General features: G+C 42.8%; 4 protein-coding genes across 4 annotated transcripts in view; 3 read left to right on the top strand and 1 right to left on the bottom strand.

Moving 5' to 3' along the window:
* The first annotated feature begins 12,392 nt into the window (after positions 1-12,392).
* Positions 12,393-48,862, top strand: CHGB (chromogranin B). Its single transcript, XM_075267422.1, has 5 exons — positions 12,393-12,536; positions 25,321-25,364; positions 33,900-33,993; positions 43,829-45,462; positions 48,450-48,862. The coding sequence occupies exons 1-5, from the start codon at positions 12,488-12,490 to the stop codon at positions 48,531-48,533; spliced, it is 1,905 nt and encodes a 634-aa protein (XP_075123523.1). The 5' UTR covers positions 12,393-12,487; the 3' UTR covers positions 48,534-48,862.
* A 4,350-nt stretch (positions 48,863-53,212) lies between these two features.
* TRMT6 (tRNA methyltransferase 6 non-catalytic subunit) lies at positions 53,213-87,581 on the bottom strand. Its single transcript, XM_075267426.1, has 11 exons — positions 87,421-87,581; positions 78,221-78,345; positions 77,658-77,767; positions 70,378-70,469; positions 67,323-67,406; positions 66,957-67,081; positions 59,457-59,836; positions 56,426-56,511; positions 55,909-56,011; positions 54,418-54,504; positions 53,213-54,021 (listed from the first exon to the last, which is right to left on the bottom strand). The coding sequence occupies exons 1-11, from the start codon at positions 87,522-87,524 to the stop codon at positions 53,854-53,856; spliced, it is 1,464 nt and encodes a 487-aa protein (XP_075123527.1). The 5' UTR covers positions 87,525-87,581; the 3' UTR covers positions 53,213-53,853.
* A 3,365-nt stretch (positions 87,582-90,946) lies between these two features.
* On the top strand, positions 90,947-126,288 carry MCM8 (minichromosome maintenance 8 homologous recombination repair factor). The gene is made up of 19 exons (XM_075267457.1): positions 90,947-91,173; positions 97,018-97,110; positions 99,176-99,258; positions 100,007-100,153; positions 102,201-102,304; positions 102,395-102,593; positions 104,109-104,194; positions 107,121-107,272; positions 108,716-108,914; positions 111,935-111,965; positions 115,249-115,389; positions 115,985-116,126; positions 116,503-116,698; positions 119,771-119,990; positions 120,087-120,296; positions 120,578-120,654; positions 122,375-122,564; positions 125,583-125,701; positions 126,172-126,288. Exons 1-18 carry the CDS (start codon positions 90,972-90,974, stop codon positions 125,673-125,675), a joined length of 2,565 nt encoding a protein of 854 aa, XP_075123558.1. The 5' UTR covers positions 90,947-90,971; the 3' UTR covers positions 125,676-125,701; positions 126,172-126,288.
* Positions 126,289-129,287: 2,999 nt separating this feature from the next.
* The window catches only part of CRLS1 (cardiolipin synthase 1), a 9,586-nt gene continuing 7,400 nt past the window's right edge, over positions 129,288-131,473 (top strand). The window contains exon 1 of the mRNA XM_075266556.1: positions 129,288-129,771. Coding sequence (XP_075122657.1) covers positions 129,418-129,771 — 354 coding nt within the window. The 5' untranslated portion in view covers positions 129,288-129,417. The remainder of the gene's footprint in view (positions 129,772-131,473) is intronic.

The raw sequence follows: 131,473 nt of genomic DNA, 5'->3' as shown, positions 1-131,473 counted from the left end.
TTTGTAGTTTTCATTTTCTATAATTTTTTATTTTTTGCGTTAAAGGTGTGATTTCCATACATTCTAGTTATAGGGGGGCAGATAACAGTAGAGCAGCTAGGGGGGATGGCAGTGCATGGCAGAATCTAGTATGTTCTTCCTGTACTGCCCTTGGTCACTTTAGGGCTCATTCACATGGGGCAAGACAACGCTAGCGGTCTACATATTCCTTTATTGTGAGAGGGCGGATTCCGTGTCAAAATCCGCCCCCTCACAATAAAGGAATATGTAGACCGCTAGCGTACTTTTTTTTTTTTCTGCTAGCGTTTTCTTTCCACTAGCGGAAAAAAGAAAAGACATGGCCTCTCTTCAGGCGGATTCTGTCTCAGGAAATCAATATAAGTCAATGGGAGGCGGAAAAACCGCTAGCGGTTTCTGGCATGGTTTTTGGCAAAAAACCGCCTCAAAAAATGCCAGGTGGTTTTTCAAGGTCCATTCACTGTGCTGGAGGAAAAAACCTGAAATAAAAAAAGCCTCAAAAAATGCTCCAAAAACCGCCTCGTCAAAAAAAAAAAGTTCCAAAAAACCGCTTCCTAATTCCTGAAGCGGATTATTTCCTGACCAAATTCCTCAACCACCCTAACATGTGTGAACTAACTTCCCATCTCCTCCTGTCCCCATCATACTCCTACAGTTCTGTGTACTCCTGATGGCCCCATACACTACCTTCTTATGCCACCAGTCATGGGCCTTTATGCCCCCACATCATGGCTCCTTACCCCTATAAAATGCAATGCCCCATAGACCTCCCTCGCACCCAGCTTTACAGGAATGAGTGGCCAGTTCAGATTTCATTCTCACTTACAGCTCTTAGTTACTCGGACCCCTGCCCCATTTCTGAGCTGGCACGCTTAACCCTGTCAGTGCTGGAGTAAAAAAGAGTAGGGATCTGAGAGGCTAAGAGTGGTAAGTGAGGATGACACCTCTGCATACAGCAATGAGCACCTCCATCTGTATACTACACTGAGTGGGCCCCTATAGGCATTGTGGGCCCAGGGGCTTATCTAGGTCTAATTCCACCAGGTCGACCACAGGTTGTAGCCCCCTCCCCTAATCTATAATGAATACATTTTAATGATTTATCCTTAAATTTTCCTTTAGACTGGATTTTAGCTGAGCGTTTTAGAAAATCTTATTTTAGCAAGTATCCGGCGTACATCATCCCTGTAGCCCGGGGTTATTACTAGAATTATTCAGGGCCAGGTTAAGTGGCGTTATTTTTAGGTAGTAAGTGATTAGCCTTGTTCTAGGCCGTGTACAGATAGCGCAGTAGTAAGGCGGCCAATTATGAGAGTCGGCGCTCTATGCCGCCGGGGCTACAATGCTGTTTGTATAGTAACTCTATAGAATTTCCATCCGGTGCGATTATAAGAAGCTTTTCCTGTCATTTTATCCACACGGGCAACAAAAGACCCATACGTGTTGTCATCAGGCTGGAGGAAAAGCGATGGCTGTGTCTGCCGCAGATGATTGAAGCGCTGAATGACTCAGCGGACTGACAACAGATGGAAACACACAGGTTACCCTAAATGATTAATGGAGCAGTTCCTGCCATCAAGAGAATGGATTTTATCAAAGTCATTTTCATTTGTTAGACTGTGTGAAGAACACCCTACCCCCTCCCCCGTCACATCACAGCAGACACCTTATAAAAATAGCGTCCTATACCATAAGTGACCAGGCGCTGGAAACCATATAGGAGGATTATTCTCAAGCACACGATGGAGCCACCATCTGGGCAGGCAGCCCATGGATGTCATCTCTGCACGGCTTTATAAGATTAGACAAATCTCTGCTCCATTCTGGTGGTTTATGGGCCTTTTGTATCAACTAGAACTCGCGTTAGGAAAAAGCGATGTGGGAAAAACTGCGGTTCCAACGCATTGCGGTTTTTCAAGGAGCACTTTTCAGAGAAAGTCCGCAGAGGTTTCCTCTATGGACTTTCCACTTCCATTATACCTATAGGGAAACCGCTGGCATTTCCATAGGTTATAATTGACATGCTACGATTTCCAAAACCGTTGCAGCAGATAACAGTGCATATTTTTCTGCGATGTGTGGATGGTATTCGCTTCCACACCTAGCAATGACTGTAAAATGTTGCGCTTTTTTCCATGACATTTCCATCAAGACCAAAGCCTGGCGTATACGCCACGTGGGGCCGTGGCCTTACAGTGACATCTTACTCGGATGTTTCTTTTTGCAGACATAGCAGAGCAGTTTTCTATCATGTTCTGTAAGGCTGAATTCACATCTGTATAGGAGCCCCCCCCCCTAAGATTAACAGAGAGAAAAGTCCTGTATGGAGGAAAAGTAGTGGACCCCATTATAATCTATAGGGTCCACGGGTAACAGCTTTTTAAGTGGACAGGGTCTCTGTCTTTTGGGTCCCCATGTAGACCTGAATGATGGAGACCTGAAACCTAGTCTATAGGGTTTCCAAAATCTATATAAATACTTGGTGTCTTATCCTAACTTGTAAAAGTTGTCCTGAATTTCATGGGGCTTTTAACTTTTTTCAATCCTTTTTAGTGGCTTTTTTATTTCCCGTATAGATGTAGGATTTAATAAATCTAGAAATCCTCAACATATGAAAATTCCATTCTAGGCTTCTCAGGAGAACTTTAGAACATATTTTCTGATAAGTTATATTATTATTTTATGTTGCAAAAATGTTCAGAAAATTCCTCCTTACATAATAGCAAGAAATAAAAAATGACACTCACTAATAATAAGGTTTTTTCTCCTAAATTGTTGTCCTCTGCAGGCTACACGTCAGGAGCTGCTCGGGGTTAGCCGCCTCTTTACACTTCTACAGCATCTCCAAAGATGTGGTAAATTTCTTATTCTCAGAAGAATATACATTTGTGCCTTTCTTGAAAAATTGTGAAAATCCGCCATCTTTTCTGCCTGGGTAATTGGTTTCCTGTAGGCATTATTTCCCCGGAGTCTGCAGCTAAAATCCGATTTTTCTTTGGCCACATAAGCGATGTAATTGCATCTACTTATGTTCTTAGATGACTATAGCATAGTCATTTGGGCAACTGTACAAGTCCAGACAGACACAAATCAGAAAGTGTCGCTATCATTACATTTTAGGATATAAATGTTGCAGTTATGTGTAATGTTGCCTTGTAATAGGGTTTTCGTTATGCACAGATTTGCTGGTTTGTTGCTCGGGGGAACAAACTCGATACAGGTTTTATTATAGCCCCATTTTTTTAAGGGGTTTTCTAGGAATTGGAGTAACCCACCCTACACCACCATGAAGGTGTACACTGTAGTGGTGGTGCCGAAGAACTGCAGCTCCACTCACATTCACTTCAATAGGAGCAGAGATGATTCTGGCTGTATACCATGTATTGGATTTTCATAGCCAGATCACCTGATTGGCGCAGGGTTTGGGAGTTGGATCCCCTCTGATCTGATACTGATGACTGATTTTGTGGATAGGACATCAATATCCAAAAAAATGGGGTGTTGGACAACTAAAACCAGTTACATATATATTTGCTGTATCCCCCATTGCACCGATACAGAGCTCTCCAAAGGACTGCCTGGGGACTGGAAGGTTTGTATTTCATCCTCCCATGCTTATGTGCCGACTCAAGGTCACATGGCTGACCCTGCTGCACTCCTCCTACTTGTCCATAGAGTAGAGCAGAGTTGGTCACATGGTGCACCATCAAGGGAGGTCTACAAGACTCCAGCTAAAGGCTGGATCACAGTATGCACAGTCTTACCTTGTTCTTACCTTGGACTCCGCTTTGTCATTGACACCATTTTCTTTGTACTGTATGTCATTTGCTTCCTCTTGATTGTGAATAGCTATTCAGTGTACATAGTATATACTGTCAGGTAGCATTGTAGTCAGGAGCTAACCTTGGAAGGTGTGAAGAGCTGAGATAATCTTATGGGCTTTCACCTTAGAGGACCTTTCTCTGTGTGTCACATGTTCGCCTTTCTTTTCTTTACAATATTGTATTTTCTTGTGAAAATTATCAAATGGATATAGAAAATGAAACATTGCTATTCTTAAAGGGGTTTCCCATCTCTGTGTTTTAACTGCTCTCCTGTCTGCACTTCCTGGTTTCAGGGACAGGTTGGTGGGTGTGCTTCACCTGTATGATGGGTAAGAGGTGGCCGGGAACAGGAACTGAGTAAGCAGACCACTGCAGCAACATAGCAGTGGTGGTCTAAAATCTAAGCAATGAGCTGTAAACATTGAGGAGACAGATTTAGCAATATCTGACAAATGGTACAAGCTAGATGAAGCAATGTATGGGGTAAACCACAGTATTTAACTTAAGCTAAATATCCTGGAGATGGGTATCAGTTTAGGTGTGCACGCCATTTGCCTGTATATGTGTGTTCTTCATGTGTGTGACATTGACCCCAGTATTACCCCTGTATGCAGTATATATGTGTGTACACACACTGTATGTGTATATATACACTGTACCTTTTTGTAGTCTGCAATGGTTAAATAAGCGACATCTATTTTCCCATTTTGTCAGATATTGTACATGGTACAGTGAACATCTTGTGAGATAACAGGGTTATCTCTGAACCAATCCAAGAAGCTTCTCTTAGAAGTTACACAACTAGTAGGCACATGCTATCCGTGAGAGTGCAGATTTTCTTTAACACTCCCACATAAAACAGTCATGTAAAATATGGAACAGGCCTTGTGGATATTCTGTGACTAACATAGTCTGCCGGCGATGGATGCATAATTTACTAAGTCACTTCTGCAGAAAACTCTCTTCTCCCATGAAATGATATTGCATCAGATGATACCGTCCATGATGAGATATTGTGGCTGCGTTTAATAGGGAAGAAGGTAAGAGTCAATATCTGCTGTCTGCTGCTATATGAGCAAATATAATCCTCACGCTGAGGGTAGACTTTGGGGTCCATAGACCTATGTAAAACCAGAATTGGGTGGTTATACATAGAAGTACTGTGGGGGCTCCATGAACAGCTCCGTATTCCTTCCAAGCCTCAGACAAAGGCAGATAAATCTTATTGACCTCTCCTGACCGCTTAACCAGACACCATGGAGAATACCTTCCTCCAGGGGTGAAATTCACAACAGGTGGAGCTAAGAATGTCGTCATGTGGCAAAAATTTTCTCGGAGGAGGGGGTGAGGATTTTTCAGGGCACACACCCTTTTTGAGTTCCAGTGCCTCCTGTTACTCAGTTACCTCTGCCCTCCATATTAATGTTCCCCTTTTATAAGTTATGTCCCCTTATATTAATATTCACCCCTAATGTCCCACACAGAATAATTCCCCCTTATGGCCCCCCACAATTTAATATCCCCCTCTTTGTTCCCACACAGTGTAATGGCCCCTTAATACCCCCATACAGTTAATTGGCCGCTCACTGATGGTTTGCAACCGTACAATTCAGAGAGTGGTGGGGCAGAAAGCCTAGGGTATTCTGCTCTAACGTGGGTTCAGGACTGGGTTGGGGCACCTTTTCTCCCCTTTTTGCCATATTGGGGCACCTCTCCTCACTGGTTCTGTGGTCCCTTCATCTCACACTCCGAAAAACAGCGACACCCCTAGAAATGCACGAGAAGCTAATTGGTTCAAGGAGCAGAAACAGAAAGCTGGAACCCCAAGCCATGGCTCTCATATTCCTTAGTCTCTAAGAAGGCAACGCACTTCATCGTAAGGACAGCCCCTTTGATTTCACTGGGTAATTCTCCTGTGTTAGTCCTGCACAAGTCCATGTACAGATTACATCTGCTTACCAGGAGTCCCGGCAGCCAGATACTATGCCACACACTGTGCAACATTGGGGGCCATTGTTACTGAAAAGGATTATCCAAAACTAACATCTTCATTAACATCTCAACCTGTAGATAGAAATGTATACACTGAGCTTTCAACCTGCCAAAACTAAGCTGTTAAGGCTGGTTGAACTCTTCATTTTTGGGGTATTTTTTCAGCATTTTTGCTGTGTTTTTTGCACTATTTTCTGTTGTGTTTTGTTTTTTTTGGGTTATTTTTTTTATCTCCATGTTACCAGTTACTCAGTAGTAATTTATGAATAGCTTTACATTCATAATGTTTTTGGGTAATAACTTTTTAAAAGAAAAAAATGTTTTTTGCCTCCTTCATGTTTTTTTTTTCCTTTGGTTGGCATTTTTTTCTAGCGTTTTTCTATATAGACTGCTTTATAGGAACAAAAAACAAAGAAAAATTTGAAAAACTATGTGCACGAATAATACTACGACAAATATAAACACTCCAAAGAGGCCTCCACGAGAATGGCAGAAATACAGGGGCACTAACTGATTTGGAAGCCTAAGTGGTGTTTTCCAGGTTTTCGGGAGACGGGTTGATATTGGTGATGTATCCTTAGGATAGGCCATTAATATCAGATTGGTTGGGTCTGACACCGATCAGCTTTTCTCAGCAGCCTCTGGAGCCAAAACTCTACAGTGTACAGAGCTGGGATCATTGAGCGCCCCACACTGTGTAATGTCCATGCTGGAGTACTACAGATCAGAGAATAGGACCTAAGCTGCAGTACTCCAGCACAGTCAGTACACAGTGCATGGAGCTTTCTATATCCAGCTCTGTATACTGGATAGTTCTACTGGAGAACACTGTTCGGTGGGTGTGCGGTTGTTAGACTCTCATCTATGTGGTACTAATGGCTTATCCTAAGGATAGGTCATGGAAATTTAAGTTCTGGGAAACAATTTGAAGAATCTGTCATGTTAAATATGTTTTTCACAACACTTGAAGTCAACAATGACATTTCCCAGAGAAAGTTACTGTGAACAACCAAGGAAGACAATTCAGGTCAAGGTAAATTTACTATATGTAGTACTGCATGTAGGTGCTTTATAGATGTGCAGAACACAAATATGAATTGATGGATTTCTCCCAAGGTCATATTGATTTCTCAACTTTTTGATTAAAAAAACCCCTAGATTTTTACAATATTTAATGGAGGCTTTACATGACACAGAGTATTGGTAACATTATAGTTGTAATAATCTGAAGATTTTTAGTCTTCCTGCTGTTATATCTTAAGCAGGTCCTATAGTGGGGGGTCAACTGGTGACATCTTTTTGCGATGTCAAAAAGCAGGACCAATACCAACCAGGTACTGTATGGCGGCTTATTAAGAAACGCTCATACAAGGCTGCACTTGCCCATGAGAGTGCCAGAAGATCCTCCAATGGACCCAACGATGGACTCAATAGTTGGCCCTAAAGGTCTATAAAAGATAAATCTAAAGACAAGACTCATTTCCTCCTCCGGTGAGCCCGGGGCGTTCGAGTCTGACACTTCTCTCACATGCAGGTATTCTGAATGAGGATACCCACAGTATTGGGCACATTCGTTTCTAAAATTTGATAGGTCAACACAATTAGAAGGAGCACATTATGGAACAAAGACCATGCATTTATATTAGATTTACATTATTCCCCTTTTACATTGTACACAATTCTATGGACATGAATGTTCCATTTAGGACAATGATGTAAAAAAGGCCTTCATTGTATAAATGTAGGATGCAGGGAAACGAAATGCATTACAACCAGCAAAGACAAGCACAATAGTAATACAATGTAGAAAGACATTTCTTTATATTTTTCACTAATATCTTTCAGTCAATTGGTTATATGATAAAGGAGAGAAGCTGAACTCTGTGATATATAGGATTATATGATAGAGGAGAGAAGCTGAACTCTGTGATATATAGGGTTATATGATAAAGGAGAGAAGCTGAGCTCTGTGATATATAGATGCATATGATAGAGGAGAGAAGCTGAGCTCTGTGATATGTAGGGTTATATGATAGAGGAGAGAAGCTGAGCTCTGTGATATATAGGGTTATATGATAGAGGAGAGAAGCTGAGCTCTGTGATATATAGGGTTATATGATAGAGGAGAGAAGCTGAGCTCTGTGATATATAGATGCATATGATAGAGGAGAGAAGCTGAGCTCTGTGATATGTAGGGTTATATGATAGAGGAGAGAAGCTGAGCTCTGTGATATATAGGGTTATATGATAGAGGAGAGAAGCTGAGCTCTGTGATATATAGGGTTATATGATAGAGGAGAGAAGCTGAGCTCTGTGATATATAGATGCATATGATAGAGGAGAGAAGCTGAGCTTTGTGATATGTAGGGTTATATGATAGAGGAGAGAAGCTGAGCTCTGTGATATATAGGGTTATAGGATAGAGGGGGATATTTGGGGCATGATTTCTGCATATAAATCAGAGTAAAACCTGAGAGATCTCCTAGAGTAGACAGTGAGAGTCCTGGTTGCCCCCACACACATATAGTATGATTGACAGCCTTCTCTCTACACACACTAATACGGGTAAAGCTGTCAATCGCTGTGTGGATGGAGATGATGGATTCTATGTCTGGTTTCCTTTCTTGTAATAAATAATATTACATTGTATATACTGTTGTTGGATCAAATAATTCAGGAAGGAATTTTTCAGTAACATAAGGAACGTAGCAACCTCCTAATAGTTTATGTTGAGACTTTCGATGTCACATTGTCACAAAGTCTTCTTGCTGTTCAGGTCTGTTGGCTTAGCCCACATAGAGAGGTTTCTTCTTCCAGGTGTCATTTTTGGCTTTTTCTCGACCAACACTGCAGGATGATTTAGATGAACTTATATCTTACTTCACCCTTACTATATCTATATGGTCCAAACCTTATTAATCTCCTTGGTACATTTACAAGTGAATATGTATATAATGTATAACCATAGGTGCACAGTGCTGGCCGGGGGCGGATTTGGTAAAGGCTCCTCTCTGAGCTTTGTTCATGTTTCATCTCATCAGCCGTTCTCCATGTACATACAGTATAAGATAGCAGAGTTGCTTTGAGGTAGATGTCATCTACTCGCTTCAATTACTCCGGCTCATTTCGTTGTAGCATAAGTCTAGGAAATTGCTGGATTTATGTCGCCATCGAGCGCTGCCCATTCTGCCTGCAGTAACTTCTGTTGCCTCTAATTGATCCTGAGTACTTCAATTTTCTGTTGAATTGCACAAGAAACTAAGTTACAAATAAACACACTTCCTCTAGGGCACCAATGTGGTTACCAGCGACCCAGCCACAAGGCCGGCTTCTGCTTAAAACAGGTAGCCATAATCCACTTAGCGATAATTGTTTATCAGTCTGCACCAAAACAGACATGTCCGACCTGTGATAGGAATCTCATTGTGTTCTCTGAAGATACAATCGACAGCACAGAATGAAGCATTAAAGTCATTAACCAAGTCCCCAAGTACATCTGCACTTCTGTCCGGGCGATAAAGGGTTCATATCGACCATTACCAGCATCTTACCTTGCTAATATTCAGCACAAACTCAGTCCCATCCAACACTACATTTATATTCATATTGACCTTCAATGGATTTTTCGCTATAAAAGAAATCTGCCGCCTGAAATGACCATTTTTTAATGTTAAACATATTTTTATGATTTTTTGGTAAGTTTTTTTAAAAATTTAATTTGATTTAATATATATATATATATATATTATTATTATTATTTTTTAAAGTACTATATACTGTAATAATTTTCACTCTGACAACTTAGCCTAATAATATGGGAGAAATATGAAAATCTGTCTCCCAATATGCTGCCCTCTACAGGAAGCACCCTGAACATCATGCCCAACTTTCCCAGAAGCCATTACTGCATAATGTGGGTTTATACCAAGACAGTTTCTCAGCTACGGACGGCCGTTTTGGTCTGGTTGGACTTCGTCAGCGCAGCGTAGAGAGAACTGACTTGGTAGAAGTGGGAGGCTGAGAGACCAGATTATGGGGATAATGTCCATCCTTATGGAGAGACCACCTATTAGGTGTGTGGAGACTTATACAGCCATAGTTGCTCCACTGCAAAGGATTATGGGAGGACTATGCAAATCTGTCTCCCAAGATGTAAATAGGGAGACAGTGCCTCTGTTATGCTGCCCTCTATAGGAAGCACCCTGAACATCATGCCCGACTTTCCCAGAAACCTTTACTGCATAATGTGGGTACTTCTACCAACTGACTTGGAAGGAAGGTTTTAGACCAGGTCTTAACTTTCTCAGACATACCATTCCTGAGGTACAGTATTCCCAAAACAATAACCTGCATTAGCCAATACAAACCTGCAAGTCTTTCACATATATTCCAACTGCCAAACACATGGTCACTCCACATGCACACCGCATTACTCCAGGTTTCCATAACTGATATCCAAACTGTGATACATGCATCAGAGGATTAGATACACAGCTCAGCACACACCAACACACATCAGAGGATTAGATACACAGCTCAGCACAAACCAACACACATCAGAGGATTAGATACATAGCTCAGCATACACCATCAAACAGAGGATTAGATACAAAGCTCAGCATACACCATCAGACATCAGAGGATTAGATACAAAGCTCAGTACTCACTATCACACCTCAGAGGATTAGATACATAGCTCAGGACACAGTATTACACATCAGGGGATTAGATGCAAATATTAGCACTCATTATCACACATCAGAGGAATAGATACACAACTCAGCACACAGTATCACTCATCAGAGGAATAAATACACAGCTCAGCACAGTATCATACATCATTGGAATAGATACACAGCTCAGCATACATCACCACACATCAGATGATTAGATACACAGCTCAGCACACAGTATCACAAATAAGATGATTAGATACACAGCTCAGCACACACTACCACACATTACAGGATTAGATACACAGCTCAGCACACACCATCACATATCAAAGGATTAGATACAGAGGTCTGCAGACATCAGACAATTAAATACACAGCTCAGCACACAGTATAACACATCAGAGAATTAGAAACACGGCACACAATATCACACATCAGAGGAATAGATACACAGCTCAGCACACAGTATCACACATCAGAGGAATAGATACACAGCTCAGCACACAGTATCACACATCAGAGGAATAGATACACAGCTCAGCACACAGTATCACACATCAGAGGAATAGATACACAGCTCAGCACACAGTCTCATACAACGGAGGATTAGATACACACTATCACATTATCACTGTCACTATCAGCAGGGCGCTATGTATGACACTATTACACAAGTTCTCATTCATACAGCTTTACTCCAGGTATCCATAACAACTGATCGCAGGTTTTTTACTGCTATCCAAACTGAACATGAAACACACACAAATGACATACACAATACACCAGTGCTAAACTGGGCAATTCTTATGGGGCCACTACACAAATAAAGAAGGAAATATACCAGTGTGAAGCCGGGTCCTCCTGCTAGTATACTATAAATATACTGCTGTCTTTATATTACTTTCAGTAGTCAGTGCCATTTCTTTATCCTTATGTACATGGTGGGGTTATGGAACATCATAAGTGCTGTGCTATAATATGGATCCCCTAAGCAACCTCGGGGCATATGATGTATATACCGGACACCTTCAAGTGTCTTTTCAGCAACATGAGGATGACCTACATAGTATTGGGCTGGCGGTTGTAATGTTTCGCCTGGTGGAGCTGTGTGTGACCATTGGCTTATTATGTTGCAGAGAATGTGCTGTGAGATAAAACCATTGTCACTTTCTAGTCAGTAGGGATCTCTAACAATAAAATGTCCCAGTGAGCAGAACCAGGGAAGTGGTTATTTCTTCTGCAGCGCCACAAGTGATGAACAGAGATATGACATGTGTCTATTAAAATTATTGATGTCAAGAAGTGCCTGACCCTATAGGGATCTGTTGTTGTAGTGTCACCCTCCTGTAATAACCTAATTTCTATGTCTTATCTATATATCCATATTCTAAAAGCTATGTCATATTTATGTATCTGTCTGTTTAATATCTCATATATATTTAGCAATCTAATATGTATATACTCTATCTATCTATCTATCTATCTATCTATCTGATATCTAGCTATCTGATATCTATTATCTATCTATTTCCTATCCATCTCTCTCAACATCAGTATACATCTATATACCAGCTATGCACATCTCTCTCTTTCCACTGGAGTATATACCCCCTTCCCTACACAGGATTATTCTATTATTCTATTGCTTTTCACCTTCATAGTGTTATAATCTTCAGCACAAAACATGAATATTATCAATAATTCATCAGATGGAGATTTCAGCCTCTTTGGGGGATCTGGTGACGCAGATTCCTGGAAGGATATAGGGGCTATCTTGCTTGGCTGCTTATAATGCAGGGACTAGCCCAGCCCCCTCCCCTTGTCTTTATATAGCGCCGGGCTCAGCAGCGCCTGCTATTATTGCCTGTACGGGGGAGACACTGACACTGCCGCTGCTGAAAGTCCCTTGTAAGGAGGAAAAACCCGAATATCTGCGACTGTAAGAGCCAAGGAAGGGGCGGGGGATTGTACAAGGAGATGCCGCCCGTCTTAGTCCTGCTGAGCCTCCTGGTAGGCGCCCTGGAAGGTCAGTGATGGGGTCTGTAACAGGGGAGGCTGTGGACAGGGGGACAGTATACAGGGGGACTCCAGCACTGTGTATAGGGGCACTCAGCACTATGGACAGGAGCACTTAGTATAAAGGGGCACACAACAGACAGAGGCACTCAGTATACAGGGGGACTCATCACTATAGACAGGGGCACACAGTATCCAGGGGCATACCGTATATACAGGGACACACAGTATACAGGGGCACTCCAGCACTATGGACAGGGGCACACAGCAGGCAGCAGCACTGGACAGTAGCAAGTAGTAGCAGCACTTCAGCACCATAGACAGTACAGTCATGTAAGCAGCCCCCTCCAGTACTATGGACAGCAGCACCTCAGCCCAATGGACTGGAGGGAAGAGTAAGGTGTCTCCACATCAGCACCAGGGACTGAGCACAAAGTAAGGCAGCAGCACTTCAGTGACATGGAAAGTAGCAAATAGGCTGCAGCACTTCAGCACTATGGAAAGCAGGATATAGTGAGGCTCCAGCACTATGGATAGCAGTATATAGTGAAGCTCCAGCACAATGGATAGCAATATATAGTGAGGCTCCAGCACTATGGATAGCAGTATATAGTGAGGCTCCAGCACTATGGATAGCAGTATATAGTGAGTGTCTAGCACTATGGAAAGCAGTATATAGTGAGGCTCCAGCACTATGGATAACAGTATATAGTGAGGCTCCAGCACTATGGATAGCAGTATATAGTGAGGCTCCAGCACTATGGATAGCAGTATATAGTGAGGCTCCAGCACTATGGATAGCAGTATATAGTGAGTGTCTAGCACTATGGAAAGCAGTATATAGTGAGGCAGCAGCACTATGGACAGCAGTATATAGTGAGTGTCTAGCACTAGGGAAAGCAGTATATAGTGAGGCAGCAGCACTATGGACAGCAGTATATAGTGAGTGTCTAGCACTATGGACAGCAGTATATAGTGAGGCAGCAACAATGCTCTAATAGGGGTTTCATATGGTGTTACAGCTGTCATAGATCATAAAACATTCAAGAACATCACATTATCTGGCACTTCTGATGAATATTTCTACATTCTGCTATGTTATATATACTGTATACACTGCTATATATAATGTCACCGATGTCTATTGCCAATACTAACACTGTCAGACAAACTATTTATTCTTTTTCTTCACTGAATTAAACTCTTGGCTTTAATATTTGCCAAGGTAGCAATAAGTGAATGTCTTAGCTGGGCACGACATAAGCCTAGAGCTCCAAAAGTTATATTACCGACATCTTGTGGCCGCTCGCCAGTACTAGGCATAAGACTCATATCAATATGCTGAGGGAGAATATCTGATGTATTACCCAAACTAAGAATAATATAAATATATATATTACACTGTGACCTGGTTTTCTGCTATAGGTGTGATCCTATTACCTGTTGGAGGATTCCCTATTTGTGTTGCATACACTTAGAAGGAAAAATATGGTGTAATTGTTTTGTTTTATTCTGTATCATCATATCTATAGGAAGAATGAAGGTACTGGTCAAATAAACTGACCATGTAAGACAAGATCCGTATAATTGGTCTTCTGTATTATTACAGGATTTAACATGGGTTTTATTAGTCGGAATAGAATGATCCCTTTTACTGATTCTGATCGATAATACTTCCTAATATATTTATTATGTATTTATTTGGTGATTTCTCTGTGACAGTCCATGACAGAGATATTTCGCCACTTACATAGAACATTAAAGGGGTTTCCCATAACTATATTGTATCCCCTACCCTGTTTATAACAACAGTTGTGAGCCTCTCTCTCTTCCCCTTCAACTCTACTGGACTTGTAATGATAGACAAATGTTGTAAAGTGCTTGCCTTAGAGGTGAATGGAACATCAGTGGACTGCCATGACTCCGGCTTCATGCAATTGGGAGAATACTGGACCCCTGTTTTTGTGATAAATCAGACCCCCGATCACAGATCAGACACTATCTCCTAATCCTGTGGATATGGGATACATTCAGTTCATGGTACAATCCATTAGAGCTGTTTTAGGACAAGTATCAACTATCCCATCTACAGTCTAGGTCATCGCCATGTCTTGGCGGTAATAAGAGTAAAATCTGTATGGCATTTGTATGTTCCCCTTGTGTTTGCAGGGTCTCTTCTTAGTCCTCCTGTCTTCATAGACGTCACACCATAGTAACACCGGAGTAGATACTTTGTCAACTGATGTACTGGTTACAAACCATGCTGTGTACAGAGCTGCAGAACTTATTGGCAACATGTAGTAATTGGAACCTACGTGTTATACAATTAATTCACATCCATAGACATATCATTTTCTAATATTCATCTATCAAAGGTCAAACGTCTATACTATATTGGCCCCTGAAATTCCACATAGAGGAGATCTAGAACTGGAGAGGAAGGCAATGGCACACCATTTTAGCCCTGGTTATGCCTTGTGTGTAAAGTTATCCCATTGAAGTATCTATGAAGGAGTTAAGGGAATACTAAAGCAAGAGCACTGCCCCCTAGCTATGGATGTGCCGTCCTTAATAATAAACCATAGATAAGTTCTCTATATTATCTCTGCCCTATAGATCTCTGTTGTAAACCAAGGCACATCATGTATGGGGCTTATATGTTTGTTTCGATGTCCTATGGCCCTAAATACATAAATCTTACCCCGGTAGTAAAGAATATCTGCAGTACAAATGAAATTTTCTAGTAATATCTCCTTAATTTTGATCCTTCCATTGTGAATAACATTATTGACCTATATGATGCTGTGTAGGAACAGCCAATGTGCCATATAATGCCCAGCACACTTGTGTTTAGTGTAGTGTGCAGGTCCCACCACTAGGGGCAGCAGTGATGTGGCCTCATTTAGGCACAGGTCGGTGTTATTGCCGATCTCCCCTTATCCTGCTGCCACTTCTGTGATTCCCATATATAACACAATGTCAAGCAATGACTGCAGAGCTGATGCTTTAAGACAAGGAGGCCAGTGAAGAAAACTTGGCTGTTGGGCTCAGACATTGATGCATATTTTATAACGTAAGTGGATATTGCTATAAATAAGAGAAGAGGATTGTAATATGTAGATATTAAGCAGAGCCTTTGTTTATCTGGTTGCTGTGTCCAGAATTATCCAACGATCCATCCAAAGACTTGTCCTGTTGCTATAACATGATCACTCGCTGCCAATGTAGTCATAGGTACATGACCAACCCATGGACCTATAATGGGCAAAGCCTTCCATGTGGTCCCTACCCCGACCATCTGAGTGTGCAGTATTCAGACAGCTGCATCTTACATCCATAGTCATAAAGCTGGCCATACACTTCAAGTAGCTGCCAGCTGAATGGTTTGCTCATGTCCACCCAACAACTATACCTGGCCAAGTAGGTGCATGTTCTCTTAACAAATCTCAAATTCTAGACCTTTTCTTACCCCTGCTGGTGAGGGAGAGCCTGGACATAAAATTACAAAGTAAAGGGAGTCTGTCACCGGATACATAGGTTACTATCCCCAGAACCAGCATATCACCCCAGCCCTACAGATAGGTTAGTGTCCCCATAATCCAGCATATCACCCCAGTCCTGAAGATAGATAGGTTAGTGTCACCAGAACCAGCATATCACCCCAGCCCTGTAGATAGATAGGTTAGTGTCACCAGAACCAGCATATCACCCCAGCCCTACAGATAGATAGGTTAGTGTCACCAGAACCAACATATCAACCCAGCCCTGCAGATAGATAGGTTAGTGTCACCAGAACCAGTATATCACTCCAGCCCTGCAGATAGATAGGTTAGTGTCACCAGAACCAGCATATCACCCCAGCCCTGCAGATAGATAGGTTAGTGTCAGCAGAACCAGCATATCACCCCAGCCCTACAGATAGGTTAGTGTCACCAGAACCAGCATATCACCCCAGCCCTACAGATAGATAGGTTAGTGTCACCAGAACCAGCATATCACCCCAGCCCTACAGATAGATAGGTTAGTGTCACCAGAACCAGCATATCACCCCAGCCCTGCAGATAGATAGGTTAGTGTCATCAGAACCAGCATATCAACCCAGCCCTGCAGATAGATAGGTTAGTGTCACCAGAACCAGCATATCACCCCAGCCCTACAGATAGATAGGTTAGTGTCACCAGAACCAGCATATCACCCCAGCCCTGCAGATAGATAGGTTAGTGTCACCAGAACCAGCATATCATCCCAGCCCTGCAGATAGATAGGTTAGTGTCACCAGAACCAGCATATCACCCCAGCCCTACAGATAGATAGGTAAGTGTCACCAGAACCAGCATATCACCCCAGCCATGCAGATAGATAGGTTAGTGTCACCAGAACCAGCATATCACCCCAGCCCTGCAGATAGATACGTTAGTGTCCCCAGAATCAGCATATCACCCCAGCCCTGCAGATAGATAGGTTAGTATTACCAGAACCAGCATATCACCCCAGCCCTGCAGATTGATAGATAGGCTAGTGTCACCAGAACCAGTATATCACTCCAGCCCTGCAGATAGATAGGTTAGTGTCACCAGACCCAACATATCAACCCAGCCCTGCAGATAGATAGATAGGCTAGTGTCACCAGAACCAGCATATCACCCCAGCCCTGCAGATAGATAGGTTAGTGTCAGCAGAACCAGCATATCACCCCAGCCCTACAGATAGATAGGTTAGTGTCACCAGAACCAGCATATCACCCCAGCCCTACAGATAGATAGGTTAGTGTCACCAGAACCAGCATATCACCCCAGCCCTACAGATAGATAGGTTAGTGTCACCAGAACCAGCATATCACCCCAGCCCTGCAGATAGATAGGTTAGTGTCATCAGAACCAGCATATCAACCCAGCCCTGCAGATAGATAGGTTAGTGTCACCAGAACCAGCATATCACCCCAGCCCTACAGATAGATAGGTTAGTGTCACCAGAACCAGCATATCACCCCAGCCCTGCAGATAGATAGGTTAGTGTCACCAGAACCAGCATATCATCCCAGCCCTGCAGATAGATAGGTTAGTGTCACCAGAACCAGCATATCACCCCAGCCCTACAGATAGATAGGTAAGTGTCACCAGAACCAGCATATCACCCCAGCCATGCAGATAGATAGGTTAGTGTCACCAGAACCAGCATATCACCCCAGCCCTGCAGATAGATACGTTAGTGTCCCCAGAATCAGCATATCACCCCAGCCCTGCAGATAGATAGGTTAGTATTACCAGAACCAGCATACCACACCAGCCCCGCAGATAGATAGGTTAGTATTACCAGAACCAGCATATCACCCCAGCCCTGCAGATTGATAGGTTAGTGTCACCAGAACCAGCATATCACTCCAGCCCTGCAGACAGATAGGTTAGTGTCACCAGAACCAGCATATCACCCCAGCCCTGCAGATAGATAGGTTAGTGTCACCAGAACCAGCATATCACCCCAGCCCCACAGATAGATAGGTTAGTGTCACCAGAACTCAGCACATCATCCCAGCTCTGCAGATAGATAGGTTAGTGTCACCAGAACCAGCATATCACCCCAGCCCTGCAGATTGATAGGTTAGTGTCACCAGAACCAGCATATCACCCCAGCCCCGCAGATAGATAGGTTAGTGTCACCAGAACTCAGCACATCACCCCAGCTCTGCAGATAGATAGGTTAGTGTCACCAGAACCAGCATATCAACCAATCAATCCAAGAGTGGCTACAAAAGGAATGGTAAATACATAGTAAGTTCTTACACTTCTCGCTTCGGCTCAATGTACTCCTGGATTTGGCTAAAGCAAAAATGCATTAGAATCTGCAACAAAAAGCAGTTTTTCTGCAACATGGGGCCTTAGCCTAAAAGGGTTAAAGGGCTTGTCCATTTTTTTTAAAAAAAAAAATGTCTTTTTATTAGTCACCAAAATGTAAAAAGAAAGAGATCCACAGTTTTCTGGGATATAAAAGCTTATCCGAGACACCCTAACTCCCCTCATGTGCCATCAGAGAGCATACTACTAATATTATAAATGTGAAAGTTTGTGTATTTGGATGTTTGGTTGTTTATTACTCTTTCACGCAAAAACGGATTTGAATGAAATTTGGCACATAGATAGTTTGTAACCTTGATTAAAACATAGGCTACATTTTATCCCGGTAAATGACATGGCTTCTCAACTGTTATGAATTTATGTTCACATACTATATTACACTGCTTTTGCAGCAAGTTATCTCAGGTTCTGATAAAGCCAGGTCTGTTATCATTCTATGTAAACAAACAGCTAACCCTGAGTCCATTGTGTACAAGCATTTGCATATTATCTGATCTGCTCCAGGCAACATGCTGACACACTGGGTGGGAAAACACCTTTAATCCAAATTGGCAGTTTGCTATTTTTAAACATGCTGGGAAAAAGAAAATATAATTTGTGGCAAAATTCTAAAACAATAACATCTATGAAAGTAGCCAGAAGTCACAGAGTTCTCCTCAAGTGGAGCTGACGGGGATCATCGATGCCAACAACACGCTCATTATATGGCGTCCCAGCGAGCTGCTGAGATGCCGGAACAATCACAGGCACAGCGTGAGGAACGAGTACAGTGGCAGGCCAGCTTGAGAGCAGCTGAAATGCTGGAGCAGGAGAATTATCAATGCCAACAACACACTCATTATATGGCATCCCAGCGAACTGCTGAGATGCCAGAACAATCGCAGGCACGGTGTGAGGAACAAGTTTAGCAGTAGGACAGCTTAAGAGCTGCCCAAATGCCGGTGCAGGCAAAGCAATTTGCTGAATATAGGCAGGTCATTGACACCAACAATACGCAGACAAAGTCCCAGGCAGAGGCTAGTAAAAAAATATAAAAAAAATTATAGATAGAGAATAGAAAACCCTTATACGGTGAATGTTTTACAACCACATAGTTGTTTCTTCATATACCAAGATCTAAGTTTGAAACAGTCCTTTAAGGCTTGTCTGGTGATGTTTGGAAGAGTTAGAACAAATTTCTCCCACGTAAGGAAATATTTTGACGTTAGCTGTTCTTAAACTGTTCATAGATACACACATACACATACACACACTTATTTTGTCAAACTATCTTGCAGAGATATACAAGCATATATATACATTGAATGAACATTGAATATCTGCACTCTAATAGTTAATACATACAGTCCTATGAAAAAGTTTGTGCCCCCCTATTAATCTTAATCATTTTTAGTTCTAAATATTTTGGTGTTTGCAACAGCCATTTCAGTTTGATATATCTAATAACTGATGGACACAGTAATATTTCAGGATTGAAATGAGGTTTATTGTACTAACAGAAAATGCGCAATATGCATTAAACCAAAATTTGACCGGTGCAAAAGTATGGGCACCCTTATCATTTTATTGATTTGAATACTCCTAACTACTTTTTACTGACTTACTGAAGCACAAAATTGGTTTTGTAACCTCAGTGAGCTTTGAACTTCATAGCCAGGTGTATCCAATCATGAGAAAAGGTATTTAAGGTGGCCAATTGCAAGTTGTTCTACTATTTGAATCTCCTCTGAAGAGTGGCATCATGGGCTACTCAAAACAACTCTCAAATGATCTGAAGACAAAGATTGTTCAACATAGTTGTTCAGGGGAAGGATACAAAACGTTGTCTCAGAGATTTAACCTGTCAGTTTCCACTGTGAAGAACATAGTAAGGAAATGGAAGACCATAGGGACAGTTCTTGTTAAGCCCAGAAATGGCAGGCCAAGAAAAATATCAGAAAGGCAGAGAAGAAGAATGGTGAGAACAGTCAAGGACAATCCACAGACCACCTCCAAAGAGCTGCAGCATCATCTTGCTGCAGATGGTGTCACTGTGCATCGGTCAACTATACAGCGCACTTTGCACAAATAGAAGCTGTATGGGAGAGTGATGAGAAAGAAGCCGTTTCTGCACGTACGCCACAAATAGAGTTGCCTGAGGTATGAAAAAGCACATTTGGACAAGGCAGCTTCATTTTGGAAACAAAAATTGAGTTGTTTGGTTATAAAAAAAGGCGTTATGCATGGCGTCCAAAAAGAAACAGCATTCCAAGAAAAACACATGCTACCCACTGTAAAATTTGGTGGAGGTTCCATCATGCTTTGGGGCTGTGTGGCCAATGCCGGCATCGGGAATCTTGTTAAAGTTGAGGGTAGCATGGATTCCACTCAGTATCAGCAGATTCTTGAGAATAATGTTCAAGAATCAGTGACGAAGTTGAAGTTACGCCGGGGATAGATATTTCAGCAAGACAATGATCCAAAACACCGCTCCAAATCCTCAGGCATTCATGCAGAGGAACAATTACAATGTTCTGGAATGGCCATCCCAGTCCCCAGACCTGAATATCATTGAACATCTGTGGGATGATTTGAAGCGGGCTGTCCATGCTCGGCGACCATCTAATTTAACTGAACTTGAATTGTTTGTCCAAAATACCTTTATCCAGGATCCAGGAACTGATTAAAAGCTACAGGAAGCGACTAGAGGCTGTTATCTTTTCAAAAGGAGGATCTACTAAATATTAATGTCACTTTTCTGTTGAGGTGCCCATACTTTTGCAACGGTCAAATTTTGGTTTAATGCATATTGCGCATTTTCTGTTAGTACAATAAACCTCATTTCAATCCTGAAATATTACTGTGTCCATCAGTTATTAGATATATCAAACTGAAATGGCTGTTGCAAATACCAAAATATTTAGAACTAAAAATGATTAAGATTAATAGGGGTGCCCAAACTTTTTCATAGGACTGTATATATATATATATATATATATATATATATATATATATATATATATATATACTAGCCTCTGCTTGCGACTTCGTCTGAGTATTGTTGGCATCAATGAACTGCCTATATTCAGCAAATTGCTGCCATCAATGGTTCACCTGCTGCGGCATTTCAGCAGTTCTCCAGCTGACCTGTTGCTGAACTTATTCCTCGCGCCGTGTCTGTGATTGTTCTGGCATCTCAGCAACTCACTGGGACGCCATATAATGAGTGTGTTGTTGACGCCGATGTCCACCTCACTTGAGGATAACTCTGTTGACTTCTGGTTACCTTCATAGCTGTCATTGTTTTAGAATTTTGCCGCAAATTAGATTTTTATTTTCCCAGCATGTTTGAAATTGGTAAACTGCCAATTTGGATTAAAGGTGTTTTCCCATCTCAGTATCTCAGCACTGTCTGGACCACACATTGTGCACAATGGACTCAGTGTTATCTGTGTGTTTGCATAGAGAGATAACAGACCTGGCTTTATCAGCAAAGTGCAATAAACTGATAGTCCTGGCAGCAAGAGCAGTGTAATATAGTATCTTACTAATATTATGTGTGTTTGGATGTTTGTTCCCCAATCACGCAAAAACGTTTGAATGGCTTTGAATGAAATTCAGCACATAGATAGATTGGAACCTCCATTAAAATATAGGCTACTTTTTATCCCGGTAAATGACACGGCTTCACGACTGTTATGAATTTATGTTCACATACTATATTACACTGCTCCTGCAGCAGCTTATCTCAGTGGTTTGTGTACATACTTTTGCATATTATCTGATGTAATCCAGGCAATGCAGACAAACTGAAATGGGCAAACACCTTTAATCCAAATTGGCAGGGAAACATGCTGGGAAAAAGAAAATCTAATTTGTTGCAAACGATGAGAGCTATGAAGGTAGCCAGAAGTTACACAGTTCTCCTCTAGTGGAGCTGAGGGGGATCATCGACGCCAACAACACATGCATTATATTCCTTCGCAGCAAGCTGCTGAGATGCCAGAACAATTATAGGCAGGTTAAAAGAACAACTTCAGTTCCAGGCCAACTGGAGAGCTGCTGAAATGCAGGAGCAGACTGATCATCAACGCTAACAACACGTTCATTATCTGGCTTCCCAGCGAGATGCTGAAATGCCTGAACAATAATGGGCACGACGCGAGGAATGCGTTCAGCGGCAGGCCAGCTTGACAGCTGTCAAAACTCCGGCGCAGGTGGATCATCAACACCAACAACACACTCATTATATGGCGTCCCAGATGCTGGAACAATCACAGGCACGGTGCGAGGAACAAGTTCAGCAGCAAGACAACTTAAGAGCTGCTGAAACACCGCAGCAGGCAAACCATCGATGGCAGCAATTTGCTGAATATAGGTGGATCATAGATGCCAACAACCTGGAGACGAAGTCATGGGTAGAGGCTAGTGTAAACATAAATTCGTAACAATTGTGAAGCCATGTCATTTACCGGGATAAAAATTAGCCTATGTGTTAATTGATGTGACAAATTTCATCCAAATCCATTCAGATGTTTTTGCGTGATTAAGGAACAAACATCCAAACTTTCACATTTATAATATTAGTAGGATTATTAGAAGCAGGTGCAATGTAGTGCAATACAGACAGGCCGGTGCACACCAGTGCACTTCAGAAACATTGGTGCATGCAGTGCTGTGTACAGTAAGCTTGTAGCAATGTCGCATCCTATAGGTTTACATGTAGGGTGTTGGTGGAAGGTAAATATGGAAGAGTTAAATTAAATCGGAGTCTCTTATGAAGTAAACAAAATAGTCAATAAAATAACTCCAATAAATATTCCATCGAGTGCAGAGAAAATGGAGATGAGATCAGGATTTGTATGTAGCAGCGATGATCCCAGCTGCCGGCTTATGTAACAAGATGTTGGTTAGATGTAAGGACTGGGCATTGGAATTACCAGTGCACTCATTACAATTACATGGCTAGTCACAGCAAAGTGTACAGATGTCGCCTGATGTACTGTGAATAATTACTGGCAGGCTAGTAAGAACACAGCGGGGGAGGGGAATCTAATAATACAGCTATATACATATATTTGGTTGGAGGTTTGTATTAGCAAAATAACATAAATAGACAATTTTTTTATTTCTGTCCTTGCTTTCTTTTACAAGATAATGTTAAGGGGTGTCTGGAGTCTTCCAATAGTGAAGAACAGTTATGAAGAGTGTCTCCTAACTTGGAGGACCTGATAAGTCCATATACACTCATTTACAAAAACAAATATTTCGCTAAGTTGACAGACTTTTAGACTAGGCGCATCATTAAACTGAACAATGTGAGATGGTTGTGTGGATGAATCGCCTGCCGTCTAGGTCTTACTTACTTTGCTGGTGTTGGGAGCAGTGGCTATCTTAGCACACGCATATACTGAATAGGCTCCGGATGGCCCAGACAGAACACCAGGACAGAGCCTTGTTTGAACTGCTGACTGGCATGAACTGCTCCAGACACAGTGGCCCCTTCATTACATACCCCTGACTCTGCCTGAACCTATTCCAGGCACTTAGAACAAGGAAACTTAGTTTCACAGCCCATATTACATGTCCTGCCATATATAGCAGATACCGTTACCTTTGTCTGCATTATTATCATGCATTAGAAACCTGGACTGCTAACTGCTGGAGTTGTGTTGTTATGGAGTTGTATCATATTGGAGTTGTATTGTATTGGCGTTGTATTGTACTGGAGTTGTCTTAGAGTTGTATTGTATTAGAATTATATTGGAGTTGTCTTGGAGTTGTATTGTATTGTAATTATATTGGAGTTGTATTGTATTGGAGCTGTACTGGATTGGAGTTGTATTGGAGTTGTATCATATTGGAGTTGTATAGTATTGGAGTTTTCTTGGAGTTGTATTCGATTGGAGTTGTATTGGAGTTATATTGGAGTTGTATTGTATTGGAGTTGTAATGTATTGGTGTTGTCTTGGAGTTGTATTCGATTGGAGTTATATTGGAGTTTAGTGATGAATCTAGGTTTGAATTGGGATCCAGGTTTAATTCTGGAGGCCTCATGGGCGCTTCAATCCTGATCCTGCTGTGGAGTAACACACTGCCATAAGTGCTGGTGTGGTGATGTGGGGAGCCATCACATAGTAATGGGGCACTAACAGCTCAGTGACATGTGCAGGACATTTTGCGGCTACATGTGTCACTTCTCATGGCAGCACTTCTAGCTGGCAGTTTTCAGCAGGACAGGGCTCATCCACACACAGCAAGGATTTTCCAGGAATGCCGGATTAGAACACTTCCTTGACCTGCACTGTAGCCAGATTGATCATTTATTGGACCGGGTGGGGCATTAGCTTTGGCAACCTATGAGTGTGCAGGATCTACAGGCCCAGCTGCAACGTCTGTGGGCAAATATGTCTCAAAATACCATACAGAACCTGTATACCTCCATGCTACAATGTATCTCATCTTGTATGCAGGCTAGAGATGGCTAAACATGGTTCTAGAGCCTTCTTACAATTGTATGTTTTTACATAATAAACTGCAGGGGTATTGGACACTTGATGAATAGAATAGAATAGAATAGAATAGAATAGAATAGAATAGAATAGAATAGAATAGAATAGAATAGAAAACTTCATTTATTCCAACAGGGAAATTTCTCTTTACAACTTCTACACAAATATTATTACACAATAATGGATTCCATGCAGATTAAAGCTCATCATTGTAGTCCCCAAGTGAACAATCCCTTTAATACGATCTGTCACCTACTGTAACTGAAGGTATCCACTATTTATAGTGAATAATAATACATTACTTGACTGACCTGATATTATCTGAAATAAGAATGGATTATGGTTAATAATTGCCCCGATGTGATGATACATTGTAGATGTGATGACACATGCTGTATAAGATATGACATAGTAATATTATACTAATATATTATATATTCTCCCAATACAGTACATGCTGCTCCGCTTGAAAAAGGAATACATGCGGAAGAGATGGTATGTTACTATGTTATTATGTTACTATATTAGAGTGTTATTATGTTACTGTATAACTATCTTACTTTGTTACTGTGGTACAGTCCTGTTTCTGTTTCTGTATTTTATTCTGTACTGCTGTCTCCCATGCTTTAGCCTTACATATATAACTTTGGGCATCTATACAATATCAGACTCAAGCTTCAAGATCAAAAAATAAAAATTTGGCTGAAGGTAGAAAATGGTGGAAAATAAAAAAAGAAGACTCATCTCTTATTTCCCCGCCATATCAGCAGCCGGGCTCCAGTCCTTTTCACTGCTCTACAAGACTTAACTGACTTGCCACAATCATGGCCTCAGCGGTCATGTCTGGTAGTCAGCGGTCATGTCTGGTAGTCAGTGGTCATGTCTGATAGTCAGCGGTCATGTCTGGTAGTCAGTGGTCATGTCTGGTAGTCAGTGGTCATGTCTGATAGTCAGCGGTCATGTCTGATAGTCAGCGGTCATGTCTGATAGTCAATGGTCATGTCTGATAGTCAGTGGTCATGTCTGGTAGTCAGTGGTCATGTCTGATAGTCAGCGGTCATGTCTGATAGTCAGTGGTCATGTCTGATAGTCAGTGGTCATGTCTGGTAGTCAGTGGTCATGTCTGATAGTCAGTGGTCATGTCTGGTAGTCAGCGGTCATCTACTGATGTCGGAGATTGGCTGCAGTAGCTATGTGGCGGATTTTTGGCAACAATACTGGACTGCCAAAACCAGAGAGTGATGGAGAGTTACAATATAATATAAGAATATACTCTTTGTCTCAGTATATATCAGCACTTTCAGCTGGCCGTGCATTTTCTTATTGTGCTGGTAAATATTGCAGCCCAGCCAGTCACAACAATAGAAAGATATGGTGATGTCATGTGAGTGGAATAATGTACATAGTGATGTCATAATTGTGGAATAGTGGGAACAGCATACATGGTGATGTCACAGTAGAGGAATAATGTACATAGTAATGTCACAGTAGTGGTATAATGTATATGGTGATGTCACAGAACAAGGGTAATACACTAAATGAATTTCAAGCACAAAATTTGTATCAACAGTGAAATCACAAGAGTGCCTTCCCTCTATCCTTAATAGTCAATACATTCTGTCCCTCACCCTGAGTGTAAGGATGGCTCAGGAACTTAAAATGTCCCTGGAAAAAATCTAGAAGTGGCCCAGAAAAAAGAGCCAACATAAGTAGGTATAAAAGGAAGTGTTTTTAACTTTTTTAATACTTATTATCATGAACCACATGAGCTACTTTTATAAGACTGTGAGAGACTATAACCCTCACACTGTGTTCCCAGACTGAAATCCTGGAGCCTTGTACTGTAACAATTAAAGGGGTTGTGCAGGAATAAACCATAAACACCTGAATGGTAGGAGGCTGACCAGTGGCTGCCACACCAATCGGCTGTACAGCGCCACTTCCAATGTCTGTGCTATACACAAAACAGGGTAAGGAGAGATGGCAGCATAGAAATAATGATATCACATTGGTTTCTTTTAAATCCATTGTTCTGATCCCTCATAGGATCAGAACAATGGACTGACAAAGTAATAGAATGATGGCTGCAGACGGTGCCTATTCCATCTGTCTTCATCGTCCTTCTCTGTAATGTTAAAATCAAGATTGAAGATTTCTTCCATTGGTTTGTTTCCTTTTCAGACAGAAGGTAAAGTCCTGCATACGGGATTAAATTTGTTGTCTAAAAATATTTCTTATCTTCTGTCTCGCTTTTTACATAGCAGTGAATGGTGATGGATGTAAAGAGAGAGATCTCTGTCTGTATTTGTCATACTAGTTTGTCAGTCCATTATTATTATCCTATGTCAGATTAGAACAACGGACTTAAAAGAAGCCAATGTGAACTTATTCTTACAGGGATAATGCAAGCAACAAATAGCAGTTGATAACTTATACGGTTAGAAGATATGAAGCCCTTATTCATTTTTATAATACAACACCCCTCCTACCTTGTAAGGGGTAATACTGAACAGCCCATATTATTCCATCCCTTTGTGAGCGCCTGCACAATGATCCTCCATACAGTCCTAGCATTACATGGACAGCACTATTATCCTTATGGCACATGATGTGTAGCTGACCTGGGATGAGGATATTCCCTCTGTACATTAGCGCTAATAATATATAACCTCTTCCTAGTAAGAACGTTACCATGATGACCTCCGCTTGTCAGAGCAATAATGTGCCATATATCTCCGTAACTACAGCAATACATACGGTGTCAGGTTGAAATATTGTGCCTTTTACTCTTCCCATGAGTTACATAAATGGGCTATAAAAGTTGGACACTTAATTGGATATTTTCTGTTACTTGAAGCACAAGAACATTGTCCCTGTTATATTACGCCAAGTAACAGAACATCATCTAGGCGGAATATAGAATCTCTGCAAATAATAAAGGACTAAAAAGACGGTCAAGGAGGAGATTGATGAAGACTGGTGTATTCCATGCCAGTCTTCATATCCCCTGACGAAAGTTGCCCCTCTTCATAACTCCCTTGTCCAGGCCATGCTGCAACTAACAACACAACCACTAGGTGACCTCACATAAAACATATACAATAGACATTTTGAGATAAAACATTGCAATATCATGTTGCTTTGAAAAGCTAGTCATCATGTCTGAGCAAGTCCAGCCATAAAGAGAGGTAAGGATGGACGCTGCTGTATATTACACCCATGTATGCCTATATATACATCCTCCTTGTCACTCTGCAGTCTCTGGGGAAAGAACTTAACCCCATTTCTTCCTGGAGACTTTAATAGTCTATTGACATTTTTCTGCAGCTGCCATAAAGCATACACACCCTGCTGCACACTCTGTCCAGACAATACAGGACAATATGGCCGCACCTCAAGGAAACAATTATATACAAGATGTAAAACATAATGGCCCCATTTCTCTTCTAAAGACTCTCATCTATCTTCTAGACGACAATAAAATAGACAAGACATTCCCGTTAACACCTTCTGCCTTGTTTCTACACCTTACATATCCTAGACCAGCTTCATACGTATCTCATGTCTCGCTGATTTCATTACTTCTCGGCCTCGACACCTCCAGTTTTTCAGTTTCTTTCTTGCTATATTTATGGAGATCATTAAAAATAACATGTACGAGGAAACGATGTAGAAGTGTTTGATCTCGGAGCTCGTGCACATCTTCACTTTACACATCTCAAGCTGAACTTAATTAAAATGTTGATGAAATATGTTGCCAATTACTGGCAGATAATTGTATTGTATCTTCCTGAGGGCCACAAGTCACCAGGGCTGATGAGTCACGGGAAGGAGATGGGAAGACGTTACCAGACACAGCTATATAGAAACTGGTGAAATGTTATAGAACTCAGATCTTAGATTGCCCAATATTAGCAATAATTATAGGAATTATATTACAATGGTTAACCACTTCGGTCCCAGGGTATTCTGGATCTACAGGATCAGACCCAATTGGCCATTTTAAGCACATGTTAATTTAATGATTTTAGGAGCCCTGACAGTATTCTACACTATGTTTTATAGATAGGTTCCTAGGAGTCCTGACAGTGTTCTACACTATGTTGTATAGATAGGTTCCTAGGAGCCCTGACAATATTCTACACCATGTTTTATAGATAGGTTACTAGGAGCCCTGACAGTATTCTACGATATGTTTTATAGATAGGTTCTTAGGAGTCCTGACAGTGTTATACACTATGTTTTATAGACAGGTTCCTAGGAGCCCTGACAGTGTTCTACACTATGTTTTATAGATAGGTTCCTAGGAGCCCTGACAGTGTTCTACACTATGTTTTATAGATAGGTTCCTAGGAGGCCTGACAGTATTCTACACTATGTTTTATAGATAGTTTCCTAGGAGCCCTGACAGTGTTCTACACTATGTATTATAGAAAGGTTCCTAGGAGTCCTGACAGTGTTCTACACTATGTTTTATAGATAGGTTCCTAGGAGTCCTGACAGTGTACTACACTATGTATTATAGATAGGTTCCTAGGAGCCCTGACAGTATTCTACGATATGTTTTATAGACAGGTTCCTAGGAGCTCTGACAGTGTTCTATACTATGTTTTATAGACAGGTTCCTAGGAGTCCTGACAGTGTTATACACCATGTTTTATAGACAGGTTCCTAGGAGCCCTGACAGTGTTCTACACTATATTTTATAGATAGTTTCCTAGGAGCCCTGACAGTGTTATACACTATGTTTTATAGATAGGTTCCTAGGAGCCCTGACAGTATTCTACACTATGTTTTATAGACAGGTTCCTAGGAGCTCTGACAGTGTTCTATACTATGTTTTATAGACAGGTTCCTAGGAGCCCTGACAGTATTCTACACTATGTTTTATAGATAGTTTCCTAGGAGCCCTGACAGTGTTCTACACTATGTTTTATAGATAGGTTCCTAGGAGCCCTGACAGTGTTCTACACTGTTTTATAGATAGGTTCCTAGGAGCCCTGACAGTATTCTTCGATATGTTTTATAGATAGTTTCCTAGGAGCCCTGACAGTGTTCTACACTATGTATTATAGATAGGTTCCTAGGAGTCCTGACAGTGTTCTACACTATGTTTTATAGATAGGTTCCTAGGAGCCCTGACATTGTTCTACACTATGTTTTATAGATAGGTTCCTAGGAGTCCTGACAGTGTTCTACACTATGTTTTATAGATAGGTTCCTAGGAGCCCTGACAGTATTCTACGATATGTTTTATAGATAGTTTCCTAGGAGCCCTGACAGTGTTCTACACTATGTATTATAGAAAGGTTCCTAGGAGTCCTGACAGTGTTCTACACTATGTATTATAGATAGGTTCCTAGGAGCCCTGACAGTATTCTACGATATGTTTTATAGACAGGTTCCTAGGAGCTCTGACAGTGTTCTATACTATGTTTTATAGACAGGTTCCTAGGAGCCCTGACAGTATTCTACACTATGTTTTATAGACAGGTTCCTATGAGCCCTGACAGTGTTATACACTATGTTTTATAGATAAGTTCCTAGGAGCCCTGACAGTGTTCTACACTATGTTTTATAGATAGGTTCCTAGGAGCCCTGGCAGTATACTACACTATGTTTTATAGACAGGTTCCCATGAGCCCTGACAGTGTTATAGACTATGTTTTATAGATAGGTTCCTAGGAGCCCTGGCAGTATACTACACTATGTTTTATAGATAGGTTCCTAGGAGCCCTCACAGTATTCTACACTATGTTTTATAGACAGGTTCCCATGAGCCCTGACAGTGTTATAGACTATGTTTTATAGATAGGTTCCTAGGAGCCCTGGCAGTATACTACACTATGTTTTATAGATAGGTTCCTAGGAGTCCTGACAGTATTATACACTATGTTTTATAGATAGGTTCCTAGGAGCCCTGGCAGTGTTCTGCACTATGTATAATAATTTTACTTCCAATTCTATCTGAACTTGTTCAACTCGAAACGAATAAGTGACCCGAGCCACCCAAACTAGAAATGAAATGAATCTTGGGAGGTTCACCCATTTCTAGTAGTTCTGTCTTTATATTTTGGAAACCAGTAGAAATGGAAGATTTTCTCCAAGGAAATGTAGCATGACTAACAGTTTAAGTGCTGACAATATCATCTTGACATTTATAAATGGCTGCTTGCTAAATAATAACTATGGTTGTCTCCTGACGATATCATGACTTCCTATTTACTACAAAATTAACAAAATTGCATAGTATGAAGGGTCCCTTGTGCTAAATATGTCAAGCTAATTCATGGTTCACCTTCTCAAAAATCAATGTAAAACCAGCTAGGGGTTAAATCAATAATCTTATTGGCTGTGCACTTGCTTGCCACTGGCTCTACCGTCTTAGGCTGCTAGAAAGCGAATGTCTTCTATTGTGATGCAGCAGAACATCTGGCCCTGAATGTAGCCAATTATGTTCCTGTCAAACCCAATTGATAGGTAATTGGACATGTAGATGGGTGAATTTGTGTAGATGTCATTTAGCTGCCTGAAGAAGACAACACCTGCTCTTAGCCATGGCTGACAAGCTGCAGATTATTATATCCATCAACTTTTCATATAAATAATATGTTAAAACTATTTTTAGTTACTCTTTTGCCCAGATTCACACAGGGCAGTTTCACTTGCATATTTAATACCTATCCTTGGCTGATTGGTGGGGGTCCAAAACCTGGCACTCCTGCTGATCAGCTGTATTAAGAGGTCATGGTGCTCCAAAGCACTTGGCCTGTTACTTGTGCTGTTGACGTCTTGTACATTGGTCACTTGGTACAGTAGAAGTTCAGCCCCATTAAAGTGAATAGGGCTGAGCTGCAATACCAAGCACAGCATTGTGAAAAGCCCCGAACACTGCGGGATCTTCTACCAGCTGATATTTGTTGTTCTATATACAGATAAAGTCTCCTGAGGGCAGGTTATCAATAGCTACACCCCAGAAAACCCCTTTAATACATTATATAAGACATGTTTCCTGCACACTAGAGACATCTTTCATTGCACAGATACATTATGCGTTATCAGGTGAAAATGAAAATTAGAAGCTTCAGAGTAAATTGGATTCCTACCCGGAGCAGATGTTCTAATTTCTAAATCAGCCTAGAAAATGCAGTTTTAATTGAGAGCATAAATAGTGTAAAAACTACCAAGAAACCTGAGAAAAAATCCCTGTTTTGGTTCCTCAGACTTGCGTCATGTATACGTGGTCGGAGTCATTAGTAGTCATTGTAGAGGTAACCAAAAACCTGACTATAGCAGGGGTCACTTTTTATGTTCTGTGATCTATCTTGGGAGGAGGGGGGGTCCCAAAAACATTACAATGCTGAGAACTCTGCTGGTGGTCGAGCAGAGTAAAAGGGAGTCTGTCAGCACAAGATTGAGATATAAACTAATCCCGGTACCTTGTAGGGCTGTCAGCACAGTTTACAATGATGTATTTCTCATTCAGGACCGCTGCTCCATTCTTGTAATATCGTCCTTTTAGGGATGTGGCTTTCCAGCAATGGGCTTCACTATCTGCTGCTGCTAATGCTGCTCAGCGCCGTCCTGTGCATGTCTGATGATGACAGCCCCATCTGAAGCCCCATCTGGTGCAGTGTGACATCATCAGACTTGCACAGTACCTAGGTGCTGAGGCTGAGGAGAGAGATGTCAGTCAACTCGCAGTTAGCAGCAGCAGATAGTGAAGCCCATTGATGGAAATCCCTTTTCTGCCCATTTACATAGGGATCACAGGTTGATTTCTGCAACAATGGAGCAGAGATCCTGAATAAGAAATACATCATTGTAAACCCTGCTGACAGTCCTACAAGTTACTAGGATTAGTTTATATCTCAATGTGTGCTGACAGACTCCCTTTAAATTGTGTTTTGTGCCATTCGTTTTGACACCTAAGGATTTACACAAAGCCATCTTATGCCTACATAAAAGTCTATTGTGTTTCCTGGGGGAGGTGCATTTTCATCTATATATTGTGACAGGCTCTATGGATGCTGGACAGAGGCACCATTTTGCAGTATGTATACAGGGTGGGCCATAAGTATGGATACACCCAGAAAAATGGAAGTGGTTGCTGATATCACCTTAATGTTTGTGGTATATTAGTACATGGGAGGGGGGGAAACATTTGAGGACAGGTGACTCCCACGGCGGCCATCTGAAAAGTTATAATGTCTACTGGCTATCACTGAATTGCCTTGGTATCTGGGACATCAGAAATGGCTCCTCCAGGAAAGACTTAAGAGACTGCTTATTTATTCTTGTTCCTTATTCATCACATGTAGAGATTGTTTCTAATCTTTTCTTTGCACTTGCATTACATATATTGTAAAGCTCAATGTTTCACTTTTATCATGTCCATGCGTCCTTGAATTTCACTATCCTTGAAAAACTGCTATGAAGTCTTATGCAGATGAGACCAATGGTGCACTAGGGGCGGGGCTTCAGCTCTGGGAGCAATGCTTGTGCCCCTCATGTAGGATGAATGATGTTCTAATAGTGTGAGGTTCAACGCTTACTGCATGGGGTGGCACCGGCAAGAGGTGGTAAGGGGAAGGTGGTAGCCTCCCTTTAAAGCGGATGTCCAGGTTTCTTCTTTTTATGGCTTATCCTCAGCATAGGTCATAAATATATGACCGATAGGGGGTCAACCATCTGTACGGAGCTGTTTGGATTCAACTATACTTTTTCCAATGGGAAGGGGGTCATGTGACACGTCAATCACATTGTATATCCACACTTATGGCCCACCCTATAGTATGGACTCTATGTGTACACTGCATAACACACAGTATAAGGATTTATTATACCAAATGCCAAATTTACTACCCAACATTTGCTGGTGTCACGATTAATACTCTTGGAAACAATGACAATGATGTCCTGTTATATCATTTGCGAAACTCTTCATCTTAATTTATGTTTTCATTAATTATTTGAGAAACTTATATACATTATGCATCTGATAACGTATTTTCCACCTTCTATGTCTAGGTAACACGTTGTATCGTTGAAGTGCTGTCAAATGCTTTGGCAAAACCCAACGCTCCACCAATCGACCCAGAATGTAAAGAAATCCTAAAAAAAGGTGAGTATTAGAAATCATCACTTCTTGGCCAGGCAGCTCCGATAAGTGTCCAAGAACATGTCGTAGTAAATTATAACTACATTTCTCTTCAGAATACATTCATTAGAGGTTGTAGTCTCCAGTATGAGACAAATCTTAGCACTGAAGCCTTCCAGATTTGGATAATTTCTTCTTACTGGAAATCCATTTCCATCAAACTCTTGAGATGTTCTTGGATTTACAAGTGTAATATGGAGAATATTATGGCATCTTGACATTATTGTGTAATGTAAGTGGGAGCAGGAAACACTAATAGCTGAAAACTCCATGAGTAGTTGTTATATGATGGGGAGATCATGTAGATTATATATAGGTCCCTCCAATGACTAGTTGGAGGGTCTTAGGGTAGCCCCATTTGTACTTTGGTATCTATCGAGGGTGCTGTCCAAGTATTTCCCAGGACCCCACTCTAGATGGTTGTAGGAGGAGGAACTCAGTTCAATAACGAATCCTAACTATAGTAGAAATAACGTGTGTCATTCGTGGTGGCCGTAGACTCAACCAGATCCTCCAGAGCTGGTGCAGAGCTGAGGGGGCCTGCAATGTAACTGATGGTGGTAGTAGTTCCTTCTGGCACATCTTTGGTAGTCTTTGCTCTCTCTTAGCTAGGTGGTAGTTGGAAGGCACCTTTAGGGTAAATGCAGGCATAGACACAGGTTGCAAATGAAAACAGGTTGAAACTTTACAGATGACAGTGGCAACCAAAACAGCTTCCAATAAAAGATGGAGGTGCAGTTCCACTGTGAGCGTGGGGATGAGCCAGGTGATGGTTTCCTGCATTGTATTCTCAGAGTAATCACATAGTGTGCCAATAACTCCAACTTCTCAACCTCTCTGACAATACTATATACTCCCAGGATGGCCCAATCTGTCCTGTGGTAAAGCAAGGTCTACTCTTAAAGGCTCTGGTCGAATCAGAAATAGCGCTCGTCTCACCAGTCTCTTTTCTTAGGCTATCAGAAATATATGGGCTGCAGCAGTAATATCTTGGGCTTCACCCTCCCCCACCAGTCTCTCTGTGCAGAACTGGAACACACGTTCCTATTCCCTTTACGCTTTCAGCCTACTCAAGCAGTGACCTTGTCTTGGAAAGGGTTAATTTAATGGTTTAGCTGGATTCCTTCTCTTTATTCTTCTAAGTTTCAACCTAATTAGCAAATTCTCAGTTTTGCTTTAGGTTTTGGAGAGCGAGTTATTCCTGCACTGTTGGTCACGAGGCAACATTCGCATCTGTTATTAACACTGAGAGATCACTTGGAGCCTTGTTATTATTAGTCTGGGATATGAAGAGTTAAGTGCACTATATAGACACTTGTCTAGATAAGTCTATGGCAAACCTAGTCTATACCCATCTCCAACAGGGAGGATTGGGAGTTATGAAACTCTGCACACATCACAATAGCTAGCTCATCTGAAGTTATAATGTCTACTGGCTATCACTGAATTGCCTTGGTATCTGGGATATCAGAAATGGCTCCTCCAGGAAAGACTTAAGAGACTGCTTATTTATTCTTGTTCCTTATTCATCACATGTAGAGATTGTTTCTAATCTTTTCTTTGCACTTGCATTACATATATTGTAAAGCTCAATGTTTCACTTTTATCATGTCCATGCGTCCTTGAATTTCACTATCCTTGAAAAACTGCTATGAAGTCTTATGCAGATGAGACCAATGGTGCACTAGGGGCGGGGCTTCAGCTCTGGGAGCAATGCTTGTGCCCCTCATGTAGGATGAATGATGTTCTAATAGTGTGAAGTTCAACGCTTACTGCATGAGGTGGCACCGGCAAGAGGTGGTAAGGGGAAGGTGGTAGCCTCCCTTTAAAGCGGATGTCCAGGTTTCTTCTTTTTATGGCTTATCCTCAGCATAGGTCATAAATATATGACCGATAGGGGGTCAACCATCTGTACGGAGCTATTTCTGGCACCTGTCCTGTAAACAAAATGTGGGGTGCTACACTGCAGCTCAACTGGAATTGACTTCAATGGGAGCTGATCTGCAGTGAAAATGCCGAACTGGTAAACATTGGATGAAGCTTTCTGCATCCCATCCTGTATTGTGTACTGGATGGGTGCCAGAAGTGGATTCATCTGGGGGTCGGGTGTTGGCCCCATATTGATCATATATATAGCCTATACTGAAAATCCTACTAATATTATAAATGTGAAAGTTTGTGGGTTTGGAAATGTGAAAGTTTGTGGGTTTGGATGTTTGTGGGTTTGGATGTTTGGATGTTTGTTCCCCAATCACACAAAAATGGCTGAACGGATTTCCGATTAAAACATAGGCTACTTTTTATCCGGGAAATGACATCACTAAATGACCGCAGTGAAGGAATGTAGGTTCACACAACACTAAAGGACCTGTGATGACATCATCACAGGTCCTTGAGTCATTCTAGGATAGGATCATGCTAGGCAGTGGGCGGAGCAACATGCTATTTTGTGGGCGTAGCTATATAGGATGAAGCTGGACAGTGTGAAAGCTGATTAAAATGGAATCTCATGGAAGATCAGGAGATTACAGAACATGCAGAATGTGTGTGGGCAAGAGGAGTATATTGGGTGTAGAGTTTTAGTGAGTATGACGGGGAATGTGTTGTTGTGCCTCTGATGGGGGAGGGGGGAGAACTTTGGCACATTTCAACAACATCTGTTCAGCCCTTTGTAACACAGAAGCTGCTCAGACAGTCATATAACAAAACCCCTGTAATCACAATTACCAGATGTAGCAGAGCTTATGCAGCGCTGTAGCACACCTCTGTAGGCTCTCCATATGCAAACATGTACATACAGCTGGGTAGCCTACGTATATGTAGCAGAGCCAAGACACGAGAGCAGGCTGATCGAACTTTGGCACATTTCAGCAACATCTGTTCAGCCCTTTGTAACACAGAAGCTGCTCAGACAGTCACATAACAAAACCCCTGTAATCACAATTACGAAATGTAGCAGAGCTTAGGCAGCACTGTAGCACACCTCTGTAGGCTCTCCATATGCAAACATGTACATACAGCTAGGTAGCCTACACATATGCAGCGATGTAGCAGAGCCAAGACGCGGGAGCAGGCTGATCGAACTTTGGCACATTTCAGCAATATCCATTCATCCCTTTGTAACACAGAAGCTGCTCACACACTGACATAAGAACACCCCTATAATCCAAATGGCCAGATGTAGCAGAGCTTAAGAAGCGCTGTAGCACAGCTGAGTATGCTCTCCATATGCAGAGATGTACATACAACTGAGTATGCTGCGCATATGCTGCGATGTAGAAGAACCGAGACGCGGGAGCAGGTGGATCATCCACAACAGCAATTGGCTAAATATAAGTGGCTCAGCGCCAACACCAAGTTGCAGACGAAGTCGCGGGCATATGCTAGTAGACCATAAAAACAAAGCCCATTGCGCCCTTGCTGTACACCCAGCTTTTACAGACTTACCACCATGGGTAGTTCCATTCATACAGTGGTCTATTAGCCATTTAGGCTTCATACACATGGCCAAGTTTGGACCCCAAGGGAATTCCGACGCAGCCCGAGTATGTTCCGTTGTGATATTTATAGAGCAGGTAATAAAATATCGGAACACCCTCAGACTGCATGCTAGTCGTGTGCCTGAAGCACAAACGTAAGATGTAACACTGGATTGTAGATGTGTAATATTTGCTAAACTTAAGAATCCTCTATGTTCTGTGAAAATCAGGTTAAAGCATAAATTACGTATTGATCTATGAATCATCCTGGAATGTGCTGGAGGGTATTGGACAATTGGGTTACATGTCAGGAAGCCTTATCTGTAATTACAATATCCTTCTTAAACTTGACCTTTATGTGGGTCAGTTTAGCCCTGATCTCTGCATTTTATGGCCACTCTTCCTATAATATCTGCTCTGCCCTATGTAGCCTGCAGAATGTGCCAAGTGCATATCTGTGTATACACAGCCAAACCGAGCTCCGGTGAATAAGCAGCATTGCTGGACCAGGAGACTTCCCGAGCTCACACTGCTCACAATCCCCAGGGGTTACATTGGCCATATGTCATTATATCATTACAGGCTGAAGTATTGCGGCTGATGTGCATTAACTCCTTACTGTACCGCTATCTGCCTCAAATACAAAGAGCACACAATGTTAAAATTTAATGGGATGTCTGCGCTGTAATCCGAGGGAAAAAAAAATTATCAGTTCAGCCAGCCAATATTAACCCAGGGCTAAACTTCACAGATAGAAGCCAGACAGAATAATGACTGTGTTTAGCAGCCTTTGAAGAGTAGCTTGTACGAGACACCATGTTAATAGGAATAAGGGCAGTCTGTTCTCTTTTCTTGATTCTGTAGATTACTTAAAGGGCTCATAAGCCTTGCCGGGTATATATAGGCCTCCCAATGGGGCCTCCAGGGTGGTAGCTTTGTGGATGCAGATAGGGCAGCTCCGTCTGGAAGAAAGTGAATGTTGCATAGAGATGTAAATAGGAAAAATGAGTTTATCTGGGAGCTTCTGGGCCCCAATGCAAAATTTGTAATACTGCTACCTCTGCAGCACCCTATGGTAAACCCCAATGGTAGAGCAGTCAATTGTAGTTTAGATTGTCTAGTATCATATCTAACATCTACTTGATAGCAGGATATAACAGAGGGAAAGAAGATGAGCTCTGTAATATATAGGGTTATATGATAGAGGAGAGAAGCTGAGCTCTGTGATATATAGGTTATATGATAGAGGAGAGAAGCTGAGCTCTGTGATATATAGGGTTATATGATAGAGGAGAGAAGCTGAGCTGTGTGATATATAGGGTTATATGATAGAGGAGAGAGGCTGAGCTCTGTGATATATAAGGTTATATGATAGAGGAGAGAAGCTGAGCTCTGTGATATATAGGGTTATATGATAGAGGAGAGAAGCTGAGCTCTGTGATATATAGGGTTATAGAGAAGAGAAGCTGAGCTCTGTGATATATAGGGTTATATGATAGAGGAGAGAAGCTGAGCTCTGTGATATATAGGGTTATATGATAGAGGAGAGAAGCTGAGCTCTGTGATATATAGGATTATATGATAGAGGAGAGAAGCTGAGCTTTGTGATATATAAGGTTATATGATAGAGGAGAGAAGCTGAGCTCTGTGATATATAGGATTATGTGATAGAGGAGAGAAGCTGAGCTCTGTGATATATAGGGTTATAGGATAGAGGAGAGAAGCTGAGCTCTGTAATATATAGGGTTATATGATAGAGGAGAGAAGCTGAGCTCTGTGATATATAGGGTTATATGATAGAGGAGAGAAGCTGAGCTCTGTGATATATAGGGTTATATGATAGAGGAGAGAAGCTGAGCTCTGTGATATATAGGGTTATATGATAGAGGAGAGAAGCTGAGCTCTGTGATATATAGGGTTATATGATAGAGGAGAGAAGCTGAGCTCTGTGATATATAGGATTATATGATAGAGGAGAGAAGCTGAGCTTTGTGATATATAAGGTTATATGATAGAGGAGAGAAGCTGAGCTCTGTGATATATAGGATTATGTGATAGAGGAGAGAAGCTGAGCTCTGTGATATATAGGGTTATAGGATAGAGGAGAGAAGCTGAGCTCTGTGATATATTTAGATGATTTGGAGCAGGATTTCTGAGTATAAAGCAGTGTAAATCTTGACATTACTCCTAGGAGAGACAGTGAGGGTCCTGAGTACTTCGTCTACACATAGTGATTATCAGACATCTATAAGCCTATAGAGGGGAAGCCATCAATCAGTCTGTGTGGGCAGAGTATTGGATGGGCAGAGTATTGGATGGGCAGAGTATTGGATGGTTGTCTACAGGAGCTGTGGTGCACTGTGATCTCTTCCTTGTATACAAGGGTCCATACACTATAACACTCTAGTGGCTGTTCTGGGTATTGCAACTTGTCCCCTTTAAGTAAAGTAATAAACCACATAATAAATTATTTAAAACACACAAACCCTTTTTCTACACTTCAGACTTTCACTTACACAAATATGATTTTCTGGCTTCGTATGACGAGCTTAAAATACAGCTCATGGTAAACATAGCAAAACTTCATCCTGTATCCAGGTTACGCTGCCGCCCCCCGTATCATACATACATCATCATAGATCTGTTTGCACTGAAGTTTCCAACTTTATCTGTGAAATAATTAGCTACTATGACGCAAAGCAACAACTGAGTTATTCCTGTCTGTAGTTAGCAGATACAGGGAGCGCGTAGCTTTCACTCTAAAATAACTGCAGAGAATAGATTTTGCAGGATACAAGCTGGTGGACATCGACATGGTGTAGGAAAATCAGTAACTGTGTGATAATCTCATGACCGGGACAGATTTTATCCACTAGAAGTAAGCAATGAAGGTTCTGGATGACCTTATAAATTGTGATAAATTGATGGTGAAATTATGTTACAACATAATTTCAATATCAATTGGAAGGATCCCAAACTTTTTGTAGCTTGACTTGCTTTAAATGGCTAAAATTTCAGCCTCTGTGTGAAAGCATTGAAAAAGAAGAGTAAAGAGGTACATGACACCAGGCGTCACATAGTTCCTTACAAGCACCCCTCATGTCAGGGGACAGCCTATAGATCAGAAGTTACTACTGACTCAGAGGCAGTATAAAAAGCCAAGGCAGAAATAGAAGCTGTGCATTTTGTGGGGAGAGATTAGAGAGATGGGGTCTCGGACAAAGAGACTGGTAGAGATAGCAGATAATAGTAAGATAACACAGCCTGGGGATTCTGGGGAAGTGCAGTGTTAGGGTTGCAGACTTTGATTTAACACCTTTTGATTTGTTTATTCATAGTGCCATATAAGGGGTTAATTTTAACAACATAAATTGTACTTTTTAGAGATGAGCGAACACTGTTCGGCACAGCCGTTCCGAACAGCACGCTCCCATAGAAATGAATGGACGTAGCCGACATGCGGGGGGTTAAGCGACCGGCCTATTTAATATTCTATGTGATGTACTGGGACTTTTTCATGTTTTTTAAAAATATTTTTTAGCTTTTACATTTTTTCTACTTTTATTTTTAGACAACCTTGAACCCCAGTGGAAGGCCTGATCACTAGTACAATACATTGCAATGATAATGCATTGCAGTATATTGTAAAATCATTAGCCTGTTATATAACTATGCTAATGACAAGCCTGGCAGCTTTCAATAGGTTCCTGGCTGTCAAAGTAATGGATTGCTGCCCCTGTTTTTGATTCTGGAGCGTGGTGATCATCACAAACATGGTGACGCGCATGCGCTATAGATTATATTTGACTAAGGGTTAAAAGGTTAAGGTCTATGATCAGAGCGGGTTGTGAGTAGAGGTTTCCATTGTTTAATACAGCAGAGAATCAGAGAATCGGAGAATGTCAGCCGCTTAGGTCCTGAGTTGCCGCCATGTTTAGAGTAAGCATGTACAGTAGTAGTACTGCAGATGTCAGGAGAGAGTCTGTCATACTGTGTGTCTGATGTATCAATCTCAATCACAATTCTCGGTGTCAAAACATTTAAATTCAATGTGAACAGACAATTTAGTCACATCAGACAATTTTTGGTAAATATGTGGTGTGAACATTGTGTAGATACATATATATAATTTGTTCCCAGACAGTGCACATTTTCATTAGCGTTAATAGCCCTTGTGTTTAGTGGATTGATACATACACTGATATCTCTCACATGTAGATAGATGAGTCACAGCTCTATTATATTCACTATATGAAGTGGTTTATTAGCTACCCATAATGCTTTGCAGATCATCATAGCCTTCACATCTGGAAGTCACCGCACAGAAAACGCTAAAAACAAACAGACGGGAAAATTTTATGTCTCATTAGTAAAAGTGCGATGTATTTTAATGAAGTTTGGCCCCTTTCTTATATCCATGTGTGGGCTTGTAATAATCTCTAATGAGAGCGATGACTTGTACTGTGATAATCCATGTGAGAAATGGTAATTTAGGTTTTCTTACCATCGCCGACCTTAAATGAGATAACTCTTGTTACCGTGTTGTTATTGTGTATTGTGAATCTTCTTAGGGATGACAACTGCTGTTACACCTATAAGAACCATCCTATTGTATCGGGATTGGATTAAATAGACATCGCTTACACTGATTGTTGACACTTTATGATTCCGGGTACTTGAGATGCTTCTAAGCTTTTACCGGTCTAGTCAAAGAGGAGAATCTTATCAGATTTAGTGTTTACCCTATATCATGGTAGGATTCCATTCATGTTCAGCATACATACTTGTAATATTTCATTCTTAAAGGGAGTCTATCACCTATATCATGTGTTATAAACTACTGCCATAGTAATGCTGGTGTTCCAAATACAAGTCCAGACATAGCTTTTGTGCAGAGATTATCCTGCCTGGTTTCATGTAATAACCATTTTTCTGTTGATGCAAATGAGACTCACAGAGTACAGGGGGCATTCATTTACCTCCAGGAGCACAGCCACGTCATCACAAATAACACGCATCCATTGCTGTTGTCTGGGTCCCTCATCTTCTTCAGACCTGTGTCATTTACAGCAAGTCATGGAGCTGAGAAATAGAATAACGCACATGTGCAGTACCTTAAGCTACTTTGGGCCGCGGCCAAGCACACTGGTCATGCTTAGTACACTTGTGATTTTGCACCGCACACAAGCGCAATGAGCATGTGCAGTATTCTCCGCTGTGACCTGAAGCAGCTGAACATACTGCGCATGCGCGGGTTTTCAGTGCTCTGTATGTCACTTGTGGATGAGGCAGGACTGAAGACCAAATAATAATACAGACAAACTAATAATTGCCTTAGCAGGACACTAGTAAATAGGTACCTTAATGCTCAGTTACCCCGCACCTGACACCCGGCACTCGCACTCCCATTGCTGCTGAATGGAGCAGAAAGCATGACTCCAGGTGCAAACGCTCTGCTTGGATTTCCACTGCACAACTTCTCCTCACAACATCAGCCATGTCTCATCTGTACATTATAGTTGCATTTACGTTTCTCTGGGTATAGGCCACTATAAAGACTTGTTCATAACAAGTCTGTGCACATCATTCCTATTCCCCGTTGGTGCCCCCACATATCAATCATGCCCCCTTTTGTGCCATAGTCTCCCCCATGGAATCCCTCCTTGACTATATGCTGCTGACCAACTGCTGATTTTTTTTTGCCATGAAAGGGTTTATTTTCTCCTTTCTGACAGTGGAAAGCCGTGTATCATCAATCATATTGCACCAGAGGGCAGGAGGAATAAATTTACGATGGACAAACTGTCAGTCATTGAAGGAAATCATGGAGTAGACCAAAAAATTGTATTCAGCCCTAATGTATTGAGGATGACTTTTTGTGCTAGAGGAGCAAATACTATAGGCATATAATAAAGTGTATACACAAAACACACCTTTTGGAGATGTCCCATAAAATTGGAGAATACTTTGTATCTCTTCTGTTGTTAATAGTTGGGCAGGGCCTTCAGCATCTAGAACAGGGGTAGGGAACGTACGGCTCTCCAGCTGTTGCAAAACTACAACTCCCAGCATGCATACTGGCTCTGCTGTTCTGGGAACTCCCATGGAAGTGAATGGAGCATGCTGGGAGTTGCAGTTTCACAGCAGCTGGAGAGCCGAAGGTTCCCTATCCTTGATCTAGAAGGACTTGTTGTAGTCCTTTATATGGTATCAACTGTAGTGTCAAATATATAGAAGAATACTAAACCCTATAGTAGAATATCAATAAGCTGTATTATGGAGGAATTGGAGACTTACCTGTTTCAAAACTTGTCTTCTAGGCAGCCAACACAATATGGATGAAAAAGAAGAGGAAATAAGAAACATTAAGGATCTTGACAGTACAGATAAGCACCAATATGAAAGCAGTGAAGAAGTAAAACAAAAAGAAGAAAATGAAGAGAAGCGGCACCACGAAGAAGATGAAAGCAAAGAGGAAAATGAAGAAGAGAAAAAACATGTAGAAGATAAAGAAGAGAGCACTGGACACTCCAAAGAAAGGGCCCATAATGACGATGAGGAGGAGGAGGAGGAGGAGGAAAGAGGGGATCCCAAAAATCATAACGAGAAAGAAGAAATCGAAAAAAAGGACAAATATCATCATGAGGATTCACAAGAAGCCAAGCATGATATTTTTGATAAAAAAGTTCACCAGGCATCGAAAAGTGTTGAAGAATTCTCAGAGGAAGATGAGGAACCAAATCATCTAGAAGAAATCATGAAAAGACACCCAATAAGTCAAGGTCCAAAAGAACCATTTTTCCACTTTGACAAATATCATTCAGCTCACTCGGATGAAATGTCTGAAGAATCTGATGAAAAGGAAGAAGAGAGAAAAAGAAGTTATAATCCAAAGCATGAAGATTTTGTCCGGAGATTCCTTGATTATGAGGAGAAGAGAAGTCATCAAGGGGAACAGAGGAGTCACCTGGCCTCAGATGAAGATCTGTTTCACTACAGAGGACAGAAGCCACACTATGGTCAGGACACTTTGAAGAATAACTATGAGAAGAGAACCCACCATGAGAGAGAAAGTTCTGAAGAGTCTCGAGAGAAGAGGTATCACCACCAAGACAGCGAGGAAGACAAAGACCATGAGAGCAACGAGGAAAGCAACGAGAGAGACTTAATGGACCATCATTATGAAGACAAGAAACATCATTTAGAAATAAAGAGGTGGCCAAGTCTGAAAAATACTCCACCAAATTATGAACAGAGCAATGAAGACAGTGAAGAAAGCAAGGAAGATATTGAGAAACGTCATAAAGACGATAGACAAGAGAGACAAGAACTCTATAATAAACTGAAACATCGTCTCCAGGGCAGTGAAGAAGACAGATCGTATAAACCAGAAAGGAAGCAAGAAGACAAAAGACACTACATAGGTGATGAAATGGTGGACGAGATGAAAAGATATTATCCAGACTTGTCTTATGAGCAGAACATAAGACATTATAATGAAAAAAATGCAGACGACTTTAACTACCCTGCCAATGACAAGTACAAGAGACGCCATTCTGAAGAAGACACCAGGTCATTCAGCAAATACGCCCTCCCCAATGACCCTTTCAGGTGGAAGAACAGATATTTTGAGAACGATGATAACAGTGAAGAAGAGAGAAAGAGAAGTTTGCAGACCAAAAATTTGTTTCCAGACTATGATGATTATGACTTATGGGGGAAAAAGCAGTTCCTCGATGACATAAACCATGAATATGGAGAAAAAAGGAATCCACTCAAAAACTCCAGGTTTGAAGAAAAAAGGCAATTTGACAGAATGGATGAACTGGCTCAATTACTAAATTACAAGAAAAAATCTGTTGAGTTTCCAGATTTCTATGATTCAGAAGAAATAAAAAAGCGTCATTATAATGAACGGAGCAGACTGCGCCAAAGGCCCTTGACAGAAGAAGAGGTAAATAATATAACCCTATAAAGAGGTGCTCTGTCTGTAAGGGTGCAGGATACTGCCTTATCACAGAGTCATGGGGGTCTGACCACTAGAACGGGGGCCTGTACACCCCTGTATACTAGAATATTTGGGCGGTATACACACTACTCCTCCATTCAGTCTCTATAGTACATTCGAAGATACAGTAGCTAATCACCTGGCAATGTTAGGACGCATTCACACAATACAACTCATCGTCCATATCCTAGCCGTTGTATAAACACGTCCCGTAAACTTTAATGGATCTATTCACGCAATCTTTGGTTTATCGATCCAGAAAATAGAACAAGCTATTTCACGCCCAAATTTCACAGAACCTTCAATAGACTTATATCTATGAGGGATCTGTGAAAACAGTCTACACTTGGCCGTTAAAACTATCTCATGCCCCAACTGCTTGACACTGCTGTGTGAACATAGCCTTACAGAGGTGAATAGAACAGCAATGCCCCTGTTTTTGTGAGTGTGGAGATCCCAACAGACAGACAGCGATGGATAGATGAAGTGTTTCAAAAAACCTTCATGACACTTTTGTTTGAGCTGAAGACTTGACTTGAAACGGTCCGGTCTGCCTGTTAAGGATATGCTGCCTGAAAATGCTGGGGTTGTTAAGCAGTGAAAGTCAAATTAGCATAAAATATCAATAAATGGGATTAAAAGAACATAAAAATGTAAGACTGCAATTAAAAATAACAAAAGAAGCAGAAACAAAGCAGTAAAGTCATTTATTATTGATGTCACTTTGAGTGTTATTAGACTGGATTTTGCTGCAAACTGGGCCCTAACTTGGTTGCAAACTCGGCCCCAACTTGGCTGCGAACTCGGCCCCAACTTGGCTGTGAACTCGGCCCTAACTCGGCTGCCCTACTCAGTCCGGCGCATGAGATCTTACAGTTAGTATTACACTGTCTGGAGCAGAATTATGGCTTCCTTGAGGCTGGCGTAGTAGTAAGGGTTCCCCAGGTTATGTCAGAGGTTCCCCCCATGTAGTGAATATAGTGGATCACTACATTAAGAACATCTTTCCTATGGCCATTGTTGCAGTGACAGATTCACTTTAAGATTTACTGAACATCCATTATGTCTACAGCTTCTGAGTCTGGGGATTTCATTGACATGTAGAATCTGTCACCATTATAGACACAGTTGGAGCAGAATCCATCAAGTGACTGAATTAAATCGGATAGTAAGAGGCGAGCCGAGGGACGTCAGCTTGGAAAGTTAATGTCTCGTAGTGTTCATCTGCAACATACAGCACCGTCTATATCACAAGATGGCTCAGACCATGCAGTAGAGATGTAATGAGAGGGCCCTGCCTAGTAACAGCCCAGTATTGACTTTTCGGGGAAAAAATTATTAGGAGAGACACTTTGGAGAGAATTTATTAAGAGAGACACGTCGTGCGCCAATCTTAATATTCTAAGTGTTGGTGGAAATTGTGCCAGAATTATTAAGAGGCTTCAGGGGCCCCATGGGAGGTCCTGTGTGCCAGAATTATAATCTATGCCAGTCAAGGACTGCTGTAGGTGTCAGGTATAACTCACGTCAGTGGCCCCCAAGGCTAGGTACAGTATAATTGTGTTGTCGTATCGGGCCAAACTCTTAGACATCTCTTTCCCGAGATGCCACAAACTGAATAGTAGCCGGGATAGATTTCTATTATCATTTACACCAGTTTTCTAGCAGAAATTATAATAAATTTTTCGAGCTCTGGTGACCCAGATCCTCCTGCCAGCAGGTACACCGGAGTTGGTGAATGGAGTTGAGTTTGGTGATCTTTTGACATCAGAACACTGATGACTGGTGATGGCTAACCTTGGACCTCGGTGTGTCAAAATTTATTAAAAACCTAGCTTTACTTGGGGTCCGCATCACGTCTAAAAATATCCATAATTTTGTGATATTGGTAGCTCTAGTAAAAAAAAGTTATATTTTTGATACATGTATTTGTATTATATGTATTTCTGCCCATCACATGATATATGACCCTCTTTTTCTGACCAGTCACACAGTATATGACCTCCTTTATTTAGCCACTAACACAGTATACGACCCCTTTTTTATTTACCCCCACCCCGACACAGCATATAATGCCCCTATTTATGGCCCCCACACAGTTTAGGATGCTCTTTTATAACCCTACACACTATCTGACCCGTTTTTATGGCTCACACAATATATGACCCCCTTATTTTTTTTACCCCCTCCAACACACACAGCATATGATACCCCTATTTATGGCCCCCAAACAGTTTAGGACCCTCTTTCATAACCCTACACAGTATATTATCCTTGTTTTTTCAAGCCCACCCGTGGTATATGACCCCCTTTTCCCCAACCCCAACACAGAGTAGCGGCCCATAATTTTTGCTCACCTGTCCATGCTCCAGTCCTGGCCCCCCTCTGCTGCCACCTTCAGGCTTGGCTCTATTGTACACCGGGTACTGTATGTAGTGTCCTGGAATTCTTCAATGCTGTGATATAAGTATGGCACCACTTAAAGGGGCCAGCGGGGGCCAGGACAGGAAAGTGGACAGGTGAGCAAAAATTATCAGCAGCTGCTTATTGCAATAACACAATAACTAGTCACTCAAAATGTCTTGGTGTGTCATAGATTCGCCATCACTGGTTTAGACATTTGTCACCCCCAAGGGCTTGGATCTGCAATATGGCTCTGTACCTTCATGTGCCATTGATTTTATATGGAGGCACTCGAGTATTTCTGTATGAATTTGTCTCCTTGGCATATGTGTGTTAGCTCATTCCACCCATACAGGGTGTCACATGGGGTTCCTTCGACTATTTTACGTGGATCCATAGGAGCGTCCTCGCATACACTTTGCTTTATTCACCTTTTGACATACAACTATAGATACAATATAACACCTGATGGAATCCAGTGCTGTGGCTGTTACATAAGTCTTTGTAAATTTTCTATATTACCTTCGCAGGAAAAGGAATTGGAAAATTTGGCTCTTATGGATCTGGAGTTGCAGAAAATTGCCGAAAAGCTTAGCAATAACCGACAAGGCTGAAACGAAATGAGCAGCAATACCTGACGCTGAAAGCGACACTATATTTAGCGGAAACATTCCTTCCTACATTCCTTGTCACTGCCTCTTCAGAAGACAAACAATTTATTTAGCTGAGACAAGCAAAATGTAGTTCATTATTCACAAATAGTATTTTACACTGTCCAAACTGTCTGTTCTGACTTTTGCTGTTGATACAAAGATAAATGACATATTATATTCATACGTATAGAAGAGACATTTTACTATGCTTGTGCAATTGGTTTTGTGTAATTGTACTTTAATACATCTTTGTCTTGAGATTTGAAATAATAAAAGCAAAGAGAATCTTGTGCCGACAGTCTTGTTATTTGGCCAGCGGTCATTCTCATATAGAGAGATCCAGTAAAATATATGTTACGAGATATACAGTATGCATAGAAATGGTTTCCATTAACTGGTAGAAAGCAAGATTTTATGGCATCTACACTGTCTACCAATAAGTATTTGGACACCTGTGGTTCGTGCGGCACGAGCGCCAATTACAGCCTCAACCCTCCGGGGCTTTCCACAAGTCCTTCTATGACGGCTACTGGTATTTTATTCCATTCGGCTCGGAGAAGACAGGTAAGTTCTTTCACCGATTTTGGACGGCTGCTGCACCTCTTAGTTTGGCGATCCAACTCGTCCCAGAAGTGCTCCATAGGGTTCAAGTCTGGGTTCTGGGCAGGCCAGTCCAGTCGGTTACCCTGACTATCACTGTACCCAGCCATGGTAGACCTCGCTACATGACAGCTGGTGGTGTCATCCTCGAAGTAACATTGGTCCGACCCATAGAACCGCCATAATGTAGGAAGCACACTGTTATCTAAACTAGTGCAATAGGCATCGGTGTTGAGTTTACCATGCACTGGGACCAAGGGTCCATACCAGGAGAAACACCCCCAGACCATAACTCCACCTCCACCGAACTTTACTGGGTGTCCAAATACTTATTTGTAGACAGTGTATATACTATTATATAATGTTCTACACTCGTATCTTACTGAAAAGATAGCAAATCTTATTATACATATGTGGCACAACGACCACCATGTCTTAGTATGTTAGAACCTCTGGAGTAACTATAAGGTTATGTTCACATGGAGGAAAAGGTCGTGGAAACCTTTTCCGTCGTGTGACCATTCCGCACCGCTCGCCGCCACCAATACAGCATCTGCATTCCGTCGCGGCATCTCGCTCCTGTACAGGCCCAAATGAATAGAGCGTGTCTCAAGCTGCGGACACTGCAGCTGATTCAGGGCATGAGGGCATGTTGCTTCTTTTTTCTGCTACTAGCTAGTGGAAAAAAGAAGCAAGTTGCTCCCATTAAAGCCTCAAAATCCGCTGCCAAAAATCTAAGTGTGAACTAGCCCTAAGGCTTTCAGTTGTCACAGGTGTGATGGGGCCCAGAAACCAAGGGGGCTCCAAATGTTAAACTCAAGTCACTAGGGCTAGGGAAACTTTCAGAAAGGATATTATGGACTTCCACTGTTAAAAAGGATAAAATTAACCTTTTCATATATCTGTTGGTCAGAAGCATATAGTAAAGGATGGATTGGGCAAAGGAGGCTGTGACCATAGGAGGTAAGATTACCATGTGGGGGTGAAATAATGGGAAAATTGTGTGCACATGATGTGAATAAGTTGGAGGTCTGGAATGTAGTTAAAATGTATAAATGGGACCTGGCTGATGGTTGTGAGGATGGTTACACAGGGGAACCCAAGCTGTGCTTTTATACCAAGGCCCGTGAGCTTTTTCTTTACTCCGCTAACTTAGGGGGTGTCCATTATGCTGGATTTGTCAACCAGAAAATTTCTGCTTCAGGAAGCAGCTTGACAAAACCAATGTAGATTTTGTAGACCATGCCCCCCCAAGTCAGGACAAAAAAGGAGCAGACTAACCTTTATTATTGCAGGATTTTTATAATTTTCTACATGTTTTTTTCAGACTATCCTTCCAGCATAAGTCTGCGTCTCACAAAATGCCATTAAAAAAACAGGATATCCAAGTTATTATTACGCAGGTCATGTCTTTTCAGGACACAGTCTCCTGTCATTTAGGGATAATATAACAGGGACTGTGCAGCAACACTCAATAGAGTAGTCTGGGAAACGACCATGGACATCTGTCATTTTTGAGTGTTGTTGAAATTTCACAATGTACATGATACAATGTACGTAACCTACTGAAGTCAATGCTTCTATTCACCTTCAATCTTTCTATAAGCCACATTGTGGGCTCATCATCATCCAGTCTGTCTAGGATTACATGAAGAGACAGATAGATTGGACAAGCCTACATCCACAGAAGATCTGTGCTTAGTTCTCCAAGATGGCGGAACAACCTCCTGCCGAGTTGTGCCAAAAACTGTCTGCAAGTACCAAGAAGAACTGATAGAAGGCAAAGGTCACACCAAATATTGATGGAATTTACAGTTCTCTTCTCTGATACCCCTAAATAAAATTCCAGTGCACTCAATTGCCCCCAGAAGACACTGAATGAGTTAATAGATGAGTCCGGCTGTGTGTAATGTAATTTCAGTATAAATACAACTGTTCTGTGACGTTTGTTAGAGATCACTAGTGAACAAACAGGATCATGGAGACCAAGGAACTCGCCAGACAGCTCAGAGACAAAGTTGTGGTGAAAGTTTGAAAACCATGTATCATTTTCATCCTATTTCACAATTATCTGCTACAGTACATTGTGCTGGGCTATCACTTAATGTCTCAATAAAATACATTTAAGTTTGTGGTTGTAAAATATAAAAAAGTTCAAGGGGTATGACTACTTTTGCAAAGCACTGTATGTGGTATAAATGAGAGTATTGATGCCGGGAGAGCGATATAGCTCATTATTGCCTTATTTCTGCTGGAAAATGTAACATCCAGCTATGAGTAGCTTCAAGAGCTAACAAATCTGATGAATGTATTCTATAGGGACACAAATAATACAGTTAGCCTTGAGATCTGATGTAACCCAGGGCATCAAAGCAGTTTTTCTATTTCTTTATATTAACACAAGCAGAATTACATTGACCACTAGACCAGTCATCCTGCGAAAAAACATATTTATTTTTCAATCAATATATTTTTGTGTGGGAGGAAAATATAAGCTCTATTTTGGTGGCCAAATAAAAGCCAAGACCCCAGAGCAGCAGTGCCAACCACCCACTGAGCCTCCCACGTGGCTTTATTGTGGCTCAGATAGAATTTATAGTGAATATATCACAGGACATATGGCCATGACTGAGTCCGTACTGCAATGTACAGAGATTGTGTGACCCTAAGGGGCCGCATGACTGCACCCACTATTGTTCTGACTCCACTGGTCCTTAGCCTGCAGCTGCACCTTTCTTCTGACACCTTGATCTGGCCGCTTCCAATACTGTGCAAGCGGCCATTTTCTCGTGGTCTGTGGGCATGCGCAGTCTGCTCTGCCCAAGGCCTAGAAGTTACAAGCCACCGCCGGAAGAAGAGGCTGAAGAGGACGCTCCTGATGAAGATGGAGGTGGCGCTGGAGAGAGTTCTCTCGCAGCAATGGGGATGCCCCCAGTGCTGTCTGAGCGCTGGGGCCCGCCCCCAGTGCTGCGAAAAAGCTCATCTGCATACTGACAAGAACCAGGATTGTAGGTGAACGGCAGCACAGAGAAGACAACGAAAGGTAGGAGGCGAATAAACTTTCTTAAGGCTATTCCGACGTGGTACCTAGAAAAAATAGTGTGTGAATGATAGGATCCCTTTAAGGGTTAAAAACCCTTTGAACGGATCTTCCCCGACACTACAAGGTGCTGTAGATGATCTTCTCCCTACACGGTGCTATAAGGTGATGTAGATCAGTCGTCCCCAACCTTTTTTGCACCAGGGACCGGCTTCAAGAAAGATCATTTTTCCATGGCCCGGCAGGGTGGGGTGGGGCGGGACTTTGGCCATATGGGGGTAGGATTATGGAGGGGGTTGGATTTTAGTGCTTATTTATCATTTAATTATGACATTTATAATCTGAATGTGTCTCAACTCACCAATGAGTAGGAGCACCGTGTTTGACAACTGATGTTATATTCTATTCTGCAAGTAGAGTAGCAGCAGTATACATTGAGCCTCAGTATACAGCACTGCTACTTAGCAGCACTATACACCACACAGCACTGTAGACCGGCAGGTGCTGGTGGGACCTCAGTGTAGAGTGCTGTAGAACAGGTCTCTGCCAGGAGCTACGACACTGTGGCCAAATTGCCGACCCACCTCACGTAAAAAATGCAATGCGCAGTGTCCCCCCCCCCTTTACTTTTTTTGGTTTTCCGATTGAATAAACAATTCTATTTTTGGCTAATACTTTGTGTTGTCTCCAGGAGAAAAACAGTAATTCCTTCCATCTACTTTATTGCTCCTGCTGAATGTATGAAATGATGAAAGTCACTTATTGCCAAATGCAATATGCTAATGAGACTTGTACAAGGATCAATGGCGGTTACATCTACAGACGTGGACTTTGATGTCATTGCAATTTATATTTATTCTATGTAATGCAAGGCTTTCTATCCAGCCAGGACGGAGGTAGGAGGTTGGTGGTCGCCAACGTTACTTAGCATTGTACAAAATGAAATCCAAAGTCTATAAATAATTGTTTAGAGCTGAACAAAATTTAATGGAGCACTAAATATCGATTCCAAAGAAACAAAGTGTACTCGAGAAATAATTCTGTAGAGAATATGTTATAGTTAACATCGACTGCTGTCAATACACTGTACAATGCAACCCCCGCAAGGTCTGAATCTCTTCTATACCTCTTATAGGCTGGTATAGGGCGAACATACCTTTCTTGGCAGCAAGACTGAACACAAACAAGGTATGTTCTCGATGTCACTAACCGGCCCTACAACAGTATAAGAAGTCTTAGAAGAGGTTTTGGTGATGGTAGATTCCCTGATTCCTGTTTTGTCCATCGTTGAGGGTCCCATCGGTCAGTTCTCTGTAATCCAGGTGTTATTACCCATCATGGAATACTCCTTTAAATACCAGACCTTCCAGTACATGTTCATGTGGGAATCTTACAAAATGCTGCTTGCAGTCCTGTATATAAGAAGGAGCGACACCGGGTTGTCAATTAATTTTAGACCTCAAAGTGCTTTCCGAACGTTTCCGAATGTAAAAGAGAATCCGTATGAATGTGCGCAAGAAACAAAATGTAGTTTGGACTCTACGGCCACTAAAAACAAAAATAAAATAAGCAACAAAAGTGTATAAAAATAAACAGGACACATGCTGCTGAGCGTTGGTCTTGTGATGCTAAAAGTAACATTTAACTTTTGTCTTCTGTAACTTTTTGCTTTTTTGGTGCTGGTTCTTCGGTACTTTCTGGATTGCTGGTGCTGGTCTTTGTGGTGTCTCTCGCTACAGTGATACCATGTAGTAGGTAACCTCCTGCGCTGCTCATCACCAATTTTGGATGACTTCTGTCTGGCAAGACCTAAAACAGATCAGTGGAAGGGTAAGATTTTAAGAAATCGAGTGCAATGCACTTTGGGAACGACTCTGGTGGCAGCTGTGAAGAATTCAGCCTATTCGATCAATATGAAATAAGCTGCACAGGCATGAGACAATTTTTGGGCACCCGCACGAAGACTTCTGCTAAGTATTCACACATACACTTCAGCAAACCTAAGTGATTCCTATTCAGGTCAGCTCAGTCACACTCTTCAATTGCCTTCTTTCCTTGAGGCAGAGATATAGAAGCCTTTGATTTTATGTAATTACAGAGTCAATAGGTTTGTCTCACTTCAATTGCACGCCAACCAATGGCCGCTCACCTACAGGAGAGGGATCGATGGAAAGCATCGCTGGGTTATTGGAAAACATAAATTACCTGATAATTCCTTAGCCAGGTCTCGGAAAGCTTGAGGTTAATGACACCGCCTTTTTCTCTGAGCTTTGTATAACATTCAAGTAGAGGCTGATGATAGATAAAATATAGAGAGAGGTTACAAGCTGAATACCGACAAACACTGGTTTTAGGAAAATGTGTATAAGGGTAAAAATATTGTCGATATACCCTACAGACAAGCTCATTATTATCTAATTGATTGGGAGCCGACAACAGACACCCCCACCGATCAGCTCTTCTTAGCAGCTGATACACAGAGAATGGAGCAGGAAGCAGACAGCGCTGTTCTCTGTGTAGTGGTGGAACTGAGTTACTGCAGTACAGCATCCATTAAAATGAATAGGAGCTGATATGCAGTACCTGGTCTGGCCACTACAGCGCTAACTGCTTCCTGTTTCATTCTCTATGTATCAGTTTCTGAGAACAGATTGATGGGAGGTGTCAGCCCCCCCTCCCCCAATCTGATATTAATGATGACCTGTCTTTAGGATAGATCATCAATATTTTTAGCCAGAAAACCCCCTTTCATTGTCTTTATCTCCATAGTGTGCAAAAATCCTCAAAAACTAAACCAGCTCTGCAGATAGATAAGTTAGGGTCACCTGAATAGAACACGGTTTCCCCTTGTAGATCGCCGTCTCCGTTGAGGAGATATTGCTGCTTTTGTCAATATATAAATGAGCTTTTTGGAGCAATGAGGGTGTTACTATTACTCCAAAGAGGTAAGCTACTCTCTCCCTCCCACTGCAGCTTTGCTTCCTCTGTCTGACTGCTTTGTCCAGCACAGGACCATCAGGAAGTCCGTACATGCAGCGCTGGTTTATAGTTATTACTACTAAACCACCCATGGGAAAAATTTGAACATCAGTTGCTTCCTGCACATATAACCCCAGGAAGGGAGAGCCTGAAGAGTCTCTTTAAGAACCGATCCTTTCCTGAAAGCTGAGGTAGCCATTTGGATGTCATGGCAGTCAAAAGCCGTCCGAAGGCTCTCGGGTCTGTCTTTGAATGGTTACTATTGAGAGCTGCCTCAGGCAGAGCTTGATAGTAACAAAGTGGCTTATCCATAGACGGCAGTTGGAATATGATTGAAACACTTGCAGGATTGCATTGGCTAATGCAGGTAATTTGTTTGGGCAATACTGTATTTCAAGAACGGTACAGGCTAGAGAGCTGAGACTCGGTCTAAAACCTTCCCGGACACCTGATGTATGTGTGTGCCAAATTTGATGAGGATCGGTCCAGTTGTTTGGTCGCGCATAAAGAACAGATAGACTGAAAGTCAAACTTAAATATTTATATATGATAAAACTAGTCAACCACTGCTTATAGAAGACTAAAAATGTTACTGTATTCAGGAAATGAATACATTTCCATAGGCTGTATGATGATAAATGTGCAGAATAAAATCTATTATACCACATTTATAAAAGATTCTTTCATCAAAGATCACATCTGCGGAATGACACATACCTCTTTATATTGGCAGTAGACAACAAAGGGCCTTGATGGAGCAACGAATTCTAGCAAAGTAAGAAGCAGAGGCGTAGGGTGGAATCGGGAGGCTAGAATTAACCTAGAGAAAAGAAAGGAAAATCGTCACAGACCACAGCTTAAGAAATAGTTACACGTTCATTGCTAAAAATACTGGAAGACACAAACTAAGAATGTGGAGTGGCTGAACTTGTAACACACGGCTGCGCTGCATTTCTGCAAGACCTGACAGCGTGAAACAGGTTTTGGTGCTAGAGCCCTTTGAGGCGGCCACGTGTAGCTACTATGGATGCAGAGTGATGAGAACTTTAGGGTTGTGCCCCGTGGTCATGCCGCAGATATGCCAGTAGTATATTATTGAGGGGGCAAACTAGCAATAAATTAGAACTCTTATTAATAATACTCAGTAAACAAGCATTTAATCCGTGTGCGGCCCGGATACCATTAGTAAGCACGGTTCATCTAAGAGTTAAGGATATTGTAACAAGCCCCTTACCCATCAGCATTTCTAGCTTGTAACAACTTGGCGGCCTCTGACTCTCTTTTCCGTCTTTCATCTTGTTTACGCTTCTTTGCTATTGCCTGGAGAGGAAAAAAGAAGCCGTCAGTAATTCTGTAAGAAAAAAACAAATAAATTAAAGACCCAAGGAAGCCAATTATAGGTCGAGATCGGCAGGTTTAGGTTTATTCCTAAGTCTATCAGGAATATTTTACAGCCTAGACACTCAATTCTCATCCACACAAACACCAAATAATGGAAAAACTACGAAACACTAAACCTAGAAATAAATACAAGTAACACTAAGTTGACACTAGGATTGGGGTGTCCGTTCTTCTGGCCCATTGGAAGACTACAAAAAATAGACTGCTAAAATAGTGGCCATGAACGGAGCCCACACACTCCATTGACTATAACGGGGGTCCATCAGGTGCCTGTTCTTTTTAACAAGTCACCATACAAAAGAGAAAAAATTGGGCTCTTTAAGATTAGGGCTACACATGATATTGTCCACAACTCCTGTGGCTCATAAAGATTGCCGTGACGCGCCGCAAGTCCTTTAGTGTAACTGAATGGAGTTCCATTGAGATTCAGAAGGTGCTGCAAAAAAAATCCAGCAGGGTTCAGTAACTTTGTGACTGAAAGTCCCGGACACAGCACCAGTGGGTGCAGCCATATTTACTTACTGTAAAGGAGTTGCAGGGCGATATAGCAATCTTTGATTGTGCCACAGAAGCCTTGGTCTAAATAAAACATAACTTACCTCTCCATTCCCATTTCAGCCACCCCATAGATCCCCCTGCCACTCCAGCAGTGCTGTTGTCGTCTCATGTGTCATTTGCGGACAGGCCACCAAAGAGGTCTGTGACTGGCTGCAATGCTAAGAAGGCAGCTGCACAGCTGGAGCCATTACCAGAATGGAGAGGAAAGTTATGGTTTTTCACTTAGCCCAACACATTGCTACACTAAAGCAGCATTAAATGGCAAGCTGGACAACCCCTTTAAATGGAACCTGTCAATTGTATTTCACATTGTGAGCCTCCACCACCTGGCTAGAGAGCTCTTTAAAAGCTTCCTAGTCATGCTATTGTTAGAACCATATGATAGAGGATTAGTGTTTTCATTCAATATACAGATTACCCCATCTAGACAACAGAGCAGATCTGCACCATCAAACAGTCACAGCGTCAGAGCTTTAAGTGTTTGTCACCGGGACCAAGAATAGTTGCCCAGCCACACAGACAGATTTGGGAAACCTAACCTAGCTGCTGTACCTTTGTGACTCGGTGTCTCCATTACTACAATATCATTGTTTTGTTCAATACACAAATGAGCTCTCTGGAGCAATATGGATGTTGCCGATACTCTATAGAGGTAAGCTGCAACACCACTGTAGCTCCAAATTGCTAATTTGAATATTGAATGAAATGACAATATCTCGGTAATGGAGGAAGAGATTCACAAGGGAAAAACACTGTTTCAGGTGACACTAACCTATCTATCTGCAAGGCTGGGGTGATATGCTGGTTCTGGTGACACTAACCTATCTATCTGCGGGGCTGGGATGATATGCTGGTACTGGTGACACTAACCTATCTATCTGCAGGGCTGGGTTAATACGCTGGGTTAAAGACCCCGTCACAAACAGATCAATGTAGATTTCAATAACGTCCAAACTACAAACCCTTGTTGTGACCAGCCAAAGTGAAGCACAAGAGATTCACAAGGGAAAAACATTGTTTCAGGTGACCCTAACCTATGTATCTATGGGGCTGGGGTGACATGCTGGTTCTGGTGACACTAACCTATCTATCTGCAGGGCTGGGGCGATATGTTGGTTCTGGTGACACTAACCTATCTATCTGCAGGGCTGGGGTGACATGCTGGTTTTGGTGACACTAACCTATCTATCTGCAGGGCTGGGGTGATATGCTGGTTCTGGTGACACTAACCTATCTATCTGCAGGTCTGGGGTGATATGCTGGCTCTGGTGACAGTAACCTATCTATCTGCAGGGCTGGGGTGATATGCTGGTTCTGGTGACACTAACCTATCTATCTGCAGGTCTGGGGTGATATGCTGGCTCTGGTGACAGTAACCTATCTATCTGCAGGGCTGGGGTGATATGTTGGTTCTGGTGACACTAACCTTTCTATCTGCAGGGCTGGGGTGATATGCTGGTTCTGGTGACACTAACCTATCTATCTGTAGGGCTGGGGTGATATGCTGGTTCTGGTGACACTAACCTATCTATCTGCAGGGCTGGGGTGACATGCTGGTTCTGGTGACACTAACCTATCTATCTGCAGGGCTGGGTTGATATGCTGGTTCCGGTTACTCTAACCTATCTATCTGCAGGGCTGGGTTGATATGCTGGTTCTGGTGACACTAACCTATCTATCTGCAGGGCTGGGGTGATATGCTGGTTCTGGTGACACTAACCTATCTATCTGCAGGGCTGGGTTAATACGCTGGGTTAAAGACCCCGTCACAAACAGATCAATGTAGATTTCAATAACGTCCAAACTACAAACCCTTCTTGTGACCAGCCAAAGTGAAGCACAAGAGATACAAGCGACAATATGATGAAACAACTAGTCAGTAAATCCCATCATGCAAATGGCACCACCGCTTTCATCTTTAGATCAACATCCGAAGCATCCACTAGATTTCATTTTACAAAATGGCTTTTTATTATTTGCTAGATCAATAATAAAAGAAAAGAAAAAAGCACTTAAGGATAACTACAAAAGAAGCAGCGACTTTGAAATGCCAGTAGAGTATGATGACCCCCAAAAAAACAAAACAAAAACCCCATAAAGATCCCACATAATATAGAATGAAAATTAAAGAACTTTGTAAAGGGGTATTCTGGTTATCTCAAGTTATACTAGGTTCACACTAGTGGCAGTCTTTGCCTCGTTCTGTTCTGGTCGCACATGGACCCCAGACGCATCTCAATAAAACACTGGTGGGCTTCATCCTTACGAATACTTGTAATACTAGTAGAAGAAAACCCAATACTTACAAGTTGTTTCTTGTCCAAACTTTGCCCGCCTTTGTGATTTTCTGAGACCTCTCCACAACTTTTCCGCGCGTCTTCATTTTCTGGTTGACTGGTTTCCATACTTTCTTCAGATTCTTTGGCTAAACAGTCTCCTACAACATCTCGCGCTGCGTCTTGCTTTTCACCGTCAGATCTGCTGCTTTCTTCATCAGTCTTTTCTGTCCTCTCCTCGGCAGGTATAACCTGACATGAGTAACGGCCAGTTCCAGACATCAAAGCCTCAAGTTTGTTGAGAGGGAACTCGTACAACGTTTCGTAGAAGGACTTTGGAAAGCCAAAGCAGTCTGTGGCAGCTCGGACCGGTCCACCGCCTGGGTACATCTGTATGACGGATCCAAACCCTTATGGAAAACAGAGACAAACACCAAAGTCAACCAAGAAATAAAATTGGGATCATTGTAAAACAAGCGTCTACTTTGGCCTTGCCTCGAAAAAGGGGTTTGCTAAAATTTCAGCATAAACGGCAACCTGCAAGTTTTGGTGGTGACCGCTGCGCACGCCCACATCTTATTACAGAAACATTGCCATTGCTTAATGGGGTTTGATAACATTACCTTAGGGGGGAAACTCTTCTATTATATATCCTACAAGTATGTTAGAGGTGAACCTACGCTTTAATCACACTCTTTAATAAATCTATTGTTACTAAGCAACTGCTTTGCCTTTGTCTAAAAGCCTTCCAATTTATAACAAACCCTACTCTGCTAAAATTATCCATATTGGTTATGTCTATACAACTACATATATCGCCTTTCTATACTGTAAGGCGCGGTTTGTATTCATTGAATGTATAAAAGTCAAGATAACTACTGGACATATAAATCTGATATATACTAATGCCCACTATGCAGGCAGTGAAACAATTAGTACCAATTGCTCAGGAATGGTGGGGATAGAGAAAAAAATCCAACTTTTCCAGATTAAGGGGCTATTCTCACTCCTTGAGGAGAGACCACCTAGTCAGGTGTGTGTGGATTCTTACAAAGCCATTTTTGCTCCACTGTGGGGGATCATGGGAAGAATATGCAAATCTGTTTCCCCAAGTCTGTTTCCCACACAGTGGAGCGAAAATGGCTTTGTAAGACTCCACACACACCTGACTAGGTGGTCTCTCCTCAAGGAGTGACAATATCCCCTTAATCTGATCTAGAAGTCTCTCACCTCTGCCAAGTCAGTCCTCTCTAGGCTGTGCTGATGAGATCCAATCAGATCGAAACAGCGCTGTCCACAGCTGAGATACTGACTTGGCAAAATCCCGCATCATTGCAGCAAAGGCTTGAGGGATAGTCGGGCATGATGTTCAAGGGAGCTTCCCCTAGAGGGCAGCAAACAGAGGGAGGGTTTCCCTGTACAGTGTCCATATTAGGACATCCTCAGATATCAGAGTCAAACATCAGATTAATGCTAGTTTACAGCTCTGATACCTGACTTCTGACATCTGATTTGTCTGACACCTGACTCTGACACCTGACTCTGACACCTGACTCTGACACCTGACTCTGACACCTGACTCTGACACCTGACTCTGACACCTGACTTCTGACTCTGTCAGAGATCAGACTCAGGCATCACATACAAGCCAGCACATACACTATGCCTCCCAATGATTGGCCAGGATTACAGAGCCCCCTGCTGACACTCAGGAGTAGAAGATACAGTGTATATAGCAGCTGCAGGCTGAGAATCTCAGATGAGACCTGATACCTGACTTGTGACTCCTTCATAGATCAGACTCAGACATCACATACAAGCCAGCACATACACTATACCTGCTAATGATTGGCCAGGATTACAGAGCCCCCTGCAGGAGTAGAAGATACAGTGTATATAGGAGCTGCAGGCTGAGAAACTCAGATGAGACCTGATACCTGACTTGTGACTCTTTCAGAGATCAGACTCAGACATCACATACAAGCCAGCACATACAATGGTGGAAACTTATCAAGTGAAATGCTCCAGAATTCTAGTATCATTTTCACCAAATACACCCTGTAACATGTTGGGCACCACATTTATCAAGTGTTTTAAATACTTTTAAAACTTGTGAAAAACAGGGGCGTAGACTCACAGTAAAGGGGCGGGACCTACAACATTGTGCTACAAAAATTCACCAATAAGCTCCAAAGAACCTCAACTAATCTTCCATAGGAGACCCTGCTGCAGATTTTACCAAAAAATCATCAGAGAAAAGTCCTGCACAAAGTAGAGGAGGAGTAGAGCTGATTGGATGAGACTCTTGCAGTAATTGTCATTGACAGCATCTCCACCAATCAGAGCTTCTGAGGGAGGGAACTTCATAAAGCTGCTGAAGTCTGGAACGTTCCTGTACCTGCTGTAAGTGCCACAGATAATGGTCAAATATCATACCTCTCAACTTTTGAAGAACCGAAAGAGGGACAAAATGTGCGGCGCACATTTAGCCCCACCCACTTTTGTGTTGGCTCCGCCCACTCGTTAATTTTTCATGTGCCCGCACACAGTATAATCCTCCTAAAGTCACCCGTAAATTATATGTCCCCCCCTCTATCTCTCCCCCAGTTTCATATACACCCTTCATCTGCCACCAGTTTCATGTCCCCCTTCCATCTCTGCCCCCAGATTAATGTCCCCTCCATCTCTGCCCCCAGGGGCCTTGCCTTGCACTCGTTCACAGTCAGGGCTGTGGCGGACCCGCCTGCCAGTGTCTGAAGATGATTCTCATCCTGCGCTGTCAACAAGCAGACACCGATCCCGTGATCGACCCATATGTCCTTCGTGATCGACCAGTAGATCGAGATTGACGTATTGGGCACCCCTGATCTACAGAGATCAGTATACCTAAGCAGACATGCACAGTAATATCACACATGTATATAGTGGTACAGCAGATAAATCTGCACACACAGTCCATTGTACACATGCAAATGCACAACATAGTAAAAATGTATATTAGACCATTATCTGTGGCACTTACAGCAGGTACAGGAACGTTCCAGACTTCAGCAGCTTTATGAAGTTCCCTCTCTCAGAAGCTCTGATTGGTGGAGATGCTGTCAATGACAATTACTGCAAGAGTCTCATCCAATCAGCTCTACTCCTCCTCTACTTTGTGCAGGACTTTTCTCTGATGATTTTTTGGTAAAATCTAGTATCAGTTGTCAGAGTCGGGTATCAAAGTCAGGTGTCAGGGTCAGGTGTCAGGGTCAGGTGTCAGGGTCAGGTGTCAGGGTCAGGTATTAGATGTCACTAGTCAGAGTCAGGTGTCAGACAAATCAGAAGTCAGGTATCAGAGCTGTAAACTAGCATTAATCTGATGTTTGACTCTGATATCTGAGGATGTCCTAATATGGACACTGTATCCCTATTTACATCTTGGGAAACAGATTCTTCCCAACTTTGCCAGAATGAAAGGAGTGTGCCTATTGAAGGCTGGAGAGGGGAGTTATTGGTGAAAGGTCTCTCTAACTTATAGCATGATGTGAACAAATACCTTAGCATCTATATGGGCAAATACTACAATGAGTGGCCAAAAGTCAAGGGAAGGCGTGTCCCAGTGCTGGTTGTGTCGGATATGACGCTCAAACAATGTGACGCAAGGTGACTTATGGCGTTAGTGTCGCCAGGATATCTGAGTAGTCTGATGCAGACAGGTGTCTCGTGAACATGGCAGCATGTCGCGACTTACCGTAAGTGACTTTGAACGTGGGATGATAATCGGTCCAAGACGCATGGGGCATAGCATTTTGGAGATTACCCGGGAATTTGGATTTCAGAGGTCAACAGTGTATCTGGTGGACCAGCAATATTGCAGAGACAACAGCACGGTGGCAGCCACGTAAACGCGCACCGGTCGACCACGAGTGTTCGATGAAAGGACGTCACCTCCGCAGAGTCATACGGGGCTCTCGATTGGCTACTGTGGGTCAAATCGCCGCCGATTTGAATGTGGGGCTCCAGGACCCCATGTCCACCAGGACTGCACACCGAGAACTGCCCTTCATAGGTTTCAACAGTCAACGCCAGACCCGTGAACCTATGCTGACGCCGCAACACAGAGCTCGAAGACTGGCATGGCCACGCGACCATCGTCATTGGACCATGGAACAGTGGCGGCATGTGGCATGGTCTGATGAATCACAGTTCCAGTTGTACAGAGCCGATGGGCATGTGAGAGTGTGGCGTATGCTCCATGAAGCCATGGATCCTGCATGCCAACAGGGACGTGTCCAGGTAGGAGGTGGCTCTATCAGGGTCTGGGTCGTGTTCACACGGTCGCAATTGGGCCCCATTGTCCGGAAGCAGGGATCAATGAACGGTGCTCGATACGTGCAACTTATGGCAAACCATCTGCACCTCCTTCTGGTGTTGGAGTTCCCTGATGGGGATGCTGTGTACCAAGAGGACAATGCAACATGTCATCGCTTTTTGGTGGCACGGGACTGGCTTAATGAACACACCAGTGACCTCACGACCCTCGATTGGCCTGCCCGCTCGCCCGACCTCAACCCTATAAAGCATTTATGGGATGCTGTGGATACCAGTGTCCGGTCCATGGACCCAGCGCCAACTGCAGAGGACCAATTGTGGTCTGCAGTACATACTTCATGGATCAATATCCCTCCAGAGCTCTTCCAACACCTTGTGGAGTCCTTGCTGCAGTTATCAGGGCTCACGGAGTGGCGACCCGCTATTAACGGCACATCCGGTACCTTCCCATGACTTTTGGCATTCAGTGTAGTGGAGTAACCAATGAGCTTAGAACTATGCTGCTGACCCCTTACTTTTTGGAGTTTTCTATTGATGTCCAAGAATCTGACAGACTGGATAGGTAGTTCTATAGTCATCACAGCACAAAGTAATATCGGCTTATTTTAAGATTCTTACATACTTTTTAATGACTGTGACTTGCACATATCCATTCCTATCAATGCTGGGTGAAAGTAACTTTACTGTACATATACAAACACTAGTACTATTACCACGGAATCAAAACCTGGTCAAACAGTCAATGCCATACTGACTCCTATAGAAGGTGGGTGGTCCTGGGCTGAATCCTATTAATATTATAAATGTGAAAGTTTGTGAGTTTGTGGGTTTGTGTGTTTGGATGTTTGCATGTTCGGATGTTTGTTCCTCAATCACGGAAAAAACGCTTAACCGATTCGGCTGAAATTTTCCACAAACATAGTTAATACACCCGATTAAACAATAGGCTACTTTTCGTCACAATAGCGCACATACGTTTGTGCCAGGACCCCCACAAAACACAAACTCACACCACCATCTCTGCAATCTCACACACTTTGGACCATAGCAAGCCACAAAATTCCTAATGCCCTCTACAGCCTCGCCCCTAACCCCACACAATCACATATACATATACTTTACTACTTTGCCCCTCACCTTAACGATACTCCAGGAGGCGCTCTTTAACGCTCCGGAGCAGCCATGTTTGCCGACCCCCACCGCTCTGACAATCCGCGACACCCCCCACCCATGTCAATACCCCTAGGCGGTCTAAAAAATGCAAAAAATTTTTTTTTAAAAAAAAGTAAAAAAAATATAAAAAAAATGACAAGAATTAAAAATTCAAATCACCCCCTTTTCCCTAGAACACATATAAAAGTACTTAAAAACTGTGAAACACATACATATTAGGTATCCCCATGTCCGAAATCACCTGCTCTACAAAGCTATACAAATATTTTTCCTGTTCGGTAAACGCTGTAGCGGGAAAAATGGTCAAAAGTGCCAAACCGCTGTTTTTTCACTGTTTTGATTCTGATAAAAATTTGAATAAAAAGTGATCAAAGCAATAACATTTCCCGAAAATGGTAGAACTACAAAGTACACCCGGTCCCGCAAAAAAAGACGCCCTATGCATCCCTGTACACGGACGTATAAAAAAAGTTACGGCTGTCGGAATATGGCAACTTTTCAAAAAAAAAAAATTTTAAACACAGTTTTGGATTTTTTTTAAGGGGTCAAAATGTAAATAAAACCATATAAATTTGGTATCCCCAGCATCATAAGGAAACACAGAATACAGGGGACATGTCATTTTGGTTGCACAGTGAACGCCGTAAAACCAAAGCCCGTAAGAAAGTCGCAGAAATGCATTTTTTCTTCAAATCCACCCCATTCTGAATTTTTTCCCTGCTTCCCAGTACATTATATAGAATAAATAATGGTGGCATCATGAAGAAAAATTTGTCCCAGGAAAAATTAAGACCTCATATGGCTCTGGGAGCGGAGAAATAAAAAAGTTATGGGGTTTAGAAGGAGGGGAGTCAAAAACGAAAATCAAAAAATGCCATCGGCGGGAAAGTGTTAACTTCAAATACTTCTGTCCCAAAGTCATTATGTAAAGTTTCTCACAACACCGTATATATAGCAGCTCAAATACAAATTACATCCAACACAAAAGTCTCATGTATTGTCTGAATTACAGCAAAAACAAGATACAAAGTTACATTTCATATCCCATACCTTATACACAGTACGAAAACCTTACCCATGCCTGTATATACCCACTGCTACAATCACCGCAGACGAAGTCGTGGGTACCAGCTAGTACAGAATAAACTGTAGTACTAGGATGCAGGACACATTACTCCCATCTCCATGTTATTCAGTAAAGGGCGCACTGGTACAACAACGACGCATCAAATGTTTTATTGACCCTTATTCAATAATGCACGCATTCATATTTTAGAAAAGATTTTGCCCAAATTTATACATTTTTACATTAACCAGAAGTGCAATGTCTTGGGGGGGTTTCTATAGTCACTGTTTGCTGGATGATGTACTTGCTTCCAAGTGAAGTTTTGGAAACTACTACTTACGTTATTGTATCTGGGGCTGGAGGGTTAAATGTCTTTGTATAGGACTTTGCCGCTAATGGCGAAAGGCTAATTAATTCTCATCCGCTTCCCATTGTGTCCCCCACCTCCGCTGTGCTATTAGCTGTGGCTCCCGGCTGTGTAAGAATACAGAAGTACATCTGTTCTGAAATACGTCAGAGGGAATCCCTTTCATTGACTGCTCGGCCTTATTAATATTACACGAATCGGGTTTCCGGAGATGAGCTGTATGGCTTAATGTTTTGTAACCGTCACGCATGTACACGTGAACATACAGGGGGCCGTATGATATGGAGTGCATTATATTTTGTGAGAAAGCAAAAATCTGCCCAAGCTGGGTAAAGTGGTGGGCCCTGTTATGAGGTTCATAAGGTGCTATTGTCGTTCATCCATTGCTGGACAGCCATTAGGTCCCAGGGGGCCATGTGTTGGTCCTCTATGATTTACACCGAGAATAGGCCATATAAAATAAGCCTGGGCCCTTTAAGACAATCCATTCATTTACAATCAGACCGAAGTCTAGCTCCTTCTGTCCGTCAACTATGGCGAATATTTTTTAAACACTTTAGTAATGTTTAACAAAGGGAACATGCCAAATTTATAATCTGTATAATCTTACCTCCCATACGCTCTATTACTGATCCCAGAACTAGACCAGCGCAGGTTTCCATGACTATCACTTTACTGCCGGCATGAATATTTCCCAATGTGAGCATCTGGGCCAATGTATCATAGCGAAGCTGACTGAGAAGGTAGAAGGAACCGGAGAAACGTACAATTATACATAAGGAAAGAAGAAATCCATCACATGAAGGAGCGCTGGGCTCGGAGGTAGTTTGCTGATAATGTACGGCTTATTCATTTTACAGGCCAGACTTGAGATTGTGTCAGATTAATGGAATTTTACTATATATTCTATGTAAATCTAGTAAACGGATACAAAGACAGCAGAATGAGTATAATGACCAGATAAACAGACCCTTACCAGATTTTTCCGGGTTCCCTTGCATAGTACATTACAGCAAGAATACGAGTGGAAGGCTTTAAGATTGTAATATTAGCTTCGTACCTGCAGAAGAGAAGTTACACGTTTCACTATAGGCATCATAGGAGGAATATGCAGATCTGTCTCCCAAGATGTAAATAGGGAGACGGTGCCTCTGTTATGCTGCCCTCTATAGGAAGCACCCTGAACATCAAGCCCGACTTTCCCAGAAGCTTTTACTGCATAATGTGGGATTTTTACCAAGTTAGTTTCTCAGCTACGGACGGTTGTTTCGGCCTGGTTGGACCTCGTCAGCACAGCGTAGCGAGAACTGACTTGGTAGAAGTGAGAGGCTGAGAGACCAGATTATGGGGATATTGTTCCTCCTTATGGAGAGACCACCTATTAGGTGTGTGGAGACTTATACAGCCATAGTCGCTCCACTGTAAAGGATCATGGGAGGAATATGCAAATCTGTCTCCCAAGATGGAGTCTCCCAGTAGAGCATAACAGAGGCACTGTCTCCCTATTTACATCTTGGGAGACAGATTTGCTTAGCTCTCCAAGATGGCGGGAACAACCTCTGTGCTTAATGGGTCCCCCAGCAAACTTTTGACTTGGGCCACCCATGGCATAGCACCCCCTTTCCTGGCCCCTCCACAGTATGATGCCACATGTATACAAACTATAATGTCCCAAAGTGGCTTCCAGACATTATAATGTCCCATATCGGCCCCTTCAGACAGTATAATGCCCCACCGTGGCACCTACACACAGTATTATGCCGCACAGTGGTCTCTGAAAAGACCCCAGAGTATAATGATAGCCATGTTTGTTGGGGTTCGTGGGCTTGCAGTCTCACTTACTGATCCCTGCTCCTGATCACAACCGATTCCGCTTGCACTTCTGCCCTCCAGGAGGCACCAGCGGCATGATATGGGACGCAAAAGGGGAAGCGGAAATGGCTGTAATCAGCAGCGAGGATCGGTAAGTAAAAAGGGCCCATTACCTGCTTGTTAAAAAAAAACAAAAAACATCAGGGCCTGTCGGGCCCCCTAAGGTCCCAGGCCCTGTGGCAGCTGCTACCCCAGTATTTACGCCACTGCTCCCTGCTGAGTTCCTTCGAAAATGATCTGCAAGTACTGAGAAGAACTGATGGAAGACAAAGGGCAAAGGTCGCACCATATATTGATGGGATTTACATTTCTATTTTCTTCATTCACTTCCTTTTCTTAATTGACAACAATAAACAATTAACCCTTCTACGTTTTAAAGCATTCTTGCAGCACATTTGTCAAAACTTTTGCAAAGTACTGAATATGGACAAAAAAAAAAAAAAAAAAAACGTATCCATTTGGGGTGGTCTTCCGCAACAAAATCTCCAAAAACTGACTCTCAAGGCCTCGCTTTCTACTGCAGACAGTCCCAAATTCATTTTCAAATTCCCTTGAGTGACCATACCTTTTTCAGAGGATCAGTGGTCGAGCATGTGCAGTGGTGTTCCAAAGTCTATGGGCCAACCGGCCAAGTACAGAGCGTGTGATTTGGAATGTGGCTGTACCTTTCATGCTGGACCACCACCCCATTATAATTTTTCTTTCCTGACAGTTGTTACAAGGTCTTGTTACATTGTATAATACATGGTTACAATATATCCTACCACTGTATATATAACTGTCTATAACTACTTGCAGTTTTATTTAGTACAGCTATCTAACACCCTGGTCATGTCTGCAGCACAGGCAATTCTGGCCTCAGCAGGACTGTGTCAGGTCAGTGTCCTGATCCAAGGATCATTGTGTAGCTGATGCAGCACGGGGGGGGGGGGGGAGGATGGGGGGGAGAGATGGTCAGAGAAATAATCTATAGGGTCAGGAAAGGAGAAGCTAGCTGCACACGGATGAATATACATGCATCTGAACTTCTCATCTGCGAAACTAAGCGGGATCAATAGTAAAACAGCAGTGCAGGTCCAAAATCTTACTGTGTAATATGATACAAGACAGCAGGGATCAGAAAGAAAATGGTCTTCTCGGGGAGGGGAACAAAAAAAAAAAAAAAATCAACAACCACCTAACAAACCAAACTGTATCCAGAAGAGTATATAAGTAATTGAAGTTTACAGATTATAGAATTTACCCCAGACTACCTACATTTAGGCTGAGGTCCCTCGTTGCATAAAAGCAGCTTTTTTTTGTTGCAGATTATGCTGCGTTTTTGGGGGTTTTTTTGAGCCAAAGCCAAGAATGGTTCCAAAAGGCATAAGAAATATATAGGAAATTCTTATACTTATCCCTTCTGCTCAGTCTGCTCCTGGCACAAAATCATTGAAACTGATGATCTGTCTTTAGAATTATTAAATATCTAATCATCAAAATAACGGATGACCTGACCTTAGGATTGGTCAGCATTTAAAGAGGTTTATATTCACAGAGTTTATATTCACTTAACTGCTCCGACGAACTGTTGATGATGGATCTGTCCCGAACCCCTGGGTCATGTGATCAGAAGAAAGGCTCCGACTCTCAGGTTGTTGTGACCCCTCTGTCTCACAATCTCATAGTCAGTCAGAGCCCACAGGACAGGTAATTGCCTGTGAGATCAGGGAAGGAGAAAGTGCGACACAGAGGAGAGAGCGAGACGAGGGTCTGAGCACTGCTTCTGATCACATGACCCAGGGTTCAGGACAAGGCTGGAACCACTAGGCCCATAACCAAGAGCCTGCTGGTTCAGGTAGGTGAAACTAGGCAACCCCTTTAATGATTGGCAGAGGTGCAACACCCCCTCCCCAAGCAAATCAGCCTTTAGAAGACGCAGCAGCATTTGGGCAAGCGCTGCCGCCTCGTCACTACTTATCAAGTACAGCGCCAAACATTATATAACAGCAGTGCTTGGTATCACAGGTCAGCTCACTCACTTGAATAGGACCGAGTTGTGACCAGACCATGTGACCAATGAATGTGACATCACATGGTCAGCAATTTAAAAAAGTTCTGGAAAACACCCAAACAGGGCACTCTTATTACAGATATAAACTGGTGCCCAAAGAACTTACTTTTTCTTCTTTTTCTTTATATACTTTTCTTGCGCAAATTCTGTCTTGTCACGGAAAGTTGTGCTGTTCTCAATAAGCTGCTGGACAATTTCCTATAGGAAAAATTTTATATAAATAGCCGTGAAAAAAAATGTAAATAATAATTATTATATATATATATATATATATATATATATATATATATATATATATATATATATATATATATATACACACACACACACATATCCTGAATTTTGACCTGGGTTCACATATTATATTACATGGGTGCATGTATCAGACTGACAACGCACATGGTATAAATCAGTATAATATTGGATATAAAATGGGTATAACCAGTACTAAACAATAAAACTACTCAGAGGTCTACCATTAGGGTTGTGTGGTTATCAATGTATATTGCCGAAGGTCATTACTTACACACCATTTTTATCAAAAATTATTATTTCATCAGGAATGTTTGTTGGCGCCAGAACACATCAGCTCCCAAGTAATGAGAATAGAATACCGCTGACAGTACACAATGGAAGATCTCGTGTCGCTGTAGTAACACTTCACTTATGTCAGTGACTGACTGCTGGAAGTCACTGAGTCAATTAACCTTTTGTCTTTGTAAGGACATCGATTATTATCGTGAGACTTGACACTGGGACGCTTATACAGAACAAAAAGATTACACTAAGCATCCAAGAAGTGGCAGACAATAAGTGAAACACAGCAGAAGGGCGGCCATACACATTACACAAACTAGGCAAACCTGCCAACCTTCCAATGTGTATGTCTCTGTCCAACTTCTCCCAGAGCCAGAGGCTGGTTTAAAGAAAATAAAAAAGGGTCTATTCTCAAGACAGAGACCAAGAACAGAGGGGCTACGTCCCTTCTCCATCTCAGCTAAGCCAAGAAAGCAGGAAGGTAGTCAGTAGTAATAGAGGTTGTCAACCAAGCATTGGGCGGCAGTGCACGGTCAGCTTAAGACCCAAACCATTGGCCTATATGCATAAGGTTAATTATAATTATAAATGAGCAATAAATGAGATAAACGAGAAGGACACTACTGAGTTAGAGAGCGTGCAGAGAAGGGCGACCAGGACAAAAGGGGAAGACTAGAGGACAGAGATAGATTAACAAACTCGGGGTTATTCAGTTTAGAAAAAAGCCGTCTACGAGGAGATCTAATAATGTACAAATACATGAAGGGACAGCACAAAGAACCTTCTAATGATCTTTTTACACCTATTCCAGTGGCAGTGACAAGGAGACATCCTCTACACCTAAGACAGTGACCAGGGGACGTCCTCTACGCCTAGGCCAGTGACAAGGAGACATCCTCTACACCTAAGACAGTGACAAGGAGACATCATCAACACCTATGCCAGTGACAAGGAGACATCATCAACACCTATGCCAGTGACAAGGAGACATCCTCAACACCTAAGACAGTGACCAGGGGACGTCCTCTACACCTAGGCCAGTGACATGGAGACATCCTCTACACCTAGGCCAGTGACAAGGAGACATCCTCTACACCTAAGACAGTGACAAGGAGACATCATCAACACCTATGCCAGTGACAAGGAGACATCATCAACACCTATGCCAGTGACAAGGAGACATCCTCTACACCTAAGACAGTGACCAGGGGACGTCCTCTACACCTAGGCCAGTGACATGGAGACATCCTCTACACCTAGGCCAGTGACAAGGAGACATCCTCTACATCTAGGCCAGTGACAAGGAGACATCCTCTACACCTAGGCCAGTGACATGGAGACATCCTCTACACCTATGCCAGTGACAAGGAGACATCCTCTACACCTAGGACAGTGACAAGGGGACATCCTCTACACCTAGGCCAGTGACAAGGAGACATCCTCTACACCTAGGCCAGTGACAAGGAGACATCCTATACACCTAGGACAGTGACAAGGGGACATCCTCTACACCTAGGCCAGTGACAAGGAGACATCCTCTACACCTAGGCCAGTGACATGGAGACATCCTCTACACCTAGGCCAGTGACAAGGAGACATCCTCTACACCTAGGCCAGTGACAAGGAGACATCCTGTACACCTAGGCCAGTGACAAGGGGACATCCTCTACACCTAGGCCAGTGACATGGAGACATCCTCTACACCTAGGCCAGTGACATGGAGACATCCTCTACACCTATGCCAGTGACAAGGAGACATCCTATACACCTAGGCCAGTGACAAGGAGACATCCTCTACACCTAGACCAGTGACAAGGAGACATCCTATACACCTAGGACAGTGACAAGGGGACATCCTATACACCTAGGACAGTGACTAGGAGACATCCTCTACACCTAGGCCAGTGACAAGGAGACATCCTCTACACCTAGGCCAGTGACATGGAACATCCTCTACACCTATGCCAGTGACAAGGAGACATCCTCTACACCTAGGCCAGTGACAAGGAGACATCCTCTACACCTAGGCCAGTGACTAGGAGACATCCTCTACACCTAGGCCAGTGACAAGGAGACATCCTGTACACCTAGGCCAGTGACAAGGGGACATCCTCTACACCTAGACCAGTGACAAGGGGACATCCTCTACACCTAGGCCAGTGACAAGGGGACATCCTATACACCTAGGCCAGTGACAGTGACCAGGGGACATCCTCTACGCCTAGGCCAGTAACAAGGGGACATCCTATACACCTAGGCCAGTGACAAGGAGACATCCTCTACACCTATGCCAGTGACAAGGAGACATCCTCTACACGAGCCAGAGAGGCCCCCAAAGAGATCAAAACAAATCACAGAGTGCAGGAGTACAGTATAATCGAATAAACAAAAGCCGACCTAGTATACACACACAAATATAACAATCAGATTACAAAAAGTAATAAAGTATATCCTTTCAATGTATATAATAAGGATCAGCAATTAGATGATACATTTAACAGTACATACCTACAGATATTATTAAAGTATGATGACTCTATTCAGGGGAACTGCTCCTGCTACCGTCCCAGGGATAATGCTCAACTGCCTGACGCGCGTTTCGCCACCAACCGCAGCTTCATCAGGAGGCAAAGACTCTACACCTAGGCCAGTGACAAGGGGACATCCTCTACACCTATGCCAGTGACAAGGAGACATCCTCTACACCTAGGCCAGTGACAAGGAGACATCCTCTACACCTAGGCCAGTGACAAGGAGACATCCTCTACACCTAGGCCAGTGACAAGGGGAAATCCTCTACATCTAGGCCAGTGACAAGGGGAAATCCTCTACATCTAGGCCAGTGACAAGGGGAAATCCTTTACACCTAGACCAGTGACAAGGACACATCCTTTACACCTAGACCAGTGACAAGGAGACATCCTTTACACCTAGACCAGTGACAAGGAGACATCCTCTACACCTAGGCCAGTGACAAGGGGACATCCTCTACATCTAGGCCAGTGACAAGGGGACATCCTCTACATCTAGGCCAGCAACATGGGGTAATTGGTATCAGCCTCATGCGGTTTTTCGCCTCCCTCTGGATCAACACTGTAGGATTATAGGATGGGCTTGATGGACCAGTTTCTTCATCCAATCCCATCTACTATGTAATTATGATAAACATAGACACAACTGTGCATAACTTGAAATGAACAAATGTCCTACTGCAATAAGTAGAAGGAGTAGAGCGGGATCGCTCACGTGATCAAGGTGCATCAGCAGAGGAGATCGAGCGAGAAGACTTCTGCCGCCAGGCAATGTTATAAAGTTGTCAGAATTGACACAATGGAGGAGTAGCATTGACATTAGTAGGTAGAACAATCTACTGCTGTGGATAGACTGCATTAAGATTTTTTTTATCCAGATAACCCCTTTATGTACTAGTTCAGCGCACTATCTGGGTATCAGCCCATGCACATGAGTTTCACAGATCCATGTGTGGGCTGACAGTCCGTGCAGCAAACCTCAGGACAGGTCCTGTTCCTGTCCAGTTTTGTGGGCCGCGCTCGCTGGCACAATGAATGGGGCCGTGAAAGCACAGCCGATGCCATCCGTGTGGTGTTCAATCATGGCCAGCAGCTCGCACATGGTTGTGTGCATTCTGCCTAACTGTATGATATTGTAAGGTCAAAAATCCAGAAAGAAAATGGTTCTCTCTTTATATAAAGGAAAAAAAAAATACTTGCCATTAGTATTAAAACTCACTTCTACGAAAGGGTACGGAGACTGAGCCAGACTGGGCTCAATAAATTTACTATAATTCACACCAGAAACTTGGCATGAGTTAGACCTGAAATCCGTGCCAGTTCTTGACTGGCGTAGATTTCAATTCTGGTGCATGGGAGTTCGCCTGAATTATTCACAGGCCAGAATCTCTTAATAATTCAGGTGCATGTCGCTCCAGCCGAGGACATGATTAAGACTGGACAGGACGCCATCACACACTAAATTCCACCTACGGTCACTAACATTTTTCAGGGAAATTTCCTAATTCATTATCTGATCTATTCTCTGCTTACATTTCAGGTCTGATCTGGAGGTGTCACAGATTGTCAGATCATCAGACGCACACAGACACGCACATCCCTCTCTATCTCACACCACCTGCAATGGAATAAATTAAGATCATCTTTCGCTAAAAATAACACCGGCACAACCCAGATAAAAACGGAGAATCGTACTAATAAGACTAGGAACAAAGCACAGAGCATCATACACTGCTAAACACATAGAAACTGTGATATACACAGATAACAGAACACGGGTCTCCAAGCGGCGCTGACTAATGGGTCAATAGCGCTGGAGAGCATGACTCTGAGCAGAGAGGTTCCCCAGAAGAATTCAGCGTGAAGACAAGGATAATATTCTATAAGCAATGACTATCTATAGTATGGACTATGAAGAAGCATCAGGGAGAGGAAATTTTGGATCAGGATGTGCCTATGTGTGAATACAACCAATGTAGATATAATATCTATCTATCTATCTATCTATCTATCTATCTATCTATCTATCTATCTATATTATATACACACACACACACACACAAACACTATATATATGTACCACAGCAATAGAGTGTTCACTGAGGGATTCCGCTGACATATAATAGGTTTTGCAGGTTTTTATGCCCTGTATGTATGTATGTATGTATGTAAGTCATACTGAGATAATATAAGAGAATGGTAAAGCATGTCTGTAGAGCAGTCCTTCTGGGACTCGCAGGGACGTCATTCTGACTGATCTGTAAGAACAGATGACAGATGAGTTATCTTTGATCTCTATAGTTACACTGGGAGCGCAGACTTTCACTGACAGCCTATGTGGAGCAGATGGCACAAGGAAACCATGTGGTATACACTGCTTAAAGATTTCTGGACTGACATGTGCATCTACTAGAATGAAGGTTTGCAGGGGGTTCCCAGGATAATTAAAATACTAACTGGGATTGAGGATGAGAGATATTATTATTATTATTATTATTATTAATAATAATAATAAAAAAAGGTCACCTACCTACTCCCAGTCTCAGTGGTCATGTTAGGTATAGGTGAGGTCACTGCTGCTGTGTCACTGGTACCCAACATATGATTGCCACAGCAGTCACCTGAGCCCCTACACTTATGGCCTGAGCAAAACAGAAGTAATGAGGGACCTGATGTCCAAACCAAAGACCAGGGATGAGTATAATTTCATTCACCCCATCCTTGGCCCCCCATATAGCGTTCTGTTTATTCCATGTCCTCAGGCACCAGTGGTATTACATACCTCTAGAAAGCTGACTGTGCACTGAATTCACAGAACTGTCAGGTTTGACAGTACGCACCCGTGTGTCGGACATATTGGTGCCGTTAGTTTCGGCATGGATATCCCTTCCCTGACAGAATGGCAGGTATACTGCTAGCGTCATTGCTGCATGGTAAGGAATGCACCCCCTGACAGTACAAGACTACTGAATAGTACTATGGGGGCATTTCTTACTACCCAGTGATGACGCTCTTTTGTAAGACCAGCCCTTCTGATAGCCGAGGTACATGAGTGCCAAAACTAACAGCACTGATACCTGCTGCACAAGGGCGCACACTGTGAAAGCTGACAGTAAGCTCAATACACCACACTGTCAGCTTTCCAGTGGTATATAATACCGACGGTGACTGGGGACGTGAAAGGTCCTCTTTAACCACTTCCGGACCGCCCATAGACTATATACGTCCGGGAAGTGGTTGCCTTGTTCTGACAGGACGTACCTGTACGTCCAGTCAGAACACAGCAGCTGCACGGAGATCGTGTAGCTGCTGTCACTAGGAGCCGGCTGTAACGGCTGTAGGAGCCGGAGCTCCCAGAGAGATAGCAGGGAAGATTTATTCCCTTCCCTGCTATCTCGATCGCTGTGTATACAGCGCTCAATGAGCGCTGTATACACGGCTATGGACGCTGCCATAATTCAGCTGCCCTCTGACCTGGCGGACACGTGATCCGCCGGGAGCAGAGTCTTGCAAAAGCTGCTGGGTCCTACAGGACCCCAGATCAGCTCAGTAAGCTGTATATACAGCGTACAGGAGGCTGGATTTCTCCTGTATCTGGGGTTAAATGTACCAGCCCCAGTTATAGGAGAAATCAGCCTCAAGTACAAAAAAAAAAAAGTGATCAGATGTCCCCAAAGGTCTCTTATCACCTTATGGGGACACAATCTGGAAAAAAAATTAAAATAAAAATTATAATAAAAAAGTTTTAAAAAAATGTAAATAAAATAAAAAATAAATAAATAATACGCTAATAAAACGCCATTATTAAAGGTTATAGCCCCACCCCCGACGACACCATACAAAATAAAAATTACTGTAACGGAGAGGAAAAACTATATTATAAAGTTTTTCAGTGACACTTTGTGTTATTAAATAAAAAAAAATAATAAATTGAAAACCAGACACAATTTCCCTCCTATTTTGTTTATATTTTCCCGAATATAAAAAATGAAAACACATTTGAAAATAAAAATAACATAAAAATAAAGCCCTATGTGTCCCCGAAAAAAGACGCAAAAATTAGTTGACTGAGACATACGAGAAAAATTTTACAGACCTCAAAACCGCACATACAAAATAAACCTAAAATGTGTCTGGTCCTGGACCACAAATTGGCCCGATACTGAAGTGGTTAAATGAGATACATTGGTCACAAATCCTAACCATACGCCTATAACAACTTTTTGCACAGTACCAGAAGTCGCTTCAGTTCCACATCTACATAATACATGAGCTGACTATTTGCAGACATGGAGGAGTGTTACACACGTGTACTAACCTGGCCTTTAATGCCTTTTTCCTTCAGAGCCTCAATATCTTCACGAGTTAGCTTTTGGGATTTGCCATCGTCTACTATATTTCGGTTGTCAGCACCTGCTTCCTTAGGCTCTAAAGGGAAAAAGAAAATGAATTTTTAAAGCAGGAAAATGAGAAGCGCATTTATAATGTATGTACAGATTAGCTTCTAGCACCAAGTACTTATTCACAGAGAACGGCTGGAGAGTGTATAGACGTACTGAGGGTACGGACAAGACAAATCCATGATAAAAGCTGCACAGGATTTAAGCTAAAAGGAACAATCCGGTACTAGTCAAACCCACGCAAACCATATAGTACCATGTTTTATTAGAAAATACTCTGAAATCTTCTTTATTTTCCATTGTGTGAACATAGCCTAATGGTGAACATACACACCGTGCAGTTTGTGGATTGATTGAGAAAAGGATCTGGTTATGTAAGTGAATAGAGTCGGTTCACAATAACATTAGACCGGTAAACTCTTCATGTCCCAGCCTGATCTAGAAAGACTATCCATGGAAGTGGCTCAGGCTCCGGCCTTACCTGCTGATGCGACCACATTACTCTTTGTCTGTAGATTTCCGCCTCCAGTGATCTCAAACATCGTGCCATAATTTTTCCCAATGGCGTTATCCAAGTATATCCATTGTTTCTCAAAGATGACCTTTCTGTGGTAAAGAAGAAAATATATTCTTAGAAATGTACTCGATTTAGGATAACAGAACACAGTATATCAGCTTTTCTATCCAACGAGAAGAAAATAAACATTAAAGTGTCCCTCCAATTATAAAGTCACTTATAAATGAATAGTACAGGTGACTATAAGAAACTCTGTCATATATCTTATTAAAGGGAGAGTACCTGCTCCTCCAAGAATAATCGTCCGCTGCCACCGCGCTACAGTGAGAAACGTCATACCTTTCTTATCTATGTCACTTTAATAGCAATGCTAAATAAATGAATGAAATCTTTGGTGCACTGAGGGCGGTCTTTCAGCATCGGGAGCACTGGCTCTTCCTGGATGGGTGATGTCACAGCAGATGGCGGATCAACACTCACCTGGGAATGGTTCAGGCAGAAGATAGTAAGGGTCTGAGCATCAAGAGAGTTGAAGTCCCACCCACAGTGCACCAAATGCCTAATTTGCATTAGACTTTGAAGTTGTTTTTTTCCCCCCAAATCTACAAAAGCGACATACATAACAAAGGTATATTGTTCATCACTGTAATGTGCTCTATAACATGGATTCCATCCCTGCTTATCAGGCTGTTTTCCTCCCCCTTCTATCAGACTGTTATCACTAGTATCTATCTTTAGATTCACACCCACAGAAGTCAATGGAGAATGGAGGAGGCTGAACCAGTTAGTAGATAGTTAACATGGTTAAAAAAGAAGTTTATCCACCATGTAATAGATTTATTGCTTCATTCCTCATACACTGGTAGAACCTGATCTTGAAAATGTAGTGGTGTCAAAATAGCTCTCACTCATGTTCCTTCCTGCAGCCTCCTCCCCTCTCCATAGACTACTATGTATAAGCAACTCAGCCCAATAATTGTAAGCCTACTAACAAAGCTGAAAAAGGATCTGAAGAAGGAGGTACATTTTTTTGTAAAACGTGCGTAACTCTGAAACGCGTAATCATTAAAGCTATTTTGGTTCACATCATCATTGGATTTGTGGTTCTGAGGTGCACATCCCCTGGTCATACACTGGTATTCGCCTACACAACTCAGCCCGATAAGTGGAGAAGGAAACAGATTTCTTTAATAAGATATATGACAAACTTTCTTATATCCACCTATACTATTCATTTATGGAAAGTGGTTTTGGAATTGGAATGGCGCTTTTGCAGAAATAAAGTTGAAGGGATGATGTAATAGCAACCCAGACCTTTACTGCCAACTCTTTAACTATAGTGATGGGTCATGTACACTAAATGATAAATTCAGTCTGATCCTTCCCAGTGGATTTCTAGGTAGAGATCTGCCGGATCAAGTAAGTCCCTGCACACTCACCAGGCATGGTGTTGTATTTTTAGTAGTAAGTAAGCCTGGTATTACAGGTCACTAAAGTTTTGTCCCCTTAAAAATAATGGGACAGAGCTGGCACAGCTGCTATAATAAGGATGGAGCTGTACCTGGTAAACAATGCGGGGGTTGTGGTACTTGCTGCGGCTCCTTCAAATACCTGACTGACAGTGGTGTCAAGGTTTGGACCCCAAACAATGTAAGAGACCCTCGCTTTAAAGAGGGCCCTTCATGACCTCTTTAAACTCTTTGCACACTTTAATAGGCAATTTCTACAGCTTCAAACGCAAACTTAAGACGCATCTTTTCAGACAGGCCTATCACAATTTCTAACGTAAACCCTTAACCTTCCTCTGGCTCCGCTCCCACATTTCCCCACATGATATGATGTCATCTCAGGATAACTTTATCTGTCCAAGCTCCATCCACATGTTAAAGGACACGACTGTTGACGGCTCATAAAGTTCTATATTTGTGTAATGACAGTGACCTCTATTACAAAAGTGTCTGACCTCTGCATAAGCAACACCGCCCCTGCTACCTCTTGTGTCACCCCCTCTACCTCATAGATTGTTGGCTCTTGCGAGCAGGGCCCTCAGTCCCATTGTGTGAAATGACTTTCTTTGTAATGTATCTTTCTGTCTGTATTTGAACCTTACAAATTGTACAGCGCTGCGGAATATGTTGGCGCTATAGAAATAAAATTTATTATTATAGGCAACACTTCACTGAATCTGGTGCAGCTGAAATTGTTTCTCTACCACCCACCTTTCCAGAGCAATCAGTGCTGTTAGTTTTCGCACCCAACATATTAACTAGACTCTAGTGTCAGGTGGGATGTCCAAGGCTGTAGCAGATAACTTGGGACCGCCCATGTGACAGTAAGGAGCCTATTTAGCATATTGGGTGCTGAAACTAAAGCACCGATTGCTCCAAAACGGTGGTGGTGGCGGCTAGAGAAAATATTGCTCCAGAAACAATGGCGCAAGGAGTTGGTGAAAGGTCTTCTTAAAAATGACTGGATAAACCTTTGTGGGAATCTGAATATGAAGACACAAGAAGACAAAATGCGCTTTCCTCCATGACGGCAGCAAAGAAAATGTCATTAAATAGCTGGAAAATACAGAAAACCAGTGAATCAGCCTGAGACAATCTACGCAGAACTAATAATAGTGTCGGAGGTATCACTGCCGGGACACATGTCATCCTACTGAGCAGATGTCATCTGGAGGAGGTTTGTAGAAAATGCCTTTTCTCCTGGAGGATTAGGCAATGACATCAGGGCTCCAAAATAGTCATGCCTCCGGAGAAATCTGCTCAGATGAAGGAATATCCCCATAGCTTGGAGCTAGTTACATATCTAATCGTATAATATAATTTAGTCCAGAACTAAAAAATATCTTTTATAGGGGAAAGACCAATAAAATCCAACGCAAATAAAACTGCTGAAGAGATCAATGTCATTTACTCCTAAATCTATTTGTAGTCAGTGACAGGTTCACATGCTGCGCAGGAAAAACTGCACGGAAGAATCCTGCAAAATGTGAACCAGCCTTCTGGTGTGATAGATTCATTAAAGGGGATTTCTAGGGCCATGATACTTATAGGATAGACCATCAATATTATAATGGTAAAGTCCAACACCCAAGATCCCTACCAATCAGCTGGGTGAGCTCCACTACCTCTTCTCAGGCCAGTGGTCACATGATCATGCTGCAGCTCAGTCCTCAAATGAATGGGACTGAGCTGTAATACCAAGCACAGCCAGTACACAATGTACAGCACTGGGCTTCGTAAGCAGTGAAGAGGCCACAGAACTTCTCCAAATGCCTCGACCTGCAGGTGTTCCAGGTGTCGGACCCCCACTGATCTTATATTGACCACCTATCCTAAGGTGGTCAATATCACAGTACAAGAAAACCACTTTACGTTAAAGGAGTCGTCCAAGATATTTAAAGGAATTCTACCATTAAAACACTTTTTTTTCTTGTTGAAACGTAGGAATAGCCTTAAGAAAGGCTATTCTTCTCCTACCTTTAGATGTCTTCTCCGCACCGCCATTCGGTTGAAATTCCGGTCTTTGTCGGTATGCAAATGAGTTCTCGTCCCCAATGCTGCAAGAGAACTCTCCAGCGCCGCCTCCTTCTTCTTCAGGAATGGGTCTTCTTCTGGCGCAGCCAGTGAAACTTGTAGGCCTCGGGCAGAGCTGACTATGCATAACCGCGGTCACAATAAAAATGGCTGTTTACTTACCGTGTAAGCGGCCATTTTCTTGTGGCCTGTGAGCATGCACAGTCGGCTCTGCCTAAAAGTTTCACCGCCTGCGCCGGAAGAAGACCCATTCCTGAAGAAGATGGAGGCAACGCTGGAGAGTTCTCTCGCAGCATTGGGGACGACCCCAGTGCTGCGAAAGAACTCATTTGCATACCGACGAAAACCGGGATTTCTACGAAAAGGCGGCGCGGAGAAGACATCTAAAGGTAGGAGAAGAATAGCCTTTCTTAAGGCTATTCCTACGTGTCAATAAAAAAAAAAAAAGTGTTTTAATGGTAGAATCCCTTTAAGTTAAGAGCAGGGAATCTGATAAAATAAAAAGCATCCTTTTCAGTGCACTGAAAAAAGAAGTGTCTGTCACTACCTGAAACATATATAAAAAAAAATTTGAGACTCTCTCAAATTCTGCCGTGTGACCTTTCCCTAGGACTAGAGAATGACATCATAATTTAAAAACACAGCAATTTACCCGTTATGTGCTCTATTGGCCCTTGTGGTCCCCACATTGATATCTGCAAGTAAGGCATGTATCCCCTTCAGCAAATAAATGAAGACCACCAGGGAACACCAAAGCGGTGGTGGGGGATTTAAGGGATTAATATTATGTTCTGCTTTACTTCATCTTGCCATGTTTTCTATGTAATGAAATCCTCACGCTTGACTAACCCCATATATACATCTTGATAGATAGATGATAGATAGATAGATAGATATGATATAGATGATAGATATAGACAGAGATAGATAGATATGATATAGATGATAGATAGAGATAGACAGATAGATATGATATAGATAGATAGATAGATAGATAGATAGATATGATATAGTTAGATATGATATAGATAGATATGATATAGATGATAGATAAATAGATAGGAGATAGATTAGATAGATAGATAGATAGATAGATAGATAGATAGATAGATAGATAGATAGATATGATATAGATGATAGATATAGACAGAGATAGATAGATATGATATAGATAGACATGATATAGATAGATATGATATAGTTAGATATGATATAGATGATAGATAAATAGATAGGAGATAGATTAGATAGATAGATAGATAGATAGATAGATAGATAGATAGATAGATAGATAGATAGATAGATAGATAGATAGGCTAACCACTTGTACAGTGTATAGTGGACAAAAGACGGCCTCAAATTCCAACATGTAAATATACCCTTAGGGCCAGTTTACAAGGCAGAATCTACCAATGATTTTGAGGTGGATTCCAACACAAGTTTAGGGCTAGCCTACCAAATGGCACAAAATCATCATCATCAGTTTCACCTGCAGCCATAGGCGCTCGTCTTATGGCATCCTTATATATTATTTTTTTAATACTCCTTTAACTGTAGGATTTATTTGGCTCCTCTGTTGGTTCAGACCCATTACCCAGCGCCATGCCAGAAGATATAGGTTATATCTCTTTCTAACTATATAGTGGTTTGCAGACAAACTATATCATTCTAAGAATGAATGGGTTATCCTACAGAATAGAGCTTTGTGGTGGTCCGACAACTTCGACACTCGCTAATCAGGTGAATGGGGGAATTTTGTCCTCATTCTAAGTGGCACAGTGGTTGGGTAACACACACACCTCCATTCATTTTAATAAGAATGCTAGATAATGGGAATGCCAGATTACAGTGCTTGGTTATCACTGGTACACCCAATGACTGGAGCGGCGTCCATGCTGCCCAACCACCGCTCCATTCAGAACAGGGACAAGTCTAGTGGTCAGACGCTCAAATCTGAAAGTTATTCTCTGTCCTATGGACAGGGCGTAATTTAAATAAAATGCAGGGAATGTTCTAAAATAAAGAGTATGATTCTCCTGCTAAGGCTCCATGCACATGACTGTTGTGCTAGCAGTATTTTTAAAGAATAGAACATCGACCCATGGGTCCGTGTAGAGGGCCAAGGGCAAAACTTAGGACAGCTCCTATACCTGTCCATTTTGAGGCCTGTGCTCATTGACTAAATGAACGGGTCTGTGCAGAGCACAGAAAGCACATGGGTATCATCCATGTGTCGCCATACTGACTTCACAGTGGCGAGGGCTTCCGCCTCAAGAAGACATCGGCGCAGCAAGACTGGACCGCACTAGGAGGACACCAGAAAATCCACATATTTGTATGGATGTCGCTTAAATGCATGCCAGTGCTGATGTTTCAGTGATCACTTTGGAGAAGGCGATTATGACCCAAATCAAAAAATCATGATTAACTGAACATTTTATTTTAGGATACTCCTCTTTTTACAGGTATGCCCACTACATATATACAGTGGGGCAAAAAAGTATTTAGTCAGTCACCAATAGTGCAAGTTCCACCACTTAAAAAGATGAGGCGTCTGTAATTTACATCATAGGTAGACCTCAACTATGAGAGACAAAATGAGAAAACAAATCCAGAAAATCACATTGTCTGATTTTGTAAGAATTTATTTGCAAATTATGGTGGAAAATAAGTATTTGGTCACCTACAAACAATCAAGATTTCTGGCTCTCACAGACCTGTAACTTCTTCTTTAAGAGTCTCCTCTTTCCTCCACTCATTACCTGTAGTAATGGCACCTGTTTAAACTTGTTATCAGTATAAAAAGACACCTGTGCACACCCTCAAACAGTCAGACTCCAAACTCCACTATGGTGAAGACCAAAGAGCTGTCAAAGGACACCAGAAACAAAATTGTAGCCCTGCACCAGGCTGGGAAGACTGAATCTGCAATAGGCAACCAGCTTGGATTGAAGAAATCAACTGTGGGAGCAATAATTAGAAAATGGAAGACATACAAGACCACTGACAATCTCCCTCGATCTGAGGCTCCACGCAAAATCTCACCCCGTGGGATCAAAATGATCACAAGAACGGTGAGCAAAAATCCCAGAACCACGCAGGGGGACCTAGTGAATGAACTGCAGAGAGTTGGGACCAATGTAACAAAGGTCAAACCTTGACCATCGGGGTACAGAAGACGGAATGATGCAAAGAAACAGGCAGCGACGATCGTTTTGTGCTTAGTGCACTTAGCACGAAACGGTCGTCGCTGCCTGTTTCTTTGCATCATTCAGTCTTCTGTACCCCGATGGTCAAGGTTTGACCTTTTTTTTTTAAAGAGGATGAAATAAAAACGAATGTTTTATGTATCCCGTGGTGGGTGAGTGCCCTGTTTTCTACATTTCACATATGTCACTGCCTGTCTAGGGTTTTTTCACAGTGAGCACCACCCTGGGATTTTATTTATTCCATGGTTTTTTGGCTGTTACAGCCGGAAGATTTGCCAATACTGACACAAGATTGTGAATACGAGCGTTGTCGCAGTAGTGCCGCTGACTACTTTGTTCTTTCCAATGTAACAAAGCCTACCATCAGTAACACACTACGCCGCCAAGGACTCAGATCCTGCAGTGCCAGACATGTCCCACTGCTTAAGCCAGTACATGTCCGGGCCCGTCTGCAGTTTGCTAGAGAGCATTTGGATGATCCAGAAGAGTATTGGGAGAATGTCCTATGGTCTGATGAAACCAAACTGGAACTGTTTGGTAGAAACACAACTTTTTGTGTTTGGAGGAAAAAGAATACTGAGTTGCATCCATCAAACACCATACCTACTGTAAAGCATGGGGGTGGAAACATCATGCTTTGGGGCTGTTTCTCTGCAAAGGGGCCAGGACGACTGATCCGGGTACAAGAAAGAATGAATGGGGCCATGTATCGTGAGATTTTGAGTGCAAACCTCCTTCCATCAGCAAGGGCATTGAAGATGAAACGTGGCTGGGTCTTTCAACATGACAATGATCCAAAGCACACCGCCAGGGCAATGAAGGAGTGGCTTTGTAAGAAGCATTTCAAGGTCCTGGAGTAGCCTAGCCAGTCTCCAGATCTCAACCCTATAGAAAACCTTTGGAGGGAGTTGAAAGTCCGTGTTGCCAAGCGACAGCCCCAAAACATCACTGTTCTAGAGGAGATCTGCATGGAGGAATGGGCCAACATACCAACAACAGTGTGTGCCAACCTTGTGAAGACTTACAGAAAACGTTTGACCTCTGTCATTGCCAACAAAGGATATATAACAAAGTATTGAGATGAAATTTTGTTACTGACCAAATACTTATTTTCCACCATAATTTGCAAATAAATTCTTACAAAATCAGACAATGTGATTTTCTGGATTTGTTTTCTCATTTTGTCTCTCATAGTTGAGGTCTACCTATGATGTAAATTACAGACGCCTTTCATCTTTTTAAGTGGTGGAACTTGCACTATTGGTGACTGACTAAATACTTTTTTGCCCCACTGTCTATATATTTTATATATACAATGTCGGTTTTTTTTCACATATCGGCAATCCTATTTGGACAGCGTACAGGTAGTGACAAGAAGCCAGTGGCAGTGTGAGTTAGGATGGCATGGAGGAAAAATAACAGAAATAATCAATGTTAGCGATTATTTTTCGATTAATTGTCCAGCCTTACTGTGGCCGTTACTCATTTTTCTGCAGTGATGATGTGGCTCTCATTATGGCAGACATGTCTCAGAAGTGATGCTATCCTGTACAGCACAAGACATATAGGTGTAGGGCACATCATTGCTGCAGAAACAGTAAAGCTGGGTCCAAGTCTGCAAAAGAAACCTCTACAAACTTTCTGTTTAAAGCGCTGCAGAAAGACCTACGAAGCGGTTTTTCTTGTAGCGTTCTTTTCCTGCATGCCGCCAGGTGGGGCCTTAATCTAAAGAGGTTTCCGGGATAATTTTTTTAAAATTGGGTTGGGGAGGTCAAAAAAATAACTCACACACTCACCTGTCCCCAATGCTCTGTTTTCCTCCTAGTGCGGTCCAAACTTGCTGTGCCAATGTTTTCTTGCAGTGGAAGTCCTCGCTGATTGCGACGTCCCTGGTTCTGAGTGGCTTCAGTGGTCACGTGAGGCAGGGACATCCACCGGAAGAAACCATTGCAGCAGCAGGACCAGGCCGTGCTGGGATCACTGGGGCACCAGGTAGAGGACAGTATGTTTTGTTTTTTTTTCCACCTCCTCCAGCCAAATTTTAAAATAAGATTTCCCCTGGACATCACCTTTAATGATGGATAATACTGATGAGTGTGCGCTTGTTCTCGCTATCACATGACCACAGACCATATTGGATATACACGATAAATGACAGCAATCAGAGATCTAGAACACCAGGAGGGATTGATGCAGAAAGTAGATTATATTGGAAAGTTGTAGAACTTTTTCATGAATAAACAATAACATTTATTGGCCATAACTGGACAAGCCCTGTCACAAACATGCCCGGTGGTTAAAGGATTAGCAGGTGAGCAATAAGAAGATTATGGAGGGTCGTAGGGGTTAACACATGGCAAGCAGTCACGATTGTTATGGCACTAGTGTGAACACGTCAGTATCAGTCACTCACTTCCTCCTCTGCACTTGCACCGCTTTGAAGACGTCTTCCCTCTTGAGCACCACGTAGTCCCCCTCACCAATGAACTGCCCGCAGCCTGGCACCGGCTCCGCCATCCCTCCTTCACACAGCAGCGATCAGCCTGCAGACCCACGTGCGGCACACACACACTACTTCCGGGGTCTCCCGGACCAGACCAGAGGAATGGATGGCGGAGCACATCGAGCGCACGTCCTTAGGATCGCCGATGTGATCGATCGCCAAATCCTCACGTTATTCATAATAGAACCCAGAAATGACACAGGGGCTGATACATGACGTCACATAGCGGGGGGGGCAAAGAAATGTGGAGTAAGGGGAGGCCGCGTTACTATGGTGACCAGGACAGCTCCCGGAAGTGACGTAACGTGGGCGCTAAACTAGAACTGGAGAAGCTGGTAGGTAACAGTGTGCGGTGCCCGTGTGTGTGAGCGGTGGTGCCCCCTCCTCTGTGTGCTCGGTCACTGCCACCCGCCATGGTCCGGGAGCGCCGCCTCACTGACACCCTTAGGCCGTGTTCAGGTTCAGCTCTGAATCAAAGTAACACGTTGTTAGGAATTATAAAACACCAAACCATTGATGGCACCTGCCATGTTCTTGTCCGCAGGTCTCCTATTACCCTGTGGAATGGCAACAAGTGTTTGCAATGCAGAGGGTGACACTCACAGCACAATCTGCATGTAATACGTGTGTGTGTGAATGTGGGCTTATATGGGCTGGGGCTGACACTAGAATGGGGTTTCTGGGACTTATATATTGATGATGTATTCTTTGGATTGCTCATCAGTAAGTGGGGGGGGGGGGGTCTGACACCTGTACACCCCAGAGATCAGCTGGATGAAGAGACTGGGGGCATCAAGATTTAAAGAGGACCTTTCACCATTTGGGGCACATGCAGTTTTATACACCACTAGAAAGCTGACAGTGTGCTGAATTCAGCGCGATATCGGCTTTCCTTTTCTGTGCCCCCGGTGAAGAGCTATCGGTGCCGTAGCTCATCAGTGTTAGAAGCAGCGTCTATAGCACTGTACTGTGAGAGGGGGCGTTGCTTACCGTACAACGCTGAGTGGTGAGCAACATCCCCCCCAGTACTTGTCTATGGACGAGCACTATCGGGGGGGGGGGGGGGGGCGTTCCTCCCCGCTCTCACAGTACAGCGCTATAGACGCTGCTGTGAGGAAAGACGTTCCTGAATGACTGTCAGAAACGCCCTTCTAACAATAAAGAGCTACGGTACCGGCACCGATAGCTCTTCACCAGGGGCACAGAACGGGAAAGCTGATAGTGAGCTGAATTCAATGCACTGTCTGCTTTCTAGCGGTATATAAAACCACATGTGCCCCAGATGGTGAAGCGTCCTCTTTAAAGAGGACCTTCATTATCCTCGCTGATTGGCAGTATTATGGTATATGTTGGTAGAAAGCTAACAGTGTGACAAATTCAGCATGCAGTCATCTTTGCCAGTATGCAACAGAGTGCCGGAGATATTGTTGCCGTTCGTTTCAGCACTGATGTCAATCCACCGTCAGAAGGGTGGGAGATTCGTTGTGCGCCCCTCCCTCCGTCCCCCCAACAATACTCTTGTCTATGGAAGAATACTGTTGGGAGCCTTCCTCACAACGCAGTGATGATGCTGGGAAATATCTAGGAAGTTCTTATACTTCTGCTCAGTACACTCTTGACTTTGGCTCAAAAAAAACGCAATAAAATCTGCAACAAAAAAACCCAGTTTTTTTTAATCCTATGCAAATAAGCTAACAAAGTGCATCGGGAAAGTGTTCTGGGGCAGCTGAGCCTTAAAGCAAGATCTTCCTCTCATTCAATACCACTCCCAGCAATACTTAGGGTAAGTTCTCACAGGGTTTTTTGGACTGGATTTTGACATGGAAACTGCCTCAGAATGCGGTCAAAAAACGGCTAGCCACAACTGGATGCCGGTGCCGTGTACCGGCAACCAGTCGCGGCAATCCACTCCGAATTATGTCCATTGAGTCGAGAGGGAGTGTCATGCTGTGGCAAGATAGGGCAGCTCCCATTGAAGTTGATGGGATGTGTTTTTTGGAGCCGTATTCTGAGGCGGATTCCACGTCAAAATCCGGACCAAAATACCCTGTGTGAACTTACCCTAACAGTATTGGAGCTTTCCTTCTGTCTTTCTGAGCAAGGGGCAGATCTTGAGAGCCATGATGCGTAGCCGCCCCAGAACACCCCCCCCCCGATGCTCTCGTATAGCTCATTTGCATAGGAATAAAAAGCAGTGTTTTGCAAAAATTAAGTGGCCATTCTACAAACAAATGATAGCACTGAGCTCACGGCTCTGAGCACTATAAGGTACTGAGGCTGGTCTAACACAAGGTTTTGGTGCTGATAGACTCTCTTTAGGCTAAAGCCCCACGGGCTGAAATCGCAGCGCTAAAGCCCTGCGGAAAGAACCGCTGCGTGATAGCATTGCAGTTCTTTCCACAGTGCTTTGAAGAGAAAGTTTGCTGAGCTTTCCTCTGCGGACTTTCTCTTCCCATTATATCTACGGGAAAGCCGCCGGCGTTTCCGTAGATATAATTGACATGCTGCGATTTGCAAAGCCGCAATGGCTTTGCAAATCGCAGCGTGTCCACACTGCGTTTTTTCCGCAAAGTGGGCATGGGATTTGCATGAATCCCATCCCCTTTGCTTGCACTGTAAAACGCCGCGACACAAAAACGTAAGCCTGATGGACTTCATAACTTACAAGATGTAATGCAGCTGCCTTTACTTTTATTAGGCTGAGGCCCCACGTGGTGTCCTGCAGTGAAAAAGCACTATTGGAAAAACCGCATCAACACATCACAGTTCTTCATCCAGCGCTTTACACAGAAATTTTGCAGAGTTTTCCTCTGTAGACTTTCTGTTTCCATTAAACCTATAAGGAAACCGCCAACATTTCCATAGATTCAATTGACATGCTGTGATTTCCAAAACCGTGATGGTTTTAGAAATTTCAGCATTTACACTGTGTGTATTTCACTGCAAAGTGGGGATGGGATTCGCTAGAATCCCATCCACTTTGCTGTTACTGTAATACGCTGCGTTAACACCACGTGGGTCCCCCAACTTAAAAGATATTCTCATCTGAGCGTATCACATTGAAAGGAATAGGGAAAAAAGCAGTCCATTCATTTCAATGGGGAGTACACATATGCCGGCTCCCATAGAAATGAATGGGATCTGCTTTGTACGCACTCACTCTGAACGTGTTTTACGTTCAGAAAGAGTTTAGCGTATACTCCGTGTGAATGCAGCCTTAGTAGGATTTTTTGTGATGCTGGAATTTTATGCCATTTTTTCCATATCCATTGCCTATTGTTCCAAGGTTTTGTTCCGTGCATCATTTTTTTATGGTTCATACTCCCTAATGTTTTGATTGTAGCGCTGATTTGTTTGCACTTTTGCTATAATTAATTAATAATACTATATATTTTTTTTAAATTCTTTTTCTTTCTAAAAAATCAGCATTGTTTTGTGTGGGTCCAACAAAGTGTTATGGAATGAGTCAGAGTTGGAGAGGTGGATCAGGAGGATGGAGAGGCGGCGGTGGAGGAGGAAATTATTACTCAGGAGGATGGAGAGGCGGCGGTGGAAGAGGAAATAATTTCTCAGGAGGATGGAGAGGCCGCCCCTGGAAACAAAGAGGCAACGGAAGGGGTCAGGGTGGAAGCTGGAACAAAAGCCCTGCAACCTGTCCATCAAGTAAGTCACATCCCATTGAGACAACAAAGTTGCCTAAATTTTTACTTTGAGTTTAAAATTGAAAGCTATGTCCCTAAATAAGAAACACAACCGAGCGTGTAAGTAGCCATTCATTGACAAAACAAGTGATTGTACATCCTTGAACATAGTGTTTCTGTCTCCATGATGCGGTTGGGAGATATTGGAACACGTAAATGTGGCTGTTCTGCACTGTTTTGTAGCTCGCACATAGGTAGATGGGAATTACCAAAACAGTGTAGCACTCCTATGTACCTAGTTGAGAGTTATGGAAAAAGCAGAGAACAGCAGCATTCATCTGAGTCTGTAATTCCCAACTTTGCGGAAAGGAGAAGGAGCGTCTTATTCTTACCTTGGTCATATTTGGATGAGGTGGGAATATCCTTCTATCATCTGCCTCACAGAAAGGATCTTTATAAGGCTGTTTCTGTAACTTGTGAAGCTCGCTCTGCTACACTGTTTCTATAAATACTATTTACCTCTTGGGGATTTATGGAAACAGCATCGATCAGCCCTATTTGGTCGTCACCATAACACCTTGAGAGAAGTGACTACATATTCTATCTCTACCATGTTTGGCCTAGATGGGAATACCCCTTTAAAGGGATTCTTTTTATTAAAAAGCATGTTTTAAACTAAATAAGCCTTTATAGAGGCTATTCACCTCTTTCCTTTATCTTGAAGGTCTGCGCCGCGCCGCAGTTTTTGAATTTTTCTTCATTGTGCTCAAAAAGTACAGGGGGCGTTCCCCTGTACTCTGAGCACAGCGTTGTCATCCATTCCAGCACTTCTTTTCTTCTGCTCCATTGACCATTCTCCGCCTCTTCTTAAAGGAGACCACCAAAAATGGCCGACGAAACAGCCGACTACTCATGTCCATTGGCCATTTTGCTGCGGTCTCTTGTAAGAAGAGGAAGACAATGGCTGACGGAGCAAATCTGCAGCATAAAATCAAAGCAGGCGTGGGTTACACAAGGCTGGAATTTGTAGAGAGATCCAAAGGGGAAGACCAACTCAAACTACTCTCCAAATTGTGTTTGGTGAACCTGGCCTTATGAGATCTATCAGGATTTACATCCAAAAAGCCAGCATTGAAATCTACATGTGTACGTATGTACCAACTGGCATGGATTTTGGTGTGAATTTTCATACATTTACATCTTTATTTCAGTGTGGATTTTGAAGCCATTTTTTATTAAATCTGTGTCGAAAAAAAGAAATAAATTGACACTCTGCAAATTTTCAACATAGGTCAATTTCTCTGCGAAAAATTATTTAATTTCTCATTGACTTTAAAGGGATTCTACCACTAAAACCCTTTTTTGTGGTTAAGACGTCGGAATAGCCTTTAGAAAGGCTATTCGTATCTTACCTTTAGATGTGATCTCCGCCGCCCCATTCCTTAGAAATATCGTTTTTTACCAGTATGCAAATTAGTTTTCTCGCAGCGATGGGGGCGGGCCCCAGCGCTGGAAATGCAATGGGGGCGTCCCCACTGCTGCTCGAGAACAGGCTCCAGCGACCCCTCTATCTTCGGCTGGATCTTCCCCTTCTTTCGTCGTCTTTCTTCGGCATCACCTCCGACTCATGCGCAGTCGGCTCTACTAGTGTCTCACTGGCAGAGCCAACTGCGCAGGCGTCGGAGGTGACGCCGACGAAAGATGACGAAAGAAGGGGAGGATCCAGCCGAAGATAGAGGCGTTTTTTTTATGCGTTAGACTTCAGAATTGCCTTTAGAAAGGCTATTCGTCTCTTACCTTTAGACGTGGTCTCTGCGGAGCCATTCCTTAGACATACTGGTTTCAATTGGTATGCAAATGAGTTCTCTCACAGCAATGGGGGCAGACCCCAGCGCTCAAACGGCGATGGAGGCGTCCCCACTGCTGCCAGAGAACTCTGTCCAGCGACGCCTCGTTCTTCAACAGCAACTGCGTCTTCTTCCGGCTGGGGTCACACTCCGCTCTTGCAGGCATGTGCAGTATGCTCCTGTAGTTCTCCGTAGAACAACAGGAAATACAGGAGCATGCGCGCAAGAGCGGTGTGTGACCCCACCCGAAAGAAGACGCAGTTGCTATTGAAGATGGAGGCGTCGCTGGAGAGAGGTCTCTGGCAGTAGTAGGGACGCCATTACCGTTTGAGCGCTGGGGCCCGCCCCCATTGCTGCGAGAGAACTCATTTGCATCCCGACGAAAACCGGGATTTCTACCGAACGGCAGCGCAGATAAGACATCTAAAGGTAGGAGAAGAATAGCCTTTCTTAAGGCTATTCCGACGTGGTAATTAGAAAAAATGTTGGTTTAGTGGTAGAATCCCTTTAATAAACAAGTAAAGACATAACAGAAAGCACAGGGCCAGAAAATGGAGTAAATCTGGCAGAAGACTGACTCAAATTCCTCTTCTGTTTCCACCTTGTAATCGCCCAAACCAGTGGGTTTGCCACGGTTTTTCCCACTAGTTAGGTTTATTCTAGTAGCAGGTTTCCTATATAGAAACTCCCATGAGATAAGCATTACTCTTCTCATCTTCATTTTGACCAATCTGATGCTGCTCAGGCTCTTTCATCTGGACTTTGGGCCACTAGAATTTGCAGGGCAGCAGTTAAGATATGGGTGGATTCGATCCAATTAGTCACCGCTCATTGATGCCTCTTACAGATGGTTCCTGTTGGCATTTCAGCAAGATAACCCATATCTTGTGGAGATTTGACTCACTGACTCAATGTTTAATAAAGCTCAATCTACATATAAAAAAAACCCGTACACACCATCTATTGTAAGCTGACCCCATTAAAGATCTGTAGACCCCAACTCTGAAAGATTAGTATAGAGAAATGGCCCAAACATGTGATATGGAGGAAACTGTTGCTTAGATTCCTAAAGTCATTACCTGATTTACCAACATCGGGGTTCGCTGGTTGTCCTTTCCTCCTCCATATACTGCTCTCTTTTTGGTTCAGTGGGCCTCATCCTTGGCCATTCTCAGCATTTATCCATGGTCCACCTCCCTGCAGGTAATATCTCAGGCAATTTTGCATCTCATACTGTTCTACACTTGCTTTGTATCTGTATTAAAATGACACCTCTGGGGTACGTAAAGGGGCTTAAAAGCATATTTTTCCTCCTGAGAACACTTGATGTATGTAAGTCGAATATACAGAGATTCTTGTGCCAGTGCATTCACCTTTTCTACTTGTGCAAGAAGGCAGAACAGAGAATGCATTACATGTTACTTCTTGTATTCCAGACGCAGATTTTCCCTGGGAACTGAGCTGAAACAGAAGTCAATGGAGCATTCATGCAGTGGAGTAAAATCAGTCTATTGCAGCGGTCACCTAAGAATTGTTCTTGAATTATAGCATGCCTCCAGTTATAGATAACTTCATAAATGAATAGTACAGGTGAATATGAGAAACTTTGTAATATATCTTATTAAAGAAATCTGTTTCCTTGTCTACTTTTCAGACAGTTACTTTCTCCATATTAGTCTATGAAGAGGGGAGGGAGAATAGAAAATACATTCTATATAGTTGCTGCTCCTTCATTCTGCTACTTGGTATTTTCAATACTGCTATGTTGTAGATAAGAGGCTGGCAGTACACAGAATAAGACAATAAAGCAATTAACCAGCCAGAAGGAGGATCCTACTCCAGCTCTTCTATCTTCATAGAGCTCTGTGTGTGATACTAAATACAAAGATGGGTATAATGTAAACTAGCAGTCAGATTGAAGGTAAGGGGCAGGGGAACAGCTTAATAAGTGCATAAGGAAACAGATCTCCTTAACAAAATATATTGCAAAGTTTGTTATATTCACTTGTACTATTCATTCATTCATTCATGTAAAGTTGTTTATAGCTGTTGGTAGGGCGGAGCGATTGATCGAAAAATAACCGAAACCAAACATCAACCAGAAAAACTGACATGATTTTGTTCATGTCGGTTATTTCAATTTAGTTATTACAATATTTGCAAGGTTCTATCTGCAGTTTTGTTTGGACCAAACCAAAACCGTTATTATTATACTCTGGGATCTCTTCAGACTCCAGAGTATAATAATCGGAGGCCTGACGAGGTGAGGGAAGATAAATAACAGTGTTAGGGGGCGTTCACACTACCGTCAGTGTCTGACAGGTAGTGTCCGCTGCTAATGTCCATTCAAAATCTTGCATGGACATTAGGAGCGGACACTAGCTGTGTCCATGACATTTTTCATTCATTTAAATGGAGATCAGGTGCGTTGTTTTACACTCTATGCCTTTTTTTTTGACTGTCCGTTCCTAAAGATGTCCGACTTTTCAAGCGGACGGAAAAAACCTACATGTCGGGTTTTGCTGTCCGCTTGAAAAGTCGGACATCTTTAGGAATGGACAGTTAAGGACAGGCACGGAGTGTAAAACAACGCACCCGATGTCCATTTAAATGAATGAAAAATGTCACGGACACAGCTAGTGTCCGCTGCTAGCCTGTCGACACTGACGGTAGTGTGAACGCTCCCTTAGACACCTCTTTTGTTTGTGTTATGGCTATGAGGACCCTGTCACATGAAATATACAGTCCAATCTGCCGGCGGCATGTTATAGAGTAGGAGGAGCTGAGCAGATTGATATATAACTTTGTAGGAAAAGATTTGGTATAATTTGTCATTTGTTTATTGAACTCTCTGCTCCTTCTTTATGTCAAGGGGGCGGGCCTTCAGTGTTCGGTGTCAGTCGCTGATAGTATCTCCTCTTAAACGTCTCAGTAGAGAAAGAACAAAGACTTCAATGAACGAATAACAAACTATACTGAATCTTTTCCTACAAAATTGTATATGCATCTGCTCTATAACATGATCCCTGCAGGATGAAATGCAGTATCTGAGTCTTCTCAGAAAATTTGAATTTTTTTTTGAGGAAGGAAGTTTCGGATCAGAAGCGAGATGTGTTGCTTTAAAGGGGTTTTCTGGGAAATCAATATCTTTTGGATTGGTCTTTAGTATCTGGTGCGGATCTGACACCCAAGACCCTCACGGAACAGCTGCTTGAGGGGAAACACGGTGGCTCAGTGGTTAGCACTGCAGCCTTACAGCACTGGAGTCCTGGGTTTGAATCCCACCAGGAACAACATCTGCAAGGAGTTTGTATGTTCTCGTGTTTGTGTGGATTTTCTCCCATTCTACAAAGACATACTGATAGGAAAGAAAAAATGAACATTGTGAGCCTTATATGGGGCTCACTATCTACATTAAAAAAAAAAAGCTGCTTGAAGCAAGTGAGCGAGTACTATTCGAAACTCCCGTTTCGAATAGCACGCACCCATAGGAATGAATGGCCACTTCCATTCATTCCTATGGGTGCGTGCTATTCGAAACGGTCGTTTCGAATAGTATTCGCTCATCTCTAGTGAGGACCTCTTACACCGGACCAGCCAGTAACGTAACCGTCATTTGTCACATGACCTGTTGTAAGCTTGGTAGCATTCAAGAGAATGTGACTGTCACAATACCAAGCAGCTGACTGGTGATCTCCTTAATGTCAGGCCAACTATAGTGATCATCAATATTGCAAACCTGGAAAACCACTTTAACCGGATGAATCCTTTGGTGACAGCGCTGTGATAGATGGATTGTAGTCCGTTGCATGAATTCATTATAATATGACCTGGGCACTTTCTACACGTCATCTCAGATCTGGTGGGAGGATAGGAGCGCGCAACGTCTTGATCTTCACTTTGTCGCTCTCTGTATTTGCATTTATTGGATTTTCTTTCTTTTTTTCTTTAAAATAATAAAAACTATTAAAATGAAAAAAACATATATTAATATACAATTTTTTTTTTTTTTTCGGCAGGTCAAACCAGCTTCTCTGCCAGGCCTCGACTAACCCAGACTACGCTGGACAAGTACGTTCCATACAAAGGGTGGAAGCTTTACTTCTCTGAAGGTACGGTGTCCAGCAGACAGATGGATTACACTGCTGATACCATTGTATATCCTGCGCAGCAATCACGCTTTGTCTCTGTTTTTCCGTGTTTCGTCAGATAGCCTTCACAGCCAAGCATTTTTCATCTAGTGCTCACATCAGGAGTCAGGACAGCCATAGCATTTCTCCCCATATCAATTACATCTGCTGCTTATCTGTGTCACTGTCAAATGGGAAATACCTTTCTGGCAGGATTAGATTCCATTAACCCGCAGTGAATTCTGTATTATTGGCTGCTTGTGTGTATTGAGACTGAAGTGTACGCTCTACAGCTGAATACACACAAGCAGATTAGACTGAATGGAGCATTGTCAGGTAATAAAAGAAATGTGACCATGGTAAGAATACATTACGCACATCACAGTCTTGCCTTTGCTCATCTTTCTTATTATAGTGTCCCCCATATCTGTGGCTATATAATACATTATCAGTATTGTCTATCATTTACACGCAATCCACACGGTCTTACTGTAAGTAATTGTAGTTCTACTACGCTGCTACTAATATAGGAAAGCGTCCAAACCCTAAATACACTTGACGTCGTATTCTCATCTGGAAAAATAGACCAGAATAGGACACGTGGGGGGAAACAAGCTGTCTAAGAATTAGACATTTTTAAAGGGAACCCCCCAGGTAACCTTTAAAGTGGGGGTTTAGTGTTCCAGATTGCCCTGTTTTAAATCCATCTGTTTGAAGTGAACCTTTAGGATAGGTTCACACGGGGTTTTTTGGTCCGTAACCTGAGGCGGAGGCCTCCTCAGGTTCCGGTCCAAAATACGGGTAGCTGCGACTGGATGCACTCCGCTCTGGATTAGACCCAAATGAATGGGCCTAGTCGGGAGGAGGGAGTGTCTTCAGGCAGATGTCGTGAGGCAAATCCGGCTGAAAGAATGAGTATGTCGCTTCTTTTTTTCCAGGAGCCGTTTGTTCCGGCTCCCGGAAAAAAGAACTGACCAGCCGTCTTTTTGGTCAGGATTTTAAGGCGGATATGGCCTCAAAATCCTGACCAAAATACCCCATGTGAACTTACCCTTATACTTACCTAGAGATGAGTCAGAGGTGTCTCATCGAACTCCTCTCTGGTGCTCCCAGCTGGTGCACAGTTCTTCAGTGAAACTGAGAATACCCCCCCCCCCCCTCCCCACCTTTGCTGCACAAGTGCCGGAGTTGACATGTGCAAGAACAGTGATGTCACTGCTGATATGTCGCCGGTCTTGTATGTGACTACTGAGGTCAGTGATTGGCAAAGTGGTGACGGGAGCCTCGCCACTTCTGTTCCAATAAGATTCAGGAATAGGGGAAATGATGTCAGATTGGAACTACAGGGACAGGTGAGTATGCTTATCCTAGCCATCATTGGGGTTTATAGGTGGCTGTAAAATACCCTTAAACCTAACAGTAGTCTGTGGCATGACCCGAAGAGAGCTGTACACATAAGGCACATTTGTAGGTAGGAATGGTTCGAGATTCCTCCTCAACATTGTGCATGTCTTATTTGCAGCTACTGAAAATGTTTGGTGAAGATGAGGATTTACAGGGTATGGAATTTGGGGGTTCACTTGCTATTTCCCCCTGCCCGGTCGATGCTTGCTGGGTAAAATACATGAACAGTACAGATGTTTGATACTGCTTCACTTACATTGTGATTGTCTATAATTGTGACTACATTTTATTAGTAATCAATACAGAAATCCTTGGAACTTCCTCAAGGGTGGCCTTGTTATTGCTTACAACTCTACATATGCACATTTAAGACTCAGAGCGAATTCCCGTTCTTCATTAACTCTTCAGTAGCCTCCATATTAATTGACACCAGGGATTTGTGAGACGTCTTTATGATAAGTAGGAATACACATATCTCATCTTTTATGCACAAACGACGTCAGCTTTGTTATATTTTCTCTATATACGCAACATGAAAAACTCAAGAATCCAGATTACTGGTTCTAGGGCCATACCAGCTACTGTGAAGCTACTTACCTGCTTAGATCCAGTCTGCGTTGGTAACCTTTCCGTTGTATTTCAGTTTACAGTGACAATTCCCCGTTTGTGCTGAAGGTACAAGCCTTTGAGAAATTCTTTACAAAACACATAGAATTGTATGATAAGGTAAGTGGCACAAGGCTGATGGGTCTCACAATGTAACATACTGTAAATTCTATTCATTATATTAAAGCGCTGCAGAATATGAGGGTGCTATATAAGCAAGAGTCCCCAAGCGAACTCCCCGAGCTGTGAGCCGAGAGCAAAACTCAGGACAGATCCTATTCCTGTCCATTTGGCGGCCAGTGCTTACTGGCCTGAATGAATGGGGCCTGAGAGGCATGGGCCGCACACGAATGTCCTCATTGTGCTGTTCAATAACGGCGTGATGACATGCACACGGTCATAAGCATGTCGCCTTATTCGGTGTAATAGAACAGCGCCATCTAGTGGCCAGGTTTTGAACATTTTGTTTCCTGTTGTTCATCTATTTATTTTGCTTCCTTCTATAGCGCCATCATATCATAACACTTCACAGATATTGTCAGGGCTTTCTTTCAATGGCAACATGAATGATTTATGTCTTGTATAGCACCTGCCTATTCCATCACAGTGTACAGCACCAGTGCTCACTCACAGCAGTCCCTGCAGGCTCACAATCTAACACTGTATTACAAACACATATATATGACCCATTTTATTAAAACACAAATTAACCTTCTTATTAGAGTTCTGCCACTGTCAAATAGATGACCGGTATCCTCAGATCTTGGATTTCTTTCTATTTCTATGTATACCATTTCAGATCATATTCTTATGTAATCCATGTATGATGCATTGTTTCCTAAGATGATATCTGTCTTATACATCACAGGATGAAATTGAAAGAAAAGGCAGCATACTTGTGGACTATAAGGAACTACTGCAAGACGATGAACTTATGTCTTCTGTTCCACTGGCAAGTGAGCTAAAGGACATGCCTGAGAAATTACTGGAGTGTATGGGGCTGGCCATCCATCAGGTATGCAACTTGTATCTATCTATCTATCTATCTATCTATCTATCTATCTATCTATCTATCTATCTATCTATCTATCTATCTACCCATCTATCTATCCATCCACCCATCCATCCATCTCTAGTGGTACCTATCTATACCTAGTGGTACCTATCCATCTCTAGTGGTACATCTCTTGTGGTACCTATACTATATACAATACATGGCTGGAAGCAGATGGCACTGGTTCCTTAATATTTGCTCGGTGCCATCATTGCAACTCTGTTTCCATTGATACCAATAGGAGCTGCGCTGCAGTACTGACGCTAGGTCACTATACAGGCCCCAGAGCCAACTTCATCCAGTCCTGTATTGTGTATAGTATGGGGGCTGAAAGCTGCCTCATACAGCTGATTGGCGCAGGGGCCAACTGTTGGCCCCGCATTGTTCAGTTATTTATGGCCTATCCTAAGGTATATCACAAGATCCTAAAACTTGGACAACCCCTTTAACCGTGTGAATGTAAGAAGAGAAGTGTTGCTCTTACATAGGTGAATAAAGGTATACTTACAGTGGATATGAATGGGGCTTGCAGAAATGTATGTGCTTGCTGCGAAATGGAATTGTTTTGCGATCACAAAAAACTCTGCATCAAATCTGCCTAAGGCTACGACTAAGACACATCATGTGTCGAAACGCGTCAGTCAGTGTCTACTAACATCTGTTAGTTATTCAATGTAGCTCACTGTATAGCATATTCTGTTTCTCAGAGGTTGCTTAAGAGACACTTGTGGATTTTTTAACTTTAAATTTCCAATTAAAAGTTATTTTTTATGAAAAAGGACGTTTATGCTGGAGTTTTACAATTTTTGAGAAGTTTCTGATTACAAGTTTCTTGGGCCGCAAGAACTCTCCGTGCATTACTCTTTCAAGAACGTGAGTTACATCATTTTTCTACATAATTTTGCAAGTTGAACCTAAATTTTCCCTCCCCCCCTTGTTTCCCTTTGACATGACATCTGAATATAGCCTAGGAGTTGCAATGGATTTTTTCGCTGTTTGAGAAGTGCTGCGGGCTCTTTTCTTTTCTGATATGCATTTGGAGGCACTTTGGATCAAGGACTTTTCCATTTGCACCTGGCTCTTATGTACACAGTACTGCTTTTTCTATGTTTGTTTTATCCATCTTAAGGCATCATGGCATACTGTATATCATGGGTCTCCTTACATAATGGCACCACGATGTACAGGTATGATATGACGATCGCCAGGGTACAGAATCTGTGCACATATGATCAAGAACAGAAACCTGGCTGTGAGTAACCTCCAGGCTACCTCTGTAATGTCCGGAATTAGAGAAACCACTGATAACAACCTTTTAACCCCTTACATGCATTTGTCAGTAATGAGCACAACATCTAAAGAGCCTGACATCAGGCCGGGGCTCACTTTGTGTGCTGGTGTCTCCCCCGCTGAGTGCCAATGGGTTATACACAGTCCAGTCACATTAATGTGACCACCTGTCAAAATCCAGAATAACCTCCTTTGGCAGAGCGGACCGCTGCGAGACGTGCAGGAAGAGAGGCGATGTTGTGATGATGTCACTGGGATGTTGAGCCATGTCGACTCCAGTGCCGTGGCCAGCTGTGCTAGGTTACGCGGTTGAGCATCCATGGCGCGAACAACCCGATCGAGGTGGTCCCACAGATTCTCGATTGGGTTCAAGTCCGGAGAATTTGCTGGCCAAGGGAGTACGGTAAACTCATCCTGGTGCTCCTCGAACCACGCACGTACACTGCGAGCTTTATGACACGTCACATTGTCCTGCTGGTAGATGCCATCATCCTGAGGAAAAACAATTCACATGTAGGGGTGAACATGGTCCGCAAGGATAGAGGCATACTTGTGCTGATCCATCGTGCCTTCCACAATGATGAGCGCACCCAGATGGATGATGACACGTGCCTTCTGCGATTGGTTACTTAACGTTGACGTCAAAAGTAGGCGGTGGTCACATTAATATGACTGGACTGTGTAATTGTGTTGTTGATATCTTTGGCCATATTTTCAGGTGTTAACCAAGGACCTGGAGAGACATGCAGCGGAGCTACAAGAACAGGAAGGTCTTCCATTACAAGAGGCCCCCATTGTCAGTGTGCCTTACATACATGCCAGGTATATAGAATACATAAGTATTTGTCTGCCTATACAATATAAAGTACAAGTATGTTCAAAAAATGTTAATTTTTTTTTTTTCTCCCACAGGGTATATAATTATGATCCGCTGACTGCCCTAAAAAACCTTCGGGCCAACTTGTATGGCAAATATGTTGCATTACGTGGCACAGTCGTCCGAGTCAGTAACATTAAACCACTGTGCACCAAAATGGCTTTTGTATGCAACATGTGTGGTGATGTACAGAGCCTCCCCATGCCAGATGGCAAGTACACCATTCCAACAAAGGTAACACCATGTTTATTTTGCAGCAGTCTAGGCGTATATAAGGTATATATCTATATGGTTAAAGAAATGTTAAAAAGTTAAGTGAGCTGGCACAGGGAGAGGAGGCAGATATATTTGACACTAGCTTTCTCGTCTTACCACCCAGTTACTGACGACAGTGAAAAAAATGTTCATTATCAAGGCTGCATGGAATAGATCAGAATCTGTTAGGGTTAAATGGTCGCTAACTTTTCAGACAGCTCATTTGTCTCATTTCATAGAGTATGTGATTCTGGAATAAAATGTAATACAATTAAAAATGTTGCGTGAAACGTTCCTGCCACTAGGTGTCTCCCTTCCAGCTAATTTCCATTTTGCTCCTTTTTATCAGGGAAGTACATCCATAGATATATTAGATTAATAATATGGAATCAGAGTAAGTGGAGGGGTCAGTTATTTTCTCTATTCAAACATTGAATGGAAAGGGGAGGGGAAGACTCCCTGATGCCCCCACCTTCATAGATTCACACATGTCTGCAAACTGTTGCTCTGTGCAAAGGACTGAAGATTTAGCAAATCTTACAGCTTACAACGTAGTAGTTGTATCTACTTCTGGCAGCTTGTGTTATTACAGATAGGATATTATTCACAGATTGTGAACAGTTTTATTGACTGTGCGCTTAGATTTTTTTTCCTGTGTTTTAGCTGCTTGCCTGTGCGTATTTGTCCTGTATTTGCAGTCCAGTGTCCCTGGATCTCTTATATTAGGGTCACATAGGCTTTTCTCAGCTATTTGCTGTTGTACAATTACTTCTGGCAATATGACAGAACAGTATCAGTAATGTATAGGGGAGGGGGCAGACTGCTTCTCATTGTACACACCCACAGCCTCAGAGACAAATGTAAAATATGCTGCAGCCATAATGGGGCTATTAGCCGTCGAAAAACTGATAGGACACCATGTATGAAGGCTTATACAGTCAAGAAGTACCCTGCACATATTTTAGCCTTTTATGAAATCTCAGGTACCTTTTAACATCGATTTCACAATCCTAGTGAAAATCGGAATCACGATTATTTTGAATTTAATTAATCCGATTAATTGCAAAGTGGTCCGTCTGTCTTCATCTGTCTAGTTTTTGTCGCTTTTGTTTGAGTGTGTCCCATAAGGGTAAGTTCACACTACTGATACGCTGCCTGATTCTGAACGTTAAAACACGTTCAGAATCAGCGCGTATAAAGCAGTTCCCATTCATTTCAATGGGAGCCGGCATACCAGCTCTCCCCACTGAAATGAATGGGCTGCTTTTTTCACTGCGAGCGCTCCTATTGAAGTGAATGGGAAATGCCTGCGTGTACGGCTAGCTCTGCTCATTCTGAGCTCGTATGCCGGCTCCCATTGAAATGAATGGGAACTGCTTTATACGCGCTGATTCTGAACGTGTTTTAACGTTCAGAATCAGGCAGCGTATGAGTAGTGTGAATGCACCCTAATACTATGATGATCCTATTGATATCCCAAACTTGGTGTTGCAGTGCCCAGTCCCAGAATGCCGAGGACGATCATTTACACCAAACCGAGGTTCTCCTCTGACCGTGACGGTGGACTGGCAGACGATCAGGCAAGTAGAGAGCGTCTGTTGTATCAGAGCACTACAGGACATAAAGAAGTGTCCTTCATCTGCCGAGTGTATGTTTTCCATTTCCTACGTGTCTGTTCTTGACAAAAGCTTCCATAGATCAAAGTGTTAGTTGCAAAAGCAACAAGAACAATGCAGCGGTTAGTCATCGCACATAGGCTCTACCGCCTGCGTCCTAGAACACCAATTCAGTCCTATTGAAAATAGATTTATAGCGGCTTCTTTAACCCAAAAAGCAGATATTCCGTGACATTTCCATATGAAAGCAATCGCGATTATATAATTATTTCCAAATGGATAAGAAGAGTTCATGGTTTTTATTCTGCTGCCGCAATTCAGCTCATCCAGGTGCTCTTTCTCTATTCATGGCTGAGAACATTACTTTGAGTTCACATGCAGCAGCGGATGTGTATTTTAGCATATTGCTATTGTCGTCTTTTATTGCCGGAGAAATATATTCTACCTCGTGTCTTCTATATTCTGATGAGCTCCGTGTTACTGATGGATGTGTTAGAATAGTAATTGTCTTTCTGCCCTTTTAATCTGATAAAGACACAGCCGGTTCAGCCCACAGGGCATATTCGTGTCTTTTATAATACACTCATTGACAAAAAAAAAATTGAATAGAAATGCCGAATTGCTGTAAAACTGGGCATGCAGTTATATCTCAGGCGGATATGTGTATCATTACAGGTGTGGTCTGGTTCAATACTGGGTCTTGCCACAAGAGGGCGTAAAATGCTTCAACACCGCCCTTAAAAAAAAAAAAAAGAAAAGGAAAAACCTCTCAGAGGCTACGTTTGGGTAGTGTACCTCTTGCTGACTGCTAAACATACCTCTATGGTGGGAAATTGAAGACATTTTGCTCAGTTGACAGACTTTGAAAGGGGGTGCATCAGTGGACTGAGAGAAACAGGATGGTTGTTTCATCAAATTGCTCACCGTTGTTATCCAGTTGTTAGATGGTGTTGGAAACAGTGGCTACATGAGGTCACACACACGAGGAACAGGCTCTGGATGGCCCAGACATGCCCCCAGTAGAAAGGGACCACCAGCAAAAGCATGAGCAGCTCCTATGGTTTCCTTGCCCACCATCCGGACACAGGTGGCACCTTTATTGTACACCACTCAGTGCTTAAATTGGGCCAGATCGCACCGGAACTCAGTTTCAGCATAAAGAAAAATTGTCTTTCAGTGCTCTGGTATAAAGAACCGTACAAACACCACTATCATTATACCTGGGGGTCTGAAATTATTATAATGATATAATGATTGGAGGGCTAGGAGAGGTGAGGGAATATAAAAAACACTGTTACTTACCTCTCCTGGCTCTGGAAGGCTTCGGGTCTACTTGGTGACGTCACATACGTCATATGGCTTGGGCTTGTGTCCTTATGCATCGGCTCAATTGTCGCATCGACGCAAGCCCGGCTCAAGTGACGTCTCTTCCATCATTGAAGATGGCTGACATCAGCAGGGAGTGCACCGGAGCCCAGGAGAGGTAAGTAACAGTGTTTTTATGTTTGTATCCTCCCCTGGGTCTCCAATCATTATACTCTGGTGTCTGAAAAGACCCCAGGGTATAATAATTGTAGATGGGTGGTGTTCCACAATGGGGCATAACACTTTGTGCAAGGGCCACTCTGGGGCATAATACTGTGTGCAGAGACCACTGTGGGGCATAATAGTTTGTTCAGGGGGAAGGGGGGGAGGTCGGTCAGGGGGTTAATTTTTCCAGAGTTCGCCCTTAAATTTTTTTCCCAATTTAAGCACTGATGCCACTGTCTCTGCCTGGGACATTTCTTAGGTGCTCAACAGAAGGCAATGTTGTGTCTTGGCACCCATTATGCATCCAGTCATTGACCGCCAGCTACTGTCAACATCACTTGCAGTGGTGTCGGGAATGAGAACCTCGTCTGATACCTACTGTAACTGTATCGTCTTCATGGACGAATCCAGGTTCTCTATGGGACCTGACACGGGTCAGGTTTCAGTACAGAGGTCTTATGGTGAGAGCGTCAATCCTCTCTTTGTTATGGAGAGACCCATTGCCCCAACTTCTGGTGTATGGATCAAGGGGAAGCATCGCATGCAACCTTCTCCCTTGTATCTCTATTAGGGAGTTACCTAACAACTCAGCGGTATGTGCAGGACACTGTGAGTCCATATGTGCTGCTTCTCTTGGGAGGGCCTCCAACTAGCATTTTTCAGCAGGATAATGCTCGCCCACACACACAATAATGGCTTCCCAACAATGTTGTCAGATTGCAACACTTCCTTGGCAGATTAATCGCTCATCGAGCATTTATGGGACCGCCTAGGACGCTGGCTTTGGCAGCCTAAGAGCGTGCACGATCTACAGGCTGACTTACAACATCTATGGGAAAACGTGCCACAGGATGCCAATTAGAATCTGTGTGCCTCCATAAGCAACTTGTCATCCTCTCATCTTGTATCCAGGCTAGAGGCGGCCAAACAGGGTACTAGACAAATAAAATATATATAAAATCTGTATAAAAATCAAAAAGAATCAATTCTTTCCTCAAAATCCCCCACAGTCCAAGTTGTCGGACCATTCAGAAATACTACACGATATACTGAGCTGTACTTGTTTCTGTGCCTGTTCTAGACTGCCCTGGTCCTTTCAATCAGCTGGGGGTCCAGGAGTCAGTCTCCCACCAATATAATATAGATGACCTAGCCCAAGGATATATCATTAGTCCTGGAAAACCCTTTTAAATTCAACCACAAGAGGGGGGATCCTACTCAGAAGACCCTCCCTATGTTACCACAATATAAACTAATAGAGAGTTTAACTCAGGATTGTCCTTTAGTTATGAGAACTGTTTTTTTTAGCAACATTATATCAAATATACTGTCTCTAACCTGAATATATTTTCTTTTACAGGGTCCAAGAGTTGATGTCTGATGATCAGCGAGAAGCTGGTAGGATCCCGAGAACTGTAGAATGTGAACTGAGCCAGGATTTGGTGGACAGCTGTGTACCTGGAGATATGGTGACCATCACTGGGATAGTTAAAGTATCTAATATAAAAGATGGTACGTGCTGCCCCATACTAAATCCTGCATCGGGAAGCTATACAAGAAATGTATGATTTTAATTAGATCATTTTTCTTGGAAGGCGCTGGTACTGCAGATCAGCTCTCATTTACTTGCATTTGAGCTAATCTGTAGTGACTCTGTTTAGCCACTACACAGGGAACAGTGCTGTCTCCTCAATTCTCTGTGTTTTAGCAGCGGAGAACTTCTGATCATTGTGAGTGCTGGGTGTCAGGACCACACTGATCTGATATTAATGAATTATACTTAGGTCAACAATAATTTTAGCACAGAAAATCCCTTTAAGAACTGTGTGTCTGCATGTTTGTTTGCGTCTACAGCCGTGCTAAATCCCCACTGTTCCCTTGTGCACCCTTTGCTTGGATTTATTTTACTTGCTGCTCCTTGTATCACTATTATTTACATGTGAATCTGTGGACAAACTACATTTCCCTTGATTTGTCTGCCTGCTCTCACTCTCTGTGATTGCTGTTCATGGGAGAGGGGAAATAAACATCCAAAGGAAACATCTCAGCATCATGTCACTTCAGATGTGGGAGTGATTTATTACCTGTGATTTCATTGCAGGGGAGAGTGGAGACGTGAGGGACACACAGAGAGTGAGAGCAGTCAGGGGAATCATGGGAAATGTAGTTTGCCCACATATTCACTGCATGTACCTAAGCTTGATACAAGAAGCAGCAAGCAGCACAGGGAACAGTGAGGATTTAGCCCTGCTGTGGGTGGATTTGTAGATAATTTTTGGAAGCTGGATAACCACTTTTAACCATAGTGCAAAGGGTGTTGCTGACCCAGGTTCATCCTCTCTCACCTACCCTGGGCTCCCTTGCGACATCTGTCGCACCATCTCGGCTCTCCACCAGCCTCCTGCTGACGTCATGGGTGTCAGTTGTCGTGTAGGCCGTGCTGATGTCATGATGTTTTCAAAGACGCTTTAAAGTTTCCTGATGTTGACACACCCCAAATGGCTCAACCGCAGGCCTCAGTGGGCCCTAGGGGCCAGTGATGTCATCCAAGAGGCCGCAAGAGGTTCACAGTGGAGCAACAGATGCCAGCCCAGGAGAGGTAAGAGAAGGTGAGTAATAATGTGTATTATTTTACCGCACCTCCCCCAGCATCCACTTATTATTCTTTAGGATCTGACGAGGCTCCAGAGTATAATAAAAGCACTTTTGACTCTGACTAAAACAAAGCTGGTGGGAGAACCCCCTAGTACACTGGTGTGTCGCATAGCTCCTCTGGTTTAGGCAGGAGCTGTAGGTATCCGTGTACATCCATGGAATCCCTGTGCCGTTATAAAGTACCTTGCAGTCATGTGTCAGTACATTTTATTGTGCGCCGTCTTTTGTAAACCTATAAGAAGTCTCTTAAGTGCCGCATAACAGTCTTCATTTCTTTCTTATCTTTTATATCATGTACAGGGGGATTCAAGAATAAAAATAATAAATGTATGTTCCTCTTATACATCGAGGCAAATTCTGTCAGCAACAGCAAAGGCCAGAAAGCTAAAGACACGGATGAGAGCGCCAGCCATGGAGCGTCTATGGACTTCTCCTTAAAAGACCTCTATGCTATTCAGGAGATCCAGTCTCAGGAGAATCTCTTCAAATTAATAGTCAAGTAAGTACGTTTCTCTTAATATTTCTGCAGCCTTGTTCTGACAGATCTTAATGATTTATGTCTTCATTAAAATTAATAAGTAGAAGCTTGCTTTGCTAAGCAACATTCAGCATCCATCCTGACAGATAGGACTATTTACTGATGGTCTACATTTAGTCCAGACCTAGACTTTTACATTAGTCTCCAAGGATTGATTAATGTATTGGAAACTGTATATGGTCTAGGACCTATGTAGCCTAATAGGGGTACTCCGGTATTGGCGGTCCAGTGTCCCCATTTCCATAGCAGACTGTGTCCCAGAGCGGCTGCTTGGAGTGACACTCACACGTGCACTCTGTTACTCCATTCAACTCTATGGGGCTGGCAACTACAAGCTGAATACATCGCTCTCCTATCTCCAGCTGCCCCAGAAAGAGTTAATAAGCGTTAATCAGTTAGGTAAATCTACTCAAAATAGTGCCATTTAGTACTACCACTTGTCCCACAAAAAACAAGCCCTCATACAGTTACGTTGGTGGGGGAAAAAAAAGCCATAGGGCTTGGTATATGATGATGGAAAAACGCAAAAAATTATTTGATCATTAAGTTCTAAAACAGGCCAGTCACAAAGTGGTTAAAAACAAGATGGCAGCTTTGGCCCAACTTGTTTGTTTACTTCTCAAATGGAGGAGAAAGTTGTGGGTGCAGAAAACAAGACAGAAGAAAGGTTATGTCGTGTTTTAAACAGAAAATGGAGGCAGATACAACTCTAGGGAGCTCTGTCTGTATCAGTTATTATATTTTTTTAATCCATTGGTCTGTTCCTATGGTGGATGTAAGCCGATGGTTGGTCAGGTAATGCAGGGGGTGTACATCTCACCCAGACTACGAAGGTGGGTGAGATGAGAAAACTCCAGAAGGAATGTTTGTTCTCAGCTGACAACTTTCATCTGCTGAGCATTTTGGTAAATGCTCAGTACTGGGCTGGATTTTTAGGAATGGCAGGTAGGTTGGTAGTGGGACCTGTCATTCTACCCCCCTCCAGTCCACACTTTGGCGATGTTCCGGCAGCGACTCAGCTGCAGAGAGTCTGCTCATCAAGGAGGCTTAAAAAGTCAGCTCCAGCAGCAGACCAGGGGCAGAGTTTGACTGGAGAGCTGACAGAGAGGTCATATTTTTGGAGCTGTGTCCTGAGTGATTCTACTGGCTTTTGATTTCTGTTATCCTAGGTGCGGTAACCTATTCTATGTTCAGTTAGTGCTTAGCCGGGCAGGGATTTATTTTTGTAGTGTTTCCTTTTGTTGCTGCACTACCTTTTTGAGTGAAAATAAACTCTACCTTTGTTTTGGACTAAAGAAACTGGACTTGTGTGTCTATGCCACCCCACCTAGCAACCCCAGACCCTTACATAAATCAGAATATCAGGCAAACTCACGCTAGTGTGATCCTAGCATTAACGTGCTATTGCATGTGCTGTTTTTTCCTATACCAATGAAAATGACTTGGGCTACATGCACACTGTATTTTTTTGTGGCCCTGTGCCATCAGTTTTTTAACTGATAGCGGAGAAACTCATACATTGCTATGTCCCCATGGAGACGACTTATCGCATCTTTTATGTGGGCTAATAAATCATTGTCAACAGCATAGTGCCTCAAGTAAAAGGGGGATGTGCCAGCAACAATATGCAAACTGTGTGAGCAATTGTATCAAAGTGGTCTTCCCATCTCCCTCTCTCATCAGCTTTGTCTGCTCTCTCTTCTTCTCACTTCCTCTATTCTTCCATAAGCTGGGGGTTGGCTTTGACTGTTTGGTGGACAGGACACTATGAAGTACCTCAATAGATATAGACATTGCCTTTACCACGAGAGATTATTTATGATTACTAGAAATGTAATATAAATGCAGATCAAATAATGTTCACAGTGAGTGTATATTACATTACACAGGACTTGCAGTAAACTCAAAGTTATCTTTGTGTTTACATATAGAGATAGCAGACACTGTCCAAACCTTTATCTTATCAAACTGCAATTAGATTATCTATTTATCCAAACCACAGAGTAGAAAATACTGGAAGTAATCCAGAGAACTCAGCCCCCCTCCCTTCCAGAGTGCAGAGAGTCACGTCATCCATTCTATAAGCCTAGATAAGGAGAAATACAGGCCGGGTTCCTTGATGATGGGAAAAGTGAATAATAATATCATGTTGCAGGCAAATTAAATAATATTATAAAGCAATGTATTTGGGAAAACTTGTGATTTTACATAAGGTAGCAGTATAGATAGGATCCTTGAGATGGGAATACCCTTTTATGAGCCTCCCCACATATAGTTTGCATTAGTCATGTAGAAAGCTCTTTAAAGAGGACCTTTCACCATATCCGGGCACAGGCAGTGTTATATACTGCCGGAAAGCTGACAGTGCGCTGAATTCAGCACACTGTCGGCTTTCCCGATCTGTGCCCGGTGTGAAGAGCTTACGGTCCGGTACCGTAGCTCTTCTATGGTCAGAAGGGCGTTTCTGACCATTAGCCAGGAACGTCCTTCTGCCTCGCGGCTCCAATCGCGCTGTACTGTGGAGCGGGGAGGAACGCCCCCTCCCTCTGCTCACAGTGCTCGTCCATAGACGAGTATTATCAGGAGAGGGAGGGGGCGTTCCTCCCCGCTCCACAGCACAGCGCGATAGGTGCCGCGAGGCAGAAGGATGTTCCTGGCTAATGGTCAGAAACGCCCTTCTGACCATAGAAGAGCTACGGTACCGGCACCGTAAGCTCTTCACACCGGGCACAGATCGGGAAAGCCGACAGTGTGCTGAATTCAGCGCACTGTCAGCTTTCCGGCAGTATATAACACTGCATGTGCCCGGATATGGTGAAAGGTCCTCTTTAAGCAAGGAAATTTTAACTTGCTATATCTTCTGTATTATCTGATATTGCTGTGAATGGAGAGGAATTTGTCAGATGTTTGTACATGTAAAATTACTTAGAGAAGTTATTAGTTACATTTACTTCATGTGTCTTGTCTTATCTTTATTGTAGCTCACTTTGCCCTGCGATATATGGACATGAGGTAAGCTGACCTAAAGAAATATCTATGAAATAGATCTTAAAGGGGTTTTCGGAGTAAAATATTGATGACTCCCTCCACTTCATAGACCACGTGATGTCACGATCATAAGTCACATGGCCGGTTTACAGCTCAGTTCCATTCAAGTCAATGGGACTGAGCTGCAATAACAAGCACAGCGGCGATACATTGTACAACACTGTGCTTGGTAAGTACTGAAAAGGCTGCAGAACTTGTCTGAACGCTGCAGTTTCCTCAAACAGGTGATTCTAGCCTGGTACTGAAATCTCTGATGTCTTATACTATGCAAAACTGTATAAAGTATTACTTCTGTATATACCGTATTTTACGGACTATAAGGCGCACTGGACTATAAGGCGCATTGCCCATGAGCGCCTTATAGTCCGTCTCGGTTCATATATAAGGCGCACCGGACTATAAGGCGCAGTCCGGTGCGCCTTATATGTTATTGAAAGCGGCGGCATGAAGACTTTGCCAGCGGCCGCTTAACCCCCCGCGTGCCAGCCGCTTCTATTGGAAGCGCTAGGCAGGCGAGGAGTTAAAGGGGCTCTATCAGCAAAATCATGCTGATAGAGCCCCACCGTAAAAGTTATATTAAACTACCCCCCCATTTTAAAATAAAACCCTGAAACAGAATGTGAAACTTACCGAACGGTGCAGGGTGGGCGGGCATTCAGGCCTCCTCTTCCTCCAATGTTCTGTCCTCCTCCTCCGGCGCTCGCGAACTGTTAATGGCCTGGGCGCATGCGCAGTAGCCGTAGTAGAAGCATTATGATACTGCGCATGCGCCCAGGCCATTATCAGTTCGCGAGCGCCGGAGGAAGTGGTCAGGACATCGGAGGAAGAGGAGGCCTGAATGCCCGCCCACCCTGCACCGTTCGGTAAGTTTCACATTCTGTTTCAGGGTTTTATTTTAAAACGGGGGGGTAGCTTAATATAACTTTTACGGTGCCTTTTATGTATGTATGGAAGCGGCACGCAGACTTTGCCGCCGCTTCCATCCATATATAAGGCGCACTGGACTATAAGGCGCACTGGACTATAAGGCGCACTTACGATTTCTGAGGAAATCGTAGGTTTTTATGTGCGCCTTATAGTCCGGAAAATACGGTATGTAATTTAGTAAAGCTAGGCATAGTGTTTATTGTAGATAGGCAATACTATAAAGCTGGTCATAGCGCTCATTGCATATACAGTGTTGGACCCCTGCAATTCTGTCAGATAATACTCATTTTCTTCCAGAAAATGATTGCAATCACAAATTCTTTGGTATTATTATCTTCATTTAATTTGTCTTCAATGGAAAACCACAAAAAGAATTGTCAAAAAGCCAACTTGGATATAATTCCACACCAAACATAAAAAAGGGGGTAGACAAAAGTATTGGCGCTGTTTGAAAAATCATGTGATACTTCTCTAATTTGTGTAATTAACAGCACCTGTTACTTACCTGAGGCACCTAACAGGTGGTGGCAATAACTAAATCACACTTGCAGCCAGTTGAAATGGATTATAGTCAACTCAACCTCTGTCTTGTGTCCTTGTGTGTACCACATTGAGCATGGAGAAAAGAAAGAAGACCAAATAAATGTCTGAGGACTTGAGAAGCAAAATTGTGAGGAAGCATGAGCAATCTCAAGGCTACAAGTCCATCTCCAAAGACCTAAATGTTCCTGTGTCTACTGTGTGCAGTGTCATCAAGAAATTTAAAGCCCATGGTACTGTGGCTAACCTCCCTAGATGTGGACGGAAAAGAAAAATTGACGAGAGATTTCAATGCAAGATTGTGCGGATGGTGGATAAAGAACCTCAACTAACATCCAAACAAGTTCAAGCTGCCCTGCAGTCCGAGGGTACAACAGTGTCACCCCGTACTATCCGTCAGCATCTGAATGAAAAGGGACTGTATGGTAGGAGACCCAGGAAGACCCCACTTCTTACCCAGAGACATAAAAAAGCCAGGCTGGAGTTTGCCAAAACTTACCTGAGAAAGCCAAAAAACGTTTTGGAAGAATGTTCTCTGGTCGTATGAGACAAAAGTAGGAAAAGGCATCAACATAGAAAACACAGGAAAAAAAAGAGGCCTTCAAAGAAAAGAACACGGTCCCTACAGTCAAACATGGCGGAGGTTCCCTGATGTTTTGGGGTTGCTTTGCTGCCTCTGGCACTGAACTACTTGACCGTGTGCATGGCATTATGAAGTCTGAAGACTACCAACAAATTTTGCAGCATAATGTAGGGCCCAGTGTGAGAAAGCTGGGTCTCCCTCAGAGGTCATGGGTCTTCCAGCAGGACAATGACCCAAAACACACTTCAGGTCTGCACTAGAAAATGGTTTGAGAGAAAGCACTGGAGACTTGTAAAGTGGCCAGCAATGAGTCCAGACCTGAATCCCATAGAACACCTGTGGGGGAGGAGAGATCTCTTGATGGCAGTTTGGAGAAGGCCCCCTTCACATCTCAGGGGGGACCTGGAGCAGTTTGCCAAAGAAGAATGGTCTAAAATTCCAGCGGAGCCTTGTAAGAAACTCATTGATGGTTACCGGAAGCGGTTGTGCGCAGTTATTGTGTCTAAAGGTTGTGCTACCAAGTATTAGGCTGAGGGGGCCAATACTTTTGTCCGGCCCATTTTTGGAGCTTTGTGTAAAATGATCAATCATTTGACTTTTTTTTTTTCATTCTCTTTTGTGTTTTTTTATTGCAAGCAAAATAAATGAAGATATTACCAAAGAGTTTGTGCTTGCAATCATTTTCTGGAAGAACACGAGTATTATCTGACAGAATTGCAGGGGTGCCAATACTTTTGGCCAACACTGTAGGTAATGTAAAGCTGGTCATAGTGTTCATTATATATACTTAATGTAGTAAAGCTGGACATTGTATAGACATAATGTAGGAATGTTGGTCATTGTGTATAGGTAATGTAAAACTGGTCATAGCAGTCATTGTATATACATAATGTAGTAACACTTGTCATAGCGCTCATCGTATATACGTAATGTAGTAAAGCTGGTCACAGCAGTCACTGTACACAGTATACATAATGTGCTATAGCTGGCTATGACGTATCTATTGACAGTCAGGGGACAAGTGTCACAATATGTCTTGCACACGCTTATCTTCCTGTCTTCCTATAAATAACATGATCTTTGTGGCCATGTTAATGATAGTCCTTGTAGCTGTCAGTCAGGCCATTATTTGTCTGACCACTATGGTATCAGTTTCTTCTGTAATAATGGTAACATCTTATTATTCCTGTTATTTAGGTGGTAAAAGCGGGCCTGTTACTTGCCCTTTTTGGAGGCTGTCAGAAATACGTGGATGACAAAAACAGAATTCCAATTCGAGGAGATCCTCATATACTTATAGTTGGAGACCCTGGATTAGGAAAAAGCCAAATGTTACAGGTATGGAAGGGCGTCATACTCTACTTGACAACGTTATTGACTTATATAAGATGTTAAAGGGGTTGTCCTACTGCTCAGTCATATATGCTGTATTCCCCCGCTGCTCTCGGGTCCTCACTGGTCTCTGTATCTTCGATCCTCATGACACGTCGCTCAGACAATTACTGGCTAAGGGCGCTGTCATTGTTCTGCTCACTGTCGGACCAGAAGAAGGAAAGGCGGTCCATCTGATAACTGACAATAAGGGACCGTTGACTATTTTTTCCCTAATATCGGCAGACAAAAAAGTCAGGCTTGCAGGGTGTTTTTTATCCAGGATGTCTGACGTGTTTTGCGCAAAGTGGCCACCTAGCACACGTGAATGTTTCCTACAGCCAGTGATTGGCCGAGTGGCTTCTCCTCTGTTGTGAGGTTCTCGAAAGCAGAGACTGGTAAGAAGCTGAAGAGCAGGAGCAGTGGGGGATTGCTGGAGGGGAGTATGACTCCTAAAAATCACAACCTGTGGGAGGGAGAAGAAGATATACAGGCGGAGTGGAGGAGTGTATGACACCATGTACATGGAAAGTGTGATATATCAAATACTGTGTCTTTGTAGGCTGTGTGTAATGTGGCACCCCGCGGCATTTATGTATGCGGGAACACTACTACAACTTCTGGACTGACGGTAACTTTATCCAGAGACAGCGCCACAGGAGATTTTGGTTTGGAAGCGGGGGCACTTGTTTTGGGAGATCAAGGTATGATTCTTACACTTACATCCCCTATATCCTGAGTATGCCCATAGACATCTATGGACTGGACTATATCCCAAGAGAGTGTCCATGTGGCGTATTGATTGGCGTGTAAGCTGGCCTATATTTTTTTCTGCTGTATTGGAAAATGCCTTTTCAGCGGTGCCATCGGCCTCGGTTATTAGAGGTAGGAGTCGTGGACGTCACTATACATGATCATTACAGCTCACCCCTCCAGAAGATTCCTCCTATAGTAATTATTTACACCATTAGAGATCTATCACTTTTAGTCTAAAGAATCACATCTCAGTCTTGAGGGTTGTATATACTGTGTGCATAGCTTCTGCTCTTACTTAGTCATTGTCCTACTCTTTACAATCAGGTATATGTGGAATAGATGAATTTGATAAGATGGGTAACCAGCACCAGGCTTTATTGGAAGCCATGGAACAGCAGAGCATCAGCCTTGCCAAAGCCGGGATTGTCTGCAGTTTACCAGCCAGGACATCTATCATTGCTGCAGCCAACCCTGTGGGAGGACACTACAACAAAGGCAAAACTGTCTCCGAGAACCTCAAGTAAGTCAATCGGTCTTTGGCTGTGACATATGTTTAAAGAAAGGGGTGTAAGGGTGGGAGATTCCCCTACTGATCATGATTCATGACTAAAGTAGAACATGTTCTACATTTTGACGGATTGGAAACACGTCTCTGTCTTCATATTAATAGTCAATAGGTTCATGAAAGGGATATTACACTCAGCATGAGAATCAACATGTAAATCTAGCCTAAATGTGATTTTGTGATACTCTGTCAGGAGATGTTTTTGCTGTGTGTGGCCACCTAGTGGTTGTGTTATGAGTTGCAGTCTCTTAAGGGCATTGTTAAAGAGGACATGTCCTCTGACATTAGCAGTTTTATATGGCGCAAGAAAGCTGACACAATTCTTTGCTTGTATCTGCCTCAGTTGCAGAGATATCTGTGCCGTTAGTTTTGGCATAGATGTCCCTGCACTGGGCCTATCAGCTCAGCGTCATTGCTGGGACTGTGTCATTGAAGAACCGTACAATACTCTTCCATAGTCTTGTACTGTCGGGAGGGGTAGGGTTTGTTCCTCACAGCCCAGCGATGATGCTAGACTGAAAGGCCCACCCCAAGGCCGCAATGGGGTGCCGATGCGATGCATTGGCACCCCAGATGAATGGGCCTAATCAGGAGTGAGTCTTGGCTGAAGGAAGGACATGTTGCTTCTTTTTGCCGCTAGTTGAAAAAAATCGCTAGCGGGAAAAAAAGCGAGTGACTCCCATTGAAATGAATGGGAGACGTTTTTGCAGATGGATTATGAGGCGGATTCTGTATCAAAATCTGCCTGCAAAATACTCCTTGTGAACATCCCCTGACAGTGCAAGGATATCATTGCTGGAACTAACTGGGATCTCTCGCAAATACTGGCAAACCTGAGAGTGCGCTGCTATCAATATAGTAACACGGACGCCATGAAAAGTCCTCCATAACATTTCTCAGTATTGTATGTCCCAACATATACCTCTGATGAAAGACAGTGATGTATGTCACCGTATAGGTATACAATGGCCATATAGGTGCTGCTGTTGTGTATACTTTTTTTTGGTTGGCATTCTATATAGGAAAGTGCCGCTGCTTTCCTATACAGTTGAAAGATATGTCAATGCATACTAGGACACGCACATTTAAGGCTCTGTTGGGTAAATGAAGCCCTTAGGATACGTTTGATGTATATAGACTGGGGGCTTTATATGGCATATACACCAATGCTTATGTATATAGTCATGGTCTGCAAGGAAAACAAGGCAAGAGTGACCTCTACAGGTTATACCCGGCACACAGGTACAACTAAACCCATCTGCACTTATGCGATGGTGATCGTCTCTCTGTACATAAAAGATTTTAATGTGAATATAATATGATAATAAGCAAAATATATTCTAACGATTTAAGATATTAATTTTATTTCTTAAAGAGGTTTTGCAGGCTAAAGATCTTGATGCCCTACTCAAGGACAGATCATAGATATCAGCTTGTTGAGGACGCAACACCCACCACCCCCTCCGATCAGCTGACCTCAAAGACAGAGAATGGAGCAGAAAGCAGATAGCACTGTTCATAGTGTAAAAATGGAGCTGTCTTCATTCTCTGTATATCAGCTGCTGAGTTCAGTTGATTGATGGAGGTGTCGGACCCCCCACCGATCTGATATTCATGACCTATCCATCACTGTTATTAGCTTAGAAAACCTCTTTAATGGGTGGAACTGTACAGAAAAAAGGGTTGTGAATGAGGAGGCAGTCATACAGCATATTGCCCACCTTTCAGCCTGCAGAGTGTTCAGGCTTTCGAGGCACATTGTACACATTGAAAATGTCACATAAAAATTCCTAGGTATAATATCTGGTGCCATGATTTTAATCCTCTTCTTTTCTGTCCAATGACCACCAGCCACTAAAACCGGGATGTAGCTATAGTGGTAGCAGTCGCTACTGGGCCCTGGAACCTGAGGGGGCCCCAAAGGTCCTGCTGTCACATAAAATATAGCAGTATTCTAAATGGCACAAGGTAGGTAGGGGCCACATTACAGAATAAGGAGCCTCAGGTTAATCCCCTACACTTAGATTACTCTGCACACCAAGCTTTGTTAGTCGGGCTGAACCATCTAAGCACAGAGGGAGTGTCTCAGACTACCAAAGCATTTATGCACAGAGTAGTCTGACAAGCTGGCGGACATTTTACAGAGATGAAGAGGGAGCTGGGAATCTAAGGGATCACTCTGGACCACAAGGTACCGTATATACTCGAGTATAAGCCGACCCAAGTATAAGCCTAATTTTGCCACAAAAAACTGGGAAAACTTATTGACTCAAGTATAAGCCAAGGAGAGGGGGAAATGTAGCAGCTACTGGAAAATTTCAAAAATTAAAATGGTTTTTGGGTGCAGTAGTTGCTGGGAAACGGGAGGGGGTGTTTTGGTTGTCTGTCTGCCCCTTCCCTGAGCTTGAGGACTGGGTTTTTTTCCCCCACGTGGAATTCAGCTTGGCTGAATATAGGGTATCTGCAGTGCTGCTATTAACCCCTTCCCGATGGAACAGGAGCACTGCAGATCCCCTATATTCAGTAGACCGGGCACTCTCAGACACAGGATACCTAATGTGTTTGTGTTTCACAGTAATTTTCTACTTTTATATGTATTCTAGGGAAAGGAGGGATTTAGATCTTTTTATTTATTTTATTTTTTTATTATATTTTTAAAGCTTCTTTTTTTTCACTATTTTATGGGAGATTCTATACATTACTATTGCTGGTCATGGACTCCCCCCCCCCCCCCCCCCCCAAAAAAAAAAAAAAAAAAGAAAAAAGAAATTAATTTTTTTTTTTTTTTTGCTTGACTCGAGTATAAGCCGAGGGGGGGCTTTTACTCGAGTATATACGGTATATAAAATATGCATTTATTGTGGACTTCCTCTCAAGACAGAGGGATGTGAGTTTTAGTGTTCTAGTCCAGACAGTTGTATGTGTCTTTTTGCCATATTTCACACTTCAAAAATATTCGTGCAGAAATTGTGTATTGATAATAAGATTTGGAAACAACAGACAACATGGTATTTGCTTCGCCGACAGAATGGGCAGCGCTTTACTGTCCCGCTTTGACTTGGTGTTCATCCTGCTCGACACCCCTAATGAAGACCACGATCATTTACTGTCCGAACACGTCATGGCCATGAGGTCTGGGGCACAGGAGGTCATTCGCAGTGCTAATGTATCCCGTTCGGACACACAGGACTCTAACATCTCTGTCCTAGAGGTGGCTTCTGACAGGCCTTTAAAAGACAGATTAAAGGTGCGGCTCATTCTCCCCCATTAAATCATTTACAAGAATACAGAAGTCCTAGTTCTAGTGTAAGACAGTAAGAGCTGCATTGGTTTTCTTTTCTAGGTCCGGCCTGGGGAACATATTGATGCGATTCCACACCAGCTAATAAGAAAATTCATTGGTTACGCCAGACAGTACGTGCAGCCAAAACTGTCAGTGGAGGCGGCTCAGGTCCTGCAGAACTTCTACCTGGAGCTGCGGAAACAGAACCAGGGCATAGACAGCACTCCGATCACTACCAGACAGCTGGAGTCCTTAATCCGTCTGACAGAGGTACAGGGGCACTATAAGGAATTGTATGTCTGTATCCTACCTGCCAAGAAAATCTGATCAAATCTGGCAGGATGGGAGTGACTTATATCGAGGGGAGTGCGGCCGGCCATACTCTATGATCACACTGTGTCCTAATAGATCATATGGCCAGGGGTAGTCTTCATGAGATGACCCCTTGTAATGTTACAGATAGGCCACACTTATTTCCTAGTATACATGGAGTAAATAAAGTACTGTACTATAAAGTATTCAGAAAGTTAACAGAGCTGGATTTTTCGCAGGCCCGGGCAAGATTAGAACTGAGGGAGGAGGCCACCAAAGAGGACGCCGAAGATGTTGTTCAAATAATGAAATACAGGTCTGTTCACACTATTCTAGTTTTTACAATTCATCATTAAAAAGGGGTTACAATTGATTTCTAATCCTTAGGATAGGACATCAATATTAGGTCTGTGGGGTTCCAATACCCAGGACCCCCACAGATTACCAGTATTGTGGCAGGGCAGCTCTCACCACGCTGCTCACTCGCTATACAAACTGTAGTGGCCAGTGTAGGTACTGCAGTGCTCAAAGACCTAAATGGGACAGCACTGCAGTACCTACACTCGCTGCTACCTGTGTTTGACACAAGAGTCACACCATCTCTGTTTTGGTGGTCTGTGGGGGTCCTGGGTGTCAGACCCCCCACAGGGCTAATATTAATGGCCTATCCTGAGGTTTAGATTTTAACCATTTTTGGCAAATATAATTAATTAAAAACTGAGCCGTTTTAGAGGTTTTCTCTAACCATCTTAGCAGTGACTTTTTGGTTTTCAATGCATATGACCATAAATTAAGGAACTCAAGCCCCAGCAGGTGAGGAGAGAAGGGATTTGGATGCACCACATATCCCCTTCATTCTGAGCATCAGTAATTTCAGCACCTCAGACCAATACTTTCAATGCAGTGTTAGAGGTTATCTAAGGACTATTGAAATGCTGATTTCCCTCATGTTGTTTGGATCATATCTTGGGTTTCCAGGCTGGCTCCGACCACGGGTCACTGGAACGGAACCAGCACCCAAGTCCCTCTCCTGTTTGTACTGCTTGGTACCTGTACTAGCAGACTAGATCATTATAATAGAAGGGCAGCCCCATAATACAGGTGCCTGTGAACAGAGGAGAAGAGGAAGTGGTGGAGCGACACAGGTGCCAGGAGAAGTTCCAATGATATGACCAACCCGAAAATCCAGCACATACTGTTTGTGTAGAGGTCAACCTTGAGGCTGCAGCAATAGTCTAACACAAAAAGGACGCCACTGCTGATGTCAACCAGGGGGTCGGTAAACAGAAACTGGAAATGGAGGACATAGTAGAGAGGAGTATTTTTTTTTTATTATTGCTCTATATTTAGTACAAATTTATTATTATTATTTTTAAGTCAGATAACCTCTTTGATATTGTAGACCTATGCATAGTATCAGATCAGTGGGGTCAGTGGTGCTTGGGCAAGCACTGTGGATTGTATAGCAGACAGAGGGCCATATATTTTGTAGCAGATGTGTGCTGTAGTATTAGGCACAAACTAAGGCTGGTTTTACACGGCCGTAATGATTTTACGGTTTGCAAGTTGCTGATCATCAGCATAGACACCGCAGACGTGTGTGAACTGCCGCACGCGCCCATAGAGTTCTATGGGCGAGTCCGTGCAGTGCTGTGAATTCACGGCCTTTGCGGACCTGCTCTATAAATTGCAGACCACGGTTCTGGCCCGGCACACCACGGATAAAATATACGGTGGTGTAAGAGACCGCATTGAATATAATGTGTCCGCAATTGAAAACCCTCAATTGCGGACCATTTGCGGACTTACATTACGGCTGTGTAAGACCGGCCTTATAGAATGCATACTGCTGGGTACACAGCTCGCTGGAGCGCCACAGCTTCATCAAACAGCTGATATGTGGGGATGTGAAAACCACCACCAATTTGATAAAGGATTGGCCATAAAGATTTAATTTCTGAAGTCCTTTTCACTGTATAGATTGTAGTGACTTGCTTTCTTTGGATCGCTGACAACCTGTGTTTTTATCCCTGTAGTCTACTTGGAACATATTCAGATGAATTTGGGAAATTGGATTTCAACAGATCTCAGCATGGCTCAGGAATGAGCAATCGATCTCAGGCAAAGAAGTTTGTTTCCGCCCTTAATAGGATTGCAGAGAGAACCTACAATAATCTATTTGACTATCAACAACTCCGGCAGATTGCAAGGGAGATGCAGATACAGGTAGAGTGACGGATAAGCCTCTGCTCAAAGTGTGCACAAAATGTAGGGCTTGTCACACAAAGGACACTCAGTGAATGGTGCAATGGTCACACGTGTGCACTGCTATTTAATTCTATGTCTCTGGGGATGACAGAAATGGCCAAGAGCTGCACTCGGCTATCTCTGTCCTCTCCAGACATGTAGGCCCAGAGTTCTTCCATTGCTCCTCACTACATGACTACAAGGAGTTGTATGAATGGAGTGGTGGTCAGTCATGGGCAAGGCTGTTCCTATAAGTGTCTTTGGAGTTGATGGAGAAAGCGAAGAACTCTAATTAACATTGAATAGAGTGGCAGTGACCAAGATTGACCACCACTCCTTATTATGGTCATATAGTTAGGGATGGGGGGGCTTAGAACCTAATCTCTAATAGTGCCATGTATAGTAAAGAACATTGTCCAAGGTCCTAAGTGCATTTACACCATCTTTACTATCTATAGTCCTGCCACTGCCTTCATTTTACATTTTGCTGAAGCCTCGAGCCATAGAGCAACTCAGATGTCAAGTGTTCACATTTCTATCATTTCACCTTTTTTTTGTCTTGTCTGAATTTCCAAAGAAGGTGCTAAATGTGAACAGTGTCTTAGTTGTTAGCTGAATAGCTACATTCCCTAAATCTTTCATAAGCACTAGGGCTTGTCCACCGTTCAGGATTTCTATCCCCCATTCCGCTAGAAAAATGTGGAGAAGAGTGGAAACCCAAACGATAGTATGAACCTACCTTCAGAACGTTCCTACGTTCATTATTTCCTGGAAAAGCAAAAAATTATCATATATAGATATTAGAGATGAGCGAGTACTGTTCGGATCAGCTGATCCGAACAGCACGCTCGCATAGAAATGAATGGACGTAGTCGGCACGCAGGGGGTTAAGCAGCCGGCCGCCGTCAAAGCGGAAGTACCAGGTGCATCCATTCATTTCTATGGAGCGTGCTGTTCGGATCGGCTGATCCGAACAGTACTCGCTCATCTCTAATAGATATCCAACATGCCAGATTGTTTCCCCAACGCCATATGTTGAGGGACAATCAGGCTGCCCCCACAGACATTAGATAGGCGGAGGGTTTAACATTTACCTTTATATGTGTGTGTATATACAATATATACACACACATAATATATATATATATATATATATATATATACAGTCCTATGAAAAAGTTTGGGCACCCCTATTAATCTTAATCATTTTTAGTTCTAAATATTTTGGTGTTTGCAGCAGCCATTTCAGTTTGATATATCTAATAACTGATGGACACAGTAATATTTCAGGATTGAAATGAGGTGTATTGTACTAACAGAAAATGCGCAATATGCATTAAACCAAAATTTGACCGGTGCAAAAGTATGGGCACCTCAACAGAAAAGTGACATTAATATTTAGTACATCCTCCTTTTGCAAAGATAACAGCCTCTAGTCGCTTCCTGTAGCTTTTAATCAGTTCCTGGATCCTGGATAAAGGTATTTTGGACCATTTCTTTCTACAAAACAATTCAAGTTCAGTTAAGTTTGATGGTCGCCGAACATGGACAGCCCGCTTTCAAATGATCTGAAAACAAAGATTGTTCAACATAGTTGTTCAGGGGAAGGATACAAAACGTTGTCTCAGAGATTTAACCTGTCAGTTTCCACTGTGAGGAACATAGTAAGGAAATGGAAGACCACAGGGACAGTTCTTGTTAAGCCCAGAAGTGGCAGGCCAAGAAAAATATCAGAAAGGCAGAGAAGAAGAATGGTGAGAACAGTCAAGGACAATCCACAGACCACCTCCAAAGAGCTGCAGCATCATCTTGCTGCAGATGGTGTCACTGTGCATCAGTCAGCAATACAGCGCACTTTGCACAAGGAGAAGCTGTATGGGAGAGTGATGAGAAAGAAGCCGTTTCTGCACGTACACCACAAACAGGTATGAGGTATGCAAAAGCACATTTGGAGAAGCCAACTTCATTTTGGAAACAAAGATTGAGTTGTTTGGTTATAAAAAAAAAGGCGTTATGCATGGCGTCCAAAAAGAAACAGCATTCCAAGAAAAACACTTGCTACCCACTGTAAAATTTGGTGGAGGTTTCATCATGCTTTGGGGCTGTGTGGCCAATGCCGGCACCGGGAATCTTGTTAAAGTAGAGAGTCGCATGGATTCCACTCAGTATCAGCAGATTCTTGAGAATAATGTTCAAGAATCAGTGACGAAGTTGAAGTTACGCCGGGGATGGATATTTCAGTAAGACAATGATCCAAAACACCGCTCCAAATCCTCAGGCATTCATGCAGAGGAACAATGACAATGTTCTGGAATGGCCATCCCAGTCCCCAGACCTGAATATCATTGAACATCTGTGGGATGATTTGAAGCGGGCTGTCCATGCTCGGCGACCATCTAACTTAACTGAACTTGAATTGTTTGTCCAAAATACCTTTATCCAGGATCCAGGAACTGATTAAAAGCTACAGGAAGCGACTAGAGGCTGTTATCTTTGCAAAAGGAGGATCTACTAAATATTAATGTCACTTTTCTGTTGAGGTGCCCATACTTTTGCACCGGTCAAATTTTGGTTTAATGCATATTGCACATTTTCTGTTAGTACAATAAACCTCATTTCAATCCTGAAATATTACTGTGTCCATCAGTTATTAGATATATCAAACTGAAATGGCTGCTGTAAACACCAAAATATTTAGAACTAAAAATGATTAAGATTAATAGGGGTGCCCAAACTTTTTCATAGGACTGTATATATATATATATATATATAGTGTATGTATATAATATACACTATATAACAAATATATATGGCTGGCTCTTAGGACGTAAGAGCATGTGAATGACTTTGGAGTGCATGTAAGCTGCCCATAAGGGTAAAACATTTATTATTATTATTATTATTATTACGAGTCCTTTAACATCTGTTCTCTGGAATCTCACTGGTGTTGGTGATGTCGCCGGCTCTGCTCATCTTCTCTGCTTTGTTTCCCGGCAGGTTTCTGACTTTGAAAGTTTTGTGGGATCTCTGAATGACCAGGGATATCTTCTGAAGAAAGGTCCCAGAGTTTACCAGCTGCAGACGATGTAGGACCATTTCATCCTCCGCTCCCTACTGTTTCCAATGATGAATATATTTCTATAGCGATGTGCCATGACTGAACACTCAGGCCCTGTTCACATGGGGAGCAGAAGGGCGGATTTTGGCACCAAGAGTGATGAAGGGAGCCGTGTCACTCTCGGGCCAAAATCCGCCTGCCACGACTGTCGCAGCTTCCGACAGTCGCGGGTTTTCCCTCTGGAGTAGGCTCAAATGAATGGGCCGACTCCGGAGGTTGCTGCCGCAAGGTGGACGCCACGGCTCAGAGAGCCGCGGAATCCGCCTGAAGAAAGGGCAGCTCGCTTCTTTTTTCCGCTAGCGGCATGTTGAAAAAAGAACGCTAGCAGTCTCCATAGACCACCATTGTGAGGGGGTGGATTATGACGTGGATTACGCGCCATAATCCACCCATGTCCTTATAATCTACAGGAATACAAAATGGCCGTCACACTGCTGGGTGGAACTCAGCAATAAGACCTTCATAAAGAACAACACACAGATTTCTAGGGACATTCTTGGCTCCTGAGCCTTGGTTGACAATGTCCCATTTTCATTATCTATGTATTATATGTATATTGTACAGAGTATGCGGTATCCGGTGTTGTTGTGCGTATGTATTATATGCGGCATTGGAGCGTTAAGGAATAAAGTGGTGCATTTATTTTACAGCTGTTCTCGCCTTTCAGGGAACCTTTACATGGCGTCGTCCAAAGAATTACACATTTCCCAGAGTGGTGTCAATAAAAACTACAAAAGTCAAAACCTAAGGCCTAGTTCACGCGGGCACGGAATAGCGTATTTTGGTCCTAATTTTGATGCGGGAAGCTACGTCAAAATCGGGACCAAAATACGCCTGCCGTGACTGTCAGTCGCAGATTCCTGCTCCGGAGTAGGCCCAGAATGAATGGGCCTAGTCCAGAGGGTGCTGCCGCGGCTCAATGAGCCACAGAATTCGCCTGAAGAAAGGGCAGCTCGCTACTTTTTTCTGTGAGCGGCAACAGAAACGTAAAAAAAATCTGAATAATTAAAATATGGCGACGGAAACTAATTTTCTTTCAAATTTTTTTTAATTTATTAAAAAAACATGTAAATTTGATCTTACTGTGGTGATTCAGATCCACAGAATACAGGCATAGAATATAGGCGCAGTGAACGCTATAAAAACAAAACCGAAAAACCAAATAAAATTTTAAAAAAAGGCGCAAATTTTTTTTCTTTCTGTCTCCAATTCCACTCCATTCAAAATTTTCTCTAGCTCTGTCACCATGTTCACACTACTAAATGCCATACTTCATTTGATTCTTGCTGCGCCCATGATCAATGTACTGTTTTCTATCAGAAAAACAAAAGGTTTCCGCCCACTTGTCAAATAAGAGCTAATTTACATATAACCTTCCAGGGCCTGTATCTTTCGAACAGGTGGATGAATTTTAGGAATAAATACACTGAATCGCTCGATATGCGCTCATATAGGTCTGGGAATGTAAAAAGTAATGGCTTTCTGTAAGTGAGGAGTGAAAAAAAACAAAAAATGGCTTTGGCCACAAGGGGTTAAGGGCACACAAACAGGGGCAGTTCCACCATTAACCCCTTCCCGACATGCGCCGTAATAGTACGGCGCGTGTCGGGTCTGTAACTATGGCGACCGCCCGGGAGCCGGGCGGCCGTCATAGCCGCCGGGTGTCTACTGCTTTAAGCAGTAGACAACCGGCTCTAATGCCTCCGATCGGTCCCCGGACCGATCGGAGGCATTAACCCCTCCGGCGCTGCTGTCAAAGGCGCCGGAGGCAGGATTTTGGCAGGGATCGCCGGCTCCTGGAGCATGCTCCAGGGCCGACCCCCCGTTGCCATGACAGCTGGGAGCCTTGTTAAAGGCTCCCAGCCGGTCTGCAAATTCTCTCTTTTGCAGGCTGGTGTATACAGCCTGCAAAAGAGATGATGATTTTTTGCAATGCATTGCAATGCATTAGCATTGTAATGCATTGCATTAGTGATCAGACCCCCTGGGGTTCAACACCCCTAGGGGGTCTAATAAATGCAAAAAAAAATAAAAAAAAAAGTATAAAAAAATATAAAAAGTATTAAAAGTTCAAATCACCCCCCTTTCCCTAGAACAGATATAAAAGTAGTTAAAAACTGTGAAACATATACATGTTAGGTATCCCCGTGTCCGAAATCGCCCGCTCTACAAATCTATACAAATATTTTTCCTGTTCGGTAAACGCCGTAGCAGTAAAAATAGTCAAAAGTGCCAAACCGCCGTTTTTTCACTGTTTTAATTCTGATAAAAATTTGAATAAAAAGTGATCAAAGCAATAACATTTCCCGAAAATGGTAGAACTAAAAAGTACACCCAGCCCCGCAAAAAAAGACGCCCTATGCATCCCTGTACACCTATGTATAAAAAAAGTTACGGCCGTCAGAATACGGTGACTTTTAGAAAAAAAATTTTTTAACACCGTTTTGGAATTTTTTTTAGGGGTCAAAATGTAAATAAAACCATATAAATTTGGTATCCCCGGAATCGTACCGAAACACAGAATACAGGGGACATGTCAGTTTGGTTGCACAGTGAATGCCGTAAAACCAAAGCCCGTAAGAAAGTCGCAGAAATGCATTTTTTCTTCAAATCCACCCCATTCTGAATTTTTTTCCTGCTTTCCAGTACATTATATAGAATAATTAATGGTGGCATCATGAAGAAAAAATTGTCCCGCAAAAATTAAGACCTCATATGACTCTGGGAGCGGAGAAATAAAAAAGTTATGGGGTTTAGAAGGAGGGGAGTCAAAAACGAAAATCAAAAAATGCCATCGGCAGGAAGGGGTTAAACCTGTCAGCAGGGGCAACTGAGGGAATATTATACCTTACAGGGCCACTAAGCGCTCCACATGGTGGTCCATAAAGTCATGGAAAGTCGTGCACAGAGCCCTGACCTCAACCCCATTTGGGATGAACTAGTATGGAGATTGTAAAGCAGACCCTCTGACCCAGCATCAGTGTCTGACCCTCCAAAATCTTGTGTGAAGCCTTCCTAGAGGAGTGGACACTGGTACAACTTTGGGTCATCTCCATATTTACAATGGTTTTGGAATAACACATCGTAAAACGGGGTCAGCAACCGTAAAACTACAACTCCCAGCATGCTCTATTAAATTCTGTATAGAGTTCCTTTACAGCAGAGTAGGTATGCATGCTGGGAGTTGTAGTTTCATAAGCTGAAGTTTGCTGACTCCTAACCTAGAAGCTCATATAGGTGTGATGCCAGGGGTTCACATACTTTTAGCCCTGATTCTCATATACCTGTATAGCATGGCAACCTTTGTCAGTGCCAGCTGAAGGGATCATGTCAGCTGTCACCCAGCTTTCCCAGGAAAAGATGTCATTCAGTGACAGCTGAGGACAAGCCACAGCAGATAATGTGTGTGGTGTGCACTCTTAAAGGGACAGTGTCTCCCTGTACACCTGACAGGTCTCTTATATTCCTACACTTTGTATATGAGCCGGGCCCCCCTGACACCAGCAGACCCCACCTCACACCCCATTATGACACTTCCTTGCATTCTGCCCCTGGGTTCAGGCCGCCTCCTCCAGCCACTATAGAGTTAACTCATCGAACGTGCAAGGGTTAACGCCGTAAAGCATACAGCTTGTCGCACGGACAGGGACGGATGCAGGTCGGCTGCATGGGGAGCGGTGAGCCCCTGTTGTCGGGCCGGTGGACACTATCGCTATGTCGGCCCTGGCAGTACTGCTAGGCCGAGGCCCCCTCTCCGCTCTCAGCTGCCCGGCCCGCAGGTTACTAAGAGGCCGCGATCTAGTGCAGGACACCTGGGCCCGGGCTCGCCATGTGGTGGGTGCACGGGACACCCCCGGGCCGCAGACAGGTCGGCCGAGCCCCTGCAGACCGCTCCCCCCTCACCTGCTCCGTACTCTGCACCGTGGCGCCGCCATACACCTGCCGGTGCTGAGGCCCTCCGCCGGGGTAGTGTGCGGGAGGGGACGCTACAAGTCTGGGAAAGCCGAGGAGACCGGAGGAGAGAAGAAGGAGGAGGAGGAGGACGGCGCCCCCCGGAGACTAGACCTGGTAATGTCCGCTGTTACCCCGGGTCACACTGACTGCCCACCCCCCACACTACATGTGACTGCCAGGGCAAGGTCACCCCCAGCCCGACTACAGCTCTGTCATTACTGTCACTGCTCCGACTACTACTCCTGGCAGACTACAACTGTATGACTACTACAACTACTACTGGCAGACTACAACTACATGACTACTACAACTACTCCTGGCAGACTACAGCTGTATGACTACTACAACTACTACTGGCAGACTACATCTATATGACTACTACAACTACTACTGGCAGACTACAACTACATGACTACTACAACTACTCCTGGCAGACTACATCTATATGACTACTACAACTACTACTGGCAGACTACATCTATATGACTACTACAACTACTACTGGCAGACTACAACTACATGACTACTACAACTACTCCTGGCAGACTACATCTATATGACTACTACAACCACTCCTGGCAGACTACAGCTGTATGACTACTACAACTACTACTGGCAGACTACAACTACATGACTACTACAACTACTCCTGGCAGACTACATCTATATGACTACTACAACTACTACTGGCAGACTACATCTATATGACTACTACAACTACTACTGGCAGACTACATCTATATGACTACTACAACTACTACTGGCAGACTACAGCTGTATGACTACTACAACTATTACTGGCAGACTACATCTATATGACTACTACAACTACTACTGGCAGACTGCAGCTATATGACTACTACAACTACTACTGGCAGACTACAGCTGTATGACTACTACAACTACTACTGGCAGACTACAACTGTATGACTACTACAACTACTACTGGCAGACTACAACTACATGACTACTACAACTACTCCTGGCAGACTACAGCTGTATGACTACTACAACTACTACTGGCAGACTACATCTATATGACTACTACAACTACTACTGGCAGACTACAACTACATGACTACTACAACTACTCCTGGCAGACTACATCTATATGACTACTACAACTACTACTGGCAGACTACATCTATATGACTACTACAACTACTACTGGCAGACTACAACTACATGACTACTACAACTACTCCTGGCAGACTACATCTATATGACTACTACAACCACTCCTGGCAGACTACAGCTGTATGACTACTACAACTACTACTGGCAGACTACAACTACATGACTACTACAACTACTCCTGGCAGACTACATCTATATGACTACTACAACTACTACTGGCAGACTACATCTATATGACTACTACAACTACTACTGGCAGACTACATCTATATGACTACTACAACTACTACTGGCAGACTACAGCTGTATGACTACTACAACTATTACTGGCAGACTACATCTATATGACTACTACAACTACTACTGGCAGACTGCAGCTATATGACTACTACAACTACTACTGGCAGACTACAGCTGTATGACTACTACAACCACTACTGGCAGACTACAACTGTATGACTACTACAACTACTACTGGCAGACTACATCTATATGACTACTACAACCACTCCTGGCACACTACATCTATATGACTACTACAACTACTACTGGCAGACTACATCTATATGACTACTACAACCACTCCTGGCACACTACATCTATATGACTACTACAACTACTACTGGCAGACTACAGCTATATGACTACTACAACTACTACTGGCAGACTACAGCTATAT

This window comes from Leptodactylus fuscus, chromosome 3, assembly GCF_031893055.1.
Source record: "Leptodactylus fuscus isolate aLepFus1 chromosome 3, aLepFus1.hap2, whole genome shotgun sequence".
NCBI lineage: Eukaryota > Metazoa > Chordata > Amphibia > Anura > Leptodactylidae > Leptodactylus > Leptodactylus fuscus.
Note: the sequence above shows the minus strand (reverse complement) of the source record. Positions and strands in the feature narration are given on the sequence as shown.

What these genes read in the sequence shown, in the direction of transcription:
- MCM8 (XM_075267457.1), top strand. Translation starts at nt 90,972, where the DNA reads ATGAGTCAGAGTTGGAGAGGTGGATCAGGAGGATGGAGAGGCGGCGGT. An exon ending in CCTTAATCCGTCTGACAGAG is followed by an intron (nt 120,297 to 120,577) that starts GTACAGGGGCAC and finishes GATTTTTCGCAG; the next exon opens with GCCCGGGCAAGATTAGAACT. An exon ending in GTTCAAATAATGAAATACAG is followed by an intron (nt 120,655 to 122,374) that starts GTCTGTTCACAC and finishes TTATCCCTGTAG; the next exon opens with TCTACTTGGAACATATTCAG.
- CHGB (XM_075267422.1), top strand. Translation starts at nt 12,488, where the DNA reads ATGCCGCCCGTCTTAGTCCTGCTGAGCCTCCTGGTAGGCGCCCTGGAA. An exon ending in CCTGGTAGGCGCCCTGGAAG is followed by an intron (nt 12,537 to 25,320) that starts GTCAGTGATGGG and finishes CTCCCAATACAG; the next exon opens with TACATGCTGCTCCGCTTGAA. An exon ending in TAAAGAAATCCTAAAAAAAG is followed by an intron (nt 33,994 to 43,828) that starts GTGAGTATTAGA and finishes CTTGTCTTCTAG; the next exon opens with GCAGCCAACACAATATGGAT.
- TRMT6 (XM_075267426.1), bottom strand. Translation starts at nt 87,524, where the DNA reads ATGGCGGAGCCGGTGCCAGGCTGCGGGCAGTTCATTGGTGAGGGGGAC. An exon ending in GTGCAAGTGCAGAGGAGGAA is followed by an intron (nt 78,346 to 87,420) that starts GTGAGTGACTGA and finishes TCTTTACCACAG; the next exon opens with AAAGGTCATCTTTGAGAAAC. An exon ending in TAATGTGGTCGCATCAGCAG is followed by an intron (nt 77,768 to 78,220) that starts GTAAGGCCGGAG and finishes TTTTCCCTTTAG; the next exon opens with AGCCTAAGGAAGCAGGTGCT.